The 133,242-nt window shown below is 34.3% G+C and overlaps 20 protein-coding genes across 33 annotated transcripts; 7 read left to right on the top strand and 13 right to left on the bottom strand.

The window, feature by feature from the left end:
• Positions 1–3,144: 3,144 nt before the first annotated feature.
• On the bottom strand, positions 3,145–4,807 carry LOC111018741 (putative ribose-5-phosphate isomerase 2). Its single transcript, XM_022294971.2, has one exon. It carries the CDS (start codon positions 4,294–4,296, stop codon positions 3,469–3,471), a length of 828 nt encoding a protein of 275 aa, XP_022150663.1. The 5' UTR covers positions 4,297–4,807; the 3' UTR covers positions 3,145–3,468.
• Positions 4,808–7,286: 2,479 nt separating this feature from the next.
• LOC111018630 (protein PIN-LIKES 2) lies at positions 7,287–10,027 on the bottom strand. Of its 2 annotated transcripts, none has more exons than XM_088116969.1 (3): positions 9,956–10,027; positions 7,712–9,647; positions 7,287–7,620 (listed from the first exon to the last, which is right to left on the bottom strand). In XM_088116969.1, the coding sequence occupies exon 2, from the start codon at positions 9,420–9,422 to the stop codon at positions 8,067–8,069; it is 1,356 nt and encodes a 451-aa protein (XP_087973095.1). In that variant the 5' UTR covers positions 9,423–9,647; positions 9,956–10,027; the 3' UTR covers positions 7,287–7,620; positions 7,712–8,066. The 2 variants fall into 2 exon arrangements, with proteins under 2 accessions (XP_087973095.1, XP_022150493.1); XM_022294801.2 differs by having other exon boundaries at positions 7,289–7,631.
• A 9,709-nt stretch (positions 10,028–19,736) lies between these two features.
• ABCG7 (ABC-2 type transporter family protein) lies at positions 19,737–25,855 on the bottom strand. 2 transcript variants are annotated; one of them, XM_088117725.1, is made up of 12 exons: positions 25,411–25,855; positions 24,878–25,071; positions 24,643–24,793; positions 24,111–24,243; positions 23,372–23,573; positions 22,621–22,891; positions 22,189–22,320; positions 21,700–21,920; positions 21,091–21,303; positions 20,907–20,991; positions 20,024–20,384; positions 19,737–19,950 (listed from the first exon to the last, which is right to left on the bottom strand). In XM_088117725.1, exons 1-12 carry the CDS (start codon positions 25,696–25,698, stop codon positions 19,940–19,942), a joined length of 2,262 nt encoding a protein of 753 aa, XP_087973851.1. In that variant the 5' UTR covers positions 25,699–25,855; the 3' UTR covers positions 19,737–19,939. The 2 variants fall into 2 exon arrangements, with proteins under 2 accessions (XP_087973851.1, XP_087973852.1); XM_088117726.1 differs by having other exon boundaries at positions 19,737–20,384.
• Positions 25,856–28,505: 2,650 nt separating this feature from the next.
• On the bottom strand, positions 28,506–33,614 carry LOC111018694 (protein YLS7). 6 transcript variants are annotated; one of them, XR_015787395.1, is made up of 6 exons: positions 33,455–33,614; positions 32,074–33,048; positions 31,504–31,778; positions 29,897–30,805; positions 29,196–29,375; positions 28,506–28,829 (listed from the first exon to the last, which is right to left on the bottom strand). XR_015787395.1 is itself a non-coding variant. In XM_022294904.2 (4 exons), the coding sequence occupies exons 2-4, from the start codon at positions 32,759–32,761 to the stop codon at positions 29,996–29,998; spliced, it is 1,773 nt and encodes a 590-aa protein (XP_022150596.1). In that variant the 5' UTR covers positions 32,762–33,048; positions 33,455–33,614; the 3' UTR covers positions 29,771–29,995. The 6 variants fall into 6 exon arrangements, 2 of the variants coding, with proteins under 2 accessions (XP_022150596.1, XP_087974109.1); XR_015787394.1 differs by having other exon boundaries at positions 28,506–28,824; XR_002602442.2 differs by lacking the exon at positions 29,196–29,375.
• A 2,085-nt stretch (positions 33,615–35,699) lies between these two features.
• Positions 35,700–36,846, bottom strand: LOC111018717 (uncharacterized). Its single transcript, XM_088116860.1, has 2 exons — positions 36,567–36,846; positions 35,700–36,467 (listed from the first exon to the last, which is right to left on the bottom strand). Exons 1-2 carry the CDS (start codon positions 36,723–36,725, stop codon positions 35,832–35,834), a joined length of 795 nt encoding a protein of 264 aa, XP_087972986.1. The 5' UTR covers positions 36,726–36,846; the 3' UTR covers positions 35,700–35,831.
• Positions 36,847–38,793: 1,947 nt separating this feature from the next.
• LOC111018704 (beta-glucuronosyltransferase GlcAT14A) lies at positions 38,794–42,882 on the top strand. Its single transcript, XM_022294916.1, has 4 exons — positions 38,794–39,866; positions 41,872–41,947; positions 42,032–42,147; positions 42,227–42,882. The coding sequence occupies exons 1-4, from the start codon at positions 39,383–39,385 to the stop codon at positions 42,739–42,741; spliced, it is 1,191 nt and encodes a 396-aa protein (XP_022150608.1). The 5' UTR covers positions 38,794–39,382; the 3' UTR covers positions 42,742–42,882.
• Positions 42,883–46,282: 3,400 nt separating this feature from the next.
• On the top strand, positions 46,283–47,145 carry HIPP20 (Heavy metal transport/detoxification superfamily protein). Its single transcript, XM_022294942.2, has 3 exons — positions 46,283–46,443; positions 46,565–46,640; positions 46,737–47,145. The coding sequence occupies exons 1-3, from the start codon at positions 46,363–46,365 to the stop codon at positions 47,027–47,029; spliced, it is 450 nt and encodes a 149-aa protein (XP_022150634.1). The 5' UTR covers positions 46,283–46,362; the 3' UTR covers positions 47,030–47,145.
• A 6,513-nt stretch (positions 47,146–53,658) lies between these two features.
• LOC111018702 (uncharacterized) lies at positions 53,659–58,784 on the top strand. The gene is made up of 8 exons (XM_022294914.2): positions 53,659–54,580; positions 54,687–54,881; positions 54,991–55,080; positions 55,192–55,302; positions 56,426–56,551; positions 56,758–56,877; positions 57,563–57,736; positions 58,326–58,784. The coding sequence occupies exons 1-8, from the start codon at positions 54,071–54,073 to the stop codon at positions 58,668–58,670; spliced, it is 1,671 nt and encodes a 556-aa protein (XP_022150606.1). The 5' UTR covers positions 53,659–54,070; the 3' UTR covers positions 58,671–58,784.
• Positions 58,785–60,223: 1,439 nt separating this feature from the next.
• LOC111018757 (DNA repair REX1-B protein) lies at positions 60,224–62,883 on the bottom strand. The gene is made up of 4 exons (XM_022294992.2): positions 62,636–62,883; positions 62,273–62,366; positions 62,070–62,174; positions 60,224–60,654 (listed from the first exon to the last, which is right to left on the bottom strand). Exons 1-4 carry the CDS (start codon positions 62,791–62,793, stop codon positions 60,385–60,387), a joined length of 627 nt encoding a protein of 208 aa, XP_022150684.1. The 5' UTR covers positions 62,794–62,883; the 3' UTR covers positions 60,224–60,384.
• Positions 62,884–64,668: 1,785 nt separating this feature from the next.
• On the bottom strand, positions 64,669–67,783 carry LOC111018641 (pentatricopeptide repeat-containing protein At1g77170, mitochondrial). Its single transcript, XM_022294811.2, has 2 exons — positions 67,385–67,783; positions 64,669–66,382 (listed from the first exon to the last, which is right to left on the bottom strand). The coding sequence occupies exons 1-2, from the start codon at positions 67,583–67,585 to the stop codon at positions 64,748–64,750; spliced, it is 1,836 nt and encodes a 611-aa protein (XP_022150503.1). The 5' UTR covers positions 67,586–67,783; the 3' UTR covers positions 64,669–64,747.
• A 1,996-nt stretch (positions 67,784–69,779) lies between these two features.
• On the bottom strand, positions 69,780–81,141 carry ABO6 (DEA(D/H)-box RNA helicase family protein). Its single transcript, XM_022294810.2, has 19 exons — positions 80,698–81,141; positions 79,297–79,451; positions 79,107–79,194; positions 78,762–78,998; positions 77,821–77,916; positions 76,826–77,014; positions 76,534–76,693; positions 76,242–76,372; positions 74,850–75,020; positions 74,167–74,439; positions 73,704–73,898; positions 73,082–73,285; positions 72,904–72,973; positions 72,660–72,808; positions 72,158–72,466; positions 72,007–72,066; positions 71,705–71,857; positions 71,508–71,618; positions 69,780–70,826 (listed from the first exon to the last, which is right to left on the bottom strand). The coding sequence occupies exons 1-19, from the start codon at positions 80,902–80,904 to the stop codon at positions 70,359–70,361; spliced, it is 3,426 nt and encodes a 1,141-aa protein (XP_022150502.1). The 5' UTR covers positions 80,905–81,141; the 3' UTR covers positions 69,780–70,358.
• Positions 81,142–83,034: 1,893 nt separating this feature from the next.
• LOC111018755 (Transducin/WD40 repeat-like superfamily protein) lies at positions 83,035–86,974 on the top strand. Its single transcript, XM_022294990.2, has 5 exons — positions 83,035–83,287; positions 83,431–83,529; positions 84,309–85,387; positions 85,463–85,724; positions 86,623–86,974. Exons 1-5 carry the CDS (start codon positions 83,269–83,271, stop codon positions 86,820–86,822), a joined length of 1,659 nt encoding a protein of 552 aa, XP_022150682.1. The 5' UTR covers positions 83,035–83,268; the 3' UTR covers positions 86,823–86,974.
• A 4,002-nt stretch (positions 86,975–90,976) lies between these two features.
• On the top strand, positions 90,977–94,811 carry LOC111018728 (AP2-like ethylene-responsive transcription factor At1g79700). The gene is made up of 6 exons (XM_022294952.2): positions 90,977–91,408; positions 91,522–91,604; positions 91,802–91,810; positions 91,937–92,025; positions 92,381–92,582; positions 93,997–94,811. Exons 1-6 carry the CDS (start codon positions 91,149–91,151, stop codon positions 94,581–94,583), a joined length of 1,230 nt encoding a protein of 409 aa, XP_022150644.1. The 5' UTR covers positions 90,977–91,148; the 3' UTR covers positions 94,584–94,811.
• Positions 94,812–99,430: 4,619 nt separating this feature from the next.
• On the top strand, positions 99,431–104,498 carry LOC111018622 (putative pectinesterase/pectinesterase inhibitor 25). Of its 2 annotated transcripts, none has more exons than XM_088117707.1 (3): positions 99,431–100,121; positions 102,879–103,242; positions 103,447–104,498. In XM_088117707.1, the coding sequence occupies exons 1-3, from the start codon at positions 99,501–99,503 to the stop codon at positions 104,139–104,141; spliced, it is 1,680 nt and encodes a 559-aa protein (XP_087973833.1). In that variant the 5' UTR covers positions 99,431–99,500; the 3' UTR covers positions 104,142–104,498. The 2 variants fall into 2 exon arrangements, with proteins under 2 accessions (XP_087973833.1, XP_022150485.1); XM_022294793.2 differs by having other exon boundaries at positions 99,437–100,121; positions 102,888–103,242.
• A 553-nt stretch (positions 104,499–105,051) lies between these two features.
• Positions 105,052–106,475, bottom strand: LOC111018709 (uncharacterized). The gene is made up of 2 exons (XM_022294922.2): positions 106,178–106,475; positions 105,052–106,030 (listed from the first exon to the last, which is right to left on the bottom strand). Exons 1-2 carry the CDS (start codon positions 106,314–106,316, stop codon positions 105,213–105,215), a joined length of 957 nt encoding a protein of 318 aa, XP_022150614.1. The 5' UTR covers positions 106,317–106,475; the 3' UTR covers positions 105,052–105,212.
• A 1,639-nt stretch (positions 106,476–108,114) lies between these two features.
• Positions 108,115–118,488, top strand: LOC111018764 (Glycosyl hydrolase family protein). 3 transcript variants are annotated; one of them, XM_088117770.1, is made up of 13 exons: positions 108,115–108,251; positions 108,580–108,626; positions 111,009–111,055; positions 113,720–113,972; positions 114,556–114,760; positions 114,844–114,934; positions 115,052–115,197; positions 115,581–115,824; positions 116,114–116,218; positions 116,338–116,520; positions 116,856–117,060; positions 117,397–117,889; positions 118,116–118,488. In XM_088117770.1, exons 3-13 carry the CDS (start codon positions 111,044–111,046, stop codon positions 118,207–118,209), a joined length of 2,031 nt encoding a protein of 676 aa, XP_087973896.1. In that variant the 5' UTR covers positions 108,115–108,251; positions 108,580–108,626; positions 111,009–111,043; the 3' UTR covers positions 118,210–118,488. The 3 variants fall into 3 exon arrangements, with proteins under 3 accessions (XP_087973896.1, XP_022150694.2, XP_022150699.2); XM_022295002.2 differs by having other exon boundaries at positions 111,009–111,059; XM_022295007.2 differs by lacking the exons at positions 108,115–108,251; positions 108,580–108,626; positions 111,009–111,055 and adding an exon at positions 113,027–113,189.
• Positions 118,489–118,780: 292 nt separating this feature from the next.
• LOC111018765 (sucrose-phosphatase 1) lies at positions 118,781–123,278 on the bottom strand. Of its 2 annotated transcripts, none has more exons than XM_088117771.1 (9): positions 123,146–123,278; positions 121,392–121,468; positions 121,013–121,312; positions 120,758–120,859; positions 120,263–120,457; positions 119,847–120,140; positions 119,499–119,709; positions 119,366–119,418; positions 118,781–119,018 (listed from the first exon to the last, which is right to left on the bottom strand). In XM_088117771.1, exons 2-9 carry the CDS (start codon positions 121,449–121,451, stop codon positions 118,923–118,925), a joined length of 1,311 nt encoding a protein of 436 aa, XP_087973897.1. In that variant the 5' UTR covers positions 121,452–121,468; positions 123,146–123,278; the 3' UTR covers positions 118,781–118,922. The 2 variants fall into 2 exon arrangements, with proteins under 2 accessions (XP_087973897.1, XP_022150700.1); XM_022295008.2 differs by lacking the exon at positions 123,146–123,278 and adding an exon at positions 121,553–121,712.
• Positions 123,015–124,066, bottom strand: LOC111018767 (uncharacterized). Its single transcript, XM_022295009.2, has 2 exons — positions 123,642–124,066; positions 123,015–123,552 (listed from the first exon to the last, which is right to left on the bottom strand). Exons 1-2 carry the CDS (start codon positions 124,029–124,031, stop codon positions 123,082–123,084), a joined length of 861 nt encoding a protein of 286 aa, XP_022150701.1. The 5' UTR covers positions 124,032–124,066; the 3' UTR covers positions 123,015–123,081.
• Positions 124,067–125,026: 960 nt separating this feature from the next.
• LOC111018691 (octanoyltransferase LIP2p, chloroplastic) lies at positions 125,027–126,926 on the bottom strand. The gene is made up of 4 exons (XM_022294900.2): positions 126,775–126,926; positions 126,419–126,683; positions 126,053–126,203; positions 125,027–125,670 (listed from the first exon to the last, which is right to left on the bottom strand). Exons 1-4 carry the CDS (start codon positions 126,924–126,926, stop codon positions 125,336–125,338), a joined length of 903 nt encoding a protein of 300 aa, XP_022150592.1. The 3' UTR covers positions 125,027–125,335.
• Positions 126,808–131,124, bottom strand: LOC111018692 (uncharacterized). Of its 3 annotated transcripts, none has more exons than XM_088117772.1 (3): positions 130,729–131,124; positions 128,958–129,364; positions 126,808–126,947 (listed from the first exon to the last, which is right to left on the bottom strand). In XM_088117772.1, coding segments are annotated over exons 1-3 (738 nt in total). In that variant the 5' UTR covers positions 131,059–131,124; the 3' UTR covers positions 126,808–126,946. The 3 variants fall into 3 exon arrangements, with proteins under 3 accessions (XP_087973898.1, XP_087973899.1, XP_022150594.1); XM_088117773.1 differs by lacking the exon at positions 126,808–126,947 and adding an exon at positions 126,981–127,120; XM_022294902.2 differs by lacking the exon at positions 126,808–126,947 and having other exon boundaries at positions 128,519–129,364.
• Between the last annotated feature and the right edge of the window lie 2,118 nt (positions 131,125–133,242).

Raw genomic sequence — 133,242 nt, 5'->3', positions numbered from 1 at the left:
GTATTATTAAAGTACAAATCAATAAGCCATGTTTTATAATTATTTTGTTTTTGGTTTTTGAAAATTTGGTTTGAGGTGGTAATTAGATAACTACTTTCATCTCAGTTTTGTTATATATTAAAAACCATTTTTATCTAATAAAAAGAACGATTTTAAAACTCAAACCAAAACTTCGAAACTAAAAGAAGTTGTTTATACTTTTGTTATTAAAAAGTAAAAGTATACTTAAAAACATGGTGAGCAAATTAGCATAATTTTGAAAAACAGAAAACAAAAAATGAAATGGTAACCTAACAAATAAATAACGAGTTCAACCAATATAATATAAGAATATAAATTTAAATTTATTTACATATGGTATATGATCATTCTTTTTTACAAAAATATATAATCAATTCGATTATTGATTAATATATCTATTAAAATTTTAAAACGCAATAGAAAAATACCCATAAAAACTTCACTTTCGTCTGTACCCGTTTGGCCCCTTTTTATTAACTTTTTTTAAAAAATATATTTGATATGACGATAACCAGAAATTAGGGATGTTCATGATTTTTTTTTTCAGTGAAAGAATTATTATTATTATTATTTTTTAAGATCTTGTTAATTTTTCCATGAGTACAACATAAGATTTTTTTTGTTTTAACAGTTGAATTATGCTAAAGTCGGCTTTTTAAGAATCTATTAATATGCCTTCGTATACTGAACTAATAATAGTAGTTCGATATCATATTCATTTTAGGAACAATAATTTTGCAATAATACTTCAAGTATTTATTGCTATTTTGGGGGTTTGCTTTGCTGTGTGAAAAAAAAGGGAAAAATAAAATCCTAAAATTGATGGAAATGGGCCCAGGATGCAGTGTTGTCATTATGCCTCAGACAGAAGAAAATGGGCCCATAACTGAAGATTCTTGGTTCCCAAGCTTATCATTCAGGCCCAGTTGTCTCTTTAAAGGGATGCAGATTCCTCTGGCTTTTTATCTGAAAATCAGTAACGAGTGAGAATATATATATATATAGACACACACGACACAAATGATTTACGAGGTTTACATTAATCATAGAAACCAAATTGAAATCTTCAAAACCATAGAGACTGGATTAAAACTAAAATTGCAACTTCTAAAATCATAAGAACCAAATTCAAACTTTGCGCAAACCATACAAATCAAATTTGTAATTTAACGATATATACATATATATATTTTGTACGAATCAATAACTATTCAAATAAAATATGAAGGAAAAGAAAAAAAAAATCAGAACTCGTTCAGTACAGCAGACAGATTTAATGGATGAAGTGTTTTTTGTCAAGTAGGGTTTAGGGTTTATTGAATTCACAGAATAATCTTCATCTTTGATTTTAATGCCATAAATTTTCCTATTATTCTAATTTGAAACTAAAATAGAATCAAGATCAAAGTGAAGATTCGAAGTATAAACATCTGGAACGTGAACAACGGGTAGCCACAACTTGAAGAAAGAGACATCATTGAGTTAACGACAAATTAAAGTGGGGGAGAGTGTGACAACCAAAATCGAGACAAGTGTGTTCCTGTCCCGATGTGATTAAGGAGGATGGTGCATCGTGTAAGCATTTGCAACTTAATGTCATGTCATTGTCACCCTGCACAACTTTAGAAGAGAAATCAAATACATTGATTTTATGCAACTTTGAAGAGAGAACTTAGGTTCAGAGATTTTAAATCGCAAACTCGACGACATTTCATACAAATGTCGATGATGCTCCGAATGCAAGCTGCAGAGGACATGTGTTCTCCCCAAACACAGCTTGTTTCGTCTCCTGAAGATGTTATTAATTAACAAAATGCACAGCAAAACAGACTAAATTATGTCTCCCATTTTCTTTCAGACGCCTACAGAACAACTATTCCGGAAGAAAGTTCACATCAAAGCACTCGGTTTACGCATGTCCTGCATCGATTACAATCTCGGACTCCATAAGCATTGGGAGGAAAAGATTATCGGTTAAGAAACTTATCTGATTCAGAACCAATTCAGAGTATTCAGAGCTGGAAAGTGGAGAATGCTGATAGAAATTCTGAGTTTTTATCGGCAACAGCAAAAGATAAAATCAAGACACAGCAAAGAAACTAAGCACTTAACCCGATATGGCGAGTATCTAACCTCATATATAAAGATGCTCCATACAGAGTTGCTTCACTTAAGCGAACTAACTTTTGGAACCAATAAAGTTTACTCGAACCACAGTTCCACACGATTACACGAAGAAGATGACGAAGACCATATTCTTGAAAGGATATTGAAAACAAGAGAGGGTATGCAAGCATAAACCATTCAAAGCAAGAGTTAAATCACTCAACATGGCAGAAGATTCTTGCATTTCTAAAATGTATAACCAGCGGTTCAAAATCTTGGGATGGGTTCGAACGGAAGACGAATCTCCATTCGGTACCTGGCGGGGACTGGAAAATCTATGGCTGCTTTATAAACAAAGCATATTGTCAAGTAAAAATCATGTACAGTCATGAACATAATTCCTGCTTTATAAACAAAGCATATAATTCCTGTACTGTAGAAGTATGGAGCAATATTTTCAGCTGCAAGAACAAGAATCTTCTTAGAAGGGTTAATCCCTGAATACAAAACAAGGTTGCAACTCATAACTCCATAATCTTCCACACAAAACAAGGGTGTTAACAAGGCAATCCCTGATTCTTCATCAGAAGTTTTCTACTTTGTATTAGAAATTGAGTACATTGAAAAAGAAGAGTGGGATGGTAGAGAGTCAAATTCAAACCCAAGAAATTGGGTAAGAAAATAAAGTTACCTACTCTACAATGCATTGGCAAATGGTAACTCTTTAGTCCAGCTCTAAACTAACCATATTAACAAATGAAATTAGAGAGAAGAAAGAGAGAGCAAAAGAGTGTTGGATACAGCCAGAGCCAACCACAAACACAAGAACGATCCACAAATGAAAACTCCAAACAGCGATAACGATGACCAAACCAAAAATTTTCAAACTCAATCAACTCTCTTAAAGGAATTGTACACATGACAAGCAGAGATTTTATGTGTTCAAAGACAAAGTTCTAGATCCCACCATGAACTCCAAGCCAGCTATGGGGAAAGATGCAAAGAAATTCGGGAACATTCAAGAGATAAGAAAGCATATATTAGATTAGAAGGGAAACAACGACCAGAGCAAGTGAGACTGCTCATTAGAGAGAGAAAAAAAGGCTAATCTATAACTCTTCTTAGTAAGTTGTTCATCAGAGAGGCCAGTTCCTAAAAGTGTAGTAATTGGTTCTACTAAGGAACCAATAAATCTCCCCTATTACAGTAATGACCAATCAAGGTCCCCCAAGGATAAGATAGTTGAAGAAACCAAAAGAGAAAGGGGGGAAGAAAAGAAGTTCTAACAGAGTATACCCATTTGAGGAGCCATTAAAACAATCTCCACCTTGCTGATTCTCACTACTTATTCTTGATGGTGATCCCAAGTTCACCTGCAACAATCAAAGTGGTGGCCATACCAAGAAACATCCCGTGCTCAACAACACCAGCAAGCCGCAAAATCTCATCACTGGCAACGTTCAAATCCCCAATATCTTTCTTGAAATACAAGTCCACGATGTAATTTCCATTGTCAGTAACGAATGGTTCGCCAGTTTCGCCTGAGGTTCTGAGTTTTGCAACACAACCAGAAGCTTCAAACAGCTTCTGCAGGCGCATGGCGGTGAAGTTCCAGCAGAAGGGCACGATCTCTACAGGCATGGCGAGCCCGCTGCCTCCCACATACTTAACCAGTTTCGACTCGTCTACAATCACAACAAATTTCTTGCAAGCACCCTCCACCATTTTCTCCCTCAAGAGAGAGCCCCCTCGGCCCTTCACCAGATTGAGATGAGGATCGACTTCATCGGCGCCGTCGATTGCGAGATCGAGGATTGGGTGCGAATCAAGGTCGGAGAGCGGGATTCCTAAGGAGACGGCTTGTTCGTGAGTCATTTTGGAAGTGGGAATTCCTATAATGTTCTTCAATTTGCCTTGGCGTAACAGCTCTCCGATTCGATCGACGGCATGCCTGGCTGTGGAGCCGGTTCCAAGGCCAAGGACCATGCCGGATTCGACATATTCGACGGCCTTGTAAGCAGCAATCTTCTTCAATTCGTCTTGGGTCAGAATTCCCGGCGACATTGGCGGAGCCAGAAGCCCAGATGGTGCGGAAGAAGGTACCACAATGCCGGTTTCCATGGCGGATTTCTCCGACCCAATGAATCGGCGGTAGTAAGGAATAGCCATAACCGAGAACTTAAAAACCTTCAAAATCTAATTCGAAAAAGTGAGGACACCCCTAAATCAAAAGGGGGGCAACATGGGGCCTTGCGAATTCAAAAAACACAAATGAACAAATAAAGTCGAACGTAATCAATCACAGGAAGACACAGAGCAGAAGCAAAAAGGGAAAAAAAAGCTGAATCGAGCTACCGTCTGGGGAAGAGTGAGGCAGATCACGCGAACCCCAGTGGATTGAAAGTGTGAAGGAAGGAGGTTATTGATAATGATTTCTGTTTGGTTCTCGGGGAAAAAGTGGAACAATTGGCTCCATTTTATAGAAATGGAAGAATCGGATCAGGAATCAACGAGGAACTTCATAAAATAAAGCAAAAATTTCTTCGCATTTTAGAATTTGACGGATTTTTCTCTCTCTCTTTCAACAATTTGGAATTTTGACAGATTACAAGACGCGGCGCGGGAAATGAGCTTCCCTAGAAACTGTCCATTGACACCAGATTCCCCATCGACGGCTCATTCCCCGATGTTCTTCTTTATTAATTTTACCCTAATTTTTTTTATTTAAATTTATCGTAAATGTTGGAGTTTTTATTAATTTTTATCTTAATGATTTTTTTTGAGTACTTTATCTTAATGAATTTCCATTTACATAATCGTAGAAAAACAAAATTTGTATTCTCCTATGAGTTTAATAAATCATAAAATATATACCTAATACGGAATTATAGAATTAAAAAAAAATATATATATATACATATATTTATGGGTGAAATTACCCACCAAATTTTCAACAATTAAGGTGAAGAAAGCTTTTCTCAAAAAAAAAAAAAAGTGAAGAAAGCAATCGGGCCAAGCCATTTGAGTCGGACCACCCAACTAGACAAGATCTGAACTAATCCACTCGAACTCGAACCAATTCAAGAAGACTCCTCTATAAATAAGATGAGAGACAAGGTACACTCTCACAACTTCAGTCTACTACTCTCAACGTAACTCTTTGCGCTATTCTCAATAGATATGAATTTTTTTTAATTCGTAAATTTCGACATAATTATTCTATGGTCAATTTTCATAACGATCAAATTTAATTTTGTGTAAGTTTGATTTCATTGAAATTAGTACGTTTTTGGTTTTAGAGATTTCTATATTATTTTTCGTGAAAACCAGTAGACGGGTTAGAAATTTTTTTAAAAATTACGATAATGATAACATTTATCTAAATCTAAGGTCTATTTTAATAAAACTAGAGTTTTAACTCGTGATAAGTTTTAATTTTAACTTTCTTTTATAGTTATAAAACAAGAAGAAAAAATAAATTTAAAAGGATATACTTCATTCATGCCCCAGTTTTATTACTTATTTATATATAAAAATGTGGTTTCCAAAATTCCATCATTTTTGGGACGCAGACGAGGAAAATTTAGAAAGTCAAAAGTATAGAAATTATCTAAAATTTGGAGTATATTTTATCAAAGAGAAAAAGGAAGGAAATGAGATGGAGAAGTTTCGTTTCTCTTTGATAATTTTTCTTTTGACCCCGTGGTGGCGCCATCAAGTGCCAGACTTTATCCCTATCTTTTGTAGAGATAATTAATTTTTTAAATCGTATTTTCTAATGTCGTAGTCTATTTTTTATTTTTATTTTAACTTTTATACTTCTAAATGATTTATTTTGGTTATTTCATTTTTTTATCACAATTTCAATTCGACACCACATCCGATAAACTTCTTCAAATTTAATACATATACTATAATGAAACAGAGTTAAAATACATTATAAAATAATATTTAAATCTTATTATTAACTATTTAGTACAAATTTGATTGCATTTCAAGATGATGTGATTTTGAATACTTGTCCACTAAAATTTACGACTAAAATAATTTTTTTTTCTTTTTTTATTTATAGGATTGTCTCATCATAAGAATGAAGATACGTGGGCCAATCTTAAATTAAAATTGTACATTGGTCAAACAAATAAACAAGGCATGTAATTTGCCTTCATTACAATTCTCAACACATAGACATTGTTATTGTTATCAACTCCTTGGTATAATGCCTTTATGCCCTCAACCAACATCCCTATCTTTTGCTTTATTTTTCTCTCATCTCACATTATTACCATTCTTTTTTATTATTTTAAATATAATATCAAATAACCATTAAACATATCTACTTGTCTTCTCTTTAGGTTTAATTACAAATTTAACTCATAAATTTTGCGAGATAGATACTAAAACTTGATTGTATCTTATAAATATTTGAAGTTTTAATTTAGTGTCTAATAAATCCATACAAAATTGAAAGTTCATGAACTAACATTTTAAAAAACGACACATATAAAAAGAGTTTATGGACTAAATCAGTAACTTTTTTTTTCTAAAATAAAATATTGAAGAAAAGACTCCATATATATCAACAGTTTTCCAAATATGGACAAAATCAACTTAGTTCATCGGTAATTGATATACTTTTATGACAAAAAAGTAATGAATTCGAATCACTCGACCCCATTCAAAAATGCAATCTCTTTTAGAATGAATGGATTAGAATTTGGACCAAATCACATTAAAAAACAAATAAAAACAATTATAATTTAAAAAATGATGTTCACGTGTATAAATATCAACATAAAAATGGGAAGACATTGTAAAATTCAAAACAAACAGGCAGTTTTCATTCTTCAATGGACAATTTGGAGCTCATCTATGGAAATATATATATAAAAATTTTCTTCTTATCTCTAAAGCATGCCCCACAGAAAATCCTTCCTAGTATGTAACAATTATATTTACAATATTATAAACATTTTTTAGATATTTAGTCATGAATTAAAGTTGTTTTTTTATTCAAAGAACTAAAACTTGACTCAATCAATTTTAGATTAAGCATTTCAAATTGGATGGGTTATTTCAGTTTTTGTGGTTGTCTGAGTTATTTGAATGTCTAAAAATAAAGAATAATACTTAGATGCTTACCGATCCACACCCATTTTTGTGTTGACTATCAACAAAACTTTGAGAGCTTTGAAAAACAAATAAATATCATTGTTTATGCATTTCTCTGTTCTAATAGTAAAGAATTTGGAGGTAGAAAAAGATGAGAGCTGAAAAAACAGATCTTTCAATTCCAAAACAATATTCTATGATCTCAGGAAAGATCTAATTCTAAAATATCACAAAAAGATATTCAATGTTTCATCTTAATACCTCAAGCGGCAAAGGAGTTTGTAGAAATGTTGGGGGAGCTGGAAAAACTCACAAAGAGGAGTGACGTTTAAAAGTTGAGAGCTTCCTAGTCTTTACAGTGTAATCTTGGACTACAGCGACCTGCGCACAACCTAAGAAAGAAAAATAAGTCTGGGATACTATAAAACAAACTTGATAAATAATGGAAATGAGAATGAAAAATAATCACAACCTTCTTCTTTGTAGGCTCTGCCAACGGAACGATTATCAAAATTAGTTGACAGTTCTTACTGTGCAATCCATCAACTTACACGGGGACTCGAGTCTCAACGGAATCTTCTCTTTCTTTCGAGTCTCTATATAGAGTAAAACTCAAGGAGGTCGTTGTCCACCATTATGAATGAATTTGTTTTAAAAGTTAAATATTCAAATCTTCACTAAGCTAATACATACAACAAGGGAGGAAAAGGAAAAACAAACAAACAATGATGCTTTGTTTGAACAAAAGCACATGATAAGGAGTGGTGCAACCCAATATCATTAGGCTTTCAACAGCCATCAGCAGCAAGACATCAATCATTTAATCATCAAACATATACGACTATCTTGAAGTATATAATAATATATACAGAAAGGGAGAAGAGAGCAAATATATGTTGCCAGAAGAGAAGTGCAGAAGCTTCCCTAACTGCATATCCTCTCAAGCTGGCAATTGCTCCCAATAAAATAGCACTTGGGGTAGTGTATTGCAACAGAAGCACAAACCTGAACATTGGATCCCCAGAGACAAGAAAATTCAGCTTATCAGCCAAGGTGACTATCCCGATTCCGAACAGGGGAAGCACCAAGAGCCTTGCTATGATTATACTGATTGTAGTTTGATGGCTCAATTTTGATATGTTTGGGCCCTCCGCAAGCATACCCCCAAGAACAAGCATCACAGAAGGCACTGTTGCACGGGCTAAAATTTCTAGGCTGTCTTTAACAAATGATAATGGGGCATCATAGTCGAAGAAAAGTGATTTCAGTCGTGGAATCAGCCCAATAATGATGGTAACTAGAGAAGCAATTGTCGGGGGTTGAAAGATGTGTTGTATTGGAGTTTGCTCAGCAACAATCTTCATCCTCCTAACTACATCGGGCTGAGCCAAGCAGTTGATGGATTTGGGACTGTCAGTACTACAGCCTCCTGAGAGTTCGATATCAGTAGAAGTGCTCTGCGATGTACTTGAAATGCTATTGAAAATTCTAGCAATGGTAGGCGTCTTAGAATGTTCTGTTTCTTTATCCTCAATTCCTGGCCATTCAGCTTCTACAAGGAGAGGCCTGCTAAAATCGTTATCAGCTTGTTCTTCTTCCATCTCAATACGTTCATCTACAATCTCACAACAATCCAGTGGAGGTTCCATCATGTGATAAACGAAGGTATAGGCAAGAATCACAGAAACCCATTGGGCAAGTGATACATAGGCCACCCCACTGGAGTGACAATGTTGTCCAAAAGGGTTGTCTCCAGTGTGACAAACTGACCCCACAATTGCAAGAGGGAGATTTCCAGTATTACCAAATGCTGTCATGATGACAGTCAATCTATTTAACTGAGGGGGTGGATGACATATAATAACCACCAAATACCCAAGAACACAACCGATGCCCGTGCTGAGTAGGACATTTATTGGGATAAACCACCACTGAGACAGATTCTCGAGCGTGATACTTCGGCCAAGTTCAGTAAAAATCAAGCAGGGCAAGAACAGGGCAAAAACAAGCTTGCTAAGCAGCTTAAACGTCGCTCTTGGGATGACCTTTGTCTTTGGGTGGGCAAGAACTAATCCAATTACTGTTAGGCACAGAAGTTTCAATAATGGCACAATTGCAGCGAGTGCGTCTTCTTCACTAGACTTAACGCTTCTTTCATAAAGCAATCTGAAGTATCCAGACATCTTTTCTCCAAGTATTACAGGAAGGCTGGAAGTTTCTTTTTCAACAAAGAGTAACAACAAGAGGTCCACCAACTCAAAAACTCAATGAATAGATAATTTCTTCAAGAGCACTAGCAGAAGTAAAATTAAATCTCAAAAAAAAACAAAAAAAAGCATATAGAAAGGAACAACCAGAATTACGTTCCACTTGGCTCGAAATACTAAACCGCAATGAGAGAACAACATCTGCAAAAGTTGATGATTATTGATTATAACACGCAATGTATCAACTAAGCGTAATTTTTCAATTGAGGAGAACGCTATTTGCTAACGAAAATCAAGACAATTCGTAACAAATCAAAAAACAAAAAAAGCAACTCAGATCTAAGAGGTCATATCAACAATGACAATAACAAGACTCGACTATGTAATATTAATCACGCGAGGTCGAGAATCAACATAGAAAATGACTGCAATGCATTATGCATAAGCAAGAAACTTAAAAATCAAATCATTAATCAAACTGAGAATTGGAAGAGCGAAGAAGAACTTACGTGCGCGGAAGAAAACCGGGAGCGCTCGAGAGAATGCCACGGGATGGCGTTTGAATGAATGGCGAACCGAAGCCTGCTTAAAATTTTATTTCATATAACTAATTTCTCCGGAAATTGCAAAAAATAACAACCCAAAAAGTTTTTTTTTGTCTCATTCTAATTTCCCACGCCAGCTTTACTTTATACATTTGACATTAAATTCCAACGTTAAAATAAAATTAAAAAAAAAAAGAGCTTTAACGGTTTGATTTATTTTAACAAATTTTTATTTTTTTCCTAACCCCTCACCAAAACATCCTGGACAGATCGGGAATTATTCTTCGTTTATTTTTTTAAATCTCAATTAAATGTTGATTCTTTACGAGAATTTCCATATTTTAAATTCCCACAAGAATTTCTATTTTTAGGAAAATTTAGTAAATTTATTGAATGTTTCATAATTCGTATACAAATTTAAAATTTTAATTTCAAAATTCAAATTATCAATACACATAAATGCCAGCTATAGTGCTAATACCCGAAGTAGTGAATTAGATATTTACCACAGGCCGGACAACTAGGAAGAGAAACGTAAATATCACAATAATGTCTTGTAAATTTTATATACATGTATTTAGGTTTAAGATTTTTAAAAAATGTATTATAGTAATAATATAAAATGAGTTCGAATGAGTATCTATCTTTCTTCTCCACGCTACCTCTAATAATTTATACATTTGAGATGGAATTCGAAGGCTTAAAATAAATAAATTATATAGGTTTTTAATGGTTTAATTTATTTTAAAAATTTATTAATTATAGTATAAATTATGATTTTCTCAAAAAAAAAAAAAAGAAGAAAAAGCCCGGACGGGTGGTGATTTATTATCCTTAAATCTCAATTAAGAATCTCACTCTTTGAATTCTCACAAAACTCCCTATTATGAATGAAAAATTATTAATTTTTGTAAGAATGTTTCATAACTCATAAAACAACAAATTATAAAATTTAAATTTCACAATTCAAATTATCAATATAAAAAAGTGTCACAACATAAACATATTCAACGTCTCTATTTAAGTCACAGAAAAAATTTCCCTCGTCTCACTCCATAGGATGCTTAAATGATAATTTTTTACTCATCTAAAGGGTCGTTTATTTTGTGAGAATTCAAAATTCTCATTTGACAGACATTTGGATTCCTACTTTGTTTTGCAAAATTGTAGACATCTCTAAGATGTTCATCCGGGAGACATGTGTTTTGGATGTCCTTTTGAAACACGGGTTTCCAATATATTCTCATGTCGAAGAAATCATCTCTTAATAGTTATGCCCTTCATTTTTTCTTCATATATTTTATTTATTTTTATTTTTAACTTTATAATTTTAATAAATCAATCTACTCAATTGACGCTTATAAATAAATTTATGCTATATTTATACATTACATTTACATTAAAAAAACAAACTTCTTCAATTAAATTATATACGATAAAATACACTTTTTAGTCATTGAGTTGGAGGATATATTTCTATAATTTGGTCTCAAAGTTTAAAAAACTGACAGTTTGACTGATTTTTATAAAATAGTTTAAAATATCCCTACACTCGAACTTATGTTACTGTCCCTGACAGAATGCTAATGTAACATTGATTAGTTTATAAATTTGAGATAATATGATGTATATCATTGGATATATAACAATCAAAACAAAACAAAATTTATTGATACATCAATAATCAAACTATATAAAAATAAAAACAAAACAAAAAAGAATTTATTGGTGATAGGAAAATGAGTAGATGCACCGGATAATCCCAACTATGTTAACACAATCTTAGCATTCTCATCATCTAGCCCATTCCAATAAATGAATAACATTAAATAATAATAAGAGTTTGTACATTGTTGAAGCTCATTAATTATAGAAATAAAATAAGTTATAACTAATTCTTCAAATATAAATCACAGTAGTGCATGACATCGAGGAATCTACCATAAGAAGGTATTAGAAATCCACGAAGGCACTCCAAATCTTTATGATTATCTTCCACCTCCACACTTCGCTCCACCTCCTCTAAAGCTTCTTGCAACGCTTGTCTTTGTTCTTCAATCGTAGGTGGTGCAAAAAGTTGTCGCTGTGCTTTCAAGATTGTACCTGCAAATTAAACCTTCTCTTCAGCATTGTCACTTGAGTGACTGTCTTCGACGACGACGGGGGAGTTCTGATCATCTGTTGTTGTGCTGCTACCATTGTGGTTGCAGCTGCAGAACTTCTAGTTGTTCTGGTTGGTGCCAAATTTCATGGTCCTCAGACAATTTCTATTCTGAAAAAGATCACATTTAGTACATATGGATAAAATGAACCTAACAAGTTTTACAAGATAAATGAGTTATTTCTCTCATGGCCAATAAATTTTCAGATAGAACTCTATGAATATTGATATGGTATCTAAGAAGCTCAAATGAGCACCCAGTCAAGATTCACCTTCTTGACGTCATCATGGGCTACTCTATCTCGATTAATTAGTTTTGAAATGAAATCCAAACCAGAATATTTCACTAAAGAGAATGAACCATTTAGGTTACATTTGAAACTTGGCCACCATTCAATATGGATAAGAGCCAAGATGGGAAACAAGAGTCCCAAAGAGGAGAAAGGTGACAACAGAGAGTACTCCCTTTTGGCCAAATATTATTCCTCTCTAGAAATATGAGCAAAACCAACCTCGTGGAAATTTGGACACCAAATCATACCAAAATAAATGAATAAATAAATAATAATAGTAATTTTTTCTCCCTCACCCTGCAATATTTGGCACACCTACTGAAAGAGAGGAGGGATGATTTTCCTTTTAACTCCGAACTTTGAACCGTACCTGAATCACACTCGAGGTAAATTTTCTATAGTCCATCCCTTTGGATATTTGAAAAACTTGGACTGAGATTCACAAGTATCTCGAGCCAAAAGATTCATGAAGGCCGATGAATCTCGGTCTACGTTTCGTATGAATGTTGGGTCGGGATTTACAAGGAGCATTAGATTCATCAAGCCCGGTCCAACCTTGGATTGAAATTCAATGGAATTATACACGTTTGAGATTTTAGAACGCGCGATTTTGACAAAAGAAATTTAATGATAATTGATTTTATGAAAAATCTTTTTATATAATTATTTTAACATTTTGTTTCACACCTTTTTAAATGATTCTTGTATAATTAAAGGTGATTTTGAATGATTAATATTTGAAGTTTAAAGAGATAATGTGACAAAAGTTTAAAGAGAGAAAAGTTAGAGAGTGAACAAACATATTAGAGAAATAAATTTTAAAGGGTGTGAGACAAAATTTGTAGACAACTAAAAACTTAAAAGATATTAAAAAATTTTAGAGAAAAAAAAAGTTAAAAAACACATTTAGTTATTGAATTTTCGTTAAAGTAACGATTTCGTCTATCAACTTTTAAAAGTAACAATTTTATGATGTACTTTAAAATTAGCTTTACCTTTAAATATTGCGTCAGATCTAGGGATGTTCATGGGGTGGGGTAGGGTGGGACGGGGACGGGGAAGGCTTCCCCGTCCCATCCTCGCCCCCCATTTAACTCTCCATCCCCGCGAAATTCCCCACAAAATTTTGCGGGGATCGGGTTTCCCGTGGGGATTTTTTCCCCGTTTATCTTTTAATTTACGATAAAAACTTTATTTATATGGTTACGGAAGGAGTAATAAGATTTTTTTAGTATATATATATTTTAAAGAAAATGCGAGAAGGAACGGGGAAGGGGGAACTGGGATGGGGAATGGATTCCCCGTCCCCATCCCCATTTAGGTGATGGGGAAAAAACTTTTCCCTACCCGCTCTATGGATAATTTAAACGGGGATTTCCCATCCCATTTAGGCGGGTTCTCCCGAGCATGGAGTCCCATAGGAAAAATGAACATCCCTAGTTAGATCACAGAAATCGAGTTGGCTACCACCTAAAATCCACATATACAGTGCAAAATTAGGGTTTGGACTAATTGTGGCTTTAAAAAAGAAAGGTAGAAAAATTCTAAAGAAAAATTGCCTCCCAATTTCCACCGCGGCTCTCTCGCTCTAATGCGTAGATCTGAATTTCTATATCTTTTCCTTTCATTATACTTATAAAGTTTAAAACTAAACTTATGATTAATATATATATTTTTTTATATATCCGTGTGTTCGGACCAACTTGCGCGTACCTCGACTAATCACGGATCAACTGTCTGATCCTACTACATTTAGTTGACAAGGTAACTCGTAGGATATTAAATCTTACCATCATAGTTTGAACTCATTCCCTCTTTAACTCTTTGCTTATGATTATTACATGAAAGTATAGTTATCCCACAGTATCTAAAGTACGAATTTGTTGATTTTACACATTGCAAAAACTCGCACCTACCGAAACTTACATTCTTTTTAGTACACAATATGTGGGAGTGGAAGTTCAAGTTCAAACACGCGATTTTTTGGTTGGAGATACAGGTCTAGTTACGGAAAAATAAACTCCTCTCATTGTCCACTCACCCTCACCTCCTTTCCTTTTCCACTGAGCTTGCAACCGCTCGCTTTATCATCGCACCTCTCTCTTTTCCAAATCTGAAATTATTTCTCCCTCTCGTTGTTCACCTACTCGCCTACCCCTACCCTGCATGCTGCACCCTCTCTTTCGATCCATTAATAAGTTTGTTCCAAAATCAATGGAGAGGGTGGGGGCAGCATCAAGTAGGGGGCCGACGTGCATTAAAATATTAAATTGACTATAACTCATCAACTTAATCTCTGGGTCGATTGACGATTTAACATAGTATAAGAGTAGGAAGTTCTGTGTTACTGCTTGTTGGGTCTTGTGCAATTTTCAAGTCCACAAACGGAGGGTGATTTAATAACAATAGATGACTTCGACCTGCGGGAGTGGTTGGATTGCACGATTTTGAAATCTAAGGACGTAATCGACAATTTTTGTTTGTTTTTCTGAAAAGTAACGTGAGAAAACTACAAATGGAAACACCCATCAAACATAACTTGGTCCTAGAAGAGGCATTTGGCCTTAGACAACAAAAGGCAAAGGCAAAGGCAAAGAGGGTTGGTGTTTGTGGGTGAGAATGCATCTTCAAAGCTGGAAGAGGGAAAGGCTATGTATGGTTATAGAGAAGTATTTTCAAAGAAAAAAGAAAGAAAAAAAGCTGCGGCTGCGCAAAGTACACCAAAACTTTGAACCGAAATGACAACTCCAAAAATGCACATGATTTCCTTCTGATTCTGAGATTCGGATTCCTGGAAAACCCACCAAAATACCAAAGGTCACACCACACATCTACCCTCCAACACCCTCCTACGCCAAAGGGGAACAGAACATCGTACAATACTATTTTGGTCTATATACTTTCAACTTTAGTTCATTCTAGTTTATGTAATTTTAAAATACTCATTTAGACCCGGATATGGGAGATATCAAAATTTTTTTATATTAAGCTCATCAGAAAGTTCGAACTTGAGACTTCATTGGTATTATGGCCAAGAGACTCCAAGTTCTTACCAACTGAACTGTCATTCGGGGGCGATCAATGTATTTTTAAAAAGTGACCATTTTGATCCCTTAATTTATTTTTATTAAAGGGTTTTCGTTATGTGTAGGATTTGTTTTAAGCTTTTGCAAATAGGGATCGAAATGACCACTTTTGAAAAGTACATAAATCAAGACGAACATTTTAAAAGTCTAGGGACTAGATCAAAACGAACCAAAGCTCTGAAGGTACGACAAAATATGATAACTTCTGAAACTATTCTTCAACATTGACTCCCATGTAAGAGCATACAGTGAACTTCCTAACATTTACCAGTCACCTGCAAACTATACATTGCCAAATATATCCTGATCCACAGTTCTAATAATCTATGCAGAAGAAATTAGAAATGGGTTATAAAGATCAGAGTTTGTAGAATCTATATTTGGTCAGTAGTAAAGTTTCATAAGCTTGAGTTTAAATAACATAAGTTTATAACTTTATATAGCTGGCTTGGCTAACAAACTTATATACTAAATATAAGCTCGACTATTTTTAAATTCTAGATTACGTTGAGTCTATCCTGTGAACCAAACACCCCTTAGGAATTGAATTTGATTTATAATGAGAGGAAGAGAACTAGTTAGAATGGGAAGTGATGGTTAGAAATGGGGTTGGGAAAGAACCAAACCAAAATGGTTGTGTTTTTGAGTAATTGTCAGAGGTAAAGCTGATGAGCCTGAGAATAGATGGTGGTTTATGTACACGAAATGCCAAACAGTGTCTTATATGTCACTACAAACTGCAAACTAACACATCAAAGAGAGCCACTACAAGTTTGCTCCCTGTCCTTCCACCTTACTTTATGCTGTTTTTCTTTTATGAATGGTTAAATTTTTGCAGTTTGAGCTTTAATTTTAATTTGAGAGAAGATTTACCTAAACCATTGATAGATGACTTTGACACCTTATACCATAGAATAATCCACTAGCAAGGAGGAAAGAATCAAACCTACGATCAGCTCAAACTTGATTTATAAGGTTGGGTTGGGTCATGTCGAGTTAGCACTGAGCACCTGAAACATTACCGATCACACACACATAACCACAAGTTAATTTAAATGTTTAAAGACTAAAAAGGAAAATAAATGAACTTGATAAATAGAAGGCTAAATTGCAAGAAAATATTCTTGAACTTTGCCTTTTGTTTCAAAAACTTCTATTCCTTCAAAGTTTTAAAACTACTATTGACCATTCATAAACGTTTCAAAAATACTCTTTGGACAAATATCTGTTAGTATTTTTAACAGCACGACAATTAACGTGAAAGCTTCTTCTGCATTTCCTCTCTTTTCGGACTTAGTTTGACTTAAAAGTCTTACAATAGAGTTTATTTCTCCATTGTCTACTCAATTTTATCTTTACTTCCCTATTTAAAAATGATAATTTCTTTCACATTTCTTCTCTTTTCAGACCTAATCCTTCCTCGTTAATTAACTCATCGTTCCATATCACATTTTCTCTCTTTTTTGCTACGTCGACTTTCCATTCAAAAATTAAAGTGAGACAGGTCGAGCTAACGATGTGGTTGATGGAGACGAGTGGAGAGTGTAATAGTGGTTAGCGATGCACTGTTTGTAACAGTGAGAGTGTAGAGAGAGAAATGTGTGAGAATATTTTGGGCCACCCAGCTGTGTGATATGAAATCTAGGCACAGTACGAAGACACCAAAAGACTTGTCCACTCCACTTGAAATGAAACCCCTTTCACTCCCACACACACATCAGCTACCTTGTCTTTTGCGTTCCTTGTCTCTCATGCATTGCTCTTTTGCACCCATAAGCCCACCCTTCCCCTTCCCTTTATAAATACTCCAACTTCTAACTTCGCTCCCATGCAAACTAATCTTCTGTTTCTTTGCATGCCCATGGAGCTCATTCTTGCATACCCTGCAATTGAAATTCTTTCAAAATAATATTTCTGTTTGAATGTTTTGTTAGTTTAAGAAGGCTCTGAGAAGAAGGAGCTCTCTTCAGTCCAGTCCAAGGCAGCCCTTTCGGTTGCAACTTAGCTGCTGACTTGTTGGCTCAATAACTCATCAGATGAATCCAGACAGTGATATGTTTCTGAACCAACAATGCAGGAGCCGAGTTCAGCCATGGCTGTCACGTCTTGGACTGAAGGGAGCTCCCTCGCCTTCCACTACCCTTGTTACACTCTACGTTAGCTTTAACTGATTAGCTTAGAAATTTTCATTCTCTTCTCTTTCAGATGGTTACAGATCCACAGAACTAATCTTCCTTTCTTTTTGTTCCTTTTCTTAAATGTAGATTGAAAGTAAGGAACTGATCCTCGTCATTGGATTTGAGAAGAGCATGCAGATGCTAGATAATCTGAGGACTCTTTCCCAGGTTCATTCTCAAAGATTTCAGAATCACCAGAATCAAATGAAAGATATAATGAAGCTCATTGGGAATCTTCATGTGGGTCACAGAGCTTGCAGGAAAATAATCAGGAGCAAGTTGTTAAAGGGACTTTAGTTTTTCTGTTTGAGCAGTTGAGCTTTAATATGCATGAAAATATGAAATGATATCAGTAAACAACTAAGTGAATGGTTCTATGTAACTTCAATCTATGTTATAAGTAACAGCAACTGAATTGTTATGACTATTCAAATTTGGGTAAAATTTTGAACTACGTGAAAGTTTGCTCACATGAAATAGTAAATGAAAAGAGGAAGAAATGAGCAGATGGGAGTATTTTGATGTTTTATAAAAGGAATTGATTAAATTAAGATATTGACAAGAGCAAATTTGGATGTTTTAAAACGTATGAATGAAATTAAAGAAAATTATTGCATGCATAGAACAACCTGAAGATATAACCTATTTGCTACGACTACGAATAAAAATATTCTAATAATTATATGTTGTATTACAATATAATTTTTTTTTACTAAAATTTTTTAAGCATTTGGGAAGCATGGAGTGAAGAATTTCTTCCTGTGGGAGTTTTGATAAAAATATTTATCCTCTGAATTGAAATTTTATGTTTTAGTAAAATGAGTATCAAATTAGTGAAAACTTCTCTTCTAATTATAATTTGAAAAGTCAAATCGAACATAGTTCAAATGAATAAGATATCTATCTCTGATCAAAAGGTCATGAATTCGAATCCTTACGAACAAATTGTATTTGTGTTCGTCGAAACAGATAAATATATAATTATGAAAATACATCGCTTGGTACTATCAAAATATTTATCTTGGTTTTCGTACTTCAAAAAAATAATTATTTTAATCTCTTTATTTTCATTTTTATCCAATAATATCAATCAAAATTTTACGATGAAATTTCAATAACTAAATTTTTTGAAATATAATTATAATTTTGTATTAAAGAGTATTTTTTTTCATCTCAATAACTAAATTTTTTGAAATATAATTATAATTTTGTATTAAAGAGTATTTTTTAATACATATAAGAGAATTTTTCATTTTTATCCAATAATATCAATCAAAATTTTACAATGAAATTTCAATAACTAAATTTCTTGAAATATAATTATAATTTTGTATTAAAGAGTATTTTTTAGTACATATAAGAGAATTGGAACACACGACCTTTTGATAAGAAATATATATCTTTAACTAATTGAACTATGTCCAGATTGGTGTCAAAAGATTTTTATGTGTATAAAATTTGTGTTAAAATTTTAAAAATAGAGACCAAAATGAATCAAAATTGTTATTTTGAAAATATATGAATCAAAATGAACAAAAGCGGACCAATATAGTTTTTTTTTTGGTTGATAACCGAGAGACGAGCTTTGCTCCCCTGTACCTAAAGGTCAGAGCATCCGTACCCACCCAAGGCCAAAATCCAGGATACATCAAGGATTTTTTTTTGTATTGAACTCACCCAAAAATGGAGCTTGAGACCTCTCTCTCAATGTGATCAAAAGACCTCAAGCTCTGACCAACGAAGCCGCCATTTATCAGCATGAAATTAGTGTTTAAACCTATAAAAAAGGGTGGTATGTGAAAAAATATCGATATTGTACTTTAATATATGCTGCCTTTTTTCCCTCATAAAAGATGCCATACTTACCTAATATGTTCAAGAACTATTACCATTAAGAGAGAGAGATGGAGAGGCTTCAGCACGTAAAAAGAAAACCACTGTGATACTAACCTGCTATTCAATTTGAGGTTAAAAGGTGTTAGTTTGAACTTTGGAGTGCAGATTTCATAATGATGCACAGTTCATCCATGCTCTGTAACCACAAGTCATCCTTCATCCTCTCCAAAATGGAAACCTCATCAAAATTATTATTACACATTAAATTCATAACTCAATTTAAGCATTGAATGCAAAATAACTGCATTGTCACATTCTACACCTACAACAGCTTATTAGTTAACTTAAGTAAGCCTACAGCCTACAGGCCCTCCTTTTATTGCCATGACATCTCCTTACTTAGCACCTGTATGAGATGAACTAATGAATAGCAGCACATCTAAGAACAATTAACAGTTAATGCCTAAATAATTACAAACCTTCTAGGATAAATGGTCGGATTTGATCAATTGGAGGTGTTTCAAAACCGTCGTCCTTTGATTCAACTTGATCAAGAGACGGGAGTGCCTCAGGCTGCGTTTCTTCCATGTTGTCATTATCGACGGATTCGATTTGTAGGTCTTCCTCAGGCTGGGTTTTGTCTGTGTTGTCAATATCAAATGATTCGATTTGCAGATCCGACAGTATTTCGTTAAGAGGCGGTGGCTCAAGCTGCTGGTATTTGGGCTTGTTTTTTTCTAGGAGAAGGTAAGTGGTGTAATACCAGAAAATAAGTATTCTACTTTGAGCAATCAATGTATCCGTAATGCGGCTTCGACCAAAAGAGAGACGTTCAAGTGCCTGCAAATCAGAGAAAAATAAAGTAGTTAGGTTGGAAATGCGTTTTATTGTCTTAAATGCTGAGAAATAGACCAATTATGTAAAGTTATATATAGGAGTGGCTCAGTTTTTCCCCACAATACCAGTTATTAGTAATTAGATAAGAAATTGGTTAGTATGGATTTGTTATAAATATGGTGGGGAAAGAATGAAACGAGAATTTAGTATGGATTTGTTATAAATATGGTGGGGAAAGAATGAAACGAGAATTGATTTAGTTGGTTTATGATTGAATGATCTGAAAGAGAGTTCCAAGTACCTCGAATTGCTTGGAGATTATTGTAGTCCTCATATCATCTTTCAATATATTTCAGCTATTTGGTTCGTATTAGATTCCTAGGGACTTAAGTACCATGCAGAAGGTAATTAACTAAAACCACAGTTTTCAATGACTCAATTATTTCAATATCTTACACTATACTGAAGATTCCAAACTCAACTCAAGTTAAAACTTGAAACAATAAAGTTCATGCTCTCGCCTACCTGTTCTCCAGTTTGAATATCAAATGAATGCTGACAATCAAATTGAAGACCTTTAAACTCATTGATGCAAAGCCCTTGGAAGGCCCTGGAAGATGAAAGGTCACTAAAGTCGTAAGAAACAATGCAAAGATAATATTGAAATTTAACATGACATCCAAAACCTTTTACTGGATCTCACACTTACCATCTTATAAGAGAAACACTAGGAATCCAACGAAAGATAATGGGTGTGTTGTCTGCATTGACATAATAGCCACCAAATACAATAAAAACTGTCATGAGCGAGGGTCCTACTGCCATCGCTGCTTCTGTGCTAGGAACCATAGCCCCTACAGTGAGACCCATAGCAGACGCAGCAAAAGATTCAACAGTGACAATACTGCAGAACTTCCCAAATCTAGAAAATGCAAAAATTCCAAATCCGAACGATCAGAAAGAGTTCACAGTTCAGCTATTGGCCTTATTAAACACCCAAGTTCGAGGATGAAATTCACGAAGGCAAATTTTCTAAGATACAATTGAAAAATAAAAACCATTGACCTATGTCTACATAACCCCCCCCCCCCCCCCCCCCCCCCCCCCCCCCCATTCCATTTCATTGATACAGTAAAACCTTTCGAATACAATAATTGACATGCATCCTACTTAAGCCCAAACCTTCTACCAAAAAATGGCACCCAAAATAGCTTTAAACTACTTATAAGTACAAAAGATATAACCCCCACAAATTATTTATTTAAAAAAACCATTAATGCATGATATACAGTGAATCACTTAACGGTCAGATGCTGACCTTGATACAGTTGGATGAAGACGAGCCATGGGGTACAGAATAGCCCCAAATATCAGTGGAAAAGCAGCTCCAATTGGAATCTCGGCCAACAATTTAGAAAGCAAATATGGACCTAATGTATAAGATCCCTTCGCACGCTCCCTGTCAACAATTGCACGTTCCTTGGGAAAAACACCTACAGTCTTGGTGAGAGCAGCCATTGCAGTGTTGATTGCTGCAACCTGAGGTGGAAGACATCCATAGCCACAAATTGGATCAAGAAACTTGAACTTAAATTTGTACACATTCTATTTTTGTCTACGAATTCTTCTCAATTCTTGAAACTTGGGGCAGGGTGGAGGATCTCTTTTAATTATAATTGCAAGCATACAATATTGGTTCTTTACAGTGGAACAGAAAGCATCTTCAGAATATCACAATTAAACAATATAGCAACGTAACCAAAATGCTTGAATGATTCTAAGATATCAGTAGAACGATATATTATACCTGAAGCAAACCCATCCTATCCTGGATTGATGTCTGAGATCTTCCCATTCTCCAAAAGACTGAACCAAATATGATAGCTGATGCAACGGACATTCGTGCTCGAACTTTGTTTGTTGGTCCATCCCGAGAAGCCTGGTTGTTCATTAAAAACTTCAATCAAGTAAAAAAAAAAAAAAACTAACAGATTTACTGTTCACACAATAGCCTAAGCACGTTTGCCAAACAACTTCAATCAAGAATAACAGGATAAACACATGGAAAAATGAAGATTTTAACCAAATAAATTTCATAGATCAGTGTTATAATATAAACAGCAGCATTTTTAGGTTTGCTTTTCCTCTCTCTTATAAGTTATAACTTTTATCTATATTTTTGAACTGAATGAGATTGATATAGAACTTTAAAGGAACTTCATATATGGAAAGGAAAAACCTGCATCCATGCACGCTTGAGAAGCAAGCAGAATTGCCTCCACCAGCATCCTTTCTTCAGAGGCTTACTTTTCCTGAATTTCATACTAGCCGAGATTTGCCTTTTCTCAATTGGGGTTGCGTACAAAATTGTTGAAGAATATCGTGAGAATGACTCAACAAGACCATAGATCCTCTTCTGAGAGGAGTACACACTATCTGCAGAACTATAGTCTATTGATATAAGATCTGCCAGAAACTCAGCAGGATTCACATGGTCGGGGCAAATATACCTGTTTGATTAAACAGAGAACTAGTGAATCACAATATCTGGAGCCCAATTAAATTTACTGAAAATATTTTTTCTAAAAAAAATCAAAGAAAATGTAGTAAAGACAAAAGAACGTGCACGCATGGATTCAATTTCTTTAGTTTACAGAAGATATAAAACAGAAAGAGAAAAAATGAAGAGGAAGAGGAAGGAGGCAAAACGCAAAGAACGAAATAGGATATTTGATTAGTAAGTGCGAACAAAAAAATGTAGAAGCACTAAAATCCTTGATGTGAAAATTTGAGTCATAAAGAGTACAAAGCCTAATAACAAACAATGAACAAATGATTAGCCATGGTCAACATTCATCAAGAAGTATGTACCTAAAATGTGAAACAAAAAAAAACGCGTTGAAGGATAATGAGGTTTATGATGTATCCTGTAAACAAGGAAATGCTCAAATGAAAACATATTTGTTGAAGTTATGGATTGAGCTCACAACCCAAATTTAGAGAAGTATTCCAAAGGTTCCTCATGAGCAGGACCGGCATATACAAGAGCACCCTCTGTCAGCAATACAATATCATCAAATTTAGCATACACAGAACCTCTAGGTTGATGTATCGAGCAGATTACAGTATGTCCATCCTTAGCAAGTTGCTGAAGTGTCTCCACTACTTTTTCTGCCTGGAATGCATCAAGTCCTGGAAGCACCATGATTATAATTTTATTTATTAGAGACATTGTACATGTATGGAGGAGCTACAAAGTGGATGTGTGTGTGGGTGAGGGGTTGGACGAGATATCACCCCAACATCCCACCAGAAATGTAAAGTAAAAACACCATGTTTATAAAATCAAGCCAGGCAGATAACATAGATTTATACAAGTCATGGGTAAACCTTACTGTTCATGTTAAACAAATGATAGTATACAAAAAATGTTAAATGTAATAAGTTTCTACATGCCAGAAATTTAGTGATTACAAAGAATCAGATAGTACCATTAGAATCCCTTGTTAAACCAGACCAGCAATTATATTAAATTTGAAAAACAAGATTTACAGCACTTGGGTCTGTACGCCTTGGGGAAGTTGCATTTGATTTTATGGTTTCAACTGATAGTAATAATAATAACGGCTTCATATTATGAAGCTAGGACGTCCATAGGTAATATTGCCCAAAAAATAGAGAGAAACTGAATTGTCAACGAAACAAGTCTCAAAACAAGGTCATGCTTACCAGTTGTGGGTTCATCAGCAAATATAATAGATGGGCTCGCAATCAGTTCACATGCTAGAGACAAACGTTTCTTTTCACCCCCACTGACGCCACGAACTCTTGCATCACCCACACATGATTCCGCACAGTTGACCTTTTTAATGAAAAATATGAAATTAGTGCAACATGTTTAAGCTTAGACAGATGTATGTACATTGCAGTGACTCAGAGGAGGCTGAGAGCCTTATTACTCCACCAATTTATTAATTCTATCACGAGCAGAGAAACTATCAAGCATTTCAGCCAATAAATGTATTGGACAGTTTCTAGAACCAAAACATGAAAAACTTATATACTCCCATGTAATGAGCTCGGTAAGAACCAATGGAGACGGGGGAAAGAAAACCAGACCTAGGAGCCAGCTATGGACCTATATTGCACTGGTCGTAGTCCTTTAAGGTAGAATTAAACTGAAGCATATAATACACTCCCAACGTAAGAAAATATTATTTCAGTTTTCTAAGAAAAACACATTTTCAATTATCAATCTTACCAAACCTAGTTTCAAGAGCAGATTGTTCACATATTCTTCCCTCTCTTCTACGGAAGATATCTCAGTAAGCTGAAGTTCAGCAGCAAGATTCAATGTCTCTCGCACAGTAAGCTGTGAGAAAAAGAGGTCCTCCTGTCTCACATAAGCAAACCTACAATAATACTAATAATGATGAATGAAGCAATCTTCTCAGCATTTTATTGTAAAGTGTTTTTTTAAAAAGAAACAAACGTACCTGTAAGCTCTCTTATTTGAATCAGGCTTTCCATTGAAATCTATTGTGCCTGAGAGATGTAACCGTGACGAAGCCGCTAGCTGACCCGCCAGAATATTGAGCAACGTTGTTTTTCCTGAACCCGACGGTCCCATTATTGCCAATAATCTTCCGGGTTTCGCTTGTCCGCTGACATTCTTAAGCAGAAATCGCACCTAACAATAGGTTCTTTTATCAGTAATTGATCATGCTCTACTTTTGATAACATGAATTTGTTGATCCAGTAACCCAAAATTAAACTTAGATAGTAATTCAAGTCACACTCGAGAACTGAATAGCGGCAATGAAGCGCTTATACATTTGCATGAGACAAAAAGAGATAAACCAACAAACTTATGAGAGTCGAAAATCATAATATACGGCACTAATTTCTTTCCCTCAAGACTGAAACCGTAGTGGTGAAAACTAACAGAAACGCCACTGTTCAGTTCCGGTGCTGCATTTTCGAGAACCACAAGCGATTTTAGAAATGAAGAAAACAACAAGAAACTTACTGATTTGGCGGATTTATCAGAGAGAGAGCACGAGATGTTGCGCCACCGGATTGTCACCGGAGTGACTTTCCCGGATGCTGGAGCTTCTTCTTCATCTACCTGAACGTCTCCGTCTTCCTTCTCCCCGTCCTCGAGCTCGATTTCATGTTCCGGCGGAAGAGCAGGTTCTGGTCCGGAGATAAACCGGACGAGGAAAGCCGCCGCGACGGCGACCAAAACTTGGCCCACACCGTTCCCGCCAATGCCTACAACCATCTGGCTCACTCGTTTCCTGTCGAACCTCACCATCGTATGCACCGACTCGATCACCTCCGGTGAAGCCGAGCGACGCGCCGCCGCGTTTGAAGTTGGAACGGAAGGAAATTGGCCAGATTCCCGTATTAGACGCGCGAAACGTAGAAGATAAGATTGGTACGAAGCTCACTCTAGTCTCTCGCAGGATTAGAAGCTTACGGCCCTTCGGCTAAGTGGAAATTACGATCTTAACCCGTTCCGGAGTCGTAAAAAAAAAATGTAACCTTTTTTTTCTCTGAGTACAACTTCTGAGGTTGGGCGAGCGATCGAGTTTGCAATTTTTTGACCGGAGATATAGGTTAATTATCGCTATACAATATTCACTTTGGTATATATATTTTTTTATCTTATTTGTAATACTGTTGAATTTTGCCTTCTTAACAATTTTAAGCAATTTTTTCTTTTACCACACCCACAAAATTTGTATAATCCATTCCACTTATTTTCGCACTTGATCTATTAATTGATGATGAGACTCCTACTATTAGTCTTGTCTTAGTAATTTTGTTTGACCTCTATGACATAGTCATTCGGGATTTGAAAGACAATGATTTACTATTAGATGTCAGCAGTTTGAGTCTACTTATCTCCAACAATAATTATACTATATGACAAAGGTAAAAAAAATGCCAAAATGAAATAGTTCAATTTAACAGCATTTACTATTTGAGTTGAGGTTCGAATTCTCACACCATGTATTTATTTATTGTATAACTTATTTATTAAACTATGTTTGGATCAAAATGTAAAAAATAATTTAACTCTTTATTTTTAGGTTGAGGATCAAATTCTCACGCCATATATTTATTGTACGATTTATTCGTTGAACTATGTTCGGATTAACATGTAAAGAAATAATTAAAGTATAGAAAATAACTTAATAACATCATGTATCATCCTCCATCTTCTTCTTCTTCTTCTTTTTTTTTTTTGAGGGGGGAATAAAATTTGGATGTATTTTTTAAAACAACTTTTCCCCTCCAACCACATTATTGTTTCGATAGAAAATTTTATTTGGATACAAATATGAGTTTTGGTGATTGATTGAAACACCTTGTCCATTTGAGAGAAGAATCAACATGAGACAAAGTCGACTTTAAATCAAACAAAATGACAAATGAAGACTTATTACATTTCTTGTTTTTCTCAAGTTCAAACTGCACGTGGCCAACGATCATTTAAGGCCCTAACATTTTGGTAAAATAAAGACTTTAATTAGTTGAATATTTACATTTGTAACATAAAATAAAATAAATAATTTTTTTAGTAAAATACATGGAAATGGAGATCTGAACTCATGACTTTTTGGTTGAAAATAGCTGTCTTAATAAGTTGAAAGTTGATTTAATTAGCAATTTTTATTTTCTTCTCTAATTTTTTAAAATTCAACAAATATTTTAAAATTTTACCTTGAATAACGTTTGTTTTAAATAAAATATTAAATAACATTTTATTTTTTATTTTTTCCTTTTATATTTATCATACATTGTGCAAGTAAAAAAAAAAAAAAGATTTAAACAGTGCTTTTGTTTGTATATTTCAAGAGAAGAAACTGTAGAAACAAAAAAATAAATTATATTTTGTATCAAATGGTAGCTTTTCTAGAGTAAAAAACATGTTCTATCAAAATTTTTAGGTCTAGATCCCATTTTATTTTCAACTTTTAGATTTGTCCCGTTTTAATTTAATCTTTCAAAATAATGATTTTATTTTATTATTATTTACTGTTAGACACAGGACTCTGGATCTTTAAGCCTTTTGCCACTGCACCAACACCCACACCCGAGAGTAAGTACCAATATAATGATTTTATTCTCTTTAACTTTCAAATTGATTCAATTTTGATTACCAAAATTTCAAAATATCTATTAAAATATATTATTAGGTGGAAAGTTATGGTAAGTACCAATTAGTTTTTAAAAATTAAGTAATTAAAATAGACATTTGAAAATTTTAGACACTAAAATAAAATAAATTTGAAATTTCATGGGCAAAATAGAACAAATTTAAAAGTTTTGTGGAAATGAAACAAACTTAAAATTCAAGAACCAAGATGAAATTTAAACTCTTTAAAAACTAACATTGGTGTCTAAAGGCCGATTTGGTAACATTTCCTTTATAAATAGAACTACATTCGGTAACTATTTATTGTTATTTTTATTTTTTTTAGGGTAATAGTTTATAGTTTATTGTTATCCAAAATTTTAGATTTTTTTTTCTAATTTTTATATGAAATTTAATTTTTTGAATTAAATATTTAAATCTTTATGTTACATTTATTTGTTAATATGTATAATGCATTTTGTAAATTCATAATGCTTTTGTTCATGTATTGAGAAAAAAAATTGGAAACTAAAAAACAAGAGAAAAAATACGAAACTTGATTTCGTTGTGTCTAAAATTTTTACACAATCTTAGAAAAGGGAAAACGAGAAACAAAAATAGGTAGGACCCATTTGGTAACCTTCTCATTTCTTGTTTCTCGTTTTCACTTTTATTAATAAATCTAAGAATTTTGCAACTAATTATGTTTCTTGTTTCTCATCTTTTGGAAACATTCTCAAAATTGTATAGAATTTTTTTTGAAACAATAAAAACAAATTTCTTATTTTTTGTTCCTTGTTTTTAATTTGTTCCAAAACATTAATAAAAAAATATTATTTTATCATCTTTAAATCTTTGGGTATTCTAGGCCATACAAAATTGGGAACATTATCAAACAGGTCTTTAGTGTTTCTAAAAAACTAGAAACGAGAAAAAAAAAAACAAAAAACAAAAAACAGAAGCATTACTAAATTGGCTATAGAAATTTCGAAATCTTTATACTCACCCCGATGAAAGGAATCATAAACTAAGAGTATTGTCTGGTTCTAAAATATCCATGGTCTACAAAATTCATATAGGCAACCCCAAGAATACAGTAAGCACCAAAGATCAGAGATAAGTGCAGCAAAATTCAAGGTAATGGCAGCAGCCCCATAACAAGAAGCTTATGCTTACCCCAGCCATGGTTTCCTTTCCAAAGACTTCCAGCAAAAGCTTTTCCTTTCCTTGTTGGCTTCAAGATGAATCAATGGAAGCTCCAAATACCTTCTCTCTTTTCTGGAAGGACCTCCAAAACTTTGCTTAAATGAGTCAGATAAAAATTGTTAGGAGCAAAACATAAGCCAAATAACAGAAGAGCAACTTGAGTTATTATGGACTATGTTAGAAGATGGACGGCCAAGAAACAGCAGATTCATCATGATAGGAATATCAAACAATAACATCAAGTAATAAAGACAAGGTAACATTTTACAAGGCTTGTTGTCAAAAGGGGTATCCCGAGCCATTTCATTAATCAGGTTCATTGATATTCCATAGTTTAAATTTTACAAGGTAAACAAGTATCATAATTCATGAATTCATGGAAGCATAGATCAAGAAAGGTCCATAAACAATACTGGACTCTCCAAAATTCATGACTTTGGCTATAACACAAAGTATAGTACCTTGATTGGTCAACATTTTCCATTTTATAGGGAAAGAATCCAACAACAGAAAACAGTCATTTTACTGAGTTCTGACTTCTTCTTGCCACTCCCCCGGTGTGGCAAAAATCGAAGTTCTGTTGTTACCCATATGAGTCTCTCCACGGGGAGCTCATTCAAATAACAGCCAAATTCCTTTCCCTTCAAGATAAAATCAATGTCCCTTGATGACAATTTGTAGTACATTATGCTGAAAATAACAGCACAACAGAGAGCAAAGGCTACAAAGAGGAGTTGACACTGAGGAGCAAACCATATTAAATACAACATACAAACATTAAACGAGGAGAAGGAAAAAATGAAATTCAAAGCTGCCTCCAATCTGAAGTTAGAAAGGAGAAGATTAAAAAGAATATCCATTACTGACCCATGAGGTCCAACGACTCGCTGCCAATACATCGAAACAGAAAAAAGGAAGGGAAAAAATGAAACAGAATCTAGAAGGCATGAACAAATCATAATCTATAATTGAGACAATAATACAAATCTTAATAAAGTACTCCCTTGCATCAATGCAAATGATAAGATAACGAGAGTAGGAAATCCTTTTAAATATATAAATTAGCCTCAAATCCTCCAATTGTTACAAGAAACACTCTCTCTATGTATATAAATAAAATAGAAAGTGGAAACTAAGAGGACGAAAAAAAGGACGTGGTTACCTCAAGCCTAAGACGACGTAAACTTTGGAAACAAGTTGACTCATTTCCCTCATAATTTTCGTAACTAAAAATCCATACAGGAATTCAGGAACACAAATATCATGAAGAGGAAATCTGGTTACCCTCAAAATCTCTCCTTATAAGTTCAAGAACAAGCTCATTCCAGGTATCTACAGGACCTGGCATGCACCAGTGTAAACAGTCCTGTGGTGGTGGCCTTCCATCTGGGCCACGTTTGGTGAGTTTATTAGGGTCAGTACTTCTGTAAGGCCCTGGATGCCCATCATGACGATACTGAAAGATTTCTGTAATGTCCATTAGCCTTAGCCTTGATTTATTTGTCAACTTCTTAACTGCAGCATTGAAACCAGATACCTGATTATCGTGCATAATGTTTGTGAATTTATTTTCCACTAGTTCTCCAACACCAATAGGCCTTTCCTTTCCAGTACAGGATCCACCTGTATTCCAGGCCCCACCTTCATAGTGATCAGGAGAATAAGAACGCACAATCGTGAGTCCCCTGTATTTTGGATCTGTGGCAAGAGCAGTAAGAATTGTTTCGACAGATATTCGAAAAGCTTCGATGTTGTTAACCTTCATAGGACGAGACTTATCAGGCCACCACAGCTGTCCTCCAACAATCTCATTATTTAAAACGTAAACCGACTGCTTGGCAAACCAGTGACCAGACGAAATAACAATGACATCAAAATTTGGAATAAATTCCATGAGATTATCATCAGGAGCATCAAGGTGAAGTTTCACAACACCCTCTGGAGCAAAATCTACAGGTTCAGATCTTTGCTTCACAAGCCATGATGACCATATTCGAACAATCATCACAGAGTTTGACCTGAAAAAATATCTTTGCATTTTCCTATTGCCCCTGTTTTTAGGAACTTCAACCTGAAAATATTCGAGAATTTGTCAGATTAGCAAAGCATTTGGAAACTATATGAATGATCAAGTGAAATACATAATATCAAATAATATGCAATGTACATAACTAAATAATAAAGTTGAAAAGCATCCAACAATACAATCTCAGACATGTTACCTCATACGGCATACAACTTACAACAATTGGCTCAACACCACGTATTTTAGGGGGGGGAAAACCAACATTTAAGTTAGAGAGGAAAGCTCAAAACAGAGTTTTCTGCTATATGAGCTAAACATGCAAACCTACGCAAGCACAGCTCTTCCTTCCAGGAAAAGTTATGCAAAACCCCATGGAGCTTGATATCAAGTCTAGTGAATTACACGAAATAAATATCTACAAATTTAAACCATCTACAAACAAAACACCCAAATACAGAAGCAAAAGTTCATCAGCATCCTGCACCAGCACAATTGGTTCAAGGTGAGTAATTATTCAATTTAATTCAAATTATTGTTTGCTCAGCGTAACATATTGATAAGGAGCTAGACTAGATCATAACAGACCTTCATACAAAGCTTAAAAACAGACAAAAAGGACAACAGATTCAACATTCACTGCACTCATATCATAATGGAATCAGACCCCTGGTTAATTTGCAAATGCAGTCAAAAGAGGGGAAAAATTGAGTTCAATCAGCGCACAATTTTAAATTAATAATAACCTGCCACAAGGCGCACAATAATGACTCCATTTGGTTTCGAGCAACTGAGTCGCCAATAAAAGCAAGTGTCTTCCCACTCATCAAGTTCAAGAATTTCTTAGCATCAAATCTTGGGAGGCTACATTGAGAAGGCTTCCATCGCCAATTCTCGTATTCACTGTCTGGTCTCCCATTCCCCTGGCAGTTCTGCATCTGTGACAGGACAGGGCATGAATCATTTTTATACAATGGTCCTGTGGAATCATAAACCCAACTTCCATGGTACAAATCACAGCCTGCATGATAGGACAGTAAATAAAAACAATTAGAATCTTAAAGGAGGGAAAAAAGATAAAGAAGAGGAAAAGAGAACATGTTATCACATGGCAACATTTTCTTATTGATTCAATGGAAGACATCATGAGGATGAAGGATTTTAAAGGCAACCCACAGCAGGTAAAAACAGGAGGACAAAATGAACCGCCTGAGGAGATGAAATTAAGTACAACTGACCAATATGATATGCATTATACGAAAGATCCCATAAAACTAAAATTGTGTTTAAACATGGAGCGTAACTATAAGGTTTACCTAAATCTGATGTCTTGCTCCCATTAGTTGGCAGGGGATTTGGATCTGGTAAACCTCCTGATTTGACATCAATATCATTTTTAGAACCCATATCTGTATCATTTGAATTGCTGATAGAATTATTGGAAACAGATCCACCATTTACAGAATTTTCAACGTTAGATGTAATGGTGGCAGCCTCTGGCTCTGACCCATCTTGAGAAGATAATACTGAAGGAATCGCCCTTTCATCTTCCTTCTTCTTGGTTTCTGAAGCAGTTGACTGACTACTTGAATTTGTGGCATCTGGTGACTTGGACTGAGGCATCAAATTCTTGTCAATTGCAGCTGAATTTTTGTCAACCGGAGGTCTATCTGAACTACTTTGAGGAGGTGGATTTAACCCAGATTCAAATTTCCTGTCAACTATATCCTTATCTGAAGGGAGTTTTTTTGGAACTAGATCTAAATTGCTGTCATAGGCAGGAACAGTAGCACTTGAATTTCCTAGAGAAATTACAAAATCCAACTCTTTTGAACTATTAACACCGTAAAAGTACCCTCGCATTATGGACCCAATAGGGTAGGAGACTAAGAACCATGAGCCAAAGATTAGGAACATTGCCAATCCTCCAACTGAAACGGCAATCCAAGAAATTGTTCGCGGATATACAGCCATTTGTGAACCCTTTCGTATGGCCCAAGTCATAACTTCTCAAAATATCTACCACTACCATGAACAGGTAAAATCGGCTGTTTCAAAGAAATTGGAACCACTACAACCCTCCAAAAAAACCCGTCTGGTTAATATATATAGATGCACGCAGGTAATCAATGACCAACGTATTCCGTAATCAACATCTTTCTCACTAAGACCAACAATTCAATCCCAGTTTCGACTTTCTCTTTCTGCTCGAGATTTGATCGTTATCGTGTCATTGAATGTGGAAAGCGATCTTAGCGATTAACGCCCGAGTTGAATATCCTTTAATGAACCTGAACACCAATCAACCACAACCTTTCAAAAATTGATCAATCACGAACTAAATTCAAAACCAGTTAACAGAACGGAAAACAAATTCAAAGCAACAAAGTCCACACAAACGAAACAAGACACGCAAAGGCACATCGCCAAGCATTTATACCCAAATTCAACAGACGAAAAACGAAAGGCAGCATAAACTAACTCGTCGTCGAAATCTCAAATCTAAAAGGAACAAGTACCACCGGAAAACCAACATTAAAATTCAATTTGACCATCAATGGAGCGAGATGTACAATGAAAGAGCATAAAAAACAAGTTCCAGGGTTGATAAGAAAAAATCAAAAGAATTACAGAAACAATCGAGAGAGAAAACTTCGAAAAATTTGCTGGAATCTCGAAATCTTTCCGATCAATTACCAGGTGATTTGTTCGGGAGCCCAGTGGAAGGATTTTTTTTTTTCCCCTTTTCTTTTGATGAAACCAGTGGAAATTGAGGCTCCGATAAAGGAAATTCTTGTTGAAAGTTGAAATACGATTAATGTGTCGCTTCTACTTCGATGGAAATATGGCATATCTAGATTTGACCTCTTTAGGAAATTTTTAATTCATTAAATTAGGAATTTAATCAATTTTAATATTTTAATATTACTTAGTTCATCATTAGGATAAAGTTAAATTACAAATTTGACTCCTAAGATGCGCAAAGTATTAATTTAGTCTTTGTTGTGGTTTTAAACATTTTAATTTAGTGTTTAAGATTTGGGTTTAGTTTTAATTTGATGCACATGATTTGAATATGATTTAAATTTATTCCTTACGGTTTCAAATTTTTCAATTTGGTCAATATGGTTTAGTCAAATTTCACAAATCATCTATGCCATTGTGATATTGATATATTTTTTTTTTCACGTTAACAGTTTTTCTATTTGGATAACTATGTTGGTTGAATAGATAAATTAACCTAGTTCAACTAGTTATATAAGGTCGTGAGTTTGAATATCCACCCACACGTATTGTTATATTAAAAAAAAAACTATGTTGGTTGAATATATTTATGATTTAAGACATATAACAAAATAAAATAAAATACAATATGTGGATACTCACGTGGGTAAAGCATAAATTAAGGAGGAATTATTAGATTTAACATAACACAATATGGATTGAATTGAAACTAATCATCGATCACAATAATCAATTTTGAAAGTTTTAAAATCATAGACACCAAATTAAAGCTAGACTTGAATCACGATGACTAAAATGAAACTTTTAAAATTATAAGAATAGGGTTGAAACTTTTTAGGGAAAAAAAATGGCCTTAGAGACCAATTTTATAAATGAACATAAAAAAATATACTAATCTAAAATTTAGACATGATTTCTGAATCTCATTTTGAAAATTTTCAATCTTTAAACATCAAATGATGGGATGTCAAATTAATTAATTAATTATATATATATATATATATATATATATATATATAAAACTAACTCAAGCTACCCAATAAATTGAAACCTAATAATGTGTCTTTATTAACTGATTATACTTTTAATTATTTTTAAATTTCATATATGTAATACTTTTTTTCCCTTTTACAAAACTCCCAAATGTATTAGAATACAAGACCATTGACCTATTTGGCACAACAAACAATAAAAATTTTATGATGTCATTGGAAGTTTCTTTTCTTATATAATAATTATATTCAACTATTCCTTTTAGAAAAATCTAATTAAAAGAGGGGAGGAGGAAAGATATGAAACCACTATGGCTGCAAAAACTATGGATTATATCCTCGAGGATATGCATTAGATACAAATCTTCAATAAGTTGATTCTCTTTATAAAAAGAATAAATAAATTAGATTTATAATAATATGAATTATTATCCTTTTATTTATTTAGTTCACCACCATATAACGTTGAAGAATCGAATTATATATCTACTAATATTATTTTCTTAAATAAAAGCAACTTCATTAACTAATTTTGATACTTTGCTACAACACTGAGTCACAAGGGGATTCTGAAAAAAACCAAAACCCCAACGAGTGTCACTTTATTGATAATTATATTAAATCTTAATGATATTTTTCACCGGAAAGACTAAATTGTTAGCTAACTTGTACATAGGGTTAAATCATATATATCGAATCGAAAGATTTTCGAATCCCTATCTCCAAATGTTGTATTAACAAAAGACTAAATCGTTATAAACTTTGTACTACATTAACTAAATTACTACATATAAAAATTAAGAGACTAAATGATTACTAATTAAAAAATATAAAAACTAAATTGTGGTGTTAAAAAAACCGATCAATCCAATTCAATCCATACTGTTTAGATTGAGTTATAAACTTGTTTAAGTTGGAGTTGATATAAATAAAAATTTTATGAATTTGGTGGATTTAAATATTAACCTAAACTAACTCCAGATTAATAATTTTATTTTTATTTCATTCCATAATACTTTATGGATTATTTATTCTTTTAAAAATAATTAAAAACATATATTTATAGAGTGTACTATTCCACCATATAAATAAACATTAATTTACCGGTCTTGATTTAGATGGTGTATAAATAAATCTCTAAAATATTATCATATTATACAAATAATATAAAAAATATCTCAAAAACACTACCCAACGCCAAGAAGAAAAAGAAAACAACCATCACTTCAATTCTCCCACAATTTCCATAACGCAAAAATCAAAACACAGATCTCTATATTCACGAATCTGAAGTTCAGAGATCCAACAAATCCAAATCAACAAGACGATCAAATCCGCTATGCTTTAACTTTTCCGGCGACCATAAAACATTTATACACGACGGTTCTAACCAGATCTCCTCCTCCCCAAGCTTCCCTCAAATCCCTAACCATTTCTTCACACATTACATCCACGCCGTTCTCCTTCGCCACGATCACCGGCCCCATCGATTTCAGATACTTCAGCATCCCTTCGAACGAGAACTGCTGCGCCATCTCCAACGCCACCGGCTCCCCTTCCGATCCGATCCCCACGCTCTCGAACGGGAACGGAAGCGTTCTGTAGCCGTTCAGGACGTACTCCTTCACTTTCTGGTCCCAAAACGGCAGCGTCGCCTCCGTCAATCGGTTCATCGCGGCGTCGAAGGCGGCGTTCAACGATATGTAGTAGTATCCCCAAACCGCGATGATTCCGCCGGGCTTCCGGAGAAGACGAGTCGCGACGGCGTAGAATTTCGGCAGATCGAACCAGTGCACGGCCTCGGCGGAGACGATCAGATCCACGGCGTTCTCGGCGCCGATTGATTTCACCATCTCGTCCTCCGTCGTCGAGGCCGGCAAGTGAAGGTACCGGACTCGCTCGTGCTTCATCGCGCATTCGAGTTGCGATTTGCTCGCGTCGATTCCGATTACCTTCTCGTAATGCTCTGCAACCTGCCATTGAATCAAAATCAATCCGATTTTCGTACAGATCGTATCAGAAATAGCGAAAACCTAAATGAATTGAATGTAGAAGAAGAAGAAGAGACTAACGCCGAGAGCGGCCTGGCCGTTGCCGGTGCCGAAGTCGCAGGCGAGGGAGTGGGCGGCGGTGAGGGCGGCGAGTTTGGAGTACCACTCGGCGGGGTAAGATCTCGGCCTCCCTTCCAAGTATTTCTCAGCCAAGTTTTCCTTTTCGTACTTGTCCGCCATTGTTTCACTTTTCGCATCGGCGTTGTTTAGATCTGTGAAAATATATACAGAGCTTCGATTTGGATATTCGATAATTTTTTTTTTCTTTTTAACTCAATAGTTCACTAATTTTGAGTGGATAATTTAAAATTATACAGAAATGAAAAGGAGAAATTAAAGTTCAATGAATCTTGTGAAAGTTTGATGCTGGGTTTGTCATCGTGTGGAAATTTTTTTCTCCGGAGTGACAGTGGAGCCGTGTTTGACTTGAACCGCCCACACGGCATGACCCAATTGAATGATATTGGCGTAATTACGCTTTTAACCTCTTCGTTGTACTAATATTTTGATTGAATTACGAATTTACGAGGTCAGTCATGAATTTTCAATACTTTATTTAATAAGTTCCTAATGTCTGACCAATTTCTAAACTTTCAATTATATATTCGTAATTTTATTATTATTTTTTTTATAACCTGAGTTTATCACTTGTGGTCCTCAATCAATTGTAAGAAAAAAATCTATAATTTTAAAAAATATTTAATTGAAAGTTCAGAAAATTATTATATATTTTTAAAGTCAAAAAATTTATTGGATACCACCTTAAAAGTTTATAGGGTAAACTTATAATTTTATCTAATATTTTCCTTATTATTTTATTAATTTTATATTCGTTGCTTTTTTTTAAGCTAAACATATTGTTTTAGTCCTAAATATTTTGATGTTTTTTTTCTTATTTACTATTCAATTTAATCTTTTATGTTTTAGCTCTTTCCAATTGTATCCTTACTGCTAGTTTAATGATTGGCTTACACAATATGATATTTATGAGTTGACATAATTTTTTAAGATAAGTCGAAGCTTATAATTCTTCAAATTTTTAAGAAGTTAAAAATGAATTTCATCTTATACTTCAAGGTAAAATTATGTGAAATTACAAGTTTAATTTATTCAACTTTCATGGTGGTGCCCCATAAATCTAACTTTTAATTTTGCGTCTAGAAATAATTGAGTCATTAGACAATTTCTAAAATTTATAGACCTATTAAATAAAACAAAAAAATTGAAAAATCTTGATATCATACCGATAATTTAATATTTTGTTTAATAGATTTATGAATTAAAAAAGATATATGTCATATAGGTAAGAGATTTATTAGATACAAAATTGAAAATTCAAAAATCTATTACTCAAAAAAAAGTTATAGACTAATTACACATATCAAAATTTCATTTGTTCTTTGAAAGTTTAGAAATCTATTCGATAATTTTTTAAGTTCAAATATTTACTATAGACACAATAAAAAAATTTAGGCTAAAATTCTATATATTTTTTTAGTACAATGGGTGAGAATTCGACTTATAGTGTGAGATAGATGTCGATGGATATTTCTGTAAAGGTTAAAAAATTAAAAAAATCGTAAAAAATATTTAAATTAACAAAACAATCATATTTTCTTGATATTTTGTTGATATTTTTTATATTTTATCGATTTTCTTATACTATGATAAAAATGTCGATTTATCAATGTTAAATCAATGAATATTGACGTCCGAAGGATATTTAGAACCATAACATTAACGATTAATCTGCGTTCAAATGGAACATATACGCATTCTTAATTCAGCGATTACAAGATTAGAATATCGTGTAGATTCGTTTTGATACAGAAAATCAAAGCTCCATCAAGGCGACCAATATCCTCTCGATCATCGTGATTCGTCTACCGTACTAGCACGTTATTTCTCCAGTAATTTTACGCCACGTCATCTTCATCCCCACTACGTTATTCCCACGCGCCATTTTCCTTTTTACCATTTTTGTTACGTTACTTCCAGTTCCACCCATGAATGAATTTTCTAGATAATTATAATTCTTTTCTCTAGATAATTATAATTATAAACCAAATTTCTATAACTGGCCTATTTTATAAATTATATTTCATATTTTCAATTTTTGAGGAAGATGTCGACATGTCTACGCGTTGAGTAAATATATGGGAGAGAATGTCATTTTTTTCTCAATATCGACAACATGTCGAGTAAATATTTTTTTTTTCCTTATAATCTATAAATTGATTTTTTTATTAGATAAAATCATGTGCACGAGTCCACAGCTCTCACCGCCGCATCTATCAAGATTGAGCCGTGGTCGGCGGTGAGTTCAACGCGCCACCGTGGAGCGTGATGGAGTTCGTGGTGTTCTGACGCATTTTGGGAGTGGACGCAACAGAGAAAAAAGGAAGGACAGAGAATCTGAACGACAGTTTTATGCAGCTCGTTTTTCCTGTTTGTGCCCGGCCAAAAATCGAACTGGATTAGGAACCCTAGAATTGGGCATTCAGAATTTTGTTACGAAGATAGAAAGAGAGAGAGATTGATCGATGGTTATTTGGTAAAGATCGAAAGAAGTTGAATGCTCTGTAACGGACAGCGGAATTCGGAGAGAGGGATGGTTATTTGACAATTCAATTTCTTTTTTCCATCATAAAGCTTCGAACAGCGATTTGTTCATCGATTCATGTCTCTTTCCAATGAGGCAAGAACAATGAAGATCCTCACTGAATTCTAGACTCGAAAGCGTTGGTATCAGAGTCTCAGATTCGAAAAGGCGTGGGAAATTGGAATCCGTGTTTGGCGATCGCGATATCCCATTTCGAGTTCTTCAAACTTGAGTTATGGGGGCTGAGAAGAAGTGGCTTTTCACTTTCTTCTCAGCCGCATTACTTACCCTGATTTTGTTGCTGTTCTCTTCCATTTCCGCCTTCAGCTCGTCGAGGCTCTTCCCTTCCTCTGTTCATCGAGGACTTCACCATCCACCGGCTTTCGCTTACTATATTTTTGGTGGGAACGGCGACAAGGATAGGATCTTCCGGCTGTTGCTCGCCGTCTACCACCCGAGAAATCGGTACCTCTTGCATCTCAGTCGCGAGGCTTCCGATGGAGATAGGCAACAGCTAGCCGCGGCGGTGAAGTCTATCCCAGCGATTCGAACTTTTGGGAACGTGGACGTCGTTGGCAAGCCTGATCGTGTGACCTACAGTGGGTCCTCTTACATTGCCACGATTTTGCATGCTGCAGCGATTCTGCTCAAGATTGACAGTGGCTGGGATTGGTTTATCACTTTGAGTGCGATGGACTATCCGCTGATCACTCAGGACGGTATGCCAATTGGTTGAATCTCAATCGTTCTGCATACTTTTCTGGACAAATGGGCACTGTTTTAGATTTTTTTTTTTTTTTTCACTAGATCATCGTCATAGGCCTTACATTGATTTTCCTGTCGTTTGGGGTCTTCCAAATATCACCCAAAATAGAAATAACTTATCGAGAATGTTATTTTTTCCCCTTAGAATTTGTTGTTTCTGTGGTATACCGTCTGTGGTCAACTCAGATGCCTACTTCAATTCTGCAAAAATAGGTTATCCATCTTGATTTTTCCTGACGTTGGTTCTATATTAATGTGACGTGTGAATGAATAACATGCCCAATTGATTTTAGTAACTTATCCATATTACATATATCCAGTTGCAGCGAAGATTTAAGGTCTGGTGCTAAAGGTCATTGGGGCTAGTCTTCCAGATTTGAAATATGGCCCTGCGAGAAAGGAGGGACTTGGTTGGGTCTTGAAATGAATTTTTATAAGCTAACGTAAATGAGGAAGTTTATATTTCTCACTAGCTCACGTATTGTCTACAAGAGATGACCTGGTGAAGGTTTTGTGTTAATATCTTTGGCAGCAAAAGGAAGCTGCTGCAAGTTTATGGTTAGTTAAATGTGGCTAAATTTTGAATCCCATACACTTGCCTTGGACTCTTTTGGCATAATTCCATTAGCTCCACAGCACCCGTCAATCCCAAACCTTATTTCTTTGGATGAGCATATACAACCAACACTTAGCTAAAATCGTGATTAAAATCAGGTAATTTAGCACGATTCGAACTGATGGCCAAAGCAAACATTGTTAAAAAACGGTGATATTGTCTTTCAAATGGGTTTCAAATTGCTAGATACTCTTCTTGGATCTTCCATTACACGGTCATTTGGGACAAACTGTAATTATGGCTATTTGGTTGCATTTTCACTTGGCTAATTTTGGTTCATCCTGATTGATAGTAATTTAAGTTTTCAAACTTAGGGTTATAGTTAACATATCTTCATTTCTTTTTGAAGGACAAGAAACAAATATGAAAGAGAAAGTGCTCATTTGATAAAACCATGGTGTTCCGGTTTCTAGATAGATGGACAATTGAGCAGTAGCTATTGCATGGCAGGTCTAGCGACTGATATTGTAATTTGTGTGTATGAGTGCTTGGTTAGGAGTCTACTTTGAAGGGTTTTTAATTTACATTAATTCCCATTGGTTTTCCATGCATCCTTTAGCTCTTGATGAGATGAGAAATAACTGATTAGTTGTCACTGTATAATGCAACTGCACTACATATCTTGATTTTTATGTGTCAGGCATTCTTTTCCTGCCCTCTCACTTGTATATTTTGTGCATCAGATGCATACAAAAGATTAGGAATTTGAGTTAGATATGAAAATTAAACACAACTTGTTATTACTGGTGGTGATAGGATTAATGATGCGCTTATGAATATATTTCCATTAACTTGGCATTTTCTTGTTTGAGTGATTTAGCTGTGAATTGTATAACTAAACTTACTAGATTACTGTCAATCCGTCACAGGATTCAATATATAACAGTAGAGAGGATCTGCGTATATTATGATTAGCCCATGCTATATGGATAAAATATTTGATGGATGAATTGTTGGTTTGTTTTTAAGAATGGAAGCCACTTCATCGATAATTATTTAAAGAGTCATCGTCCCGATGTTAATTGTTGAAGATGTTGTCATAAATCTTGTAATGAGTTTGTTTAAAAGTCTGCACCAATTCTGGAGTTTGGGTTTGACCAGTGGATTTATCAATTTAATGTCTTGGACATTATTTTGATTTACAAGATCTAGCTTGACTATTATTATGAAAGGAGGGATAATTACTATTGTTAGTGTTTGAATTTTGAACATCTTCTTCTCCTTATATGATAAATTATGGTAGATTCTAAATGCAAATGTCTGTTATAGGGATGCTTTCTAATTCTTATATGCTCTTATTTTGCTTTTCTCACTTATTAATGATGCCTTCTATTGAATTTCAGACCTTGCACATGTGTTATCCTCTGTTAGAAGAGATCTCAATTTTATTGATCACACCAGTGACATTGGATGGAAAGAGTAGGCCAGCTCTTCACACTAGTTGACGTTTTTATCGTTCGATGATTGAACAATTGAATCATCTGCATTCATTTTTTGCTGTAGATCCAAGAGAGTCCATCCAATTGTAGTTGATCCCGCGGTGTACTTAGCAAGGAGAAGTCAAATTTTTCACGCTACCGAGCAACGACCAACACCTGATGCTTTCAAAATATTCACAGGCAAAACTAACTCTCTTTTAACCGTTCAAAAATGTTGTGGTATGCTAAAAACTGTAGCAGTTCTTTTCTGCATTTGCAGGTTCACCTTGGGTCGTCCTGAGTCGACCGTTCCTCGAATTCTGCGTGTTTGGTTGGGATAACCTGCCCAGAACAATGTTGATGTATTTCACAAATGTGGTATTGTCTCAAGAGGGATATTTTCATTCTGTCATTTGCAATTCACCAGACTTCAAGAATACCACAGTGAACAGTGATCTAAGATACATGATCTGGGACAATCCACCCAAGATGGACCCTCACTTCCTCCACACCTCCAATTTTGATCAAATGGCTCAAAGCGGGGCTGCTTTTGCAAGACAGTTTCAACGAGATGACCCTGTGCTGAACATGGTCGATGAGGTCATCCTCAACCGCAGACCGAATCGACCCACCCCCGGTGCCTGGTGTTCTGGCTGGAACAGTTGGTGGACTGATCCATGCTCTCGGTGGGGCGATGTCAATGGTCTGAAGCCTGGGACTCGTGCAAAGAAGTTTGAAGAGTCTATTACAAACCTTCTTGATGAGTTGAGTTCACAGTCTAATCAATGCAAGTGAAACCAGGTTCAGGTGATTATAGATTTTTCTTGAGTTACATTCTTTGGGTGCCACACAGCAAAAAATAACATTTCTTGTTCATTTTAGAAACATCCCAATTCCCAAGCATTCAATTTATAGTAAAATCTTCCTTCTCTGGTATTTAGCATTCTTCCAACAAGCATAAATAAACTTTAGTTTCTTCAACGGACGACAACTAATTATTGTTTGTAAAGGAAAGGCATTATGACCCCGTTGATTGATCGAGGGATATGGACAAAGGTTAGTTGGTACTTTGCCGTTGCCTCTCTTCACCACTAGAGGTAGACCTCTGCCATGCCTTTCGAGAACATACACACGCACCCTTTCTAAAACATAGTACTCAGTGTTGGTGCACAATTCTGGCTGAGGTGGCACATTAGCAACAATCTTATATGGGGTCTGACGTTGCTTTCTTGGCAACCCAGCAAAATCTTGCACTAGTTTGGTACTCGACCACGTAACCTCCAAAGCTTAAGTTAGTTAGGATTAAGATCAAGCTGGTATTGGGGTGAACTTATGTAGAATGCAAGAGATTGCGTATCTTTTGAAAAGTGGGACTTCGCCTTTTATATAAGAGGAGTATTGGGAACCGACCTTCTGCTACTATGACTACCTTAACTGTCATTTTGCAGGTTTTTCACTAGCAATTAGAAGATGCAGCAGAATCGACTTTTCGCTCAATATGGATTTCATAATCTTCTCTAAGTTAGAGTTGAGTTAAGCTCTACTTACTTTTTCATTGGTCTTTCTTCCTCATCTTTGTAGTGTCTGAGTCAGCCACATGTCCAAGCAAGAGAGGGCCGTGTGTTGCACTTGATCTTACCCCGTGATAATAAGGAATCTTTACAAATGTCATAAATGCTATAGAAGGTAGCTTAGAGGTGAGGTGAGAAAGAGAGCTTATCCAGAATGGTGAGATGAGATGGGATTGAATATTTTGCTATATGATATAAAAATAGAACCTAATATTGCATATAACTTGGGCAATTGTGTAAAGTGACAGAAATTGAAATGTTATATGGTGACATTTACCAGTATTCCAACCAATTCCTCCTCCTCCCTTGGCTCTCATCACACTTCATTCAATTATTTCTTTGCCTTCCAACAAAAATCACATACATAACTTGTCAGATAATGATTTCACTTAATCAATTCGTAATTACATCGACAATGAAATATGTTTAAAGTTCGAGGTCGAATTAATATAGATTCATACCCGATCACAAGCATGTAACTTGTATAACTTGTATTCAATTAGTTGTGAGATTATACATATGTATGAGAAAATTTAAATATATGGAAAAGCAAAGACATGTGGTGGCAAAGAATTATTGAGAGAATCCATGTGTGTTGCTTCAACATTAAGACTTAAATAGAAAATGATTGATGTTTTAATATAGTTCACATAATGAGAAAGAGAGACTTATGGGTCCAAATTTCACAAGTAAAAGAAAAAAAAAAAGCATCTCTTTGTATTTTTTTCACACAAATTATAATTTAAATTAATATAAATATATATATTTTTAACATCTCTTGAGCACACGAAAAAAGTGTGCAATATTAAATTACGCGCACAAAAAGTATGAAATGATCCATTACGTGAAGTACGAGGAGACGAGAAACTCTTGTCTTCATCTTTGTTTCTATTGTTTAATAACTTTATTAAAGGATGAAGAATGGTTCTCAATTTACTCTTCCATAGATCTAACTTCAATTAAATTTAGTTCCCAATCTAAGCAACCAGAATGCTCTCCATTCTAATTTCAATCCCAATCTTAAAATCACAATTTAAGGAGAACCTATTGCTATCCCACGATTTTTCTTTGGCAATCCTCTTCGGTTCACATTCTTGTCTAGTAAGGGATTGTTCGATTTTGCACCAAATGTGATAGAGTTATTATACGATTTTAACCCATTTGATAATGATTTCGTTTTGAGTTTTATGTTCGTAGTTTATTTTTTCATAATTTTTTCGGATGTGTTTTCACCTTTTTTAAGATGTTATTTGAATTAAATTTCGTTTTTAAAAAGTTGATAACATGACAAATAATATATAGATGAAATATAGAACAATGCTAGAAAAAAGTGGCTTTTTGGAATTGAATGAATTCATCAAACCTTTTCTAGTACAGATAAGCTCCAATTCACGTTCAATATTCTAAAGCTTCTTTTGTATAAGATAAACTATAGAGATAGAATAATGCATTTTCCACCCTCGTCCCTAAAGCGAATTCAACTCTATCATGTTTTATAATACAAGCGATAGAGTCATTGTACGAACTTATGACTCATTTATAGAAACATTCTCCTTTCTTATTTAGTTCATATCTTAAAGAAAGAAACATTAAAAACGTGTTTGGTAATTACTATTGTTTTTTGTCTTTTTCTTGAATACAACATACAAGTAGAAGAATTCGAACTCACGATGTTTTAGTCAAAGATAGTTACCTCAATCAGTTAAGCTAAGCTCGAGTTGGCTATTGTTTCTCGTTGAAGTCAAACTCCCTTCTTTTCGATTATTATATTAGATGGGTACGTTGGAATTTGCACCAAAAGTTTAAAGTAAAATATAGTGTATTTTAGATGATTTTTGAAAAAAAAAAAGGTACTTTTAAAGTTAAATGATTTTAGATGAAAAACTAATTGATTAGCGTTTCTTTTGAAAGCGTTTTTTCCCCTCTATTAAGTGCTTATTTTAAAAGCGTTCAGATGACTTTACTCAACTGACAACGACGGGTTGGTTTAAGACTTATCTCGAGTTCAAACTCCTCCCCTTTAATTCATTTTCTAAAAGGAGGAAAAAAACCATTTTGATTGTTTAAAGCATGGCATCAACTGTTCAACACCATAGTTTTTAAAGCTAAAGGAACACCTTTTTTTTTTCCTCCCAAAAGCATGGAATCAATTCAATTCAAACAACCTAGCTTTTATTTCTAAACAAAAGTTTCCAAGTTTTATAGCGTAATTATAAATTTCGATAATTTGATATTTCTACCGGTTTCCTCTCGTGTAAACAACAAACATTTTGTGAAACTTGATTAAACTCCAAGAACAAAATTGAAACTAAACTCAAAATCATACGAACTATACTAAAACTCCTACAAACATAAAAATCAAATTAAAACGCCAGTCTAGGCATATCTCTGCTGGTTAAGACTTCGACCAAAAGGTCGTGGATTTGAATCTCCACTCTACATGTTGTTATTTTTTTTAAAGACCAAATTAAAACGATGTCCAAATCACAGGGACCAAACTTGTAATTTGAGTTTATAATTTAATAATTGGATCATGTTGAAGAAGCAAGCAATTTTCTTAATCAGCCCTACTTTTGGCCTGAAAAAAGTGGAAGAGAGAGCCTTGAATTTAGCCTCTCAATCATGCAATGCAAGATTGGGCCCAATATAATTAATACCCAAAAATCCAGTTTCCATTGGAATTGTATGATTTTGAGAACACAATTCATTCTGTGCTGTCCATCTCAAAAACCCACATTATATTAATACTAAATTCCCACTTCCACTTATAAATACACCCTCTCCCTTGCCCTAAAATCTGCATTTTTAACCCCATTTCCCCAAAATACCCCTCCCTCCTCAAAAAATGGGAATTTTTGACTCTGTCTCAGACTTAATCTCTGAATATGTTGCCACCTCCAGACAGAGGAAGAAAAAACCAATGCAGGTTCCCTCCAACAATCCTTCAGCTTAAGTCATCGATGTTTAAGATAGTATTTGAATATAGTTTCTGTGTTCGAACTCTGTTTAACGTTGATTTTTCTAAATCTTACTTTTAATGGGTTTAGACAGTGGAGATCAAGGTGAAAATGGACTGTGACGGGTGCGAACGGCGAGTGAGAAACGCCGTTGCCAAAATGAAAGGTAAAAAAAGAGCAGAAAACCCATTTGAATTAGCCATTGAAGAAGCTGAAACGGAGATTTTGATTTTGATTATGATTTTGTTTTTGTTTTTGTTAGGTGTGAAAACGGTGGAGGTGAACAGAAAACAGAGCAAGGTGACGGTAACGGGGTTTGTGGAGGCGAACAGGGTTCTGAAGAAGGTGAGGAGAACGGGAAAAAGAGCGGAGTTGTGGCCGTACGTGCCGGTGAATGTGGTGGCGTATCCGTACGTGGCGCAGGCCTACGACAAGAGGGCGCCGGCGGGCTTCGTCAAAAACGCCGTTCAGGCTTTGCCCAGCCCCAACGCCGTCGACGAGAAGCTCACCACTATGTTCAGCGATGACAATCCCAACGGCTGTTCCGTTATGTAATAAATAACTTTTTTGCCCTTCTTTCGGTTTCTTTTTTACTTTTACTTCGGTGTAAAAGTACCTTCACTTGTCACTTTTCATTTTTTACCCTCTTATACTTTTTCCTTTTACTCGTATACTCGGATCATTCGAGTTAATTTTAACTTACATTTAAGTTCGGATTAAAATTTTGGAGTTAAATTTTCAAGGGTAAAAACTTCTTTTTTTTTTTTTTTAACTCCAAGAAATTATTGGAAGATGTAATAGGATGACGATTTTATGTGGTTAGATTTCGGAGAAAAACACTAGAAAAATACTTTGAATTTATATTTAGTAGTATTTATTTGGGGCAGTCACATTGTGGCGACCCATTCAATAATTTTTTATTTACTTATCTCCCAAAGTATTAATTTTGGTTGGGTTGATTCTAACTAGTTTAGTTTAGATTAAAAATTTAACAAGAGTAAAAATGATTTTTTATTGTTTTGGGATGTAAAAACGATGAAGACTATGTTTGAGAGTGCTTTTTAGCATAACTAAAAGTATTTTTACTCAAATTCATCATGTTCAAAGGTGATTTATAAATGTTTTTGGAAAAAGTTAAAAACACTTAAAAAGTGCCTCACGAAGAATTGTTTGGAGGGTGCTTTTGGTCAAAAGTGATGGTAAGTAATTTTAAGAGGGTAAAAACTAAACATCAAAATGATTTTTATATTAAGCATTGTTTACTAATGTACTAATGTACTAAAGTTTGCTCAGGTAAACTTTAGAATAATAATACTTTCTCGTTAACGAGACAAAGATTCATGCTGACTACTACTAAATTTCTTATCAATATATATATATTTTTTTAAGGAAAAAATCTCTTTCTCTTCCTCTATGCTACTCAACTTCAACCTCTAAAAATTGAGTTTAATTAATAGAAAAATAGAAGTATTGTATATTTTAGAAGCACTCTCAAACACATTCTAAGTTATATTAGATTAGAGGGAAATAATTATAGGTTGTCGTGTCACTTCATAATTGTCAAATTATTGGTTAAGATTTAGAAAATACTTTTGAATGGCTGAATATGGATATCGCTCCCCAATCTGAGCCTTGCTCGACGCGTAGTCGGGGCCTTCTTCCCCCCTCCAATTCAGGGACGAGTTCTGTAACGTCGTTTACAATGTTGGGTGGCCGTCAACACCTCTTGATTATAGAGATCTAACTGGCAAAGCCACATGACATCGATTCCAGATTAACAAAAAAATATATATAGTCACAGGATTGGTCGCTACCTCAAAAATATATTCCTAATCAATCTCGTATTTGTCAATCAATGTATAACTCAACAATTATGGCATTAGCAATTTTTCGAAAGCTTTAATTTCCAACCTCGTAATTGTAACTTTATATTATAAAATATTTTTTCCTTCTAATTTTAGTGTGGGAAATAAGTTTAAAAGTAAGATAGTTGTAAGGTTGTTTAAACCATAATAAGCAATGAAAATTATCTCTAGAATAAACTATTTTTTGAAAGAATATTGGAGGTAAGATGTTTGAATATCTAAAATCGTACCAGTTAAATAGTTTTCTAAAAATATTATATTAAATATTGAAATGTTTAAGTCATTTAAAAAATATATATTTTATCGACAAAGCGAACATAACTCAACGATAATTCTAATGCCATCGTTCTCGTCATTTTCTTCTTCTTCAAGGCACCTCTCTTCTTCTCAGCATAAATATATATTTTTTTTAATAAAAAGAATCCATTGTTTAAATTCATTTTGAACTCCTCCCCGACTTGGAATCCAAGCACATTTAATTTGCAAATTTGCAATTGAATATCAATATTTTATTTTAAAATAAGAATATTTACATAAAAATAAAAGAGAAAAAGAGAGAGAGAGAGATTGAAAAGGTGTTTATTGGGTGGAATGTTTGTAAAGAGAAAAGGAAAAAGGCCATAGATGCTTCCATCCATCTCATTAGAGTTAAAGTTGGACCATTATATTTACATTCCCCATAATCATCCTTCACAACTTTTTCTTCAACTTTATTTATTTATTTATTTATTTTTAATAGACAACGATATAAAGTTTGGATCCCTCCAACTCCAATCAGCTACAAAATTTTATAATTTTAGTGGTTAAAAGAATGGTCTATATATATATATATATATATATAATTTTAAAATTTAATGAAAGTTAGCACTCATATGACATATCAAATTTTTTAAAATAAAAATAAATTTAACGCAAACGTAAATTGATTATCTATCATTTGGTTGGCCGACAATTTTAATTTTAAAATTTTTGTTTGTTTTTTCACATATTTTTAGTATGTTTTTCAACTTTCTTGAAACCATTGCGACCAAATTTTATAAATTACAATTTTTTATATAGTTTTGGAGCGCGCCGTTATTCATTTATTTATTTATAATAATATGTGAGAATGTGTTTAAACTCATAGTCTTTTAATATACATAAATGCCTCGAAACTCATGTTCGCACAAAGAAGTTGAATAAGGAGAATAATTTAAAATACAAAATGTGGAAATAAAATCAATTAGTATAAAATGCAAAAGATTCCAAGCTAATTGATCAAAACTGTCTAAGTAGTGACTTTTCAACGCAACCATTGCTTAAATAAGTACCATTGTCTTGTCTTGCGTAAAAGACGATAAAGAATCATCTCAAATTCTGTATGTGCAAGATGTGACATGACCTCCTAAAATAAGGACCAAATAAATGGACGAAAAAAATCGAGTGCGATCTCAAATTAAGGTCGGTTTGACCCTATAAAATATCTTACTTCAATATTCTAATTATAATTAAAAACAAGTACACAACGGCGGAATGTGACATAAGCATTTTGTTGAAGGGTAAATTTAGAACTCCACGTGGAATCCCCTTGCAATCAAGTGGACCCCTCAAGATCCACGAAGATAGGGTGCCGAGCACACCGAATTGAGGCTGAGCACACCGTACCAAAGCACAAACATGGTTAGAGGTACTAGCACACTCCCCTGTGATGCGTTGGATATTGTGCCAAACCACTGTCTTGGACGTTGTCGCACGCTTCCGAAATGGCAAGAGAGGGACGCAAAATGTCAGAGATATCTCCACACCTCTATCACCTTCTCAATCTATCCATATAAAAGCAATACTCAACTTGTGAAGCGGTAGCAAGAATTCTTACGCAAATCCTTACACGAATTCTTTACACACACTCCTAGCAAAACTTTCACTTAAATTCTTACCATTACTCTACGTACTCCATACTCGTTTGTCCAATCTTAAGTACTAATTTAGACATCGAAGTGAAATTGACAGAGCATAACACCAATACTAGATTTTGTGTGCAAGTCGAACTTGAACTAGAGGACAAAAGGCGTGTGTGCTTCCTTGTGAAGATTTGAAAAGTTCAAAAAACGATCCAATATAATAATGGAATCTCAACAAGAAAACTTGTGGAGCAATGAAAGATTAGAAAGTTTCAAACCAAAAGCCAATCTTTGGAAAAGATTAGAGAAGCTAATGCATGAGAAAAAGAGATCATCACTTGAAGATGCCAACATTTGATGGTTAAGCCTTTTTTAAACTAAGTTTGATTTTTTCTATTAAACTCTCCTTTATTATTAGCAATCCTTCATCTCTTCCTTTTTCTTTTCAACTTTTTTTCCCTATTAAACCCATAAGAGATATACACCTTCATATGACAAAAAGAACCAAACTTTTACTTCACTTTAATCTAATATCCTAATTCCCTCTCCCATTCAAGTATCATCGCCTAGTTTTCTTTTTCGATCGAATATTATAGGTTTTGGAATTTATCTTAGAAAAAAACAAACAAAACTATTCTAAAACTTATTGAGAAGGTACAATACTTTCTTTAAAAAAAATATAGATATAGTAAGACCGTACAGTTCGATAATAATAGTCAAAATTCTTTAATTTTACCGACCTAAATATCTTATATTTTCAAAGAAGTTTTAAAACACATTTCTTTTGAAAATTAAGAAGAAGTAAATTGGAATTTGCATTTAATAGAAAAAAACCGACAAATATGCTTTTTTGATGGATTCTTTTTAAGTCAAAGTTCTAAAAACCCTACAATTTGAGATCTTTCTACACTGTCAAATAAAGCAAACTCTCTTTTTCTCTGTCTAAACTGCAACCCTTTCTCTCTCCCAAAAAAAAAAAAAACTTAATTTCAATTTTACAATAAGTTTGATTTACTCTTAAGAAGAGTGAAATTTTTTTTTGACTAATTAATAATCTGTCGGTGTTTGATTATAATGGTAAAAGTATATTTAAAATTTTAACCAAAAAAAAAGTTACCTTTTGAAAGAAACACACAATTTTTCTATAAATGCTTTTTTTTTTAAATTTATTTTTACAATACTATTTTCGGAAGTCATTCAAATAAGAACTTTTAATTTAAATGTTACATCGTTGATTATTCGGTGTAATTGTTGGAATATAAATCGAAATGTTAGTGCCATAAATCCTTTCCTTTTTGGAAGAATCCATCTAACACCCACCAACGTGATGCTTTTTTTTTTTAATTTACCAACAATAAGCACCCACGTAAAACCAAAAAGAAACAAAAAATAGTCCATTCGTCTTAATAAATACATTTTTTAATATATAAATTAATAATTAATTAAGATGGATGGTAACTTACCTAGTGTTAATTGACATGTATTCTTGAAGGTCCGAGGTTTGATTCTCATATTTTCAAATCGTTATACTAAAAAAATTATAATACTGACTAAAATAAATATAATTAGAAATATATGGATTAAAATAATATTTAAAATAAAATGAAAGGGGAAATGTGGGAAAGAAACAGGACTTTTTTTTTAACGAAAATCATTTTAAAGCATTTTCGAACTTAGAGGAGGAATATTATTTTATCCCAAACGTTCGAGGCCGAAAATTAAATTATTAGTACTTTTTCAAATGAAGAATGCGTCATTTGACGTAATTTTCTGAAAAAATAAAAATGAAAACCCGAAAATTGACAACGGGCTTTCTTAGAAGTCCATGTGGCTGGACGATAATGGGTTGGGCTTTCTCAAATCTAAGACAAAGCCCAGCCCATCACAAAACGGACTCGGAGACGTCCAATAAGGAACCGTGCTGTTTTGTAAAATTAATATATTTTGATTGTTTTGTTTTGTTTTTTTGTTTTTCCGTTCTCAAAATTTCATAATGTTAGATTATCGTATTCTCTTTCTTTTTCAAGAGGAAGGTTACTCGACTGGTTAATGGATTATGTTGTACTATAAAATATAATTAGTTAAAGCATAATTTATTTTTAAAAAAATTAGAAATTCAAATCTTCCTTGAACTAAAAAACCAACATTATTTCTTTAAAAGAATGATAATGAATATAATTTGATAAGTGTTATAGGTTGAATAAATGGGGCTCGACAAAACGACAAGAAGCCTAAACTGGGCCTAAAGCAAAGAAGACCCAATTATGTAGACCAAACGAGCAGAGGTCGTTGGGTCCAGATCGACATAGAGTCGACCCAGGTTCGTCGCCAACTCCTGCTCGATGTCAAGCAATTCTCGGTCAACGACCGGAACCCCCAACAAGACTTCTTCCACTATCCTATGAAGCTTAGCCCACGCGGGGCAACAGTTCCATAACCCGTACGACTACAAACCAGTAGGCCCAGCGTATGGTATTTCTTAAAGACATCATGATTCGACTTCTATAGATATGAGACTAAACCAAACTCTAAAGGTATGCCAAAATACCATACTCTCCTTACTCGACTACTTCGTCCGATTCTAATTTAAGTATTGGAGTCCGTATGGTAATAGTCACACCTATCTTTAGTGATACTTATTTTGCAGGTTTCGTCAATCCATTTATTCTAAACGATTTGAGCGAATTTGACGGGAATCCCAATAAGCCAAATTTTTGCCTCAATAATAAAAATGATAATTAAATATTTAAAAATACATCATCAAAACAAAAATATGTAATGTCAACATAAAAAAATATAAAATATAAACAAAAAAGCAAATTGATTATAAGTTAGTTTTTAAAAAGATATATACGGTCCCAAAATTTTCATTACAACAATGTAATTATTGTAATTTAAAAATTGTAATTATCTCCGTGAGAGATTACTTTAAATAGAAGTGTGCTCAAGATTGAGTCATTACCTACTAAAAAGTTATATAATTGAGTAATTACAAATGACACTTTTTAAAATACTAGAATTGATAAATCATTTTTCTCAACAAAAAAAAAAGAATTGATAAATCATTGCATATTAAATTTTATAATTATGAACTCTAAATAACATTACCTATTCAACTACACGAATAAAATCATTACCTTCTATATTTTAAACATACAAAAATAAAAATAAACAAAATAAAATATTAAAGGACAGATAATCAAACGAATTTTTTTTAGTATAACAAGTAAATGTGAAAATTCGAATTCATGGTCTAAACCAATATAACTTCACGCTAATTTATATATATATATATATATATATATACACGTGAAACTAAGAGGTCGTGAGTCGATTTCCAAGTATATTAAAAGAAAAAAATGATAGTATTTAAAAATTAAACCTGAATTTATAATAAAAGAAAAAATATGTTTAACATTCCGTCTGAAAAATACGTTTGATCTTTGTAGGACGAGAACGAAAGGCATAAAGCACGTGCCGTCTCAATGGTCTGCGTTTAACACGGTTCATTTTTCCGATCAACGTGGCGGTGGAATCAAGAAACTTGGCGGAAGCACAGCCGTCGCCGCCGTCGCATTTCTCTCTCTCGGCTGTTCTTCCGCATAAATTATTGCATCTTCTTCCTCTCTATTTTCTCTTTGCAATCAATCATATTCCGCGTTCGCAATCGTCGCTTTAACTCCTATATTTTACTCTTATGAATTCTTCATCGAAGCCTCACCACTGCGATTATTCTCGCCTACCTTATTTTTATGCATTCTGAAGTCTTCTCGATTCTCCATTTCCGATTCCTTTGCTCTTCTCTTCCCCTATTTGTGTTGGTTTCATTGTTATCTGATTGTTAATTAGCAATGGCGATGGCTGCCTTCAAATCGTCGTCTAGAAGAGGGGGTTCGACTTCGGCAGCACCTTCTTCGAGTAGCGGCGTGTCAACATCGGGTAAAGATAGCAAGCAGGGGAGTAATTCACCGAAGAAAGCTACTATGCGGAGATCACGAAGCGTCAGTGCCTTTTCCAGATCCAACACAGCGGATATTTCCGCCGATTTTTCGAATAGTAGAGATAATCCGCTGTTCTGGAGCAATGGTTCGCCCCCTTGCGACGAAGCTCGTGCTGTTAACCTTGAATTCGATGAAAGTTCCACCAGAATTAGCGCAGCAAGTTCAAAACGTGTGAGTTGTGGTGGTGTTGAGAGTACCAGGGGACGATCGGTGTCGAGAAATTCTGGTTCTGGAAGTAATGGTTTAGGAAGCAGGAAGGTCGGCGGTCGAAGCTTGTCACGGGTAGGCACTGAACGGCGGGACCGCTCTGCGTCTGTGTCTCGATATCCCGTCTCATCGCAATCCTTTGTGAACTCTGAGGTTCGTTTCTATATCCAATTTCTTCCCGCTCATCATCTGATTTAAATAATTTTAGCAGGACTAGAACATGAACATGTTTTATTCTTTCATTTCTTCTGATATTAAGAGTGAGGCTGAGCGAGATAGTCGTTATACTGCGAAATCCAACAATAGAAAGACTCCAGATTCGGTTCTTCACGGTCGAAGAGAGGTTGGTTTAGCTAGAAGTAATTCAGATTCTTCGAAGCAATTGAAAGGCCTGCGAACACGGTCCAGTCAACTTTCACCTTTTGATTTATCCGATAACTGCGATGCATCAGTGGTAAGAGCTCTGCAGGCCTGTAAGAGCTCTGCAGGCCTGTATTAGTTCTTTTTTAATAATTTCTACTACTTGTGCTACATTTTCACGAAGTTTTTGATCGCTGGTTTAGTCTTGTAGTTTTGAAGATAGGCTGTCCACTGCGAGTTCTCTATCAGAAGCCGAAGAGAAAACAATAAAAGCTGTTTGTGAGCAAATGAGAGTGAGTTGTGTCAATTTCTGGTGATTTCAGTTAGGATGTTAGTAGTGCAAATGAAGGGGGATTGTTCCAATCATTTTAGTCGTTTAACTACGATTCTGGTTCCTTCTACAGTCAATGAAGGGGGATTGTTTGCAAGGACAAACCAGTAGTAGTGACATATATGACATTATTCAATATGAAGTTAGACGTGCTGTCCAAGATATCCATAATGACCTTCTCAATGTAAGTTTTGGAACCGTGCCGATATTTCTGCTTTTTCTTCTCTTTGTTCTATTAGTTTCGAGACTGTATGAGGAAGTGTTTGGATATATTGTGGAAGAATATGAATAATATCATTTCTTTCTTTCTTTCTTATTTTTTCACTAGAAACTCTTTTCAACAACATAATGGAAAGGACACGTAGAAGTTACATAAGTGTTATAAATTGTGAAGGGAGTAATTACAAAAGGAGTTATGTATGGTATACCAAAAGAACGATGAATGTTGCCTGGCCAAAAGTTTCTTCACAATCTATCTTCTTCTTGAATGATATATTGTTTCTCTCCAACCATAACCCCCAAACAGGGCCTTCACCTCCAAAGCCATCAAATTTTTGGCTCCCTTTTCAAGAAGTTCCCACAAAGTAGCCGAGTAATATTGTTGTTTGCCAATCTATCCATCCCCCAGTTGTAGTTGAAAATCATAAGTGATTTTCCAGCATCTTGAGCCATAAGGGCCATGAAAAAAAGGCGGCCTAATGTCTTTCCTGGCACAAAACAAGAGGCTAGGGTAGAGTGACTAGTTTGGGCAGCGTTTCTATGAAGGTTGTCTGAACTTTTTTGTTTTGTTATGTACCTCTTGCTATCTGCTCGGTTATTTTCACTATTGCACCTCTTTTGTAGAGCAAGTCTTAGAAAGCTAACGGTATCCACAAGATATTTGGCATGGGGTCCACTTCTAATGTTCTTGGTATTCACAAGTGAGAGAATTTTTAATTTTTGGGTTATCTTACTGTATTTTTAAAAAAATTATTTTGAGTGTTTTCTTATATGACAATCCTTTTGCGGGGATAAAAATTCTTTTGGTTCTGCCACCCTTTTCTCAAGAAATTCTTATCTTAGCTGAACCTAAGAGTCTTGGATATGTTTAGTATATGGAACCTTACTGTTCGCTTGGCACATGAATAGTTGATTAGATTATTTACATCTGTTTAACCAATAATATTTGTTAATAAGTTGCTTGGCATATGTAGATAAGGGGTGATTCATATATATTTTTCTTGTACAACATGACCTATCACCTATCTATATTTAAAAAATGTCAATAAGGTTATTTACTTCAATTCTTTCATGGCTCATAATTTCAGGCTCCACAAAACAGTGCTGATGCTATAGGAAGTTCAAATATTGATATCCCTCCCGAATTGGTGAATCCAGCTGCTGTTGAATTGGTGATGGACTTGAGAAGCGAGTATAGCAAGAAGCTTGAGCAGGTAGTACTTGCTTATTCATTGTGCTGGATTGCTGATGATTTCGCTTAATTCATTCAACTTTGTTGCCCCTGTCGATGTTGATGTTTTTCATCTCCTTAGATTTTGGTTTCTATATTGTGTTTCTGCATTCTTTTGTTTTTATCATTCACTTGATTCAACTGTATCCTTGATAATAAGAAACTAATAGAATTTTATTCAACTGGTAGTCACAAGAGCGAGCTAGAAAACTTCGGGCAGACTTGGCAGTTGAGGATCATCGTGGATTAGAGCTCAGTAGAATTTTGCGGGAAGTAATACCAGCTCCTAAGACCTCTATGAGACGAAAAGTATGCTCCCGTAGTTTCCCTTTACATGTTACATTCAGTTTAATACCCTTTTTAGCATAATCTGTGTAGACTTCCCCTGATAAGTTCTGCTCTTCAACATGTTGAACATTTTCCCTGCGTTATTTTAGTTACAAATTCCATTATGCAGTATTGTCACTTTCATTTTTTAAAATAGGAATTTTTGTTTATAGTTTAATCAACCACTTCCAACATTTTAGACTTTTGGACACTTCTTGTTCAAGTAAGGTCATGGCATTTGGACACTTCACCTGCCCCAAAGACCATGGAATTATTCGGAAATAGTGTTCAAGAACAACTTTTTTATAACAAAAAAATGGCAGAAAATAGTAGTATTTAATATTTTCATGGTTCTCTTGGTGTTAAAAAGTCTCTCCAACCAGTGTAAATACCAAAGAGATAAATACCTCTGTATGTCTGTTTGTTAAATCACGATCTAGAGGCAAAAAGGTAGAATCTCCCTAACATCTACAAATTCCATGTAATTAATCACAAAAAGTCTTATTCTTTTTTGTCTATGTCCCCAATAAGGTAGCTAAAAAAGAGTCATCCTAATGTTATAGGAACAATTTATGCTCTGGTTTTTCTGATGCATATCCTGCACGCAGGAATGGCAGCTTGCCATTCTGATACAGAGGTACTGATCATTTGTTAAATTTCAAAACAGGCTAGCATTGAAAGAAGAAAGATGTCAAAACGTCTAACTGACGACGCCTTGGCATATTTTGACGAGTGTGTATCATTATCAACATTTGATGGTTCCGACTTCTCATCATTGGAAGAAGCACCCCCTATCCACCAAGTTTCTTCCACTACCCAGGTGGGAGATGGAACCCCTCAGGCAAGTCAAGTGTTTCAGTCATTACTTGAGCATTTGTTTCTTTGACAATTTAATTAGTCCCCTTGTGAATCACTTATCATGTTCCTTTTTCAATATAGATAACTAGAGATTATATTAGGCTGTTGAAGTACAAGTGAACAGGAATGAGTGAGGGAGAGAATAATTACAAAGGAAAACCAAGAGATTGCGTTCCAGGGAGAGACCCTATAAACGATACCTCCTTTTTATCGATAGAAAGCTATCTTCTTAACACTCAATAACTCCTTTCCAAGGGTGCTACGACCAAGTTTAAGCCACAAATTTTGGCTTTACCCTTTGTAAGGATGACCTCTAAGCATAAAGAAAGAAACCCTTCACATTCCTAGGTGAGTGAAGAGCTTGAAGATAATGTGCCTATGACACATAAAAACAGAATCACTTCTTAAATCGCTTAAATTACAAGTTTTATCCTCGAACTGGTCGGTCCATAGTTCTACCCAATCCAATCCAGTGTGGAATACTGATGTGTAGATGCTCTTCATGTTTAATCGTATAACTATTTTTCATGTAAATTGGATCGCTAATAACTTTCCATATCCAACACTTTCAGGAACCAACCATTGGAACTTCATCCGTGAGTGAGCAATATAATAGTAATCTCAGCGAACTTGGGGATGCCAAATCTCAGTTTTCCTTCACTAGAAAACCCCATGAAATTTGTGGAATTCAACAGGACATTGGGAAGTACATTCATAACTGTGAGAAAGATGGCAACGAATCAAGGGTTTTAACGACGAAGCAATATTGCAATACGAATGATGCAAATTTGCAGAAGCCAACAGAGAGCGTTTTGTTTGACCGACTTCTTTTGAGAAGCAGAATCGAGTCGGGCGGTCTACTACTGTGCGGTGTTAGCTCTGCAACTTGCTCCTCTTATTATGGTTCCTTCATCTGAATGTCTAAGACATGTTTTGGTTTAATTGTTATAAAAAACCATAGATTTCAGAAATATTGAATTGGCTTTCTTAGGATCATGAATTCCAACAGTTCCTAGTTTGATTTGTGGGTACGATCATGATCAAGATGGATTGCCAAGTGGAAAGTTGTCCACATGAAAATTTAGGGATGCGAAAAATTGAATCAACTCGAACCGGGTTGTTCTGATTCAATTTTTCATGTCGGTCTAGAACCGACTATCGTGATTTTGACATATCAGATGTAAAACTACTGCATTGTTGTCATGATATATATGTATTATATATATATATATATATATATATGCACATAAATGTCATAAATTTACTCCATTTGTTTTTAGGAAAATGTATATGTCATGTCATTAATTTTTATAAGTTTTATTAGCTCAGCAACGAGGAGCTATAAACTGTAGTGTTTTTTTATTAAAAAATAATTTTGTTCGCTTTATTTAGTTTTGAACTTTGGTTTGTAATGAATTTTTAAGTTAGAACAATTGAGTTTGAGTTCTTGAATTTTAATAGATAACAATTTAATCTATGTAGTTTAAAAACGGTAAGATTTAATTGAATTTCACATGTAGGTTGATAAATTGACAACACATTACATTCATTACAGAATAAACCTGGCCACTTAATTTAATGATATTCCTTACCTTAGAAATGAACACTTAATTTAATTATATTTCTTTCCTTAGATATTACTAAATTGTTATATTGGATAAACTACAAGAACTAAATTATTAGGTATTAAAATTCATGGACAGTGGAGTTTATGGGAGCGGAAATCAATTGTAAACACCACTAGTCTAGCCGAGTATATAGCAATATATAACGAAATTTGATTTACGCCATAGGAAAATGTTTGGTTTTTTTCCTTCTTTCAATGCTGTCCTGCTCATATATGAAATTGAACAGACAATTTGCTGCTTCAAGGAAAAATCAAACAGAACCATCTTACACCAACTGGAATATAGCCCCGTGGTCCAAATACAAATAGATTGGTTCAATTTCAATCGGATCAATTCAGTTCATCAAATTTTCCCTCGGATTGAATTTCAAGTTGCAAACCACCACTGAACTTCAGCAGCGTAAAGGAAATTTGAAACATTGACTTCAGTTCCTCAGTCTCTGACAGTGATTCGAGTTAATGAAAAAGTTCAATATTGAAGCAGTATATAACGATAATTTTAGTCAACCATACGTGGGGTAGAGAATTCGAACTTCCAACCTTTTAACCGGAAACATATATCTTGACCAGTTGAACTGATTAGCACGATTTTATATAATTTAGTCCATATGTTAGAGGTACGATATGCCATAATCTAGTACCTATATTAGAGGAGAGATAATTCCCATATAGGATATTTTGGTATAATAAAAGAGATAGGCCAATTACCGTTTGGAGCAAATGGCAGAGGTAAAAAAGGCTGGAAGGCTCCAACCACACTCTTGAAACAGTATCCTTGACCTTCTCCTAATCACTCTCCCTGCTTTATTTCCCAATCTAGAGTAGACACACAAAAATCGAGGCTAAAAATTAAGAATTCAGTTGATAAATCTCATCAAAGAAGGTGAAAGATCAAGCAAAACGCGCAGAAGAAAATTTTTCGAAACCGATTCTGTATATCTGTACAGGTATGTTCCTGTTATCAATTGAATTGCGAGCAAGATATCATCTTATATGTCACAAGATTACTCATCTTCAAGAGCTGCAATCTCATATCTCACTTCCTCCATGTGCTCGTTTATGGTGGTCACAGCATCTTGGACGCCTTTGATTGCTTCCTTGAGAGAATTGTCGTATTCGGCATCTGCTTCTGCTTCCTCAGTACCAGAAGCTTCGGTTATCTCATGGACATGCACGCACTCGTGCTCTCGAGGCGTCTTGAATCTGCAATTCTCGTGGCTCACCAAACGCTCTGATGGACGGCCAGCCTTCTTCAGTAACTGAATTTGAGCTGTCTTTAAAGGAATACTTGTTAGGGAAAGATAATGATAAGATCTCGACTATTGAACTTTATATAATGAGGTCTCGGACCGGGAAAAGTACATTCGTGTCCAAGAAAACCCACCCACAACACAAATACTGGGTAATGTGCCTTATCTCCTCGTCTGCTTATTCATATGCATTCTCAAGTTTCAACCTTCAAATAAATCAAAGATGACCAGAAGACTTCCAGTACTGAGTTTTTGCATTTAAAATTACAATTAGACTACTGTGCATGCATTGAAGGATAAGCTACATATCACTAATGAAGACCTTGTGTAGGTAACTGAAAACATAGGACATCGAGTTCAGTAGTTTAGAGGCAAAAAGGGGGAGAGAAAAAAAGGGGAAAATGTATGTGCTACCCCAGCTATGATATTCCTTCTCGTATTTTCTTATAAACTGAATAACCATCGGATGAGTAATAGACAACATTGTAGTTGAATCATTTTCCTTTCTTGGGCTAACTTTTAGAAGTGCAATTCATCAAAATAAAACGAAGTCAGTTGTATCATGTATGCAGTTCAGATTGTCAAAATTCACCATCATTGCCCTTTTTTTTTCTCTTTTTTTTCTCCTTCTTTTTTTTTTTTTTTTGAAAAATGTATCAAGCTTTCATAAAATACAAAAAGACTCCTACAACTTACATTATTTTGGCTTGAATTCTTCTTATGACAAACAGGATAATAGAAGATTGTTTTTGCTTATGCCCTAAACATGTTTGTCTAATAAGATAGAGTTAAAGGAAAACTGGTATGTAATTAAAAGATCTTAAATAATGACCTGTCAAATGACAAATCTAGTTCTTGTTAAGACAAAGTGGACCACAGCTAAAGGAATCAGCAGTATGAAAACAACTACGATGGTACATAAACATTTAAGAGAGTCCAAAACAAAATTTTTAAAAGAAATAAGAAACAGTAAAGGAGTCTAGATCAAATCTATAGGACTCTTATGATTTTACATGTAATAACCATGGAAGGCTCATCATCACTAAAAAACATACTTTATCACTGCAGGAGGAGGGGAAAAAAAACCCTTTTCTATCAGCCTACCAGAACCGAAATAATTCTTGGAACAAAATCTAAAATCCACTGGCTATAAAAAAGTAGCCAGCAACAGTCCTTGAATCATAATGTAAACCAAATGGTCATCTTACTTAAATTATCCGTACTAAATAAGGTTTCAAAACGATTTTCCAGAGCATATACGGACCAATGCTACCAAATTTTATAATCACAAGTTTAACTGACCAATTAGGATTCTGAGAAATCACGTCATTTGTTTATAGTTTAAAAGAATCTTACTCGTCAAGCTTATTCTTTGCAGAGGATAGGATGCTTAAAAACAAATTTCAAGACATTTTAAAGACTTTCTGGACGTAGCATACCAGGTGCAATTTCTGCTTCTCCTGTAATTGAACAGATCTAAGCAGGTCAGCTAACTCGAGCCTGCTGTGATCAGGATTCCGGAAATCTGACTCAATGTCAATGACCTACAACAAAAGAGAGTCCAGAAAGGGAAAAACTCATAAGGAAACAGGCTCAACGAAGACTAGGACCCAACGAAATGGTATGAAATTGTAAAACAAACTTGTTTAGAGCAATAATTGAACTCCGTCGTGATCTCACTGCAAAGTTGTTGGTAAGATACTTCCCTTCCTGAAGTCATATACTCATCGAAACCCCTGCGAATCAAAAAGAATGGTAAAGACTTCCAAGAATTCCATACCTAGAAGTTTTGCCGCTGAATTCATTTAGGTCTAACACAAATTCTCGAAACTTCATGGAATAACTATGAAAGAAAATGTATCTTAAACATGCTTTAGGACAAAATCTTGCGGTATGAAAGAACTACGACAGAAATACGCCATACTTATCACTCAAGCTATGGAATTCTTCATTGATTTTCGAGAACATTGAAAAAGAATTGAAACGAAAATCAAATGAATGTTACCTCTTAAGCTTGGCATAAGCTTCCGCTCTACGCTGCTGGATTTCAAGAAACTTGCGGAGCAAACCAAGAGTGTTGGAGGGATCGGTGGCCCCGAATTCTTGATCTTCCTCCATCTCCATGGGTTCAGCCAGAGAGAGCTTATTGTCAAAATCTTCCATTCTCGTAATGATTTTTTTTTTCGCTTCGACTTCAGTCTTCAACCTGAAGCTTCTAACTCTATGTCGAGGCGAAGCGAACACTACTAAGGAAGCTTTTAAATGTCGATTTTAATTCGTGGGATCTTAATTTTATAGTAATATAAATGAAAATATCGATAAAATATTATAAATATTTCTGTAAAAATTTAAAATAGTAAAAATATTTAAATTAATAAAATAGATATTATCATATTTTTAAATTAATTAAAAATAATTAATATTAATATTATGTATATATTAATTACAGTTTTCATATTTTGTGGATTTTGTAAATAGTTCTCTTCTTTTTTTATGTTTTGATTCATGACATTGACCATTTACTTTTATTCTTTAAAATATTTGTTTTGAATCTCTTGACATAGGAATTTTTACAAGAAAATTAATTTGATCTTCGGCATAATTTTTCGTATTATATTTATTATAAATCATAAACTATTTAACTAACAACTAATTAAATGCCAACATGATCGAATTGTCTAACATAGAGGTATATCATAACACTCTTTTTTATATCCATGAGTGTCCCGACCAGTTTACGCACACCTCGAATAATCTTATAGAAAACTCAAAGGAAAATAATTCTTAACTAAGCAAAAATCATAAGATTATTAATTTAATTTAGTTCATTTGGACCAATGAGTCACCTACGGTTTTTTTTTGGAGTACACCAATGATTGTTAAGTCACTAAATTTTCAATTATATATCTAGTATGTTTTTTAAAGTTAAAATATTTATTAGATATAAAATAAAATTTTTGAAAAAATATTAAATATTTTGTAAAATTTAAAAATATATGTTGCATTTTTCCATGGGAACCTACACTAAACAGGGTGGGAATCCCATTTAGACTCCTACAGGGCAGATTGGAGACATTTGGTACTGGTCAAGTAAACAAGGATGAAGAATATATTCTCCATTCCCACCCTATTTGATATATATTTTTACTTTACATTTTCTTTTGTTTTGTCTTTTTTTGGTCTGGAATCGGAATTTTGTTCCCTGTATTTTTACTTTCTAAATTTATTAATAAAATATTATGGACTCATTATGATATGTTTACCTTTTAATACTTCTGTGTATGGATAATTGGACCAAAGAGGAAGGTGGCTCAAGAATTTTTCCTTTACATGAGGATTCTGCCTATGGGTTTAACATGTAAATAAAGATTCATCATTAGAAATTAAACATTTAATTAAAAATTTCTTTTAAAATATTATTTAATTGAGAAATTATTTAAAATAATAATAATAATTAAGAAATAATTCCTCGCAAGAATAAACGAAGGCAAGGACAAAGAGGGCTTCTCCATTCCCATCCCGTGAACACCTACATTTATGTGACACCTAAAAATTCAGGAATATTTACAATTTACGTAGATCCATGTCATCTATTAAAATAAGGATAATGTATCAAAAATGGTTGGGATAGCTCAACCAAAGTTCAATCTCAAAAAGTCTCGAGTGGTTAGAAGATTGATACCAAGTGTATAGGATAGCCTTGTGAAAATAGGGAAGCAATTGTTAATCTTCTGGAGTAGTCCTAGTCTGAACAACGTAATAGTAAGTTTCACTGTCGTGAAAAGTGAAAAATGATGCTTTACAGGTGATTAGAATCCTCCGAGGTCAATTGAACAAGTTGTAGAACCAATAATTTAACATATTATGTAACTCTCCATTTTCATTTTAAGGAGTAAGAAATGAGTTCTTCTCTATGAGCTTATAAAACTTCAACTAATAAAAGAGTTAGCCAGCCAGTGATGATTACTACTGCTGCACCAGTCTTCCTGCAGACTCAATCAAATAAAGGCAGTAATCTACAGCAAGATTGTGAAGAGATGAGATGAAAAACCTGTAAATTAGAATTCTGAAAGAATCATTTTGAAGAACAGTGAAAAGTTACAACAAACAGAAGACTTCAATCTAATCTTGTTGGCAAGCTATATCCAGGAACTTTAGCAAGTTGCCTCTGTTTCATAACCTGCCTCACCTTCTGCACCTCTTTCCACAGGCCATTGCTGGCATAAATATTGGACAGAACCACATAAACACCATCATTCCAAGGCTCCAATTCTTGTAAATGTTCTGCTGCCCACTCCCCCATCTGCACATTCCCATGTTTCTCACAGGCCCCAATCAAGCACCCCCATATTACCGAATTCGCCTTCATTGGCATCTCTTCAACTATGTTTCTGGCCTCTTCGAGCAACCCCGCTTTACCGAGTAAATCGACCATGCATCCATAATGTGGCAGCTGTGGCTTGATTGCGTACACACTTTTCATCATGTCAAAGTAGTGTTTTCCCTCTTTGATCATCCCACCATGTACACATGCACTCAGTACCCCGATAAACGTAACGTGATTAGGAGGGGCTCCTGCTTCTCTCATGCACCGGAAGTTCTCGAGGGCTTGTTTCACCTGCCCGTGCATTGCATAACCTACAATCAGCGATGTCCAGGATGATACATTTCTATGATCCATGTTTGAAAATACTTTAAATGCTAAGTCCATCCTACCACATTTTCCATACATGTCTATGAGGGAATTTGACATCAAAATGTCTGATTTTCCGATGACTTTAACTTGGAACACAAATTTGTGCATTTGCAGAGACAATTCTAGGTCCCCTATACTGCCACAAGCTGATGTTACACTAACAATTGTAACATCATCTGGTTCAAGCCCACTTTGTCTTAACCTAATGAACATATCGACTGCCTCTTTAGCACGCCCACCTTGAGATAAACCGGCTATAATGGCATTCCAAGAACCCAACTTTCTGTGATGGTTTTGCTCAAACACCATACGTGCACACTCAAAATCTCCTACCTTGGAATACAGATTGATGAGGCCGCTTTCGCTATATTGGTCGAAGTCAAGACCGAGCCGTAGTGCTACTGAATGCAATTGTAATCCTAAACCAAAAGCATAAACTAATGATAGAGCCTTAAATACAATCGGGAGTGTGTAATAATCAGGCAAAATGCCTGCTCGCAACATGGCGATATATACAAAGAGGGCTTTTCCTGGGGCCTCCAGCCTAGTATATGATCTAATAATGTTGTTCCAGTAAAATGAGGAAGGGTGGTTTTCCAACATGTTGGTTCTTAAAACGTGGGCATGAATTTGATACAATTCTAATAAATTAGTACAATTCAACAATAAGGTTGTGACTGTATTTGCCTGGTCTGCATTGTTGTTGCCGTAAGAGGTGTGCACCAACCAGGTCGAGGACTCTATAGCGACATCTCTCTCTGCAAGCTGCTTGTCTATCTTAGGCTTATCCACAAATTGCACACCGTTAAATTCTATCAGTGGCCTAAACTCATTCGTCTCAAGGTTCTTGGTATTGTATATTGGAGGGGAGTGTCCTGTCCTCATTAACAAGCTTTGTTGTAGTAAGCTCTCCGGAGAGCTGCCAAAATTGGTGAATCTCTTCTTGCTGTTGTCACCGGATACCTGCTTCTTACTTTCCTGACTGAAAACGAGTCTCCCTTCACATTTATCACCTGACACTACATCCTTGTGAATATTGAGGCCTTGGTTTTGAAGCTGAAATGACACAAAACCACCAAACAACCTTAACCTTTCTAAAACTTGTTTAAAAAGTACCTTCTAAATGAAACAATAAACTAAGTAAAAATAAAGAAGTATGAATTAAGTAGATTTGTGAAATAGCTATATTTTGGCAAGTATAAGTTGAAGTTAAAATATTATAGTTGAGAAAATTTTTATTTTTACATGGTTAGCAAGGTCGCAGTTTACCCCAGTCATGGAAATTTGTCTATTAATTTTGAGATTGAAGATTAGCTCAATGAAACTAAGAATTTTGTTCAAAAGACTCCTACCTACCAGACCAAAAGAAAATTGGTATCACCAACAAATTGCAAATGAGCGTCTCTCCCCATCCTGTACCCCTCAACTAAGACACCAGAGTCTTCTCAACATCATTGACATGATGAAAAGGAAAAGGGAAATAGGATCCAAGCCCAGTGGCCTGTTTTAGTCAAGTCTATCCACTCAAAAGCAATTTTTCTGGCTGTTACAACTTCAAGCAGCAGCAGCACCTCTGAGGTAGACAAATTGAGATAAAAACCAATAAGTAAAGCCCTAAGTTTCTCACCGAACAACATTTGGTTGGAGGGGAACACCAATGCTGGCTCGAAAAGCTGCAAAGATATGCCTTTGAATAATACAATCTTGGTTAAGAAAACAAGGCTCTTTCCTTCATAAGTACCATCACTGCCATTTCACTTTCAGATACTTCCAATTAGTCTTCACTGCAACAACTTACAGAACATCCCTTCCTCCAATCGAGCAGACACTCCACGGATATATCGGTGAACCAATAGCTACTAAATTTTAAAGGGCGCGAGATGGGTTCTAGACGACCACCTATGATTCAATTACTTGCTTAAGGAGTATCACTGGAGTACAGGGAGTGGCATTGCAAGAGAATAGAAGACCGCATTTCTTTAAAATGAATGTCAGACAGAAATTCCTAGTACATGAAACTAACATACGCACAAACAAGAGGGAAATAAGAGCACACACCTTGTTCACAGTATCGCAATCGAATTGCCCCGCAGCATACTGGTAAAAACCTCGGCTGGCACGGGAAGCGGTATAAGAAGAAGGCGGCGGTAGAAGCAGTTTCTGTGGCCTCGCAGAGAGGCCGGAACTGTTGAGCAGGTTGCAATCGGTGTTGTTGGATGATAGTAGGAGAAAATTCCGAAGTGGCTTAGAATTACGCATTCTAACAGAGAAGATTCAGGCATGGCGGACGTTCTAGAGCTCCATCGCCGCCACCGCCGGTGTTTTCTGAACTACGCCTCCGCAGTCCGCCGCCGGAAGTGATTACCGCCTCCGCTCTTTGATAGGTGGCCTTCGTTCCGGTTAGCTCATCACCGACTTTTAAAGTTTGACCAATCCAAAATCCAATTGAAATACTAATGCTATTTTTCCATTTTCTTTTTTTTTTTCTTTTCGTCATTAAATATAGAGCCTCGAATCGAGCAAGATATTTTAATCGTTTCAATTATCTTAATTTTTAAAATTATTTAAAAAATATTTTTTTATCAAAATTTTGGAAAAATTGACAAAATAAGCGTTCTGTAGTGCCTCTTATGTTTTCTAATCGTCCTCTCCAAAACACAGTTTTCTAATCACTGCTGACATCACATACTTTGTCAAATAACATTTCATGCCCCTCCTTACTTTTTTTTTTTCTTTCTGACTCCATCTCTCTTCTCTCTCTCCTCCTATTTCCTCCATTTCTTAGATTTGCTTGATCTTCTCCATGATTTCTACACAACACACACCAGTTTCTGGCGTCTCCGCTAGGAATTCAACGAGTGGAGGTCCCGTTCGGTTGCCGTCCGCTGCTTCCATCCCGAGCTCTTGCGCCTCCCTGGTGGCCTCTCCGATAACACTGTTGAACGATGATAATATTGCCGGCGGCGAGAAAGAGGGAGAGAATGATAAAAATTTCCTTATTATTTTTCCCAACTCTATCACCCTCTATTCTAAAATCAAATTTTCAAGATTTCAAAAACTTTCCTTCTATATCTCTTGCACGTCCCTCTTATACGGAATATCTTCTTCTCCATGAAACCAAATGCATCGAGGAGGGAGGGGAGAGGAGAGAGGGGAGAGAGAGATCGAGAAGGAGAGAGCGAGATCGAGAAAGACGAGATCGAGAGAGCGAGATCGAGAGAGAAGTGAAGAAGTGGTGATAATAGTGAAAAAAAATGGGATGGTTAGGAAAAAAATGGATTGTTTTCTTTTTCTTTTTTTTTTTCTTTACTCCACCAAATTGAGTTAAATTAAATTTTAAATTTAGAATTAAAGGAGCAGATTTATGAGGGGGAGATTAAAGAAAAAACAGGACTTTTTTTTATACTTTCACCTAATTAGATAAAATTTTAAATTTACGATTAAAGGAGGACTACCTAATTAAATTATAAATTTGAATTCTAATCCTAATCAAAATTAGGGGAGATATTAAAGGAGGGATTTATGTTAATTTTTCAAATGATTCGAAACAATTAAGAAAACAAATCTAAATTAAATTTCAAATTTGAATATACTAAAATGAATGCGATTCACTAAATTTCAATTATAATTTTAAATTTTAGTTAAAAAAATCTTCAATGCTTAGTATTTTAAATTTGAGATTTCGTTTCTCTCCATTCCAATTTTTAAATTCGTTTCTCGCTCAATCATCTCTCGTTTTCTCTCTCTCGCTCAATTGTCTCTCTCTCTCAACTTTCTCTTATTCAACTCTCTCTCTCTCTGAGCTTCTTTCTTTGACGAACGACCTCCCTCGTCGGCAAAAATGGTGAGAGATTTAGTTTTTTTTTTTATGGTAGAGTAAACAAGAAAAAAATCATGCTGGTGGAAGACATGGAAAAGAGAAAGAGGGAAGAAAAAAATCTGGAAAAGGAGGAAGATGGAGGTAGAGAGAAGAAATAAAGAAAAAAAGAATTAAGGGAGGAAAACTAAAAACTTTTGGTAGTAGAGTAAGGAGGGACATGGGAGGTCATGCAATGACTAGAAAACTAAGAAGCTTATTTTGTCAATTTTCCCATCAATATTTTGACATAATTTTCTTTTAACCCATGAAATTTGAAACTTGTGACTATTTAATTTCTAAAGTTTTTAAATAAAGCAAAATTGAATTATTTTACAAACTTCAGCAACCAAATAAATATCTACTTTAAATTTCAAGAACCAAAAATATATTTAAACTAAGGAGAAGTCAAAATAATAATTCCACCAGGTGAAAATGTGATGAAATTACATGTTGATACAGAGGGCAGTTGAAGAATTTTATTCACATTCAAAATAGTGTCCAATTCTTCTTGTTGAAGTAATATTCATACAGAATTTTGAACAATTATGTCATTGCATAACCAAAAATTAAGAAAAACACAACCAAACAACAGAATTGGGATCAAATCTAACCTGTCCTGAATTCTCAAAATATCAATGAATGACTTAATATTGTCTGTACAAAGTTTTGATAGAGAAAACTATCTGCTGTTGAACAAATATGTGATACAAAATTGCAGTTTGAGAGGGGATAATATTAATCATACACAAAATGAGAAAAAAAAATCCCAAATAATTAACAGGTCTATCGCAGTAAACACATATAAACTAAAACTGATTTATTCTCCTAAATTTTGAGAGCTATAGATAGAAACACCTGCCCCATCAACGGTGTAAATAAGTTATCAGGACATCATGCCCAAAAATATACACTTCCCCCATGTAGACTCGTTCTCTTGTCGTCCGATGTGTCCAAACTTCGAGTACATCCATTTTCCCAGAGCCTTTTTTACGACCATCTTTTGTTTCCTACTCGGGAGCAGATTGAGTAGAAGTTGTGTGAATCGGTAAGCACACAAGACATGTATGCTCAGCAGCAACTTGTATAATCTTCGAATGAAGCAATCCTTCTGCTACTTTGAAGGAGAGTACAATATGCAACTGGAGAACCATTCAGTTCTATTTTATCACATCCTTAACCAGGGCGGCGTTTAGACCGCCTTCGTTTGCCAAGAAGTTTTAGCATGTTGTCAGTTACATCAATAGGAGAATCGTCGTCTGAATTCGCACTGTTGTCGGAGGTGTGTGTCAACCAGGCCAGAGCCTCTATAGCAGCATCCCTCTCTGCAAGCTGCTTGTTTTTCTTAGGCTTACCCACAAATTGCATACCCTTAAATTCAACCAGCGCCCTGAACTCATTTGTCTTGAGGTGCTTGGTTTTGTATTTTGGAGGGGAATGTCCTGCTCTCATTAGCAAGGTTTGTAGCAAGCTCTTTGGATTGGTGCCGTCCTTTGTGAATTTACTATCATCGCCCGACACTTGCTTCTTACTTTCCCGACCGAAGACGAATCTCCCTTCACATTGGTCACCTGACACCAACTCTTGAACAGAAAGAACAAGGTACTTGCCTTCCTTGAGAATATCAAGGCCCGGGTTCTGAAGCTGAAATGCATGAAACCACCAAATTAACTGACCTTTTCTAAAACTGGGGAGAACTTTGCCCAAAAGAGCGAGCCACAACTTTTTTACCATTTCCCATTAAACTTAATTGTTTCACCTCAAAATATTTTTTAAATGCAAAAGGTTAACACGTGAATACAAAATCTATAATAACAAAAATATAAAGTACTGATACAACGTCCAATCCATGTTCGAAACTTTGATTAAAAAGGAAAATGTACCAGCACGAATCATATTTTCTTCCCCCCCCCCCCCCCCCCCCCCCCCCCGGCTAAAATAAAAGGAAAAAATATAACCTTCCACAGCTGTAAGTTCTCTCCTCTCCTATAATCTTTATCCACATTCCACACCTCCCTACACCATACCAATTCAGCATAGCATGTGTCGCTCTCCATACTTTCTAGTAATTTTCTTGGTAGAAATTCACAGACGGGAGAATATGCGAGTGTTTCTTATCTGTAAAATTTTAACATGCATTTCTTTTCATAAACACGTGTGCCACTAGTGTGGTGACTTGTCAAGACTAAGGAGGGGTTGTAAGATTGGCTAATGAGAACAGATGTCATCATCTGAGGATTGCATGCATCGAGATTTGAATTCCATATTTGTCAAAATTTTCATAACTTAGAAACTAATATAGAAAATATCTCAAATGCAACTTACTTTGTTTTCAATAAGCTTATCGAGTTCTTCCTTGAGTTGCAAATAGCATTCCGCCAAATTAGAGTCCATAAAAAATTCAATGTAGCCATGTAACATTTTCAAATGACCAGCCTGAAAAAGAGATGTGAATGGTCTTAGACACTAGAACTAGAACAAAGTAAATCTTTCCAAATGAGTGCAGACTTAGGATAGTTTACCTGTATACCACGATTTACTGCACCTCCAAAAAGAATCAGCATAGAATCAGATATGCCAGTGGAATCTCGTAAGAAAACCGTATTGACCTTCACTTTCTCGCCAAAGACCAGCCACGGAAAAGGAATGGTATCATAACGTGCATTTACAGAATTCTGATGCAGAATCATTACAATATTAGATGGCTACAAAATAGCAGCATTCAGCAAGATAATGGATTTGAAATTCAAGGAACCTGCTACAAATTAAATTGATAATGAGAGAAGATGGGAGGGCTGAACATTGCTGTCAGCTATAAACTTACCGCATACAGCAAGACCTGGCCATCATCCATGGTTTTGAAAGACATGGATGTCTCTCGGTGCTGCATTACATGTAAAGAAGATACTCAGGAGAGAAAAGGAGGGAAACAATGGTCAAACAGATGCAACTGTATGGCAACTAGTTTCATTTACCACAACAGATGCTACGCCCGGAAAGAGACCAGAACAAATGATTGCACGAACAAGAGGCTGGTTATGGCTTAGCTTATTATTCGTGCTACCATCTAAATCTATTAATCCTGCCTCCTTTAAAATGAAGCTGAACTGTCTTCTAAGTGAATCAATTGCTTGAAGTGTTTGGACAGAAAGGAAGTTCCTCCAGCAGTACTCATAGGATGACCCTTCTCTTTCTGCATCTTTCCATCCCTCATAAGCACGGACAAGCGCCATATGATCACTGTAATCCTTTGCAGAAAATCTAGCCTTGGCTGTCCCTGCTAACTGAATCATGGAAACAACAATGTAAACCTTGCAAAGTCTACCTTTTTTTGCATGTCTGTGCGGGCATGTGTATATTGGGTGGGAGGGTAGAGTTCCAAATTAACTTTCCTAAAATAAGAATTAATTACAAACAGCCACCCAATACATATTAGTTACAAACAGCAGTAATCATGCATGCTTCAATGATACTTACATCTTTTTTGTCCTGAGGTAGAAGAAAAGGATCTCTGACACTAAGGCCCGAAACAATAGTAAGGATAGGATCAAAGCAATGAAAGATGGCACCCATAATCAGCATTTTTCCTAGCTTAGGGTCAACGGGAAGCATTGACAAAAAATTTCCTATTGAAAGCAAGGAGGAGGTTAAAGATGGAAAAGCCAGAGTTGAGATGATGAGAATAATATATTTATAATACCATGCAAGAAGACAAACTAACCGAGATTTGTCAAGTTTTCCTTCTCATCAAATGCCCCAATCATCTTTAGAAAATCAATGGCATTTTGTACCTGTCAAGTAACGAATAAGCCCCTCTTCTCATTTATTGATGGAATTTTCCGTTAAAAAGTATGAGGAACTGATCAACATAAGAAAAATAGATACACGAAGTAGCTTACAGCCAAGGGTTCTGGTGGTTGTAGAGCAGATGACAAGAATTCTCCTACACTCGTAACCTGCAAACTTTTTATTTGAAGGCAGAGAGAATTCAATGGAGTTCTCAAAAGTTCAGGAAGTTGATACTCAGAAAATGCTTCAAAAACACATTTTGGGTACAGATGATAACATTTTCCTGGTTGAACACGACCAGCCCTACCCCTTCTCTGCAACCAAAAACAATTAACAGAAGCACTTGCTATTATATGCGATAAAACAAATGTCATAAAAGAATATGGAATAGACTAGATAAAAGTGAGATGCAGATCTGATTTCCACAGAATAGAACCTAACCAAAAAGGTCAAACAATGGTAAGAGTGCCTAGGAAGGCCTATTGGGTTTTAGAAGTGCAAAAGCAGCCAAAAGGAAAAAAAGAAGTTCTATATATATATATGAACCCAGTTAAATTGTATAAACCCAGCGATATCAAATCAAGACATCTCTTCAAAGCATCTAAAGGAACAAAGAATTTCTTTCATCAAATTTCATTGTGATTCTCAAACACTTCATATTTTCTCAGTAATGATTTAAAAAAACCAAGAATGACATAAACAGAAAAATATAGGATAAAAAAATTGACTTACTTGCCGAGCAGAAGCCTGTGATATCCATGAAGGTAACAGACAAGGTGTATTGTTTAACGCATCGTACGTGGTTTCTTTTGCCTTTCCACAATCAATAACAAAAACAACATCATTTATTGTGATGCTTGCCTCTGCCATATTAGTCGCAAGAACTACTTTCCGAACATTCTGAGCTGGTTTCTCAAATATGAGTCTCTGTAGCAACGGCAAAGAAAATGGTGAGAATTTCAAGAAACAAGAGGCAATAAATTATCAATTGCTCCCGTGAACATTTTCAGCAGTAAAGTGAAGGAAATTTTGGTACAATGGAAGCTGGCAAGTAGTTCATAGATGTGTCAAGTTGCAGTGCTTCACTGTGGTGCTTCTCTATTAACATTCGTCATTACTTCTCTTTCTACACTATGACTTTGATACTTCAAATATGTTTTACAATACACTAAGAAAAATAAATAAACCAACCAACCTGTTCAGATGTTGCCATTGAACCATGGCATGTCAAAAGCAAAACCCTGTTAGGATCTCCTAAAAGTGGATGAGCTCTCAGTTGATCCCTCAAACTGCTTATATCCTCCCATCCAGTCAGGAATACTAGAACAGCACCAGTTCGTTCCTTTCGACATATGTGGCACAAAACAGCCTCGATGAGATTAAAACCTATGCAGTCAGGCATCCAAGATGAGAGGGAATCTCGTGTGTTGGAACTGTAATTTCCCAAGGTTGATTTATCAAGAGCATCCTAAGCAAGAGAAACAAAGTGAGACAGACTATACTGCTAGCAAGTCAAGATTAAAACTCCTAATAAATCCAGGATAAATTGGCAGATAAGCTATTGGCTACCGCTAGTCAAAGTACAAAACCATCTTAAATTTAAAAATTGGGACATTCTAATGTAACAAGCTTTTGTTTTATTTTGAACTGTGAGAAAATACAACTATCAACTGTAATCTTCCAAGCTTTACAGAAGAAAATGCAATAAAAGCAACTACCAAATAAATTTAGATTGTCACCACTATTAACAAATTGGAAACGAAGATTTTCACCACTATTAAAGTCATTCCTTCAACACAGGTCATGTATTCAAAAATATTAAGACTCCGAAAAAATCACCGAAGACCAACAACTGTGAGAAACGTGATGTACATGTACCTCAACAAGAGCAGTGATTTGGTTTTTCCTTTTTCGTGGAGCTAATTGTTTCTGTGTTTTCCACATCTTGTCTTGGCCATAATCATCAATTTGGTTGAAAGATGTCAACTTATAGCCAGTTAATTCTAACACATCTTCCAAAAAGTATGCTCTCACTGGAAATGTAAAACCCTGACAAGAATCAAGAATATGCATTTACATCAAAACTAAAAAGAGAGAAATTTGTAAGCCCATGGAACAAACCTTTAAATATGCAGTGGCCTCAAATAATGCAATACTAATCCCTAATAATATCCCAATTAGTGCAAGTTGTAAAATGGAGGATGCAAAATATAGCATTCTGAATGGATTATATATAATGCATATTACATGGGATGCATCAAGAAAATTGCCCAATAGTGTCCAAAGAAAGCTTCTGAAATTTATGAGAAGATGCAGTAATATCATACTTGAAGCAAGTAAATGTTTTGAAGGTACCCTACTTGAAAACACATGTTCCCGCGCAGTTACAACATGAGGCACTTGCACTTAAGTGCCCAATTACTAAGATCCTGTTTGGCCTATGTTTTAGGTTTCCTATTTTAAAAAATTAAGCTAATAAATCTTAACAACAAAAAAAAAACAAGCAAATAAATATTAGCTATGCCTATGTTTTCATTGTTTACTATTAAGTTTCTTTAAAATAAAAATTCAGTCGAATCTTTAAATTAAAAAATTAAAAATAACCCTTTTGGTTTAGTGTTCGAATTTTGTCTATGATTTCAAAACTTTTTCCTAAGAGAAAAAATGTTAGTATATAGTATATTTTTAAAAATAGAAAATCAAAATAAAAGGATTATCAAACGGACCCTTTTAACTTCCAAAACAACCAACCAACACTTTACCCTGAAAAGTCTATCGACTTCTTTCCAACCAAATCTTCCAACAAAGAGCCTTGATTGCACATATCCACTTTTGTGTTGTTTTGAAGGGAGTACCAAAAAAAATCTAATGTGCATTAGTACCATAGCATTTAGCATTATTATTCATCACCTATATTAGACTACCGGATATTCTGCTATATTTAAAGGTATGAGATGTAAAACCTAAACCTACAAGAAAATCTAAAGGTGTAAAACAAAGTCCTTAAAACATGGATGAATTGAACATTGTGAAATTTGATTGAGCCTCTCTACTCACTTTTTAACTCTTTCCACTTTACTTTGCATCTCTCCTTTCTATATTTGACATGAGTCAAGTTTTTTTTGTCTCTCGTTACAAATAAAAAGGACAAATCCCGAAAAGCATTATATGTTAATCACTAAATCTAAAACTTCTGGATAAATTGCTGCCACATCTAACATGCCAAACAACAGACAATTTTAACCATGAGAGTTATCAGCTTCAACTCACTGGGATGTGAATAGTTGGTGCTCCTCCAAAATAACTGGAAAAGAGTTCGGCATTTAAAGTGGCACTCATCAAGATTAATCTTAAATCCCGGCGGCGTGGGAGGAGATCCTTCAAGACAATCAACAGAAAATCTGAAACACAATGAAATTGATATGAAGATCAACAATACCCCAAAATAACCATCATATGCAAAAGAAGCCATATCTTTCATTCTTTTCAATAAAAATGAGTTATTTAAAAAAAACGTTAGGCAAAGTAAAAGAACCTATAACAAGATCTGTTAGAAACAAACCTTCATTCATGCCTCGCTCGTGAATTTCATCCACAAAGACATGAGTAATCCCATTTAGATTTCGATCACTTAGAAGCCTTCGAAGTAATATACCACTGGTGCAAAACAAGAGATGGGTGTTTTTTCCTTTCATACCTTCTAATCGAACTTTATAGCCAACCTACAAAAAATCTTTGATGTGGTATGGAAGTGAAAATTAAGAGAATAACAAATTTCAGAATGTACTTCAATTCATGAAGTAAATGCATTATTTGCATGCATACGCATGCACAATGAGGGAGAGAAGGCTCACTGTTTCACCAAGGGGCTCTCCCCGCTCTATGGACACTCTTTCTGAAACAGCCATAGCAGAGATTCTTCGAGGTTGAGTACATATTATGCTACAGAACGCTCCTCGACCAGTTTCAATTTCTGATTCTAGCAGATACTGAGGAAGTTGTGTAGTCTTACCGCATCCAGTTTCTCCAGATATAACTACTACCTATCATCATAACAACTTAGTGAATAATCAAGAAAACAATTATAGTAATGTACACAAGATTGGATGACTAAGTGTCCTTCCCAATCAAGAGCAAACTCTTCAATTGGTAGACAAAAAAACCAAGGTAGCCAAAAAATTTATGTGATAACTTAAAACATGATATGTTATGACCCACACCTCCCAATTCTCCTTTTACCTACATCAAAATTGTAGGATCATTTTCTTTTCCTATATCACTCAAACATAAGAGAACGAGTCCAAAGAACTTTTGCCTCCAATATGAAATGACGCTTAGACAAGTTGGAAAAAGCTTCCAAGAGGTCTTTAAGGCCACACCAAGTGTTGAATGCTAAAAAAATAATCTGTTCCACAAAATCCTGGTTGAGTGGAAACAAACTTTGGTACTCATAGTCATAACAGCTCATCAATTGTTGGTTGAAGAAAGTTCACAGAAGGCCTTTAGAAGCTTAGCAAGGGATGTTGAATTTTTAAAATAATCTGTTCCAGAAAATCCTAATGATAATGATGATGTTGAGAATGACCAAAAAACTTTTACTTAAGAAGGTGGCATTTGATGGATGTGATTTCTTTTCCAATATATATTGGCACATTTTCATGATTTTTTATTTAAATTTAGAACTACACTTCATTCTGCCTCAAGAGTCAAGGCATTAAAATTTAACCTCTTCAACAGGAATAAAACCTTCGGGTCACCTTTGGCCTTTTATAACGTTAAGAATAGAGCGGACTGGCTCACGTTTGATTGAGGGAGATATAATAAAATAGTTGAGAAATTCTCAGCAAACCTGATTTTGTGCAATAGCCTGAAGTAGCCTTTCCTTCTCCTTGAATGCTGGCAGAGATCTCCTGAAATCCAGTATCTTCCTCCCTTCAGGTGATTCCTGTCAATAATGAAATGTTATATTATAAAATTGTTAAGAAAGAGATGACTGCATATGGAGCATCCAGGAAGGGTTCAGATGTCTTGCTCATGGCCGTATGCATGCATAATGAATGGCCCCTTATGAAATACTACAACGGACAGACATTGTTTTTATATAGTAATTTAATCTCAAGTATCAAACCTACTGGTCTCTAAAGGTTTTGAACCAGTAAATGTGAACATAATAATAATCATCATCATCATTATTATAACGAACCTGGTCTAAAATCAATCGTCCATACTTGCAAGCAACCAAAAAAAAAGAGAGAGAAGAGGATGAAGCAGCATTCACTATAAATTGCAGATTACGATGAGGAAAAAACTTTCTTCCAGAAGAAGATTCTCCTCATGAATTCCTGCGTGGTCCAATAATATATAGATAAGTGGATTTTTTTATTTTGCATAATTCTTACGTGGTCCACTCTATATGTTACTGGACCACGCAAGAAATTAGGAGGAGCTCCCTCCTGAATCTTCAGGAGGGAAGTTTTATCCTTAGGATGAACCGAAAAGTAGAAACAGCTTGGAGGAAATATTTGTCAACCATAGTCTGGATGTTGGCATTATTGGTTAACTAATCCAAGAAAAATAAGACAGTAAACTATAACTGACACTGTGTAAACAACAAATTAGGAAATGGCTAACTTCTTTCTGCATTCACATTTTGAAATTATAAACTTTTTTCAATTATCAAAATAGTGAATATTTTGTTGGGTGGGGCATATGGATTTCTGTCGTTCAAATGTACAAGTACATGAAAAAGGGAATCTAGGACAGCTCATTGTGGTGCATTATTGAGATTACCTGCCATGCTCTTTGCATATTCCGCATTCGTAAACTTCTCCTCTGGAGTACCTTTTCCATAACAGACCCATCAAGATAAGAATCTTCGCTTTCATCCATATTCACATCTTTAACCTGGTCAATAGACTTGGCGCTGTTTGAAATCTCGCTAGCCTTTCCAGAACTTAGCTGAACGCGATCACAATGTTCCTGCAGTAAACCTTCCACCCTCCTTTGCAAACTTAAAGGAACAACTACCTGTACATATAATGAAACTAAGGTTTTGCTCGCAATCCCATGGAATAATCTTGAATCCAAGAGGTACATATATTCAAAAAATTTATAAGAAGTCAAATAAGTTGTTACCTCCCTTTGTGGTCGCTTATCATCCAAATCTGGTCGATAGTTAGGAAGGGGAACTTTACTTGCAACTACCACTTTTCCATACATTGAACTGTCAAGGAAACACATAATCTAGCTAAACCAAATTGTCTCAATTCAAAATAAAGACAGAATCATAGAATCATATAAATATATAAATAAGGTTCCCATCTACCAATAAAGCCCCATCTTTTTGGCAAGGTTTGAGATCTGCTCAAAGTCTCTCTTATCTCTCTTATCTCTGGACACAATCTCTTGATCCTTATCATTTCGAGATAGCAAGCTAAGTTTCCATTTCCACTCATCAATGTTTGCCACAGAAGACGAGGCCTACAATTTTTAATCATGACTTGTTTTAAAATGAAATGAATATATAAGATACAAACTCAATAGTGGAAATAGTAGAAGTAACAACAGTATTTGGTAATAAGCATCAAATAACTCTGTGCCAATATCTGCATTAAAGTTTCTCTATTAAGATGATAATGAAGATATCAAAAATGCTGATCCGTATGTTACATAGTCCATATTTTATGAGTTGGCGCATGAATAGAACAGCATTCTCCACCATTTCTGTTCGCTCATAACAAATTCAAGGTTCAAACATGTGTTGACATCCAATAAAAAGGCACGATAAAGAATCAAGTGTGTACGGCATCTGGTTATAATGCACAAAGTATCTATTTAGCAACATTATCGCAGCCATGCGGACATATACTAATTCTAAATAGAAAATATTTATTAGTAGGAAATTTAACAGATAATTTCCCAACTACAACGAGCTAGAGAGATGGTTTATATTTATCTACCAACGTTTGGTTATAATGCTTCGATTCACTCAATGGCATGGCTCAGCATTCATTCAGTAGGCTTTGCTGTCTAACATTGGGTCCAACTCACCTTCAAAGTCTGTTAGCACAAACATTTAAATAGACACTGAATGTGACAGCTCAATCACTCCAACATCGGGTTCAAGTCCAACGCTCTACTACTTAGCTCAAACAAACCTTGATCCAGCCGACCCAATTGTGTAATTGAATGATTCAAACTCCGAACGGGTAGTCATACGTGCCCAGTCCAAGTCCGAGCTCGAGCAATGCATAGTTTATGACTCAGACACAGAAAATACCTTACTAATTGCCCTCGACACCCCAATCAATACTCAAACCCACTTCAACAGATGTATCACGGCCAGACAATGCAGAAGACTGCATCAAGCGACCGCTCCTAGGCCACCCACCCATACAGACTAATGACAAAATATTAACTGCCCAGAATAGGGAATACACATTCGAGCCAACGGATTTTTTATTCATACGGAGCAAATTACATAAATAAATAAAAACAAGCCACAAAGCGCAATATAAAGAGAAACCTAATCTATCCCACACCTAACCTCGGTTCATCATGAAACTGGCAATTCAAAGAAATTTTAGAAACAATAACGAAGATATTTATCTGTCAAACATTCATGTTACAAAGTGGTGGAGAGAAATATCGACATATCAGACGAAAATTCTATTGCTATCCCATTAAACTAACATATCCACAGACAATATGGAAACAAATAACCCACCGTATTGTTCTCAACATCGCACTCGTACTCGTCGTCCGAGAATTGCTCCGCAGCATAATGATACGAACCTCGCCAGACTCGGGAAACAGCATAAGAAGGAGACAGAATAGGCAGTTTAAGCAGCCTCGCGCGATTGATAGATAGGTCACAGGTGATGTTCTTCGATAATACTAGGAGAAAATTTGGAAGCCGCTTGAAATTATGCATTATGACGGAGAAGACTCAGTCATGGCCGGCGGTCCGGTGTCCCTTCAATCGGCCATTTGCTTTCCGACGGGTTTGGAAGTACGACTCCGGTTCCGGTAGCGACACGATCGCCGACTAGAAATATCAAAGAGCTTGACACTGATACTGACACTGGTTCGCCTTCGATTGCCGCCTTCGAACTTTGCCTTCGCTCTTCTATACGCGGCTCCCAATTGAAAGCTCTTCGCTACCTTTTTTCTTTGTTTTTTATGCATTGCAAAAAGAAAAAATCCCCCTTTTTTTTTAAGAGTTTGTGTTAATTTGATCTCTCACATTTCAAAAGGAACAGTTTTACTGATGTTTAGAGTGTATTTACGAAGTTTCAAAATAGAGGTTCGAAATTTAAAGCGAAAGAAAGGCGTACATGCGATAGTTCTACTAAGCGTGGCACTCTCGCGTGTAAATGAAATACTATTAGTAGGAATACATAGCTCACTAAATGATGATTGCTTCATCCCTACCTCTTAAAGTGGACAACATGTTGTGTCCTCGATTGTTCCATAACTATGGCATTAGCAGCAACATCTCTTTACATGCGAAAGATAACTATGTCCATCGTTATTCTCGACTATGTTATGAAAAGAATTGGTTGACTCCCCAATGAGGGATTGATAGATGTTACGTCTGATCTCTCTCCCGTTGAGTTTGAAAACTTATTCTAAATGGTTATGAAGATCATTTGATTGGTAATTAATAAGCGACTGTATTTGATATTAATTTATACATAATGTTATTGTTTATCTTTCTCACTACTTTTTTTTCTTTCTTCCCTATCTATCATAATAATAATATGATTACATAATATATATATATTATTATTATTTTTATTATTATTATTTTAGTGCAACAAATAGTGTAGATCTCGTGGTTGGAGACAAGTGTCAACCATTAAGGTGATATTTACAACAATTATAAACTTTTAGTATGAATGTTGATGGTGTAAAAAAAAAGGGCAAATTGCAAAAACCACCCTTAAAATGTAATGATTGTTGCAATTTCACCGTTAAATTTTTAATTGTAAAAATTGGACCCTTAAACCTTCTCAAGTAGAAAAATTAAACCCTTAAACTTATGTAAGTGAAAAAAACTGTACCCATAAACTTTCAATGGTAAAAATTAAACCTTTAAACTTTCATAAATAAAAAAATTAGACCATGAAACTTTCAAATTTTTTTTTGTTGAGCACTTGGTTGATGGAAATTGATAATGAAACTATGGAGAAATGGTAGTCGGCCGTATCGACAATTTTCGTTCAAGGCTATTACCGTCAAGTGCAAGAGATTTATGAGAGGAATTTTTCCAATTAATCCATGCCAGAAAATCTATTCCCAAAAGGCTAATATGAGTTTTTCCATATCTCTAGACTCTGTCATCCGAGAAAATTTACACTCACGATAACCTCCTTCAACTTGAGAGAAAACCGGGTGTTCCAAAATTTGTGAATATCTAGAAATTCCAACCTCTCCAGATTTTGGAATGACCTCAACTCCTAACCAATGTTTGCGTTTCTTTCTCTCAATGTCTCCTTCAAGATATAGATCTTGAAGACATTGAAACGCATGGATGTCGTCCACCAATTTCGAGAGGTTTTGGAGACATCAGAGATTTCCCATTGGAGTAATGCATTCTTATCTTACATGGCCCCAAATCCTCCCAACTCACAACACCTGCCTACCCTTTCCATTGTTTTCTACATATGTCTTCTCGCAGGCCGACATACAAAGTAGGGAGAGAGAGAGCAATGAAAGAGAAAGGATAACAATGTGACCATAAAAAAAAAAAAATTGTTTTTAGTGTTTAATTCTTAAAATTATAAATTTTAGGGTTGTAATTTTTTCAATTAAGAAAGTTTGGAGGTTTAATTTTTACAATTAAAAGTTTTTGGGTATAAATTTTCACTCATAAAAGTTTAAGGGTTCAAATTTCCTATTAGTTAAAGTTTAAGGGTTTAATTTTTGCAAATTGTAAGTTTAAGGGTACCATTGCAACAATCATTATACTTTAAGGTAGTTTTTGCAATTTGGAAAAAAAAAAAAAGAAATTATAATGTTGAAGGCGATAAAGTTGTTATATTGTCGACTTGAGCTTTTGGTTAATCTTGAACCAAAATCCGCTCAATTCAACCTATGAATGCCTGTTAATCATCCATGAAGGTGACAAAACCCAATAGATTTAGGAATAATTGTCTTAGATAGAACTCCAATTCCTCGAGAGAAGGAAAAATCTTGCGAACGACGCCTGTTCCCGCCTTGCCCTCTCGAACCCAACCTCAGTTTACTTCAGCACAAGCGATTCGAGTTCTTGCTCCTTCACCTGCAAACGCCCATGAATGCGCCAATAATCGGTGAGTTTCTGCTTCTTATTCGTCTTCTTCTTTTCCTGAATCTCCCCCCTTTTCGCCCTAGTATCCTCCCCTCTCTTTCTGTTTCATTCTAAAATTCCCCATTGGAGAATGTTTCTGTTCTTATCTTCTTTTCTTTTCCGAAGACCCTCTGCAGGGAGATTTTCCGGAGGTTATAGAAGAGTTTCTGGAACATGGAGTGATGAAATGCATCGCCTTTAACCGTCGTGGTACTCTTCTAGCAGGTATCCATGGCGGACTTTGCTATTTTTGGTCCAAGTTTGCTTTCTATGTGTCATTGTTTGGCTCTTACATCCTAGTTTTTACATTTAGAGGCGTTTTGAAAAAAGAATTTTGCTGTTTTCTTTTTGGGTTTTCTCAGTGATCGATGATTATATAAAACTAAGCATACAATTCATGATTTACTTGTTAATAACCTAAGAAGTTGTTCCCAATGGTTTCATATCATGGAATGAGCTCTTATTTTCTTTTCTGAAAAAAAAAATATTTTTTTTAGCTCACAAACAAGAACGAGTTAGTGTGTGGTGTGGTCTGATACCTTGAATCGAAGCAACCTATAAAGGAATCCATTCTTTAATTTTTACACGTAATCTCCTTTCATTAAGATCATTAAGATAAATGAGAGAACAAAAACAAGGGTCGTACAAAAATAAGCGAGGTTGAGCGAAAATTACAACGATAAGGTTAAATATGCTTGATTTGTAGGGGATATACATATAAATATCATGGTTGTGACCTTTTAGATCCCTGAGTTTTTTTATTTCCGTTCTCATTTGACTGGAAACTGTTTTAATTTCAACGCATTTGCAAGTTTCTTCTTTTTCCCATCTCATAAAAAAACAACATTCTAATTTGTGTTGTTTCTTGATTAAGCTCAAATAAACATATGTGGCTTCACTTTGAGTTTTATCCCACACTGGTACTGATTACATAGTTTTCTTGCTTCCTGGAAGCCATTGTTCATATATGGTAAATATTGATGCTTTGACAATCCTGTTGGCAGCTGGATGCTCTGATGGAAACTGTGTTATCTGGGATTTCGAGACCAGAGGCATTGCTAAGGAGCTTAAAGACAAAGATTGTGTGTCTGCCATAACTAGTGTCTGTTGGTCGAAATATGGCCACCAAATTCTTGTATCTGCTGCTGATAGGTCCTTAACACTGTGGGATGTTCTCAAGGGGGAGAAAATAAACCGCATAACTCTGCAGCAGACCCCTTTACAAGCTCGTCTGCATCCGGGATCCTCTAGTCCATCTCTCTGCTTGGCATGCCCACTTTCATCTGCTCCTATGATTGTCGACTTAAAGACAGGAAGCACGAGTCTGCTTCCAGTTTGTATATCTGATGCAGATATGGCGTCTTCCCGCGGCAAAGTATCAGATGGAACTCCACCTTTCACTCCTACTGCGGCTTGCTTTAACAAGTATGGTGATCTAGTTTATGTAGGGAATTCGAAAGGTGAAATACTTATAATAGACTATGAAAGAATTCAGGTACGGGCCATGGTTCCGATATCTGGAGGTGCTGTTGTCAAGAACATAGTATTTAGTAGAAATGGTCAATATCTGCTCACTAATTCTAATGACAGAACAATTAGAATATACGAAAATCTCCTCCCCAACAAAGATGGACTGAAAGTCATGGATGAAATCATGAAAGAACTCGATAGGCTCGATGGTGCTGAGAAGCTGAAGGCTGTTGGAACTAAGTGTTTAACTCTTTTCAGGGAGTTTCAAGATTCAATCACTAGAATGCACTGGAAAGCACCTTGTTTTAGTGGTGATGGTGAGTGGGTTGTTGGTGGTTCTGCGAGCAAAGGCGAACACAAGATTTACGTTTGGGATAGGGCGGGTTATCTTGTAAAAATCCTCGAAGGTCCCAAGGAAGCATTGATTGATTTAGGCTGGCATCCTGTTCATCCCATTGTCGTCTCTGTTTCACTTACTGGCTTGATTTATATTTGGGCCAAAGACTATACCGAGAATTGGAGTGCTTTTGCTCCTGATTTCAAAGAGCTTGAGGAAAACGAAGAATACGTAGAAAGAGAAGATGAATTTGATCTGATTCCTGAAACTGAAAAGGTGAGAATATAATTGTTAATTTCCCTCTGAGATTTTGTTTCCTTGCCTAGTTATATGACATATCTGTGGTTTCAGGTCAAAGAACCTGAAATTAATGAAGATGAAGAAGTTGATATTGTAAATGTGGAGAAGGATTCAGCTTTCAGTGATTCAGATATGTCACAGGATGAACTATGCTTCTTGCCAGCAATCCCGTGTCCCGACGTTCTCGAGCAGCAGGATAAGTGTGTAGAAATTTCGTCCAAAATGATCGATAATAACAATTCTGGATCCCCACTTTCAGAGGAGGCTGGTGCAAATGGCCGTACAACCAATCATGCATCAAGTCCAATGGAAGGTAACATTTCACTTGCTTTTGTGTTTTCTTGTTGATGTTGGTTGGGTCCATTCCATTTACATATATTGTTTGCTTTGCTACCCTACAAAAAGAACCCTTGGCTCAGTTTCTTTAGGTTAATTGCTTAGTGATGAACCTATCACTTAGTTCAGTTACTCGAGCAAATGCACACGTGCGAAACATATCAGAGCGACATTGAATGCCTATTGTATGAAAGATATTGTATTGTTTGTGTTAATCAACGAAAATGGTGTATCGGATTCTAGAAGTGAACATAGATGTTGTGACATGGGTATATTAAGAGAGTTTCGTAGCAGAGTGCAAGACGGGGACTGGGATTAGTTTTATTAGAGATCCAGAGAGAAGGGAAAAATTGTTTGATCTGGCCTCCCCAAAAATGGTTGAGATACATGTTCAAAATCTATGAACTCCTAATAACCGTCTGATGTAGGTTTGAATATGGTTTTCTAATTCTCCGTCACTCATCCAATGATGTAGAATGATCAGCCACATTCTTCTAGCCTCGAATAATTTTTCCAAAGAAACGGGAACATATGAGCAAATTCTTCTTTTTCATTATGAATATTGTGTTTGAATCTTCCTGCCAAAAGTAATATAGCTTAACTTTGAATAAGATGAAAATCTTTTTGAAAGCTTCAGAGTATTCATCCTTTGTTGCTGTCTCGTGGTGCGAACTTCACGATCCATCCTGCAGCCATAGCTTAATTTCTGTTGTAACCCAATTGAAAGAATTCTTCTCTGCAAGCTTGCGAAGAACGCACGCCTACCGACTAATTTGAACTAACAGTTCAATTCCACAATGTTTTCTGTATCTCTGCTCGGTTTGCTTAAAATACTGCTTCATTATTATTCAACAAGTGGTTGGTTTCTTTTGCAGTTTTGGACAACGTGGATGATGCAGGAGGAACACGAATGAAACGAAAACGAAAACCATCAGAGAAAGGACTGGAGTTGCAGGCAGAGAAGGTGAAGAAACCCTCTAAACCTCCAAGTAGATTGTCAAAATTTAAAACTAAGTCCATGGTTCATCAGGATAATAGTAATGGTACGTATGGTGATGAAATTTCTGATGAATAGCAGTAGCAAAAATCTGAATTTTTTTCCTTTTTTTTAAAAAATTTAATTTCACTCAGTCTTGGTTAGATTATTTTTGCATATTTCCTGCATCATCAAGTCATATCATATGAGTAAAATTATCTTAATTCCAGCTGCCTCCATAATTTAAATCACTTGCCTTAGTTTATTTTTCTGGATAACAGTGTTCATATCACCCTCACCCCCAGCTCGACCCATGGAATCGATCGCTTTGTATTTTTCGGGTAGGACTGAACCGAACAGTTGGATATTTTTAAGATTTGTTTGTGGTACAACTAAAAATTAATTTGTTAATTTGAGCATGCATAGTGTATAAAATGTTGATTGTTTTCAAATCATCCTATTTTGACTAAATAAAGAGGAAAAATATTAAGTGGGTTCCAAATTTAAAAGCCAAACCAAACTTTTCTCTTCCAATGTATTATACATATAAAGAGCTTAATATATATTTTTTAATTATATAATATTATAAATATGAGAGTGAAGATTTCAACATTGAGCTTATAAATAAAGTAAAACATGTCTCAATTAAGCTAATCTTAATCTTAGAATAGTAATAGGAGGATAGCCTCTTGTGTAGTTTACGTTTCAATTTGCTACCCCAATAAGTCGTAATAGTTTTTCTATTATCTTTTATTTTCAATAAACATATATATATATAGTTCAACAATTGTGGAGGTAGGAAATTGAATCATTTATATTTAAGATAGTATTATCCACTTGAGTTATATTCAGATTGACAATTAATATTTTGATTCTAGCATAATTTTAGAGTATGTTCAATAACATTTTCGTTTTTTGTTTCTATTTTTCATTTTTAGTTAAGAAAAATAGAATTGCATGGTTTCAACACCTATCGATGTAATAATGATAAAATAATATTTTTATTTATGTTTTGGAACCAATTGAAAATAAAGAAATTTGTTGTTTTCAATTTTTTTTTAACAATTTTGTGCAATAAAAGCTTCAATCTTTTATTAAACTTGAAAACAAAAAATAACTAACGGTACCAAACAAATCTTTTAAGTATCTGGATTCTAGTGTGGGGATTTGAAGATCTTTCATCATATTAGAATAAAATATATGAACATATAGATTGATTAATAACAACTAATACACACCATTGTTTTGTTTTTTTTTTTTCTCGAAAAGTTCAATTCAAACCCATGTTAATGCTCGTTAGTCTTAATTATTTATTATTGCTTTATAGTACAATTTATTTATTATTGCTTTTAACTGATATTTCAGCATTAATTATTCACTAGTGACCATTTAAGGATGAAGTCTAATATGTCTAAAATTCTCCTAAGTCACCTATTGAATGAACTTAAGAAATGTTAGTCTTCTCAATTAATAATGTTAACTTTAATTGTTAGTTAATTGTTTAATATCAAATTTTAATTAATCAAACTGATTGACTATTGTCTACTAATAAGCTTTGATTATTAGTCACCAATTATTTAAAATATCAATCTCAGTTATTTTTATTTGAACGAACGAATCAATTCATCATTAAAAAAAAAAATCTAAATGAATCATTTTATCATCAAAAAATTAATATAAATAAATATATGTTTATTTATTTATTTAAATGAATAAATTTAAAGGTATGTTTATAAATTACTTAATATTATTTAGCACATTCTTGCGAACTGCAATACTAAATTTCGATGACCATGAATTTTTATAAACGACAATAACGTTTTTTTTTAATCTATGATAACGTTAAATTAAAGAAAAAAAAGCACTAGCATTTAATTCACATGCTTAACCAAACATAATTTGCATTTAATTCAACTATTCTACGGTTGACTTCCAAAGATTTTATAATTTAACACCCTTACTCATTTTAGAAAGTTAATAATTATTAATTAAAAAAACGCTAAATTTTTTTATAAGCCAAGCGAATAAATTCAAACCTACCAACCATAAATGAAATTGAAACGGTCAAATACACGATCTCACATTATTCTTAAATGATATTGATGCAACGAGTAATGGAAATATTTTTCATGAACTTACTTAGAAATAATGTATTTAAATCTTACCCATAGAGTATTAAGAGTAAAACCAATTTGTTATAGATGTAATGTTGTTAGATCTTAAATCATGGCTAGATTAAAATGTTTTGTCTTGGATAATGACGACATGTCGTTGTCTATCACCAATTGTTTCATTTCGAAATCCATAATGTGACACATGCTCGTCATGGTCAGACCCCACCGCCTATATGCCACTCGGTTACAAACTCTTTTTAACTCATATTCCATTAAAAAAATTTTATTTTATTTTTTTACTATTTTTTTAAATTTATAAGTAGGGTCGAAGCTTTCATGTCCGGTATGAGGTTCGAATTCGAGAGACATCAAGATTTTTTTTTTTTGTATTAAACTTATTCGAATGCTCAAATTTGAAATTTCTAAACCATTGTGATTGATTAGGGTGAAAATTCATCTTAAATACACGTGATCAACCGTTCAACCAAAAACTGTGTGTACGAAAATCTTACAAACTGCGCGAACCAATTCAATAACTGTCGAACTGGGTAATTTATGTCCGAACTCGAGTCCCAACGTTCAAATAAATACTGCAGAACTGCATTCTCCCCTACGCGTACAACTCGTCCAAAATCTCAGAAACAACTATAAATTTAAATTCTTTACACCAACCGGTTATCAACTAACATTATAAATACCCATAAGTTAAAGGCGAGGTATGCGTACCTGGTGATTTTAAGTGATACTAAATTATTGTTTATCCTATACTGACAAAGACTTCGAAGTGCTAACTCCTTTATGCGGGATTCTTTCTTCAAGTGATCTTGGGGACGCATCGTTCTTTATCGAAAAATTTTGATAAAAATAGTGATTGAGAGACTCCAAACTCTTACAGAGGTACCACATGTTTTTTTAATTAGACAAAATTCTTCTTGGGTTGACATGCAAATACATTTTCCGTCCACGCCGTCCACTAGCATCCACATCAAACCATTAAAGCCATTTGTGCAAGCACACGACACAATACTAAATGTTAGTCGAGATTCTCAAGCGCCTATTTATTTTCAAATTTTGCCACATGATCTACAATATATTTAGAGAAAAAAAAAAGATTTTCAACATTTATATGATGTTTATTTATTTTATTTATTTATTTTTTTAGTATAAAAGATGTGGGAGCCGAGGAGATTAAAGGTAATTAGTGCATTACCCACTTAGATTGACAATATCGTTTAATTACTTTTAAAAATATTTCTAGAATCGTAACAAAATTTGGAAAAAAAAAACAATTGTTATTTGAAAAGTAGTTAAACTAATGTAAAAATGTCATGCAAGGAAAGTTATTGAAGAAATAAAAGTTTTAGCATGAACTTGGTAATGTATACCAGTTTCATCAAATTGCATCTTAAACTTAGATAAGTGTTATAATTTTCACATTAAATTTTAAAAAATGTTGCTATTTTTATCCTAAAATTATTGAAAAATGTATTCTCATGCGTGTCAAATGACTTAATTATAAAATATACCATTAATATGAAATTGAAAATATTTAAATAAAAATAATAATTAATTTGTAAGTTTTGAGAGAGTTATATAACTATAATTTTGTTGAAACCATGATTTTTATTAAATTAATGAGGCTTTAGCTTTTTTTAATTAAATTAGTGAAAATTTAATATATGGTAAAAACTACTACTTTTATCTAAATTTAGTATTTAGTTTAATTAAATTAAAAATTTATAGCAAAAAGAGAACCTAATTTAGAGATAATTGACATATCATCGTCCCAACAAAAAGTTTAAAAAAATTTATAGTAAAAATTGATACAAACAAACCAATGTAGGAGTAAAAATAACTTGTTTCCCAAATAATTAACAAACAAGTTAGATTTTGAAATTAAATACAAACCAATTTATGAAACAAGATCCTCCACAATTATTTTATAACCATTTCATTTTTCTTTTAACCAAATCAAAATTGGAAAGGCAGCAAAGAGCAGGAATCTTATTGGTAGCATGGCTGCACCTACAGCCAAGTGTTGGGCAAATTTCATAACTCACCTTGGATTAACTAACCCTCTTCCCACTAACCCTGGTTACCTTCCTCCTCTCTCCTCTCTCTTTAAACCCCCCTTTCTCTCTCCTTGTTGGTAAACCACTTTAGGTTACCAAAGCCTTCTAAAAATGTCTCCCACTGTACAATCCAATCCAACTCCGACGCCATTTTATTCCGCCATTGCACCACCTCTAATCCTCGTCTCCGCCTTCTAATTTGCCGATTCTCAATTCCTCCTCCTCCGCCGGCGGCCGCCATGAGAAGGTCTCCCTCTGTTTCTACTTCCTCCTCCTCCTCCTCCTCCTGCGTCGGCGGCGGCGGCTTCGACAGCAATAATCTCAATCTCGCCGCCCCTCCGCGCCGGCCGCAATCGGAGAAGACCGGAGCGAAACGCCGGAAGCGGAATCAGGACGACGCCAAATGCGAGATTGAGAATCGTAACGGTAATAACAACAACAGCAGCAACAACAATGCCTCTTCCGGCCGCCGGAGCTCCATTTACAGAGGAGTCACTAGGTTTTTTTTTTCGATTTCGATTTCGATTTTCCGTTTCTTTTTTTGAGTTGCATGTTGAATAATTGAGACTCTGAATTCTGAAATTAATTCGGAATCGGATCAACCGTCGTCAGGCACCGATGGACCGGCCGGTTCGAAGCGCATCTCTGGGACAAGAGTTCGTGGAATAGCATTCAGAACAAAAAAGGAAGGCAAGGTGAGGAAGAAAAAAAAAAGCCCTGCTCTGTTACGAAAAGTTAATTAATTAATTAATCGAAGAAGAGATCTCAAATATTCTTTTTTTATTCGGTTAATTTTGTATTTTTTTAAATTATATATAAATTGGAGCCCTGATTTTGTTTGCTGACTGTGTCACGGCCAACGCTCATTTGCACTTTTGTCGCTGCTGCTCAGTTTATTTGGGTAAGCTCTTCTGTAATCTAATTTTTTTTTCCTCTATTTTTTAAAATAATATTTTGGGACACGTGGCGAGAGGAGGGGCTTCCGGTCAAATTTTGGCAATTAATATATTGGTATCGTATATGGCAGGAGCATACGATAACGAGGAAGCTGCCGCCCGAACTTATGACCTCGCTGCCCTCAAGTACTGGGGTCCCGGAACCACCCTCAATTTCCCGGTACTTTTACGTTTTAAGGGTGGAAACGACATTTCACATTTACGTTATGTTTAAAAATACTTTTTTTTTCTTCTCAAATTATTTCATTAAATGTTCAATAAAGTTCTTCCCTAATTCCTATACGCTAGCCGCTAAATTGACTATTTCGGCACTTATTTCCTCGAGAAATTACAAACGTTTTCTTTATAAACAATTTCGTTTCTTTTTCCGGGAAAAAATAACTCCTCGGTCGAAATATGGCCAGAAATTTTACGGAATTAGATATAGGAATTAAGAGATGGATTAAATATAGTTCTGAAAGTAGGAAGGGTAAATTTGTAATTTAACATTTGTTGTAATTTTAAATGGGAATCAGGTAGAGTCGTACAGGAATGAAATAGAAGAAATGCGGAAAGTTACGAAGGAGGAGTATTTGGCGTCGTTACGGCGGCGGAGCAGCGGATTTTCGAGAGGCGTATCGAAGTACCGCGGCGTGGCCCGCCACCACCACAACGGCCGGTGGGAGGCGCGGATCGGCCGTGTTTTCGGAAGCAAATATCTTTACCTGGGAACTTACAGTACGTTCTCTCTCTCTCTATCTACTCTTGACTCCACGTGGCATTCCCACGTGGAATTTTTAATGGCAGCAACGCCAACTTTTAACTACGTGGATCGCTCTGTCAGCTAACGTGGCACTACCTTTTCTTACTTACAGACAATTAATGTTGTCTTTTAATTCTCTTTTTTGTTTTTTTCCATTTTATGAAAAATATAATTGCTCTTAATAATAGCATATTAACAAATCTTTAAAATTGTCAAGGTGGTTTATAATTGGTTAACTACCACATCATAGAAAAATGAGGTACTTGGGTAGGTTTACCCTCCCTGAATTTTATTGGGTGAGTTATTATTTTAATAAGTATTTCAAAATCATTAATTAAATATATTTTTTTTTAAAATTTAAAGTAATATCTTTAATATTTTAACGTATCTCGTAACCATTTTATTTTTTGGTTTCTGATTTTGAAAATCAAGCTTAGAAATACCTCGCCTCTATGAGTTCTTATTTTATTTACTTTTAAAAAAAATTGTTTATGTTTTTTAAAATTTGATTGAGGATTTAAATATATTAAAAAAAGTGAAAACTCAAGCGTAATTTTTATAAACTAAAAAATTCAAAGGCCTAAATCTTGTAATAATAGTGCATTATTTTTATTTGTAATACTATTTGTGTTATGAATTTGATTATTGGAAAGAAATTTATTGCAAGTTTTGAAATTTGAACCTGTAGTTTTACAAGTACAAGGCAGAGTGAGGAGTGGTCCACGAGGGTAAATAATTTAGGGATAGGGGTACGGCACGTGATCCTTCGTCTGCTGCAGTTATAAAATAAATTAATAAATAAAACAGAAACTTTTCGATTCACAGCTTTCCAAAAGTGAACTATGTGGCCTCACGTGCCACTTCACTAGCTTCTGTCGGGAGTCCACCTGTATTTTCATTTTCCGGGACGCCAAATTTCTTTTAAATTTAATTCAAATTCATATATATTTTTTCAATTTATTCATTTTTCTGGGTCAAAATCATATTTATCTTCACAGTAGAATATATATATATATATATATATATATATATATATATATTTTCTTTTTAAATTCATTTTAGTCAAACCAAAAATCACGGGAAATTCCTATGGTCTTACAGACAGTAGGACCAGATGTTCTGCATTCCTGCTTTCCATGTTTGACATTTAAAAAAAATAAAATAAAATACCAAATTTCACTGTTCTTTACCGAGAAATGAAGATAATAATTAATATATGTAGATCTGTTTTTTTCTGATATGACTGCAATTAAATTAACTGATTTAGATTCAAAACCAGCATAACCAAATCACGTGATCAGTGAAAATCATGTTATTAATTAATGGGGTTGTTTAATTAATTATAATTTTGAATTAAGTTTTTGGTATATTTGTTATTATATTTGTTAGACACACAAGAGGAAGCAGCAGCAGCATATGACATGGCTGCAATTGAGTACAGAGGGGTCAATGCAGTGACCAATTTCGACATCAGCAATTACATTGGGCGGCTGGAGAATAAATCATCAGTTTTTCCAGCAGCAGAGCAGCCCCTACAGCCCAACTGCTCCCCTGCTTCCTCTTCTGAGGAAGGCGAAGTAGTACAGCAGCAACAGCAACAGACGACGATGGCGTTCTCAGGCTCGCCCCTCCAGTTCCCGTCGATGGAGAACAGCCCGACGACAATGGAGGAGGATCATGATCTGCATTGGTCATTCCTAGACACGGGGTTCGTGCAGGTCCCCGACCTCCCCCTCGAGAAGTCTGGCGAATTGCCTGACCTGTTCTTTGATGAGATCGGGTTCGAGGACGACATCGGGTTGATATTCGAGGCGAGCTTGGAAGACGAGAGGTGCGGGGAGGGGGGTGAGAAGTTAGAAGATGTGGGGAAAATGGAGATGATGAAGAGTGATCATGAGGAGAGGGGGTTGTTCTCGACTACTTCGCCATCTTCGTCGTCGATAACCACCTCGGTTTCGTGTGAATTTAGGGTTTGAAAAAAGGGTGGCTTTAGGAGATGAAGTTTGGTGAAGAGTGGATGAGAAAAAAGATCAATTCCAGAAGAATATGATCATGGTTTCTGGGTCTGTGGTTTAGTCTTTGGTTTTCAGTTTGGTTTAAGGAAAAAGAGAGAGAATTAGCTGAGGTGTTTTCTTTTTTCTTTCTTTTTTTGGGTTTTAAATTTGTTTTTAAATTATCCAGAAATAACCTTTTTATTTTCTCAATGGTTTTTGGTTCAAGGAAAAAGCCAACTAACGTACCTAAAAAACATATCTAACTTGTTCCCCTCCCTCGTTCTTTCTAGACCATGTGACACTATACATATATATATGAAAAAAAAAACATATCTATCAAATTTGTCCTCCTTTGACTATATATATCTATGTATAATACTTTGTATTGCGGTAGTCTGACATACTTTGATGTCTAAATTAGATAATTAGTTCGGTTAAGAGTAACAAAAAGTAGAGTTTGATTGAGAGTAGAAAAAAGTAGAGTTGTATAAAAAATGCACCTCACGCTCTAGGCCTCATCTTATTTATAGAGGGGGTGATCTTCTCGAGTTGGGCCGAGTTGATTTCCTTGATTGATTTGGATTTTGGCGGGTGTGTGACATGGTCAAGTCATCTTACTTTAGGTGAATCTAGTATGATAATGTCACTCATTACTACTTTGGTAATTATATGAACATTTATAAGGAATATCTTGGGTGTGTTTTTTTAAAGTGGTAAAACAGTATAATTGAGATTCAAACTTTTAATGTATAAGAAAGGCTATTGTTTGGGAATTTTGAATTAAAAATAAAATAATAGAGCTCAAGTGTACACCTCACAAGTAAAAAAAAATGGAATAAGTATTCAGTATCAATCTTCTAGGACGACTAACGTAATATTTTTGAAAAAATAATGATAATCGACAAGTTTGCCATTGGTTTTAAGGTAACAAATAGTATTATCGATGTTGGTTTTGGTATTTTAAAATGGAGTGAAATAAAACTAAGTCAAATTACTTTAAATTAGCTAAGAAAATATGAAATTAGACTAACTAGGCGCGGGTGCCTCCTCTGCTTAAAAATCGGTTCCTAATATGTCAATTAGAAAAAGGGAATTTAGCTTAATAAAAACCAACCGTAACCTTCGATCGAGGTTTTATGTCTAGGCTACCCGAACGAAACCTTTATATCTAAACCTTACTTTACAAAGTTAAATCAAATAAGTTGTAAAAATAACTAACCCTTATGACATTAAGGTTTTTTAAATCATTAATTGGCCAAATTAAATTCTTAACTTTGTAAAAACAATTAAGTGATGAAAGAGTGAGAAAACACATTTTGCCTTGCTGTATTTTTTAAAAACTTAGCTAATCATCCATAAGTGATGGAGATATATTTGTTAGAGAAAAAATAAATTAGAATGTGGAAGAGAAGTTATAAAATGCGAAAATTGAGAAGAAAAATATTGATAAAATATTAAATTTTTGGAGAGAAAAAATTAAGAGGGATATATTAGAAAAAGATAAAGAAATAAAAATATATATAGATAAAATTTTGGAGAGAGAGAAATAATAATAAATATTCTAAAATTGTTTCCTATCTTACGTAGGAAACAATTTTAGAATGAAAAATAATTTTTTTTCAACGAAATGAAAAAAAAATTGTTAGAAATAAATATGTGAAAGAAAAAAAAATTGAGAATATGAAGAATAAATATTTTTAAAAATTACTCTTTCTTGTTCAACTTTTATTTTTAAAAATATTTATTAAAGGTTTAAAGGAAAAAGTAATTAAAATGGGCCCTTATTATTTAACATTTGCTTTTGGGTGAATTTGGGCCGAAGAATGGGCTGAATGGGCTCTGAAAAACTGATATCCAGAGGTTTTGCCTTTTTTACCCCAAATCTTTAAAATATATTTTTCTATTCCGCCCTTCTTAAACTATTTCAACAAAAGATTGACTTTTCATTAGAAATATAGTTTTTTTTTTTTTTTGGTTCAAAAGATTTAAACCCTATTGGTCCTTTAATTTCAACTTTTATTTATTTTTCCTATTGTACTTTAAATATATATATTAGAGTTGTTTGCTTTCTTTTTTATTATTAGTTGTCACAATTTTAACACCACTAAAGAAAATTATTGAAATATTGTTATTGGTAAAAAATCGCCCGAACTTCGTCAATGCGACCCCTTTGTGAGGAGACACCCCTTTTCTCGAAATTATGGAACTATTTTGCTAAGTTCCTTAAAGAGAGTTGTCTCGCGTCCCTAGGTATTCTCTAACAATACACTTGTGTCAGTTTCGGGTACGGGTACTGGTACCCTTTTGTTGAAGGTCATTCGAACCTTTTCTTAGGAGTATGACATAGGTTACTTCAGCGTTGTAGCGTCTGGTACTTAACATTGGCTCGAGGTATTTTCTCTACCTATTCTTAACTTGAAAAAGTAGGGGTACCTTGCGTCGTTGAATCTACATCGAATAATATTCTTTATGTATAAAATTTATGACAAGATTTTGCAAATAAATATCAGAACATTCCCATTTAAATTAAGAGATTAATATAAATATTTTAAAAATATATAGACCAAAATTAATATTTTAAAAATACATTGATCGAAATAGACAATAACAGAAAGGTTTTAAACAAAACAAAAATATATCAAGAGTCAAAGAAGAATTAAAAATCATACTCTTAACTTTGTTTTTAACTTTAATAAGCTTTTTTATTATTATTATTTCACACTTTGTAACGTGGGTTTTAAAAAATCTTATCCAAAACAATATCTAACTTCTCAAATACATATTTTTCATTTTAAAAAAATTGATTGAGATTTCAAAAGTATTTTTAATAACAAGAAAGCAGAGGAAATATTTTGTAAAGAAACAAACTTGTTTTTTTAAATGCAAATATCTTATAAAATAAGTAATTGAACTAAAGATTTAATTTGAATAAGAAGGACACTATATTAACTAGAGACATTCATACAATATTATAAATAAAAATAGAAAAATAGATTATAGGGAGGTCCAAGAGCAATAGCCTACAAGTCAGCTTTTTTTTTTTAATTTAATTAAATTAATTTTTTTTTAGTTTAACCATTATTTAGTTTTACATTATTGTCTCTATAATTGAACTCAAACGTACTAAATAATAAAAGGCCTTTGGAGCCATTCATTTAATTTATGAGTTTATTTCTTCCATCGGCTGAGCTACAAATATTATTTATTAGTCCAATAAAACTAGGTTTCTATAAAAACATGAATAAAAATTAAAGCCATATATGCAGAATTCCATTTTATTTATATATAAAAAAAGACATATTATATTACCTTTTATTTTTAATGAACTTTTTTTAGACAAAAACTATTTTGTTGCTAATTTTTTAATTAAATTGTTGACTGAACAAAAAAAATAAATATTTTGGGCTTTAACCTCGATTTATTTATGAAAGTCAGACACTTATTTTCATTAATGTAATAATAGAATAAATAATACATCTACTTAATTTCTTTTAGGCTTAAATACTATTTTGGTCTCAATTCAATTTTATTTTTTTCATTTTAATTATTGTACTTTATGAAGTTCATTTTGGTTTATGTATTAATTTCAAAATTTACTTATTTTAATCATTGTACTTTCAAAACATCTTTTTTAGTCCCTTTTAAAAATGTGACTAATTTGATCTTTACAAAATTTTAATGAAAATTTTATATATAATAATTATTATTAATATAAATTTATGGTTGCATTTCAAGAAATTTAGGGAATGAAATGTTATGTTAAAACTATGATCGAACGGAATGAAATAGAATTGAAAATAAAAGAATCAAAATTGTCACTTTTTAAAAATACATATACCAAAATAGACGTTTCAAAATATATGAACTAAAATAAGCAAAAATTAAGAGTACATTGACAAAAATAAAAAAATGGATGTTTTAAAAGTATATGGATAAAAATAAACAAAAACCGGAAAAAAATAATATTCAAACCATTTTTTTCAAATTATAAATAAAATTATATGCAAGGTTTGATATAAAAAGGGACTGTTAAACAAATTTAAAAAATATATATAAATTATGAAAATTTGAGATAAAAAAAATGGACTATTAGAATAAATTCAAATCAAAACACACAGACACGCTTAATAGAGATCAATCAAGAAGTGAATTTATCAATTATGTAGTAATTGACACCTACTCTTTTCTTTGAAGTCGTAGAAGTTAATTAACTTGTCATCGTTCTAAAAATATTGAAACTATTTTCAAATTTCAAACCCTTGAGGCTTCGTTTTCGCTTTCTATTACTCGTTCCCAGTTTTTAACATGTCAATTTCTCAATGGTAATCAGAAGATAGGTGTTGATCGATAAACGTTAAGTATTGTCAATATAAACTCACTCTATCTAGTCTCGGTCTACCATGCAACCCACTTTATTGTTTGAGCTTAAAAAATATGGAAATGGTAGATTTAAGCACTGACCTAAAAAATGATGCCTATTTTGTTAAATTAAAAAAATAAAAGCGAAGAAAATAAATAGACTACTATTAGCATTTTTTTCCTTGTATTTATCACGGAAAATCTGAATCAATAATAAACAAATAAAATGGAAAAAAAATTATTTTATTAAAAAAATAAATGTAAATAATAAGTAGCTTGGAGGGTAGCGTCGGTGAGGGAGTGAATAATTCATGGTAAGTTTTGTTCCTTACTTAAACAATTTAAACATTTTTCTAAATACTTTTCTAAAAACAGATAAAGAAAATCATATTTAAATTAAAAAAAGAAAAAAAAATCTTCAATTTCCATTTTCTTCTGACACACACTTTATTTTTCCACTCCTTCCTTCTTCTCCCGCCTCTATATAAGTCCTCTCTCCTTCTTCACTCACCGAGTCACTCCCGAGTTGAAAATCACGTTATGAACTCACTTCCCTACATTTTTCTTCTCCTTCTCTCCCTCCGCCTCGCCGGAGCTTCCGATTCTCCTCCGCCTTCCGCCGCGCTCTGTAAAACCACTCTCTACCCTAAGCTCTGCCATTCGATTCTCTCCTCCATCCGATTCTCGCCCTCCGATCCCTACGGCTACGGAAAATTCTCCGTCAAACAGTGTCTGAAGCAGGCGATCAAAATGTCGAGCGTAATCGGCGGCTACCTTCGCCGTGGAGGCGGTTCGAGGCTGAATCAGCGGGAGGCCGGCGCGCTCGACGACTGCAGAGAGCTCGCCGATTTGAATGTGGAGTTTCTGCGGTCGATTGAGAGCGTATTGGAGGCGGCGGAGGGCGTGGATGAGCAAGTGGTGGAGCGCGTCGAGAGTATTTTGAGCGCGATCGTGACGAACGGCCAGACGTGTATCGACGGATTGGTGGAATCGAAGAGCAGTTTGGGGAGTGCGCTATCGGCGCCGCTGTCGACTGCCGGGGAACTGTACAGCGTGTCGTTGGGATTGGTTAAGAACTCGCTGTCGCGGCGGTGGAAGAAGCGGCGGCAGAGTTTTCCGGGCGGCGGAGGGAACAGAGAGCCACTGATCACGCTGATCAAGGTACGCGTACGATTGAATGTGCTGCTGCTGTTTCTGTTTGTCTGTTCGTTCGGTTACAAGAACCATCGCATTTGCTTTATTCAATGCATTATAAATAAATAAATAAAAATTAGGGGAAAAAGTTTTTGTTTGGATGCAGCCATTGGTTTAGACTTCTTTTCTTAATAAAAACGAACAAAAAAAAATATAATATTTAACAATAAACAATTATTAATATTTTTTAAAAAATGAAAAAATCTATATTCTTTTTAAATAATAATGAGTCGTCAAATATTTAGTTTTCAAGTGAGACAAATATTTTCCTATTTTTAAAATCGATATTTTCACTAATGACCATGAAGTAGAAATGTCACATCATTTACAAGTAAGTTGCATAAAAATGGTATTCTTATGCAGAATGAGGAGTTTGACATTTGATAAAGACCTTTTTTTCCCCGAAATGGCTACAAATTATTGACAGAAAATTGAAATTTTATTCCTAACAAATTACTTTTATTTTGAATTAACTCAAATCTTAAAAATAAAATTATTGTCACAACACTTTAATTGCTTTCATTTTAAGAGTTATTTGAGTTATGTTCCTATAACCTAAAGTTAAGAGTAGTATGTAAGCTTATTAAGAAATTGCTTATATTCACGGGTATTTGTTTGTTTGTTTTTTTTATTTATATGTATCTACGAGTTGGTTAATCCTATATATTATACAAATATAATTTTATGACATTCATCTTTTATAATATAAATTTTTTAGCATAATTTATAATACACATCAACTCTTACTGATTATAAACCCATGAATCAAAGAAAGGATACAAATTTTCATAATAACATGATTAAATATAGACTAAACGAATTTAAGTTTTATTGAAACTTTATTATTCCAATTTTATCTTAAAAAATTGAAGAAAAAAAAAGATACATCCACACATTTAAAAAAAGATGGGTAAAACTTCCTCTTCCTTGAAGCCAACATGGCCTTAATTAATGGTTGTCATGATGGGAAATTAGTCAGGGAAAAAACAGTTGAAACGTTCAAATATTAATGGAATTAAATATCCTCCAACCATCTTAAATCAAATGGAGGGTAGATATCATATTCATAGGACTTAGGAAGTGAGAATATAATTATGTGCTGTTAACTTTTTGCATAAATTTATTAATGGGCATTTAATTGATTGCTGATTTATTTTACATTGATTATGAAAACCACCCAAAACCAATTTCTCATTATTTACAGCTAAGTTATAAAATGATAGAGCAATTTTTAACAAATGGTAAAATTCAGGATTTTTTTTTTTTTGGGTAATTTAGCCTTCATTAATTAGTTGCATTATAATATAACATGATAAAGACTTATTTTATGTGAAAATGACTAATCAGACCTCGAAATAAAAGAACTCCTCAGACAAAAGGACATGAAAGGGGTCAAAGAAGCTATTTGACTAATTACTTACAGAAGTAAAAGGAAAAAAAAAAAGATTAATAACACACTAAAATAAATCACACAAATGTTTTAATTTTTAGTGTAACAAAATTAGATTATAAAAATTTCCAATCATTTTTCTACTGAATTAGTATCAAAATTTGTATAATCTAGAAATGAAGGGAGATTGAAACTTATAATTTTATTTTATTTTTTCACTTTACCATTTAGGCTTTATCCCTGTCTACACGAAACTGCATATTTATTTATCTCTTTTAATTATATTAGTTAACAAGCAAAGTTAGGAAAGAAACCAGTTAGATTTGTGCAAATATTAATGCAGTTAAATATCCTCCAACCATATTATTTAATGTACATGTGGAGGAGAATTATCATAATAGTGGTGGAATATAATTACAAGAATCATGTACAAATTAACTTAATCAGTAATTAATTAATTTCTGATTTCTCTTAATTGGAATATCATAATAAACAAACATGGGAAGAAGGTAGGCTGCAGGGGCATCTGCAACCCTATCCTTAATACTACAAAATCCCAATTTTAAGAAATATTTTTTAGTTTATTATTAAAAAATTATTTTTTGGGGGCTGAGTTAAATATGTTTGATAAGATTCTCGGTATCACGAGAGACAGATTAGAGGGGACGGCATCTGGGATTCCCAAATTCTGCCAGTTGCATGTTACAAATTGAAATGTGGATTCTCTTCACATTTTTAAATATACATACTCTAATTATTCAATTCCTATTATTGATTTGGGTGAACTACACTTTGTCCTGATTTCGAGGTTTTGTTTCTATTTGGTTTTTAAATTTCAAAACTTGACTTTTAAAAAATAGTTCTAGAAATTTGAGGTACTATATAGCATTTGTTGATGTATTTATTTTAAATGAGGTATGTTTAAACATCAAACCGACTCAATCTAAATAAGGTTAAAAATCAAATTATTTTGGTCCTTGTATTATTAACTTTTGTCTATTTTTCTCCATGCTTTCAATTTTGATCTATTTTGGTCTTTATATATTCAATATATATATATATATATATATATATTATCCCATTCTTTCAATCATAATTTAGGCACGGTACCAAATTTGTCATATCTTTTTATTTAACGATTTTTATTGTGTAGATTTTGTATTATACAGGGATCAAAATCTTCATTTTGAACTAATTAGACAAAAGCTGGAATTATAAGTATCATAATAGAATTGAAACTTATTATGCAGTGTTTCATATATCATTATTATTCTCTTGAGTATAAATCTGTACAGTTTAGTTGATTTTAGAGGTCAATTCTCTTAAGGGTTCAGTTGCATCAGGGACTGCGAAAAATGGGGTCCTGCAACCAATCCACAATCTGCTCAGGAAGGGAGCGTTTGTTAACTGATTTAGGCACCACTGGAATTTTCATCAACAACACTGTGGTTGTTAGCTCAACTGGTGCTGACAACTTCACATCAATTGGTGATGCAATTGCATTTTCTCCCAACAATTCTATGCCTGAAGATGGTTACTTTGTTATATATGTTAGAGAAGGATACTATGAAGAGTACGTCGTCGTCCCCAAATACAAAACCAACATAATGCTCATCGGAGATGGCATTAACCGAACAGTGATCACTGGAAACCACAGCGTCGTCGATGGTTGGACGACTTATAATTCTTCTACCTTTAGTAAGTAAACCGACAAACCATCTAAATTACAAGTTTGATCCGTGAACTTGCAAGACTGTGTAACATAGATGCTTAAACTTTCAGAGTACTTGTGTCTAATAATAGGTTTACGAACTTTAACCATCTAGAAGTTTCGAAACTAAACTTGTAATTTAACCTAGTTTCGAAATATACTGAGTATTTGGATTTGGCATGTTTATGCAGCTGTTTGTGGGGATGGATTTGTTGCAATAGACGTGACATTTAGGAACACAGCAGGGCCAGAGAAGCACCAAGCAGTGGCAGTGAGGAACAGTGCAGATCTCTCAACATTCTACCGCTGCAGCTTTGAAGGCTATCAAGACACTCTCTATGTGCATTCCTTCCGACAATTCTACAGAGAATGCGACATCTACGGCACCGTAGATTTCATATTCGGCAATGCCGCTGCGGTTTTCCAGCAATGCAACCTCTATGCCAGAAAGCCCCTACCGAACCAAAAGAATGCCTTCACAGCGCAGGGTCGAACCGATCCGAACCAAAGCACAGGCATCTCAATCCACAACTGCACGATCAGAGCTGCACCCGACTGGGCAATGGACTCGAACGCGACGATAGCGAACTACCTCGGGCGGCCATGGAAGCAGTACTCAAGGACAGTGTACATGCAGTCATACATTGGGGATTTGATCAGCCCTGTGGGATGGCTGGAGTGGAATGGAACAGCAGGGCTGGAGACATTGTATTATGGGGAGTTTGAGAATCATGGGCCAGGAGCAAACACAAGTATGAGGGTGAATTGGCCTGGCTATAGCTTGATGAATGCTACACAGGCCATGAATTTTACTGTCTATAACTTCACTATGGGAGATACTTGGCTGCCTTATACTGATATCCCCTTCAATGGAGGTCTGGTATGAAATTCTTTCACCTTAAATTATCATCTTTCTTTCAAGTTTTTGGTGAATTGTTGAGAGAGAGCTGAGTTTCTATGGATACACACTGTATACATTCTTGGGAGCTGGGGAATTTTTTTGGAGAGAACTCCAAATATTTTCAAAAGAGGAACCTATAGATAAGTTAAGTTTATGATGTTAATCCTGGTTCGGAGCGTTTAGGGGAGAGAAATCAATCGTTTTTGGTATTAAGCTCGAAATTGAGATTTCTTAGTCAGTAAGACAAGAGACCCTAGACCTTCGCTAACTAGGCTACCTCTTCAAGGCTAAAAAGAAAAGGCCCTTTTTATAGTTATTAAATATGTTTAAATTTTGCCCATACGAGTCTTAGTTAAAATGCTAGTGATTCAAATTATTTTAGTTTAAATTTTTCATACCTTCTCTAAAAAAAGAAAGAAAGACAATCTTGATACTTATTTTATTTTAGCATGTATTTTTAAAACTATCTATTGATATATATGTACTTTTAAAAAATTATTATTTTAGTCTATTTTTCTTTTAATCTCATTTATTTCATAGCCTGACACTTCACTCAATAAATTTATTGAAATATAATCATAATTTTATGTTAATACGTTGTGTTAAAATTGTACTAGTAGAGACTAAATTGGTCACATTCTAAAAATACAAAGACCAAAATGGACTTCAAATTCTTCGATGACTAAAATACATAAAATTTGAAAATGCAGGAACCAAAATTAAAGTGGTAGGACCAAACTATTATTTAAAACTTAAATTATTTTATATATAATGTCTCGTTATACTTGTTCTTCAAAGTTTAATATCAAGATATTGGTTTTGATTCCATAATCTATTAAAATTTATCCAAAGTATAAAGGGTGTATAAATGGTCAGTAAAATTTGACAATCCCACTAATAAAAAAAGAAGTATTCTTATTACTTTCTTAATATTTTATTTTAATATATTTATTAAGTATTGTACAAACAAACAAATAAAATTTGAACAAGTTAGAAAAAATTATCATTTATTTCTTAACAATATAAATCTTGTGGGGCCCGTTGCAAACTTCGGCTTCATTTCGTCGCGAGCAATCCGTAATAAACATATGCGAAGTACGCTGCCACTGCGATCACAGTCGCCGCCGCCAGACTCGCCATCGCCGGCGACGGCATCCTTCCGACCGTGACGCCGCGGGCAAACTTTGCCGCCGTGGTCCCTGTCGGAGATGGAGCTCCGGTTCCAACCTTGCGCTCTTCTTGATTCTTAACCACCTCCTCTGTTTTGGATTCCTTCCCCTGTTCTGGGTTTTGATTTTCGATTTCTCTCTTCTCCGTTGGCTTCTCATCTGGGCTACCGATTTTCTCATCCTGCGACGTCGTTTTCGGCTCGCCGGAATCTCCTTGTGCCGGACCCTTCTCAGCCGCGGCGGCGCCCTGCGGCGGAGCTTCTTCCTTGGCCCCCGCCGAGGCTTGCTTTTGGAGTTCTGCAGACTTTCCCTTACCGTCATCCGCTGGCTTCACTGAATTAGAATCGTCCTTTGGAAGAGCCTCCTCCGGCGCTTTAGTTTCAGTCTTTGTCTCCGGCGTGGCGGCTGTTTCCGGCGAGATTTCAGGGGTTGGTTGTTCTGGTTCTTTGGGAGGCGGGGCCGCCACCGCCGTTTCCGCCGCCGCCGCCGCCGCCGTCTCTGCTCCGGTAATTTGTTTGGGCATTGTAATGGTTAGAATTCCCCCTTCAAATTTATCATCAATTTTGTCGATTAAGCAATTTTCTGGAATTGGGTAAGTTTTATCCAATTTTAACCATTTGTTATTTCCCGCGTTCCGAGTTCCGGTCACCGCCACCGTCCGTGTCCCTTCATCAACCCTAAACTTAAATTGCTGCTTGTCGAAATCTGAGAAACGATTCGATCACAAGAGAAACAAATTCAGAATCGAACGAAAAAATAGATCTACCAAAACAATCAACACGACGGCGACATTTTGGAACACGTTAATGAAAGTTAAAGAAATTAGACGGCGAAATGTGGTCGAGCTCCGACCTGTCAGTTCGAGCTGCAGAATATGGGCTTCGGTTTCTTCTTTCTCTTCAACCTTCGGAGTGAACGGCTCGTAATAAGCGCGGAAGGATTGGCGGCGGAGGGCGTCAAGTCCGCCGGTTCTTGGCCTCAGCGTCGTCATTCTGAGTCGCCGGAAAAAATGGCGGTTTTTTTTCTTCTTGTTGTCGGGTCGGGTCTTTTGGTGGGTCGGATTTTCTTTTGGTGGGTAAAACTTAGGGTTTGTTTGGTGGTATTTATAGGGTTTGGAATTGGTTTGCTTGGGGTTGAGATTATACCTTTTTTGGTTTCTTTGATTAAGGGGACAATATATTTCCCCTTTTGTGTAGTAAAGTATAACTTTTCAATTCAATTTTGCTTCCAAATGTGATTCAGTTAATCTCTTTTTCATTGCAAAGTTTTTGGAAAAAGTTGAGATTGCATTCTCAATAAGATTACTCATTTCGGTAGTTGAGAGTTGAGAAGTTTGTTTAAATTGTATAGAGAAATTGTATTGAAAAATTACTCCTTGTATTTAGTTCAATTTTATTTGAACTCTAACACCAAGCTCAGCATTCCATCCATTATATTAGTCGAGTCAATCCAATTCGTTCTTATCTCTCAATAATATAAGGATAACTTATGGCTTCGCGAACGGGGAGAGATTTGAATCCTCTTAGCAGAATAATTTTTTTTGTAATTCAACCACTTATGAGCTAGGTAGAGTTTTGACAAATTGAGTAATGTTGAGATTGACAATAAAAGTAAAAACTAATATTAATTATTAAAAAATTTATGGTCAAAATGAGCGTAGTTCAATGATAATTGAAATATATCTACAAACAAGAGGTTGTGAATTCGATCATTCACCCCACATGTTGTATTATAAAAAATAAAAAAATAAAACTAAAAATTTTATGAAAATAACAATCGTAATGTTGTTTAAGGACTTTCTTTAAACATCCCCTAAATCAAATTCATTCAACCCTAAAATATTAGGATTCATTTTAAAAAACAATTACTCGTAAATTTGGCAGCGTATATGAATTTTTACGTAAAATTTTCAATTTTATTATATTGAACCTTAGACTTAAAATAAAATTTTCAAATTTTGATTTCTCATAGACTTTTGAAATCATATCCTCTTATAGGCTATAACTTAATTTAGACCTCCGACATTGAATTGATTGATAGTTCTAATTTATCGTGATGTGCATTATTGATTTCATAAGGAACTTTCTCCCATCATTTCAATTTTCCATGTCCTATTTTCAAGTTTATTATATATGCAATAAAAATCATTTTGAAAAGTAAGGGAATTATGAAGATTAAACTATATTATATATTTGAATTAAATTTATCAACACATAAACTTAAGATTTTAAATCGAGTGGTGATTTATTCATCCTTAACAAACGCCAATATGTAGAGAAAGAATAAGATGTCTTAACTACTTAATTATGTCTATTGCTAAGATTGGCATATATATATATATTATTTATTTATTAACGAAAAGAAACATTTTTCACCGATGTACTTTAATTTTTTTAGAAAATTTGCTAGTCAATAAAGGAAAAAGAGTAGTAGTGACGCTTTTATACAAAGTAAACCATTGACACTTACTTTGAGTAGAAAAGTAAATTTCGTTTTTAATTTTGTTGTTAAATTTTAAAATTAACTAATTAAGCATGCCAAAAAGTCAGAGTTAATAAGGAAAATGTTGGCATAGTTGGTCTATCCCTTTTATACTATGTAATTGCCTCTTAAAAAATTCCCTAATTCATTTATTGGATTATTACAATTGGGATGAAAACTGTAACATTTTTCCAAAAAATAGAAAGGTTACCAAATCCCTTAAATAAAAAAAAAAGGAATCAAATCAGATATTTTTTAAAAAATAATATTATAAATGTAAAGAATACAATTTGTATGAATTTGGCACGAAAGCGACCGACGATCAATAACTTGTCCGTCTGGCTCAAGATTTCTCTCGTCTTAGAGTTCCTACTTCCGCAGCCGTACGGCGATCGCAAAATTTCCTCCGCTCCAAATTTCAACGAGAAATTCTGGAAAATTGCAGGTACGTACGAATCGACCTAACTCTGTTCCCTGTTGAAATTGAATACCGATTGCTTGTGGTTCTGGCAAATTTGAAGACGACGATTTCTCTTCAAAGATTAGAACGATAACGTGGCTTCGATTCGATTTCGCTTACATCCGATAAATTTGATGTACGCACGTTCGCATTCCGAATCGATGAATTTTTCTCTCTTTTTTTTTCTGAGATATATATATAATACGGAACTCTGCTGTGTCTCCGATTCACTTCTCTGTTTCTTTTTTTGCCATCCGATCTGATCTGTGATTTGTATTTTCCCCTTCGCTTCTTGTTTGCGATCGATCTGAAGAACTGTTCGTCCGTACCAGAGTGCCACCGGAAGATCTTCGATTACAGGTAGCGATTAAGCAGGTTTCTGATTCTCTGCAACATTTAATTTGTTCGATTCTCAATTTTTCTGATTACCACATTTCCACTTCTCATGCCAAAAAATAATAATAATAATAATAAAAAAAAAAACGTTCTAAGAGCAACTGCAACCGGATAGACATATCCACATATATCATATACGTATGATGTTTTGGAGCGAGAATTTAAACTTTTGATTCATTTTTGCCCATTTTCAAGTTTGTTTTTTCCTTTTAATCTTTATACTTTACTTTCATTTTAGTCAGTCAATTTTTTTTTTAGTTTATTTGCATCCATTCAGTCACTAAATTTTTCCAAAAATTTTGTTCATTCACCCTCACTTTTATCTCATTTACTGTTTGATAATTCAGCTACTAAATTTCTAGTGTGTATAAAATTTTATAAGAAAGGATCAAAGTGGTCATTATTTAAAATACATAAATTAATATTAAAATAAATATTTTGAAAGTACGGTAATTAAAATTAACAAATAAAACTACAGGATAAAAAAGAATCCGAACTAAAAGTAAAAAAGACAAAATAATTTTTAAACTTTCTCTATACTCTGTCCTCTTTGTAGTAATATTTTTATACAAGTTCAGTTTTGAGATGTTTTAGTTGAAACTTGTACTTAATTTTTTTTAGCACAACACGTGGGAATTTAACCCGTAATTTTTTTATCAATGGTAATATGTTACAAAAATTTAGCAAGAATTAGTATTAATATTATTTTTTTTCTTGAATATAACCTGTAGAGTTAGAAATTCGAACTTGATATTTAATCGAAAATAAGTTTTTTAATCAATTAAGCTAGCTTAGGAATAATGATATTTTAAAGTAGGTCAGATAAAATATTTAAATTTTAATGGCTTATTTTATATCAAGTGCGCTTCATAAACAACTATATTACCTACGATTGAAGGTTCATAATTTAGTGGGACCATTTTGATATAGACACACATGTATTTTTAAAATATTATATTTCAGGCTACTTGATGATGGCGTTTTCTTTTCTATGACATAACACATATCATTGAAATTTTTTCCCTTTCCCTTTGCCAAAAAGAATAATAATAATAATAAATAAATAAATAAATATTTTTCATTCTGTCTCTATTTGTCTATTTCTTATCCAATCCACATTTGGGCTGACGAATGAAATCGTGCTTGACATGATGTTTGTTGTGTAATTTGTGTGTGAATTATTTAAATAAATCGAATATAAAAACTTAAAAATATATGCAACAATTATTTAATTTTATATAATATAAAGTTATTTATTTGAGAAGATTAACAAATCTATAAATAAATCTACACACATAATGAATTCTCAACTATGAATATATAAGTTTAATACGATCTGAATCTCATCAACCGTGTTAATGTAAAAGATAATAATAATAATTATTATTATTATTATAACATTCAAAGTAGACTCAATCTTTTAAGATCCAATTTAATCACGTTCTTATTTCGCTTTTCTATTTTATGTTATTTATTTCGTTTTCTCTTCTTTAATAAAAAGAAAAACATAACTATGTTTTATATGTTTTATTTATAGTTCTTTTCTTTTTCTTATTAAAAGAAAAGAAAAAAAAACATGTTTTGTAACATTTGGGGTTCTCTCAAATTTTAAACTAAAAAAAGTAAAAATTTTATATGGAAATCGAGTATTTAAAATGTTTATGTTATATTTATTTTTTAATAGTTGTTATGCATTTTATAAATAAAAAATTATAAATAATATTTTTATCTATATTTCGAAAAAATTTGAAAATAAGAAGAAGAAATAAGAAATTTAATATTAAAAACGTTAGAAAAACAAGAAACATGAATAAGTATCAAATGCATAAAATTGAAAATGGGAAGTGAGAAACAAAAAACATGAATATTACTAAACAAATCCTTAGAGTTCATTTCATGCTTTTTATTAAGAAATTTTTTTCAGTAATATTTTTTTAGTACAGGTTTTTATTATAATGTTTTTTTTTTTTGGTAAAATTTTAGAAATAAAAGAATGACACGTTTGATACCAATTTTTTTTATAAAATATATTATCTTAATGTCAACCTGGATTTAATTTAATTAGTTAAATTTCTAACTCTGCATGTTAGTCTTATTAGAAAAAAATATTATTTTAACCCGATAAGCCTTTTAACTACAAATTCCAACAACAATATGGAATTCAATTATGTTTGGTTTTGCATTGCCCATAATTTTATAAAAATATCGTGCACCAAATAGACAAAGGGCTAATTTTACAGAATATAAAAAGCAATGCTATTTATGAAAATGAAACAATTTATTTTATAAAAATTTGTTTTTAAATTAACTTTTTTTTTTCCTTATTGGTTCTCTTCTTTTGTGTAGGGTTGTCCATTCACGATGCTTAAATTAAAGCTATTATGGAAATGGAGGCAGGTCTGTTTTCTTTCGTTTTCTTCTCTCTCATCATTTATCAATAATATCTCTCCATGCTTATTTGATTTTTTTAAAAAAAAAAAACTCTCTAAATTGAATAAATATCTATATTATATGCATATTTCAAAATCTTCATTATGTGTGTGTTTCTTTTTCCATATACTACCAAACTCCAAATTACAAAAAGCAAAAAATAATTATATCTTATATATTAAAAACTGTCAGGTGGAAGTGGAACCCAACTAACCCAACTGGCAATTGCTCCCTTCTATAATTATCCACCATAAAGTTTTTTTTTTTAAACAAATAGTTTGTCACTATAATTTTATAAAAAATAATAGTCGATTTACTTAATCACTTGATTAAGATTAAGGTTTGCTTGGTTAGTAATATTTACTGGATTCATTATTTGAAAACAAGAATCTAAAATACTTTATCATTATGATTTTCTAAAAAATAATAGTCGATTTACTTAATCAATACACGGTTAGTTCAACCATTGGTACCTTTCTGATTTATGATGTTTTTACTACTCTTTTTATCAAAAAGAGGAAAAAAAAAGATATATAAATTGCTTCTAAATGTTTTGTTGTTTCATAAATATAAATAACGATGTCATTTTCAAAATTCTGACAATTGTCTCCTCCATTATTTTTCTTACAAGACAGAGTATTTTAATTTAATAATTTATTTTAGTTCAATAATAATGTTTGGAGATTTAAACCTCCAATTTCATGGTCTAAAACATATATCTCAACTAGTTGAACCATGTTCATATTAGTATATTCATCATCACGGGTGGGATAAAAATGATTAAAAAAATCAATAAATGTCCATTTGATAGCTTTTCGTGTTCTATTTCTCTTTCCAAAAAATAATATAAAAATTTGGTCACCGAATATATTCATGTTTATAGTTCTAAGAAAACTAGAAAGAATAAACAGAAAACGGAAAACAGGGAATAAAAAACAAGTACATTATAAACGAATTCTAAATGTGTATCAATATTAATTATAATTGGAGAAGAGAATGATATAAAAAGAGAGCCCGAAATATATCAGTGATAAGTGGTTCTATTGGTAATTATTTATTTATATTTCACTAAACAAAAGTTATCTTTTTTATGGTTTTGAATGAGTATTTCACTAATAAAAATAAGGGGGAAAAAGTGACGGTAGAACTTTTTCATTTGTTCCCATTATAGATATATATATTATTTTCTTTATGATGGATGATAAATGTGTTGAACATTAAAAAATAAAATGAAAAATGTCTAATCATTATAGATTAAAACATCAAACACAGGTTAAAAAAATTGTATGGTCTCTATAATTTTATTGAAATAATGTTAATAATTCAATCACTATCATTTCAAATGGATAACAATTTAGTCCGTCAGTTTTTGTAATAATTAGTTTAAAGTTTGTAACGATTTAACCTCTATCGTGAAATTTTTTATTTTAAGATTTAGTAAAATTTCTTATATAGATAAAGTAGCCGGAGACTAAATATATTTTTAAATTAAAAAGTCTAGTTTCATTAGATGATAAAAATCGAAAAATCATAAATTTTAAACTATAATAACTAAGTTTTAATGTTTCCAACATTCCAAATCGTTTGATGGAGTACAAATTCCAAATACGTTTTTTAACGTAACAGATAAATTATAATTAGCGTCTTGAATATATGAAATTGTAAAAAATATTTCTTTTCTTTTCTTTTTTTTTTTGGTTCGTTTTTGGGAAACTGAAGTAAAAAGTTGAAAATCGTTTTTTCTGAAAATGGCGGGGACCTTGGATTTGTGATTTGCCCCACAACTGTGACTGTAACTCAGAAGACACGTTGAGGTTCAGTAATGGCGTAAGAAAATCCCAAAGAATCTCTCTCTTTTGCGTTTTTTTGCATTAAAATCGCAGCCCACCACCCACGTTTTAGCTTTCTCTCCACTTTTACCGAATCACCATTCCCATTTTTCCCACACCTTTTTTTCTCTTTCTTTCTTTCTTTCACCACTTCAAAAGTTCTCTTCGCCTTATCCAAAGTTCCTCACTCTCTTTTAAACCACTATACCATTGGCTTCAATCCCTCTTACGGTTTTTTGCTTCCTCCTACTCTCATTCAAACTTTCAGGTAACATCTATCTCTCTCGATTTTTGTCGCCGTATTTGCTTTTTCTACTGGTTTGTATTTGATTGGGATTCTGAAAATGGGGTTGAGCGGGAACAGAAACTGAAATTAGTGTCTGTTCTTCGTTGATTCTAGTTTGGGTTTCTCTTTTTTCCTTCCATTGGGATGCGTGTTCTTCGGTTTGTCTCCAGAAATCGATTGCGGCCTCAAAATTTGAAAGAAAACAGAGGCAACGACGCTGGAATGTGAGGGGTTCAGAATAGAGAAAAGAACCCGAAAAAGAATGAAGGGATACTATTAATTAACTTACTCTCTTAGGTTACTTCTAGTTCTAAAGGACCCATAAATTAGAAACTTAAAGTTGGCTTAACTGAAGAACTCTCATAGCATTTGGAGCTTGCGATTTCGGGCAATTACCGATCGTAAGAGAGAGTCTTCTTTCTTCTTTCTTCTGTTTTCTGCATTTTCTTGGCAACCAAGTACAATGTGCAGCAAATGGGTTTAATTTTGTGGAGATTTTTGGTCTTTTTCAGTGTGGATTCACCTCTCAGAAAAGGAAGATGGCCCAGATTTTCGTTCAGGTGGTTGCGATTCTGTGCTTGGGTTGGTGGTGGTGGGCTACAACGGTGGACGCGGAGTATTTGAAATACAAAGATCCGAAACAACCAGTTGCTGTTCGAGTTATGGACCTTCTTGGCCGAATGACTCTGGAGGAGAAAATCGGTCAAATGGTCCAGATTGACAGGAGCGTTGCCAATGTTACAGTTATGAAAGATTATTCCATTGGTAAAGCAATAATTTCTCTCTCAGTTTTATGTAAATGCTCGAGTTTTTATCTGAAGTTCTGGTCTAGTATAGTTCAGAGTAGGGTTTGGCGTTTCTTTTCCTCCCCATTTTTACATTTGATTCTTGTGGCTAAAAGTTGGGATGGCAAATAAGTTTCTCTCGCCCCTTCGTCGCTAAATATAAATAGATGCTCTATATAATATCTTTGTAGTGAATATTACACTTCTCTGAAGATCAATTGAGATCATTTTCGTCATGTTAAAGTACCTTTTTGTGTATTGCTTTCTTCTTTTGCTCGAGGGATCTTTCACAAAGTTTCATTGTTACATGTTATTAGAATTATATTCGAAGTATTTTTAGCTTTATAATGTTGTGAGTTCTGTAGTTTTGAAATTTATTCAATAAATATGTATATGTGTTAATCTGTTGAAGCGATGTGAAATTCATGGTCAAGGACACATAATCTAGAGTTTGTATTCATGCAAAACCCAAACAATAGCTATGAAAAATTTGATTATCAGAGTAAAATGTAAAATGACAAACTTTTTCTGAAAGGGTAGCATGAACTGTGAAATTTGTACAGGAAGTGTGCTAAGTGGCGGGGGAAGTGTGCCGCTTCCTGATGCTCGTGCTGAAGATTGGGTGAACATGATAAATGAATTCCAGAAGGGCTCTCTTTCTAGTCGATTGGGCATCCCAATGATGTATGGCATTGATGCTGTTCATGGCCATAACAACGTTTACAATGCTACCGTATTTCCTCATAATGTTGGACTTGGAGCAACCAGGCAAGTGATTGTCCTTTCCTTATGCCCTGCACATAAGAACGTCATAACCTCTTTACATTTGTTCTTTGCCTCTCCCTTAACAGAAATCCTGACCTAGTTCGAAGGATTGGTGCTGCAACAGCACTTGAAGTTAGAGCTACGGGGATTTCTTTTGCCTTTGCTCCATGCATTGCGGTAAACACATTATTATCTAAGACTTCCAAAAACAGATGTTTTGTTGAATGTTGCACAATTTGTTTTAGTGCTGGATTTGATATATAACAGTTTCTTTCCCTTGAATCCATCTTTTAGGTATGTAGGGACCCGAGGTGGGGGCGATGTTATGAAAGCTACAGCGAGGATCCAAAAATTGTGCAAGAGATGACAGAGATTATTCCTGGTCTGCAAGGAGAACCTCCTGCTAATTATCGGAAGGGGATTCCATATGTTGGCGGAACGTATGGCCTTAGAAGATGTAGAATTTCATTTTTGTTTAAAATATTAAATTGTGAGTTCATGCATAATGTTTCCTAAAAGGCTCTCCACGCCAGTTAGGAAATTTTTTGCCATGAAAAAATATGCAGTGGAATCAATAGTCTCATGTTTCTGATGATCTTCTAATCAAGGGAAACCCCATATGGTAAATAAATGTGTAGGTCCATTTTAATATAACATTCTGAAAGTTGAACACTGAAATGTTGCAAATTTAGGAATGTAGCTTTGCATATGCTCATCTGTGAAACTGATGTTCTTCAACCAAATTGCAGAAACCATATCTGATTTGTTTGTTAACTTTCTCTGCAAAGTTAGTTTAATATAGTTTTGTAACTTTTTGTTGCAGAAAGAAGGTTATCGCCTGTGCAAAGCACTTTGTGGGAGATGGTGGGACAACTAATGGCATCAATGAGAACAATACAGTTATTGACTGGCATGGACTGCTCAGCATTCACATGCCTGCCTACTATGATTCGATCATCAAGGGCGTTTCATCGGTAATGATTTCCTATTCCAGTTGGAATGGGGTAAAGATGCATGCAAACCATGAGCTCATTACTGGCTTCCTCAAGGGCACCCTTAAATTTAAGGTAGGTCTGACCATTTAAATTTGTTTTTGAAAATCGTTTGCTGATGCGCCTCAAGGGCAGCCTAGTTGACAAGGGTTTGGGGTCTTTTGGTTATATCGATTTAGAGGCCTCAAGTTTGAACATTCCGATGAGCTAACACTAGAAATCCTTGATGTCTCCTGGATATAGGGGAGCAAAACTCCACCTCCCGATTATCAGAAAAAAAAAAAGGAACGTTTGCTGATGCACCTCTTCTGAAATTATGCCACTATCTGATGTTGGTTACTAATTTCACTTTGTGCATTTTCAGGGTTTTGTCATCTCAGATTGGGAGGGCCTGGACAGAATTACTTCTCCGCCACATTCTAACTACACCTACTCTGTCCAAGCTGCAATTTTAGCTGGCATTGACATGGTTGGTGGCCTCTCTTTAGGGAAAAATAACATCAAGTTTGGACTGTATATATGACTAATTGGATGCAAAATTTTATAATGGAAGTGGGAGTATTTAGGCTTTGGTTCTGTGTTCTGCAGGTCATGGTTCCTTACAAGTATACAGAATTCATTGATGATCTTACGCATCTAGTGCAGAGCAATGTCATCCCAATGGATCGCATTGATGATGCTGCTGGGAGAATTTTATCGGTCAAGTTTTCAATGGGTCTTTTTGAGAACCCCATGGGAGATTACAGCCTTGTCAATGAGCTCGGGAGCCAGGTCTGACTTCAAACTATAGCAGAATATATAGCTAGTGTTAATTTTAATTGGTTATTAGTTTGAAAATTAGATGGGGGTCATTTTTCTTAATGCCCTTCACTTCTCTAACCTTATCTTAAGGTCCGATATAACCTTCTTTCTCAATCTAGTACTACTAATTAATCCATTCATCCCCTGACAATGTGGTATAATAAATTTCATGACAAAAATCTGATTGTTTTCATGTCTAAGTAAACGAGCATTCATAGGAAGTAGGTAGTTATTCACAAACCTTCTCATACACCTCTGTGGAGTGATAAGTCTGATGGGCGTAATATTGCATCTATGATTTATAGGAACATAGGGACTTGGCAAGAGAAGCTGTGAGGCAGTCGCTGGTGCTGCTGAAGAATGGGAAAAACGATAGCCAACCGGTGCTACCCCTTCCAAAGAAGGCCCCTAAGATCCTGGTTGCTGGTACTCATGTTGATAATTTAGGATATCAATGTGGTGGATGGACAATCGCATGGCAAGGGTTCAGTGGCAACAATGGTACAAGAGGTACGTTCTTTTCTCTCATTCTAACATAACCATAAATCAAAGGTCGTGAAGATATCTTACTCCTTTCTTAGAAGTTGGAGATTCAGGACCCATCCTCACACTTGTTGTACATAAAAGAATCATAAGCGGTTAAATTATTGCTTTACGTGCTTTGATAATATCTCCCAGCAAAATCCAACCAGTTATCAAGAAATGGTATTTTTACCATTTACTCTATTTTAATTATCACTAAACTCATAAGCTTTTATTAATATTATTCTCTCCTTTATGTTCACTCACTCTTCAAGTTAATAAAAAAAAACCTTCCCTTTGATATTTCCTTTTCCCAATTTTCAGGAACCAGCATTCTTGCTGCCATCAAATCAACAGTCGACCCGAGCACAGAGGTCGTATTCAGTGAGGATCCCGACAGCAACTTTGTCAAGTCTAATGACTTCTCATATGCCATTGTTGTCGTTGGCGAAATGCCGTATGCCGAGAGTGTAGGAGATAGTACTACGCTCACCATGTTGGATCCTGGTCCAAACACCATAAAAAATGTTTGTGATTCTGTAAAGTGTGTGGTGGTAGTCGTTTCTGGAAGGCCAATTGTGATGGAACCATACATTTCATCTATTGATGCTCTTGTAGCAGCTTGGTTACCAGGCACCGAGGGCCTAGGAGTCACTGATTGCCTCTATGGAGACCATGGGTTCAGTGGGAAGCTTCCAAGAACATGGTTTAAATCCGTTGATCAACTACCAATGAATGTAGGAGATCCACACTATGATCCACTTTTTCCTTTCGGGTTCGGACTCGGAACTGACTCGGTCAAGGACCTCGTCGCAAGGTAACTACTAACTGCTCCACATCATCCTATGATTTCCATTACTCTTCATTCCCTTGTGTTCTGTTCTGTGAATTGCTGCATCTTGTGAATTCAGATTCTATTTTCATGCTTCTTCCTGCTCTCATTTCTCACCCCTTGGATCTGAATTCCGATTCTAACACTGTTTATCTAAATTCAAAGAAAGTTTTTCGATACCTTTAAGATGTTGATTTTGTTTCATCCATAGGTCTACATCGTCGGGAATTCGTGGAACTGCATCCGTTATTGCAACAATCATCGTTGCTGCACTCGCCATTTGTATATTGCAGGTACAGTTCTAAGTTCTAACCAGCAGTAGTCAGCCGTAGGCACTAGTTTGTTCTAAACATTAACAATTATTTTTAGGAAAATTTGAATGCTCGGCCATTTATTCAGGACCCCTGAGAATTTATGGATTGTAATTGCAAAGGCCTCTCTGTTCCATTCATCTTCATATCATCATATCCTCTCTGTGTAGAAAATTTCTTGGTTTTAAAATAGCATGAAGCTCATGTTATAACATTTCATCATTATATGATATCTATAGAATTTTAGGGAGAGACGTCCACAGTTTTTTTTAATCATCAGATTATGATCTCATTGTGTATAACTTTCAAAGTTTATTGATGTACTTACGATTATAAAATATTAGAAAGAGATTAAAAAAGTTACAATTTAGTGTAGATAATTTTTTGCAAGTAAAAAGAAACAAAATTTAAATGGCTTTTGTGATAATAGCATATTTAACATAAATAATTGCGGAACGCTTGTATTAGTAATATAAGTATATAATTGATACACTTAATCAATAATACAAAAAGGTATACAGTAATATACCTCATACTCACAAATTATTAGTATACGATGAAAGACTTTATTAATAATACAAAAATTGTATAATTAATAATAAACTTTATCACATTATATAATTCAATGTAGAAAAATGGTATATACAGAATTATCATGTTGGCAAATTATTGTAACGTATGAAGTTTTAAAGAGGGAAAAGAAAGTTTTAGAAGAACCATGTAGATGTAGATGTAGGTTGTGAAGGTGAAGCATCCTGATCCAACCATGTGTGATGCACGTGCATCCAATTCCATATCAAACCCTTTGATATTCAAGAAAATGCAGAAAATATCAAAAGAAAACCAAAAAACAAGTAAAAATAAAGGCCTGCTTGATAAGGTTCTTGTTTTTTTGTTTTTTCATTTTTAATAAAGAAAAATAGAATTCCAACACTTCTGATTTTACTGATTTTAAGGATAGGCAATATTTATATTTATGTTTTGTAACAAATTAGAAACGGAAACCGCTGTTTTTAAAATTTCTATACAATTTGAAGAATATTTTCAAAAAATAAAAAACAAGAAACATAATCAGTTGTAAAATGCTTACATTTCTTATAAAATTTAAAAATGTAAAACAAGAATCGGGGCCTCTGAATGATTGTGTTACCTGTGACTGTGAAGTCATTAGAACTGTAGTTAAGCTCCCCAAAAACGGATTCCCTGTTTGTGTAAAACAAAATCAACTACTGCTTAATAAGAACGTAATAAAAAAAATGAGAGAGAAATATGTTTTCTGTTACTGGGTGAGGACGACGAAGACGATTCCCATTTATGGAACCTGAGAAGCCAGGAGTCGGTCGCAATCTGTGTGGACGAGAGTCGGTCTATCCAGCTTCGGAATGGCATCTCCTTCCCCTTCTTGTTATCACCATATAACCCTCTCATTGCATCTATACATTCCTCCATACCTCTCTCCACCCCACATGGATCCACTACTATTCCTCCTGCATCCTGCAACCATCATTCAAACACACAACACAAATCATGAAACTGAAACAACAACCATTCTTATCTTAGGGATCAATTGAAGCTTACATTTGAATCTTAACTCCATATAACTGTAATGGTAACAACTATGTGAGACTTACAAAGATGGACTTCAGATACTCGAGATACAGCTCCGATTTCTCCACTTCACCGCGTCTCCATCTCTCATACAGCACATAAAACTTTACGACTTCAAAGCCTGGATCCACACTCTCCACTTTGCAGCATCCTCTGTAATCTATCATGTCTCTAGGAGACAAGTTTGGACCAAGTTGGAAGGTGCCAATTGCCTCTATGATCCCACCCGCACATCTCTTGGTCGAATGAATTATTTTCGGATTGCCCTTTGCATTTTCGATATACCACTGCAACAGCTCTTCCTGTGCGTTGCTTACCTGCACAATCGAGGGAAAGAATGATACCACAAATCGCACTGTTTACAAGGATATGTTGATGATGATGCATCATTGATTCATTGGTATGTACTTGGGTGATGAAGGCTTCTGAGGCAACTGACCATCACGCCGTAGACATCAGGAACAGTGAAAAGCTCGGTGTCGTTTCCAGAGTCGCCACAAACAAGAACATTGACTGGAACTTTCCCATCAGCTTTGAACTTCTTGAGAAGATACGCAAGTGCCCCGCCTTTGCCAGCACCTTTTGGCAATATGTCCAACGCAATGCCGCTGCTGTAGATTACTTTTACATCTAACTGACAAAGTATATTCAATGAGTTAAAAGGAACACTCAACCTTCCCTGCTCTCAACACAATACAAGGAAAACAAGAGCAGATGAGTTCACAAGATATACAAGCATACAATACACACAGTTTTTTTCTCTTTTTTTTTTTCAGTAACGGGGCGTCCGTGCTCGCTCCTTGACCCACTTCCTACTAATCCCGGGGAGGCTCCGCCCACCCCTATGCTATCTCCGGGAGAACAAGCAGAATATTTATGATAGATAGAAATTGAATTTAGTAAGTTCAGTTCAGACCAACAAAAATAGAATTACCCCTCGTTTCTCCAAACATTCAGACAGAGCATTGACCACTTTTGGGGCTTCATCCTTATCTATGTAAAAGCTAACTTTATGAGGCCGTTGCTCCGTTTCTGGCTACGATGTCCTCGATTTGTCGTGCAGGTTGAAGAAACATCCCAATCAAACCAATTAGATTTAGGGGTAAAATACGCATCCTCAAGAAGCGACGAGAATAAAGAACTAAGGAACAAAAACCTCAATCAGATTACATCAAATTGGCATCTCTACCTGCGGCTTGAGTTCCGGAAATTTTAGGACTTCTTCCAAGACTACATCTCGATTCCAGTTTTGATTCAGAAATTGTTCCCATTCTTCGTCTGGAATCATCGGATCACCATACGCAATCTCCGTTCCCACAGACGTTATGGTAATATCGGGGGTCAACAGAGGCTTTTTCCTCCTCAGTTCTCTGTACATCGCCGGCGATCTACCAGTTGAGAATACGAGCAGAGAATTCCGACGGTAGTAGGCTTCCCATAGGGCATTAAACTTGAGAAGCGAAGTGTTCTCCTTATCGTCGTGATCAACCTGTGAAATTATAATCCCCGTTTCACCAAAATTTTCCAAGGGAGATAAATCGTGATGTCGCTAGGTTGAAGAAATATACCATGGTGAGATCGAGATCGGAAACTATCATGAGCTTCGCTGAACCATCTAGTCGATCCATTGATGATCAGTTTCCTCCTACAGATTCAAAATAGGGCAACTCAAGTGATGAAAAATGACAAAATTCTTGTCTTCGGCGTCGAAACTGAATAAATTTTTTACCTTTCGATCAGTGTAGACTGAGTTTATTGTTGAATATGTGGCTTTTTCGATGTTCAAATGGCAGAGCGCGGAATTATCTACGGTATAGTGCCAATTTACAGACGAAGATGAACGAAATTTTGCGCTTTCGAAAGCTTAATCGCGTGAATCAAGTAATGAACAGAAAAGTCTATATATTTACAACGGATATATAATTAACCAGTAACTATTTGAAATTACAAATATTGCCACTGTAAAATTACAAAAATAGCCACGGTGAGTCTATAACTGTAACTAGCAAAATTTAAACTAAATATATATTTTAAAAATTTTAATGTCAACCTCTTCCCTACTTTGAATTGTTTTCTTTCTTTTTCTTTTTTTTAATAAACAAAAATTACCTTTGAATTGTTTTTTTTTTCTTCCAAGATTTGTGAATACTTTTGTATATAATGATTTTTGTGACTGTTTTATGTATTTATTATCCTAAAATTTAGGGTATAGTTAAATGGATCAAAAGATTGCTTACTTCTTAAATGTTTGAATTTCAAATACTTGTCCATTATTTATTTGATAGTTTTTGAACTAAAAAAAAGTTTAAATTTAAATGTTTGAACTTCAAATACTTGCCCATGATTTATTTTATAGTTTTTGAACTAAAAAAAAGTTAAAATTTTAACGAATCGATAACATATTTGAGCATTTTTATACTAATGACCTAGCATACCAGCTGCTTCGAGCATAAATCAGCGGATAAAACATATGTTAACTATTCCAAATGTCAATTTGAAAAAAGAAAAACAAATAAGTTAGAACACTTTACACTATTTTTATTTTTATTTCCTTAGTCATTCCTTTATTATTAATTAGTCATTCAGCTGAACTTGATTTCGATTGAAATATTTATATATGAATTAAATTTACTCAACCCATCAGTTTAAATTTTTGAATTGAGTGATGATTTAATCCTCCTTTAACAATTTCAAATTTCTCAAAAAGAAGAAAAAAAAACATAATTTCAAAGAGACAATAAATCTACCGAAGATAGGGTAGATACGTATACTATTCATTTAATTTTCATATAGATAAAATCTTAGTACATAGATCTAGCCTATCGAAAATTAGATCACAAGTCACATCATAACTTAAAAAGCACGTTTTTTTTAGTACGACACGTAAGGTTGATAATTTGAAGTCAACGACTGTATGAACCAATCGGAGCAGGTGAGTGATACAAAATTGGTACAAATATTGGCAATAAACAAACAGTTAGGTACCATAAAAGGGTTTGGTGCGTGGGATTTTGACTTATAGAATTGACTCTTAAAGTCAAACTAAACCATTGTAAACTTGTAGTTGAAATTGTTGATCTCATTCAATCATATTGACTTCAAAATCTTTACTTTTTAGGCAACAGCCCTACTTAACTTCTCAAATCAACATCGGAGAAATCTAATAATTTCATCGGAGACCTTCGAAAACAGAGAAGAAAAACTCTAAGCAACATTCAAATATTCAAATCTGTTATTTGTTACAGAGCATAGCAATTTCTAGAAAAGAAAAGGCACAATAGCTTTAAGATGGGGAGGGAAATCTTCAAATTTAGAGACGTACCAATTCCTGGTGGCATGGCTCCTCCCAATCAAGAACAGCGCCGATCCGAAGGTGAAGACGAACGAGAACAATGTCTGCGAAACGAAGGAGATTCCCAGAAATTCGATGATCTCAAACAGGTAGTGAGGGCACACCACCGCTTCGAACAATCCGCCCTTCGGAATCCTGTATTCTCTCTCCCCCTCTCTCCTCAGCTTCGACAGTAGAAAATGGTGGTAGAAATTACCGGCGATTCCGATCGAGTACAGCGCCAATCCGGCCGGCACGAGGTCCATCTCCGGCTCCGCAAGATCCTGCGAGACCATCTGAGCGTAGATCGTGGCGGCGGAGAAGAGTATGTAGCAAATCGAGGTCAGAATCGCGTCGTTCAGAGCCATCTTGTTGCTGTGCTTGTGAACGAAAACAACCTGAGAGAAATCGGTTAATCGTCAATCAATGGAGGAGAAAAATTCGATATCCGGAGAGAAACTAATCGTAATTTGTAATTAGAGTTTACCTCGAAGATCCGCTTGGAGAAATGGAGGAGGAGGAGCGATTTGATTAGAAAAATCCTCGGGTCAGGGTGAATGTGGCGCGGGAAGAAGAAGGAGATCATGAGCGTGAGGGCGAAGGCAGGGGCGTAACAGAGGAGCATGGCGGAGCGGCTATGGAGGTGGATTTTGTGGGCGGAGTTTTTAGGGCTCCAGAATTTGGAATACTGCAGATGCTTGCCGAGAAATTCAGCGGCTGCGAGAATCAGAATCGAAACGAAGGTAATGGAAGAAAGAGCGAGAAGAAAATGGTGGAAACAGGAAGGTTGTGAGAGTGGCCATGGCGGAGGGAGGAGGAGGCAATCTCTGGAAGAAATTTTATTTTGGTTCTTTAATTTAAAAATGTTCATTATCATCCATCTTTCAACTTTTTTTTTTAGTTTATTTTTATCAAAATTTATTCTTAATCAAAAATTGTCTACTGCTACCATTTTAATATGATTCTAGTCAAATTGGTATAGTTCAGTGCTAATGACATATATTTCCAATTAAAAGTTGTGAGTTGAGTTTAAGTTAGGTGTGAAATTTGTTTTAAAATTCTATAAGTGTGACCAATAAATCAAAGATGAGAGTTCAGATCAAAATGAACATTTTGAAAATACATTAATAAAAATGAAAAAAACAAAAAATATTTTGATTGTTTCTCTTTGTAATATGTTTTTTATTTTGAAAACTTTTAAAAAATAAAAATATATACACACAAAATTGAAAACAAAAAACAACAAATATTGCCAAAGAGATTTCTTCATTGTTGTTGAATTGTGTGCTGCAGAGAGGATTGAAACGAACGGTGATGGATGATTTTCGTCAGCTCCAAGTATTATCTTCATTCTATTTTATTATTTCGTGGGAAGATCATTGTCGGAAAATTGTATTAAAAAGATCTATTTTATTTTTCATATTATTGTTACTTCGTTTCTTTATGAATTCAATTGATTTCTTTACCACATGTTGCCATGAGTTTCTTCGAAATCGATTGAAGTTGATGCCGTGAGAAGGACGAAAACCGCCCAAGACAATGAACTATCCATGGATAAATCTCCCTCTGACTTCGACAAATTAACAAAACAACTCTTTAAATATATTAAACTATTTTAAATTATGAAACAACAATTTAGTCCTCGTAGTTTGAAATTTGTAACAATTTGATCCCTATCGTAAATAATTTTATTAAAATTAAGTGTCAAATTTTATCATATAACAATTTAATCTTTTTAGTTATAAATATATTTGGTCCCTCTATAGTTTATCTATCTATATATATAACAAACTTAACAAACAAAAAAAAAAATTTCACGATAAGGACTAAATCGTTATCAACTTTAAAATACAAGGACTAAATTGTTACATATTAAAGTTTAAAGACTAAATTGTTACCCATTTGAGAGTACATAGACTAAATCGTTACAAACTAAAGTATATGGACTAAATTGGTTAAAGCCTTTAACCAAATTACATTGACCAAAAGTGTTTGGAAGGGTTTTTTAACCTTTAAATTATGAACCTTTCAGACCCAGAAGATGGAAAATAATCAGTAGTTTGCAGATTTAAGATCGAAAAAGCTGGGTGTTGGTGCCTAATATTAGTAAAATAAACTAACAAATGAGGAACGTTTAGCAGCTATAGTTTACAGATTATAAGATATCTCACCACAGGATCCTCAGCTTTTGGGTGCTTGATTCACGAACCTTTCCAAAGTGGGGATGGTTTTCTGATGAATATCAAGTTGAAAAACTTCAGAGAATTCCTGTAGCAGAGCTTCAAAAGTGGTATCAATCAACTGGAAATCCTTGTCAAGATGTATGTTCTTCTGAAATCCAGTGTGTAAATCAACTTCTCTAAGCAACTCCTTGACGTTTCCGACCTGGCGGTTTCGTATTCCACATGGAACTATCCAGTTAAATGGAGTTAGATCAGTGGTGACATTAAGAGCTAATCCATGAAATGCTATCCATTTAGATACCCTAATTCCAATGGCTGCCAGTTTCTGGTTTCCTGCAAAGGGAAAAGAGAGGAAAATCATTCAAGAAGCTGGCAGTGTTCTTAGAAATAAAAAGAAAAATGTCCAACTAGGGACTACTGAAGCTATTAACATAAGACTGGTTCGTCGAGTTGGTACTGATAAAATTTCCAAGCGAACTAAAATTCTTATGACTTTGTAACAAAACCGCCTCCATTTCCAGTTAAACAACAAGTGAAACAATCTATAATGTTTGAAACTAAGCACTTAAAAGCCCTTTAGAAATTATCAGTACAGGGTAATAACTCTTACAATCAAAATCATGAGAAGAAATCAAAATCAGATCAGCAAGTGGACAAAAGATGTGCATTTGCAATACGCTACATAAAAATTTCATCCAAGACCCACAAGGAATACCTGCCCAGACACCCGTTAAACCATCGAGCCGATGAGCGTTGATGGAAAACGTCGAGGAAAGAACACGTATAACCACCTCCTCAAGTGCCCTGAGGTACCAATGAAGGTCCATCTTGTGATTTCGCAGATTGATAATAGGGTACATAACTAGCTACAGCACAGGACAAATCCTATCAATTTCATCAAGTAGAGACCACAGCAAACAGTAAATGACCCTCTAAAACAACCAAACCAGCAAATCAAAGATTCAACTCCTAAATTACCATAACATGGGGAAAAGAAGCATCAGATTACAATGTGAAGAGAACATAAAAAATTTGTAGTGCAAAATGATAGAAAAAGGCCAAAAAAAATCATAGCGAGTACCTGGCCAGGGCCATGATAGGTAACCTCCCCGCCACGCTCAGTGCGGTAAATGGAAAAGGGAGAATCCTTTGGATCAAAATTGAGGTATTCTTCTGAACTGTCCGTGCCCATGGTGTACACAGGATGATGCTGCAACACAATAAGCGTATCTGGGCATTCCTCGTTCGCGTCGATCAATGCCTTCTTTTCTCTGACAATGTCCTTTTGCCAAGTCCACGCATCGCCATACGGTATCAGATCATTATGCAAATCGAAGCACTCGCACCTGCAAAATCTCAAGCCAGACAGACACATAGGTTGATTCCACACAAAGTGCACAGAACCTGTTTGTGAAAATGCGTGAAGGAGAAACTCACGTTCTGCGTCGCGAATTGAGCGTTATGGGTGATTCGGAAGCTTTTGGGTGAAGAATTCGATCCAATTGAGAGCAGACCTTACGAGGACGAGACCGCTGAAATTCCGGCCGACATGGAAGCAAGCCGGCAGAGGGCGTTGACACGAGAATCATGGCGAACTGGCCCTCTTAATTCTAGAGAAAGATTGGTAAAATGAAGAACCATTCCATCGGAGATAAAACTCGAACCAGAGAAATGAACAAAAGAAAAAAGAAACAGAAACAGAAGAAGAAGAAGAAGGTTGAATTTGGATTTAGTTTTCTTGCAGAGGATTCAGTTTTTGGCAACTGGAGCGGAGACTGCGAGTCTGCGAGTGCGAGTTAGGTGAACGATATTATATAAGGGGTCTGACATCGGTTCGGTTTTCTCCAAACTGGGCCGAACCGTTTTAAATAAATGTGCCAATTATTTATTTTCAAATATAGCAAAAAGTCTAAAATTTTAAGTAAAAGTACTACTATTAAAATTAATAACAATTTGAGCCTCAAATCAATTCAATAGATATATATGTTTTAACTAAAACTATCACATTAATATAATTAAAATTAAGCGACATATTAAAAAAGTTAAACTGATATTATATTTTAAAAAATGAAAAGTTGACGTATTTTTTTAAAACATATATATTAATCTTGTGCTATACAATAAAATTTCTCTAAAATTTTTAATTGATTTTCAACTAAATTCATCCATTAAAATTTTATATAATTGTATACATCGGGTTGATTTTTAATTAGATGACAGAACCAAAACAGAAAAAAAAAATGTATTTTTTTTAATTCATACTCATATTGTCTTTTATTTTATTTTATCTTATATAACATAGTTTATTTATAGTTTCTTAAAAGTTATTTTCACAGTTCTAAGTTCTTGCCCAATTTTAAATACTAAAATATTATTCTTTTCGATAATTTTAATTTAAACAAAAATTCGAAAAGTGTTTTATTGTCCATATTTTTTAAAGGATTTTAGTTATACCTTTTATGCATTAAATTTCTAGACAAAGTAAGGTGTATATATATATACAGAAGCTTTTAACATCTTGGATGATACTAAAAGAGCTATTGAATAATGATACAAAGTGGTGATAGATTTTTAGTTCAATGTAGCTTCACTTAAAATTTAATAAAAATAATTTAAAAGTAACAATCTCAAAATTTATAAATTATTTAAATTATTAATTTAATACATCATAATTATTTTCTACAAATTTTCATATTATAAAATCGTTGCATAATACCTTAAATTAGTGGCGGCTCCAAAATTATACATAAGAGGGTATTGATATCTGTTTATGTAGTTTAATTATTAGTTTGCTCAATAACAAGTATAACTAATTTTTCCATATAAATATTAAAAAAACAGAGGAGAATGGAACTTAAAATAATGAATATAATTTATTGTTTTAAAACTAATTCATTAAAATTTTAAAAATATTTTAAATTATTTTTCATTTATATTATTAATTCTATATGAAAAATTAAAACAAAAATTATAATATTATATATTAATTATTATTTCATATTTGTATATAATACAATTCTTCAAGTGAAATATAATAAATTTACAAAATATTAAAGTTTAAATTATTTACTTTAAATAAAATATATATATATTTCTTAGTTATTAAAAATAATAATTTATATAATATTTACCAAATTCTATAAATAAATAAAAAACTAAAAAGTAATAGAATATAACAAAGTTGAAGTAAAGGAACGAATTTATTAATTTGAGGTAAACTATCAACTAATAATATAATATATTTCTGCCGTCCCTAGACAAAGAGAACAACCAAGAAAAGTCTAAACTGCAAGAAGGAGCAGCACAACTTGACTAGTTACATGACGAATGTGCTAACTACGGATATGATGTCGAAATTGTACCCAAACTTCACCCAAGAAGACCGCTATAAGTAACTTTGTAAGAAGTCAAAAAATTCGAATCTTGATCCCGCCCCTTTTCGAACTAAAAACAAAGCCTAAAAGAGAAAATGGAGCAGGGCTTTGACATAAGTAACTTTGTAAGAAGTCAAAAGATTCAAATCTCGATCCGCCCCTTTTCGAACTAAAAACAAAGCCTAAAAGAGAAAAGGTAGTAGGGCTTTGACATGGTTGGGGAAGTGTTCAAATTTGGAGACATACCATTTCCTAGTGGCATAGCTCCTCCCGGCCAAGTACAAAGCAGTGCCAGTGGCGAAGCACAGTGGGAAGATTGCCTGAGAGATGAAAGCAAACCCAAAATACACAATTATTTCAAACAGATAGTGAGGGCAGATGACAAGGCAGAAAAGACCTCCATTGGGAATCTTATACTCTTTCTCCCCCTTTCCTCTGGTTCTGGACAACAGATAGTGGTGGTAAAAGTTCCCAATAATGCCCATCACAAAGCAACCAATTCCAATGTTTTTCAGATCAATGGATGGCGCTGGAAACCCTTGTGAGAGGTGCTGAGTGTAGATCATGATTGCTGTGGAGAGGAAGTAGCTGAGAGAGATTTTGAATGCTGTATCCAATACCATTTTGCTGCTGTACTTGTGAACAAACAGTACCTGTGAGCATAGAATTTTCAAATAGGAGAAGAGTCTGTTAGGGACTGTTTGAGAATTTGTTTTGCTACATTCAAGAAAGATTTTTGTTGCTTACTCAAAATTTGATGGTTGTTTAATTTTCTGAGAAGGAAAAGTTAGCTCTTTCTGCATTCCTCTCTCCACTTATTAAAGATTTAATGGTGAACAGGTGAATAGTAATATTATTCAGTAAGAGATAGGTAATATTATTCTTAGAACTACCGCTCAAAATTTGACATGTCTTTGATTTTTGAAATATCTCTTTTCTGCACTTCTCTCTCTATTTATCAAGCTGATGACTTAAAGTATTAGAAAAATATTTGGTTCCTTGACTATGATGACCAAATCTTATCTTCATCTTGTCCTCACCAAGGCAACTCATTAATTTTCATAAAAAAATTCTGTTTTTGCATCCTGTCTCTTAGTTGTTAAACATTCAGTGGATGGTAAGGACAATATTTCTCCTAAAGAACCAAATATTTTCCTAAGTATTATTCTTTAGAGAATAACTAAATCTAAAGAAGTTTATATTCTCTAAATCTAAAGAAGTTTATTAAATAATACTTAGGTACTTACCTCTACCTCTCGGTGACCATTAAATTTTTACAAGGGAATATAAAAAGATAGATTTTTTTTTTCAAAAAATCAAAGAGCTGTGAAACTTTGAATAATTGACAACATGAAGATTGGGTTGCTACCAAGTATTGTTGTTCTCTAAATAGCTACTATAATTTGAGAAGAACCTTCAAAATGTTTGCAAAACAATATATGTGCCAGGAATGAATAGTACAAGTGCGAAGCATCACAAAATCAGTATTAAACAGAATCCTAGTAATTTGTTTCTTAAACATGACTTCATATAACAATAATATAGCAATTATCATTCTAAAATACGCCGTTCTCGAAGAGAGTATTAATGTCAATTCAATAGTCAAAAAGAAAAATTAATGAATCCAGACATTAATGAGCTGATCGTCTAATTAATTAGCCAAGTTCATACGACATATAAAATTTCTACACATTTTTGACATAATCTCCCTATTATCGTAAAAGGAAGAAAAACAAACAAACAAAAACGGTGGTCCCAAACTTGGAAATTCCAGAGGAACGATAAGATAAGATGTACAGAGCAATGGAAAGGGACAAGAGATGCGGATCTCTCCACCATTTTCAAGAACTCGACAAAATTTCGAAGAATTAGATTAACCGATTCTCAAGGAAGCCCCGATTCTTACTGGAGTCCAAAATGAATCGAACTAATTTCACGAGAATATGAATACCTAATCACGAATCGAGAAGGAAGTGCACTATACTAAAACAGAGGCGTAGAGCGGGAGAGAGAGTACCTCAAAGATCCTCTTGAAGAAATGGAAGGTGAGAGCAGATTTGAGGAGAAGAATCCTTCCATCGTCGCTCGGAAAGAACCAAAACGACGCCGCTCCGGCGAGAAACGCCGGAGTATAAGCCAAGAGCATTCCGTATTTCGACGAAACCTTAGATTCCTCCGATGAAGATTTCGAAGCACCATTCGCGTTCCAGAACTTGGAATACTGCAAATGCTTTCCGTTCATCTCGGAAAATCCGGACATCGCCATCGCCGTCGAACTCACCACTGTCATCACGTTCACAAACGTCGAAGGAGGCGGCGGGAAAAGAAACGCCGACGAAATGTCCATCGCCGCCGCGAATCAGATCGATAAACCCTCGGAAAATCTCTCCGTAGAAACTCTGAAACGCCAATGGCAGCGCCGAGGCTGAGGACTGTACAGGACTAGTGGCGTGGTTTATACCACGTACGTCCAGATTTGGGATGGGCAATTTCGTAAATTCATCTAATCCACAGTTGCGTTTCTCCGTTACGAGAATTTTAAATTTTGTTTCAAAAGAAAAATAATTCAATTTTAATAACCGTGTAATAATTGTAAGTGGGTACTATGTTCAACTTTGCTGTTACATGCTATAATCACAAAAATAATATATTTAATCTTTTGAGTGATAATGCTTGTGAACTTTATACTTTTCAAGGGCCACTAACTAAAAATATTTGATAAATTTTAAAATATTTTATAAAATCCCCAATTAGCTCATGTTTTTTTTATTATAATACTATAGTATATATAGAGGTAAGAATTTGACATTATTGGAAGGAGAGGTAATGAAGGTACTTCACAACCTCTTTGGATTCCATGTTAACAGTCGGGAGGGAAAAGATTTTTGTTTTTTTTTCCAAGTTATCACGGGATTAAGACAACTCTCTGTAAGAGACTTTATCTAGGCTCTTCGATCCCTTCGTTTATGTGCCATAATAAAGAGAGATTTGGTAGGTAGGTAGTGGATGAACTGCATTGTTGATATTGACCTAAAAAAAAAGGTTTTTTAATGCCATAAATTTTTGAAAAGGTGAAAAATCCATACTCAAGCGGGGAAAGGAACTGGGTCTTTCTTCTTCCTTACGTGATAGGGCTCTAAAGCCAAATGTTTGCTTCAGTTACAGTCCCTTCGTTTTGCCAATAAAGAAGTCATCTTTGATGATTTCCCTCACCAGCACTCACTACTGGAAGGAATTTCTTTTGTCTATATCGTCATTGATAAGTACTAATCCAAGTTGAAAAAAAAATGTTCAAAATCTCGTGGTGCTTTTGAAATACGTAAATTAGCCATCGGATAGAAAAATTATGATCTAATGGAGCTGTGAGTCGACATTTGACCCGATCCGGATGATACCATTGATTTGGATGTGCTCAAATCGGATGGTACATCTAAATGGAAAGAACTTTGCAAAATTGTAAAAGTACAAACGGCGCCGTTGTGTTTTGTTTCATATTGGAAATGGAAACCAACGAAGCCGCCAAATTTGTTAACGGCGAAATCAGATTCCCAGCACGTGCGCTGCGTGTGGACGGAGAGTGCAGGCGCCGTCAATTTGGGGCCATTAAATTTGTTCATTTCATATTGTAGTGAACCAACTAACAACTACCAAACTATTTCCTTCCCCATCCATCATAAATTATTTAACCTAATTACAGTATTGAGTATTTAAAATAATAATAGAGCCCTAATATAATATTTATATTTTTGTTTACCTTTTAGTGAATGACTATTTCAAAATTGTTATTTTTATTTTCATTTTTATCCTTTTGTTTTGATAAATTTTTTAAAAGATAACCCTAAATTTTATATCACAGAAACCAAAATAAACATTTCAAAAGTATAAAAAGTAAAATAAACCAAAATGGAAAAAACATAGACAAACAAGTATCTAAACTTTTTTTATTAAAGTATATATGCTTTAATTTATCTTCAATTTCAATTATTGTCCCTATCGAAAAAACATAGACAAACATGCCGTATCTCAACTTTTTTTTTTATTAAAGTATATATACTTTAATTTATCCTTAATTTCAATTATTCATCCATATTTTTTTCAAAAACTTCATTAATGTAATTAATGTTATCATGTCATTAAAGCTTAAACAACCTAACAAGTAATTAACAAAAATTCAACATACCTAACAAGTTATTTGTAAGAGGGTAGCAAGTGGGAAAAGTTTCTATTCTCCTAGTATGGAAGTTTTTGTTTTACCTCCATTTAAAGTAAGTGTGAAGAAACTTTATTATTATATAAATTTTTAGGCGCAGTTGCAAATATAGCAAAAATATCGAGTAAAATTGACAAAATAACCACATTTATTTTTTTCAAATATATCACTTTAAAAAAAATAGAGGTCCAAATTTAAAATGATAAATTTACCCAAATGATATACATTTGTAATATATCTGACTATTGATATATGAATGTGATATTATATCTGATATACTAGTGATATGAGTATCTAATATACTTGCAATATATATGGATA

This window comes from Momordica charantia, assembly GCF_013281855.1.
Source record: "Momordica charantia cultivar OHB3-1 chromosome 9 unlocalized genomic scaffold, Mcharantia_2.0 BLBB01000009.1, whole genome shotgun sequence".
NCBI lineage: Eukaryota > Viridiplantae > Streptophyta > Magnoliopsida > Cucurbitales > Cucurbitaceae > Momordica > Momordica charantia.
Note: the sequence above shows the minus strand (reverse complement) of the source record. Positions and strands in the feature narration are given on the sequence as shown.

What these genes read in the sequence shown, in the direction of transcription:
- LOC111018764 (XM_022295002.2), top strand. Translation starts at nt 111,024, where the DNA reads ATGCTTAAATTAAAGCTATTATGGAAATGGAGGCAG. An exon ending in TATGAAAGATTATTCCATTG is followed by an intron (nt 113,973 to 114,555) that starts GTAAAGCAATAA and finishes AAATTTGTACAG; the next exon opens with GAAGTGTGCTAAGTGGCGGG. An exon ending in TCAATGAGCTCGGGAGCCAG is followed by an intron (nt 116,521 to 116,855) that starts GTCTGACTTCAA and finishes TATGATTTATAG; the next exon opens with GAACATAGGGACTTGGCAAG.
- HIPP20 (XM_022294942.2), top strand. Translation starts at nt 46,363, where the DNA reads ATGGGAATTTTTGACTCTGTCTCAGACTTAATCTCTGAATATGTTGCC. An exon ending in GGAAGAAAAAACCAATGCAG is followed by an intron (nt 46,444 to 46,564) that starts GTTCCCTCCAAC and finishes TAATGGGTTTAG; the next exon opens with ACAGTGGAGATCAAGGTGAA. An exon ending in CGCCGTTGCCAAAATGAAAG is followed by an intron (nt 46,641 to 46,736) that starts GTAAAAAAAGAG and finishes TGTTTTTGTTAG; the next exon opens with GTGTGAAAACGGTGGAGGTG.
- LOC111018767 (XM_022295009.2), bottom strand. Translation starts at nt 124,031, where the DNA reads ATGATAATGAACATTTTTAAATTAAAGAACCAAAATAAAATTTCTTCC. An exon ending in TCTCCAAGCGGATCTTCGAG is followed by an intron (nt 123,553 to 123,641) that starts GTAAACTCTAAT and finishes GATTTCTCTCAG; the next exon opens with GTTGTTTTCGTTCACAAGCA.
- LOC111018741 (XM_022294971.2), bottom strand. Translation starts at nt 4,296, where the DNA reads ATGGCTATTCCTTACTACCGCCGATTCATTGGGTCGGAGAAATCCGCC.
- LOC111018717 (XM_088116860.1), bottom strand. Translation starts at nt 36,725, where the DNA reads ATGGCGGACAAGTACGAAAAGGAAAACTTGGCTGAGAAATACTTGGAA. An exon ending in ACGGCCAGGCCGCTCTCGGC is followed by an intron (nt 36,468 to 36,566) that starts GTTAGTCTCTTC and finishes ATTCAATGGCAG; the next exon opens with GTTGCAGAGCATTACGAGAA.
- ABO6 (XM_022294810.2), bottom strand. Translation starts at nt 80,904, where the DNA reads ATGCATAATTTCAAGCGGCTTCCAAATTTTCTCCTAGTATTATCGAAG. An exon ending in GCGATGTTGAGAACAATACG is followed by an intron (nt 79,452 to 80,697) that starts GTGGGTTATTTG and finishes TAAAAATTGTAG; the next exon opens with GCCTCGTCTTCTGTGGCAAA. An exon ending in AGGCTATTGCACAAAATCAG is followed by an intron (nt 77,015 to 77,820) that starts GTTTGCTGAGAA and finishes TTATGATGATAG; the next exon opens with GTAGTAGTTATATCTGGAGA.
- LOC111018757 (XM_022294992.2), bottom strand. Translation starts at nt 62,793, where the DNA reads ATGGAAGATTTTGACAATAAGCTCTCTCTGGCTGAACCCATGGAGATG. An exon ending in TCAATTATTGCTCTAAACAA is followed by an intron (nt 62,175 to 62,272) that starts GTTTGTTTTACA and finishes CTTTTGTTGTAG; the next exon opens with GTCATTGACATTGAGTCAGA. An exon ending in AGAAGCAGAAATTGCACCTG is followed by an intron (nt 60,655 to 62,069) that starts GTATGCTACGTC and finishes ATTCCTTTAAAG; the next exon opens with ACAGCTCAAATTCAGTTACT.
- LOC111018622 (XM_088117707.1), top strand. Translation starts at nt 99,501, where the DNA reads ATGAACTCACTTCCCTACATTTTTCTTCTCCTTCTCTCCCTCCGCCTC. An exon ending in CACTGATCACGCTGATCAAG is followed by an intron (nt 100,122 to 102,878) that starts GTACGCGTACGA and finishes TTAAGGGTTCAG; the next exon opens with TTGCATCAGGGACTGCGAAA. An exon ending in TTATAATTCTTCTACCTTTA is followed by an intron (nt 103,243 to 103,446) that starts GTAAGTAAACCG and finishes ATGTTTATGCAG; the next exon opens with CTGTTTGTGGGGATGGATTT.
- LOC111018728 (XM_022294952.2), top strand. Translation starts at nt 91,149, where the DNA reads ATGAGAAGGTCTCCCTCTGTTTCTACTTCCTCCTCCTCCTCCTCCTCC. An exon ending in ATTTACAGAGGAGTCACTAG is followed by an intron (nt 91,409 to 91,521) that starts GTTTTTTTTTTC and finishes AACCGTCGTCAG; the next exon opens with GCACCGATGGACCGGCCGGT. An exon ending in GAACCACCCTCAATTTCCCG is followed by an intron (nt 92,026 to 92,380) that starts GTACTTTTACGT and finishes AATGGGAATCAG; the next exon opens with GTAGAGTCGTACAGGAATGA.
- ABCG7 (XM_088117725.1), bottom strand. Translation starts at nt 25,698, where the DNA reads ATGGTGAGGTTCGACAGGAAACGAGTGAGCCAGATGGTTGTAGGCATT. An exon ending in TGCTGATGAACCCACAACTG is followed by an intron (nt 23,574 to 24,110) that starts GTAAGCATGACC and finishes TGGTGCTTCCAG; the next exon opens with GACTTGATGCATTCCAGGCA. An exon ending in CTTCATCCAACTGTATCAAG is followed by an intron (nt 21,304 to 21,699) that starts GTCAGCATCTGA and finishes TGCATTTTCTAG; the next exon opens with ATTTGGGAAGTTCTGCAGTA.
- LOC111018694 (XM_022294904.2), bottom strand. Translation starts at nt 32,761, where the DNA reads ATGACTTGGGCCATACGAAAGGGTTCACAAATGGCTGTATATCCGCGA. An exon ending in GAGCAAGACATCAGATTTAG is followed by an intron (nt 31,779 to 32,073) that starts GTAAACCTTATA and finishes CCTATCATGCAG; the next exon opens with GCTGTGATTTGTACCATGGA. An exon ending in TATTGTGCGCCTTGTGGCAG is followed by an intron (nt 30,806 to 31,503) that starts GTTATTATTAAT and finishes GAATATTTTCAG; the next exon opens with GTTGAAGTTCCTAAAAACAG.
- LOC111018702 (XM_022294914.2), top strand. Translation starts at nt 54,071, where the DNA reads ATGGCGATGGCTGCCTTCAAATCGTCGTCTAGAAGAGGGGGTTCGACT. An exon ending in AATCCTTTGTGAACTCTGAG is followed by an intron (nt 54,581 to 54,686) that starts GTTCGTTTCTAT and finishes TCTGATATTAAG; the next exon opens with AGTGAGGCTGAGCGAGATAG. An exon ending in ATAGCAAGAAGCTTGAGCAG is followed by an intron (nt 56,552 to 56,757) that starts GTAGTACTTGCT and finishes TTCAACTGGTAG; the next exon opens with TCACAAGAGCGAGCTAGAAA.
- LOC111018691 (XM_022294900.2), bottom strand. Translation starts at nt 126,926, where the DNA reads ATGATTCTCGTGTCAACGCCCTCTGCCGGCTTGCTTCCATGTCGGCCG. An exon ending in CTCAATTCGCGACGCAGAAC is followed by an intron (nt 126,684 to 126,774) that starts GTGAGTTTCTCC and finishes GAGATTTTGCAG; the next exon opens with GTGCGAGTGCTTCGATTTGC. An exon ending in TTTAACGGGTGTCTGGGCAG is followed by an intron (nt 125,671 to 126,052) that starts GTATTCCTTGTG and finishes TTCCCTTTGCAG; the next exon opens with GAAACCAGAAACTGGCAGCC.
- LOC111018709 (XM_022294922.2), bottom strand. Translation starts at nt 106,316, where the DNA reads ATGACGACGCTGAGGCCAAGAACCGGCGGACTTGACGCCCTCCGCCGC. An exon ending in TCTGCAGCTCGAACTGACAG is followed by an intron (nt 106,031 to 106,177) that starts GTCGGAGCTCGA and finishes ATCGTTTCTCAG; the next exon opens with ATTTCGACAAGCAGCAATTT.
- LOC111018641 (XM_022294811.2), bottom strand. Translation starts at nt 67,585, where the DNA reads ATGCGTAATTCTAAGCCACTTCGGAATTTTCTCCTACTATCATCCAAC. An exon ending in ATTGCGATACTGTGAACAAG is followed by an intron (nt 66,383 to 67,384) that starts GTGTGTGCTCTT and finishes GTGTCATTTCAG; the next exon opens with CTTCAAAACCAAGGCCTCAA.
- LOC111018765 (XM_088117771.1), bottom strand. Translation starts at nt 121,451, where the DNA reads ATGGATCGACTAGATGGTTCAGCGAAGCTCATGATAGTTTCCGATCTC. An exon ending in AATGTTTGGAGAAACGAGGG is followed by an intron (nt 120,458 to 120,757) that starts GTAATTCTATTT and finishes ATACTTTGTCAG; the next exon opens with TTAGATGTAAAAGTAATCTA. An exon ending in GTCTTCGTCGTCCTCACCCA is followed by an intron (nt 119,419 to 119,498) that starts GTAACAGAAAAC and finishes TTACACAAACAG; the next exon opens with GGAATCCGTTTTTGGGGAGC.
- LOC111018630 (XM_088116969.1), bottom strand. Translation starts at nt 9,422, where the DNA reads ATGTCTGGATACTTCAGATTGCTTTATGAAAGAAGCGTTAAGTCTAGT.
- LOC111018755 (XM_022294990.2), top strand. An exon ending in TCGTGGTACTCTTCTAGCAG is followed by an intron (nt 83,530 to 84,308) that starts GTATCCATGGCG and finishes TCCTGTTGGCAG; the next exon opens with CTGGATGCTCTGATGGAAAC. An exon ending in TGCATCAAGTCCAATGGAAG is followed by an intron (nt 85,725 to 86,622) that starts GTAACATTTCAC and finishes TTTCTTTTGCAG; the next exon opens with TTTTGGACAACGTGGATGAT.
- LOC111018692 (XM_022294902.2), bottom strand. Translation starts at nt 131,058, where the DNA reads ATGGACATTTCGTCGGCGTTTCTTTTCCCGCCGCCTCCTTCGACGTTT. An exon ending in TCTTCAAGAGGATCTTTGAG is followed by an intron (nt 129,365 to 130,728) that starts GTACTCTCTCTC and finishes CTATGCTCACAG; the next exon opens with GTACTGTTTGTTCACAAGTA.
- LOC111018704 (XM_022294916.1), top strand. Translation starts at nt 39,383, where the DNA reads ATGGGGGCTGAGAAGAAGTGGCTTTTCACTTTCTTCTCAGCCGCATTA. An exon ending in AGTGACATTGGATGGAAAGA is followed by an intron (nt 41,948 to 42,031) that starts GTAGGCCAGCTC and finishes TTTTTGCTGTAG; the next exon opens with ATCCAAGAGAGTCCATCCAA. An exon ending in TGCTTTCAAAATATTCACAG is followed by an intron (nt 42,148 to 42,226) that starts GCAAAACTAACT and finishes CTGCATTTGCAG; the next exon opens with GTTCACCTTGGGTCGTCCTG.